At 49.0% G+C, this 143855-nt stretch overlaps 1 protein-coding gene across 1 annotated transcript; it reads left to right on the top strand.

The window, feature by feature from the left end:
* The first annotated feature begins 49818 nt into the window (after positions 1 to 49818).
* On the top strand, positions 49819 to 138456 carry LOC141258707 (uncharacterized). Its single transcript, XM_073673729.1, has 5 exons — positions 49819 to 50067; positions 80652 to 80822; positions 82029 to 82289; positions 88317 to 88419; positions 131490 to 138456. Exons 1-5 carry the CDS (start codon positions 49999 to 50001, stop codon positions 132692 to 132694), a joined length of 1809 nt encoding a protein of 602 aa, XP_073529830.1. The 5' UTR covers positions 49819 to 49998; the 3' UTR covers positions 132695 to 138456.
* The last annotated feature ends 5399 nt before the right edge of the window (positions 138457 to 143855 follow it).

Here is a 143855-nt window from a genome sequence, read left to right as displayed (position 1 = left end):
CTCCGTGCGTCCTGCTCCGTGCGTTCTGCTCTGTGCGTCCTGCCCCGTGCTTTCTGCTCCGTGCTTTCTGCTCCGTGCGTCCTAATCCGTGCGTCCTGCTCTGTGCGTCCTGCTCTGTGCGTCCTGCTTCGTGCGTCCTGCTTCGTGCGTCCTGCTCTGTGCGTCCTGCTCCGTGCGTCCTGCTCTGTGCTCAGTCTGTAACCTGTAGGTCTTCTGATCTTCTTATACTGTTACTATCTTTGTTTCTTAGGCTTTTAGGATTGTATCATGAATCCATTATGCTCCATGCATCCTGCTCCGTGCGTCCAGCTCTGTGCGTTCTGCTCCACGCGTCCTGCTCCGAGCGTTCTGCTTTGTGCGTCCTGTTTTGTGCGTCCTGCTTTGTGCTTTCTACTCCGTATGTCCTGTTCTGTGCGTTCTGCTCCGTGTGTCCTGCTTTGTGCGTCCAGCTCTGTGCATTCTGCATTGTGCGTTCTGACCGTGCGTTTTGCTCCATGCGTCCTGCTCTGTGTCTTCTGCAACATGTGTCCTGCTCTGTGCGTCCTGCTCCGTGCGTTCTGCTCTGTGCGTCCTGCCCCGTGCTTTCTGCTCCGTGCTTTCTGCTCCGTGCGTCCTAATCCGTGCGTCCTGCTCTGTGCGTCCTGCTCTGTGCGTCCTGCTTCGTGCGTCCTGCTTCGTGCGTCCTGCTCTGTGCGTCCTGCTCCGTGCGTCCTGCTCTGTGCGTCCTGCTCCTTGCGTTCTGCTCTGTGCGTTTTGCTCTTTTCCTCTGTGCTTTGTGCTCTGTGCGTTTTGCTCTGTGCGTTCTGCTCTGTGTGTTTTGCTCTGTGCGTCCTGCTCTGTACGTCCTGCTCCGTGCGTCCTGCTCCGTGCGTCCTGCTCTGTGAGTCTTGCTCTGTGCGTCCTGCTCTGTGCGTTTTGCTCTGTGCGTTTTCCTCTGTGCTTTCTGCTCTGTGTGTTTTGCTCCGTGCATCCTGCTCCGTGCATTCTACTTTGTGCGTCCTGCACTGTGCGTTCTGTTCCGTGCGTTCTGCTCTGTGCGTCCTGCTCCTTGCGTTCTGCTCTGTGCGTTTTACTCTGTGCTTTCTGCTCTGTGCTTTCTGCTCTGTCTCCTGCTCTGTAAGTCCTGCTCTGTGCTCAGTCTGTAACCTCTAGGTCTTCTGATCTTCATATACATCTCCATGCGTCCTTTGTGCGTCATGCTTTGTGCTTTCTGCTTTGTGCTCAGTCTGTAAACTCTTCATATACAGTCTTCTGATCTTCATATACAGTCATGGCCAAAAGTTTTGAGAATGACACCAAAATGATATTTTCCCATGATCTGCTGGCCTCTGGTTTTTCTTAGTGTTTGTCTGATGTTTATATCACATACAGAAATATAATTGCAATCATATTATGAGGACCAATAGGTTATATTGACAGTTAGAATGAGTTAGTGCAGCAAGTCAATATTTGCAGTGTTGCCCCTTCTTCTTCAAGACCTCTGTAATTCTCCCTGGCATGCTCTCAATCAACTTTTGGACCAAATCCTGACTGATAGCAGTCCATTCTTGCATAATCAATGCTTGCATTTTGCCAGAATTTGTTGGTTTTTGTTTGTCCACCCGTCTCTTGATGATTGGCCACAAGTTCTCAATGGGATTAAGATCTGGGGAGTTTCCAGGCCTTGGACCCAAAATCTCTATGTTTTGTTCCATGAGCCATTTAGTTATCACCTTTGCTTTATGGCAAGGTGCTCCATCATGCTGGAAAAGGCATTGTTGGGCGCCAAACTGCTCTTGGACGGTTGGGAGAAGTTGCTCTTGGAGGACATTCTGGTACCATTCTTTATTCATGACTGTGTTTTTAGGCAAGACTGTGACTGAGCCGATTCCCTTGGCTGAGAAGCAACCCCACACATGAATGGTTTCAGGATGCTTTACAGTTGGCATGAGACAAGACTGGTGGTAGCGCTCACATCTTCTTCTCCGAATAACCTGTTTTCCAGATGTCCCAAACAATCGAAAAGGGGATTCATCAGAGAAAATGACTTTGCCCCAGCCCTCAGCAGTCCACTCCCTGTACCTTTTGCAGAATATCAGTGGGTCCCTGATGTTTTTTCTGGAGAGAAGTGGCTTCTTTGCTGCCCTCCTTGAAACCAGCCCTTGCTCAAAGAGTCTCCGCCTCACAGTGCGTGCAGAAGCACTCACACCAGCTTGCTGCCATTCCTGAGCAAGCTCAGCACTGCTGGTAGTCCGATCCCGCAGCTGAAACAGTTTTAAGATACGGTCCTGGCGCTTGCTGGTCTTTCTTGGGCGCCCTGGAGCCTTTTTGACAACAATGGAAGCTCTCTCCTTGAAGTTCTTGATGACGCGATAGATTGTTGACTGAGGTGCAATCTTTGTAGCTGCGATACTCTTCCCTGTTAGGCCATTTTTGTGCAGTGCAATGATGGCTGCACGTGTTTCTTTAGAGATAACCATGGTTAACTGAAGAGAAACAATGATACCAAGAACCAGCCTCCTTTTAAAGTGTCCAGTGATGTCATTCTTACTTAATCATGACTGATTGATCGCCAGCCCTGTCCTCATCAACACCCACACCTGTGTTAATGGATCAATCACTAAAACGATGTTAGATGCTCCTTTTAAGGCAGGACTGCAATGATGTTGAAATGTGTTTTGGGGGTTAAAGTTCATTTTCTGGGCAAATATTGACTTTGCAAGTACAGTAATTGCTGTTAAGCTGATCACTCTTTGACATTCAGGAGTATATGCAAATTGCCATTACAAAAAATGAAGCAGTAAACTTTGGAAAAATTACTATTTGTCTCATTCTCAATACTTTTGGCCATGACTGTACTGTTACTATCTTTGTTTCTTAGTCTTTTAGGATTGTATCATGAATCCATACTGCTCCATGCGTCCTGCTCCGCGCATCCTGCTCCGTGCGTTCTGTTCCGTGCGTCCTGCTTTGTGCGTCCTGCACTGTGCGTTCTGCTCCGTGCGTTCTGCTCCCTGCGTTTTGCTCCATGCGTTCTGCTCCGTGCGTTCTGACCGTGCATCCTGCTCTGTGTCTTCTGCAGCATGCATCCTGCTCTGTGCGTCCTGCTCCGTGCTTTCTGCTCTGTGCGTTTTGCTCCGTGCGTTTTGCTCTGTGCATTTTGCTCTGTGCGTTTTGCTCTGTGCATTCTGCTCTGTGCTTTCTGCTCTGTGCTCAGTCTGTAACCTCTAGGTCTTCTGATCTTCATATACTGTTACTATCTTTGTTTCTTAGGCTTTTAGGATTGTATCATGAATCCATACTGCTCCGTGCATCCTACTCTGTGCGTCCTGCTCCGCGCGTCCTGCTCCGTGCGTTCTGCTCAGTGCGTTCTGCTCAGTGCGCTCTGCTCCGTGCGTCCTGCTCCATGCGTCCTGCTCCGTGCGTCCTGCTCTATGCGTCCTACTCCTTGCGTCCTGCTCCTTGCGTCCTGCTCTGTGCGTTCTGCTCCGTGCGTTCTGCTCCGTACGTCCTGCTCTGTGCTTTTTGCTCTGTGCGTCCTGCTCTGTGCATTCTGTTCTGTGCGTTCTGCTCCATGTGTCCTGCTCCGTGCGTTCTGCTACGTGCCTTCTACTCTGTGCGTTTTGCTCTGTGCGTCCTGCTCCGTGCGTCCTGCTCTGTGCGTCCTGCTCTGTGCGTCCTATTTCGTGCGGTCTACTCCGTGCGTCCTGCTCTGTGTCTCCTGCTCTGTAAGTCCTGCTCTGTGCTCAGTCTGTAACCTCTAGGTCTTCTGATCTTCATATACATCTCCATGCGTCCTTTGTGCGTCATGCTTTGTGCTTTCTGCTTTGTGCTTTCTACTCTGTGCATCCCTCTCTGTCCGTTCTGCTATGTGCGTTCTGCTCCGTGCGTTCTGCTCTGTGCGTTCTTCTCCGTGTGTCCTGCTCTGTGCGTCCTGCTCTGTGCGTCCTGCTCCGTGCTTTCTGCTCCGTGCTTTCTGCTCTGTGCCTCCTGCTCCAATTCTCCTGCTCTGTGTCTGCTGCTCAGTGCTTTCTGCTCTGTGCCTCCTGCTCCTTGCGTTCTGTTCCGTGCGTTCTGTTCCGTGCGTCCTGCTTTGTGCGTCCTGCTCCATGCGTTCTGCTCTGTGCGTTCTGTTAAGTGCGTCCTGCTTTGTGCGTCCTGCTCCATGCGTTCTGCTCTGTGTGTTCTGCTCCGTGCGTTCTGCTCCGTGCGTTCTGCTCCGTGCGTTCTGCTCCGTGCGTTTGGCTCCGTGCGTTCTGCTCCGTGCGTTATGACCGTGTGTTTTGCTCCGTGCGTCCTGCTCTGTGTCTTCTGCAGCATGCATCCTGCTCTGTGCGTCCTGCTCCGTGCCTCCTGCTCCGTGCTTTCTGCTCCGTGCTTTCTGCTCCGTGCTTTCTGCTCTGTGCCTCCTGCTCCTTGCGTTCTGCTCTGTGCGTCCTGCTCTGTGTGTTTTACTCTGTGCTTTCTGCTCCGTGCGTCCTGCTTTGTGCTTTCTGCTCTGTGCTCAGTCTGTAATCTCTAGGTCTTCTGATCTTCATATACTGTTACTATCTTTGTTTCTTAGGCTTTTAGGATTTTATCATGAATCCATTCTGCTCCGTAAGTCCTGCTGCGTGCGTCCTGTTCAGTGTGTCCTGCTCCGTAAGTCCTGCTCCGTGCATTCTACTTTGTGCGTCCTGCTCCATGTGTTCCGCTCTGTGCTTTCTGCTCTGTACTCAGTCTGTAACCTCTAGTTCTTCTGATCTTCATATACTGTTACTATCTTTGTTTCTTAGCCTTTTAGGACTGTATCATGAATCCATTCTGCTCCGTGCGTTCTGCTCCGTGCGTTCTGCTCCGTGCGTCCTGCTCCGCGCATCCTGCTCCGTGCATTCTGTTCCGTGCGTCCTGCTCTGTGCGTCTTGCTTTGTGCGTCCTGCTCTGTGCATTCTGCTCCGTGCTTTTTGCTCCGTGCGTCCTGCTCTGTGCCTTCTGCTCCGTGCGTCATGCTCCATGCGTCATGCTCCATGCGTTCTGCTCCGTGCATCCTGCTCTGTGCTTCCTGCTCTGTGCATCCTGCTCTGTGCATCCTGCTCTGTGCGTCCTGCTCCGTGCGTTTTGCTCCGTGCTTTCTGCTCCGTGCGTCCTACTCCTTGCGTCCTAATCTGTGCGTCCTGCTCCGTGCGTCCTGCTCTGTGCGTCCTGCTCCTTGCGTTGTGCTCTGCGCGTCCAGCACCGTGCGTTTTGCTCTGTGCGTTTTGCTCTGTGCGTTTTGCTCTGTGCGTTTTGCTCTGTGAGTTTTGCTCTGTGCGTTTTGCTCTGTGCGTTTTGCTCTGTGAGTTTTGCTCTGTGCGTTATGCTCTGTGATTTCTGCTCTGTGCGTTATGCTCTGTGCTCAGTCTGTAACCTCTAGGTGCGTCCTGCTTCCCGCATCCTGCTCCGTGCATCCTGCTCTGTGCGTCCTGCTCTGTGCGTCCTGCTCCGTGCGTTCTGCTCCATGCGTTTTTCTCCATGCGTCATGCTCTGCGCCTTCTGCTCCGTGCGTCCTGCTCCGTGCATTCTGCTCTGTGCGTCCTGCTCTGTGCGTCCTGCTGTGTGCGTTCTGCTCCATGCTTTCTGCTCCGTGCGTTCTGTTCCGTGCGTTCTGCTCTGTGCGTCCTGCTCTGTGCTTTCTGCTCTGTGCTCAGTCTGTAACCTCTAGGTCTTCTGATCTTCATATACTGTTACTATCTTTGTTTCTTAGGCTTTTAGGATTGTATCATGAATCCATTCTGCTCTGTGCGTCCTGCTCTGTGCGTTCTGCTCCGTGCGTTCTGCTCCGTGCGTTCTGCTCCGTGCGTTCTGCTTTGTGCGTCCTGCTTTGTGCGTCCTGCTTTGTGCATCCTGCTTTGTGCTTTTTACTTTGTACGTCCTGTTCTGTGCGTTCTGCTCTGTGCGTTCTGCTCCGTGCGTTTTGCTCCGTGCGTCCTGCTCTGTGCCTTCTGCTGCATGCATCCTGCTCTGTGTCTTCTGCTGCATGCGTCCTGCTCCGTGCGTCCTGCTCCATGCGTTCTGTTCCGTGCGTCCTGCTTCCCGCATCCTGCTCCTTGCGTCCTGCTCTGTGCGTCCTAATCGGTGCGTCCTGCTCTGTGCGTCCAGCTCCGTGAGTCCTGCTCCGTGCTCCCTGCTCTGTGCGTCCTGCTCCTTGAGTACTGCTCTATGCGTCCTGCTCCGTGCGTTTTGCTCTGTGCTTTCTGCTCCATGTGTCCTGCTCTGTGCGTTCTGCTCTGTGCGTTCTGCTCTGTGCGTTTTGCTCTGTGCATTTTGCTCTGTGCTTTCTGCTCCATGTGTCCTGCTCTGAGCGTTCTGCTCTGTGCGTTCTGCTCTATGCGTTCTGCTCTGTGCGTTCTGCTCTGTGCGTTTTACTCTGTGCTTTCTGCTCTGTGCTCAATCTGTAACCTCTAGGTCTTCTGATCTTCATATACTGTTACTATCTTTGTTTCTTATGCTTTTAGGATTGTATCATGAATCCATTCTGCTCCGTGCGTCCTGCTCCGTGCGTCCTGCTCCGTGCGTTCTGCTCCGTGCGTTCTGCTACGTGCGTTCTGCTCCGTGCGTTCTGCTCCGTGCGTTCTGTTCCGTGCATCCTGCTTTGTGCGTCTTGCTTTGTGCGTCCTGCTCTGTGCATTCTGCTCCATGCGTTTTGCTCCGTGCGTCCTGCTCTGTGCCTTCTGCTCTGTGCGTTCTGCTCTATGCGTTCTGCTCTGTGCGTTCTGCTCTGTGCGTTTTACTCTGTGCTTTCTGCTCTGTGCTCAGTCTGTTACCTCTAGGTCTTCTGATCTTCATATACTGTTACTATCTTTGTTTCTTATGCTTTTAGGATTGTATCATGAATCCATTCTGCTCCGTGCGTCCTGCTCTGTGCGTCCTGCTCCGTGCGTTCTGCTCCGTGCGTTCTGCTACGTGCGTTCTGCTCCGTGCGTTCTGCTCCGTGCATCCTGCTTTGTGCGTCTTACTGTGTGCGTCCTGCTCTGTGCATTCTGCTCCATGCGTTTTGCTCCGTGCGTCCTGCTCTGTGCCTTCTGCTCCGTGCATCCTGCTCCATGCCTTCTGCTCTGTGCGTCCTGCTCTGTGCGTCCTGCTCTGTGCGTCCTGCTCCGTGCGTTTTGCTCCATGCTTTCTGCTCTGTGCGTCCTACTCCTTGGGTCATAATCTGTGCGTCCTGCTCCGTGCGTCCTGCTCCGTGCGTCCTGCTCTGTGCGTCCTGCTCCGCGCATTGTGCTCTGCGCGTCCAGCACCGTGCGTTTTGCTCCATGCGTTTTGCTCCGTGCGTTTTGCTCTGTGCGTTTTGCTCTGTGCTTTCTGCTCTGTGTGTTCTGTTCCATGCGTTCTGCTCTGTGCTTCCTGCTCCTTGCGTTCTGCTCTTTGCGTCCTGCTCTGTGCGTTTTACTCTGTGCTTTCTGCTCTGTGCTCAGTCTGTAACCTCTAGGCCTTCTGATCTTCATATACTGTTACTATCTTTGTTTCTTAGGCTTTTAGGATTGTATCATGAATCCATACTGCTCCGTGCATCCTGCTCTGTGCGTTCTGCTCTGTGCGTCCTGCTCCGTATGTCCAGCTGCGTGTCCTGTTCAGTGCGTCCTGCTCCGTGCATCCTGCTCCGTGTGTTCTGCTCCGTGCGTCCTGCTCCGTGCATTCTACTTTGTGCGTCCTGCACTGTGCGTTCTGTTCCGTGCATTCTGCTCCGTGCGTTCTGCTCCGTGCGTTCTGCTCCGTGCGTTCTGCTCCGTGCGTCCTGCTCCTTGCGTTCTGCTCTGTGCGTGCTGCTCCGCGTGTCCTGCTCCGTGCGTTCTGCTCTGTGCGTCCTGCTCTGTGCGTTTTACTCTGTGCTTTCTGCTCTGTGCTTTCTGCTCTGTGCTCAGTCTGTAACCTCTAGGTCTTCTGATCTTCATATACTGTTACTATCTTTGTTTCTTCGTCTTTTAGGATTGTATCATGAATCCATTCTGCTCCGTGCGTTCTGCTCCGTGCGTCCTGCTCCGCGCGTCCTGCTCCGCGCATCCTGCTCCGTGCGTTCTGTTCCGTACGTCCTGCTTTGTGCGTCTTGCTTTGTGCATCCTGCTCCGTGCGTTTTGCTCCGTGCGTCCTGCTCTGTGCCTTCTGCTCCGTGCGTCCTGCTCCATGCGTCCTGCTCCATGCGTCCTGCTCCATGCGTCCTGCTCCGTGCATCCTGCTCTGTGCATCCTGCTCCGTGCGTCCTGCTCCGTGCATTTTGCTCCGTGCTTTCTGCTCCGTGCTTTCTGCTCCGTGCGTCCTACTCCTTGCGTCCTAATCTGTGCGTCCTGCTCCGTGCGTCCTGCTCCGTGCGTCCTGCTCTGTGCGTCCTGCTCCTTGCGTTGTGCTCTGCGCGTCCAGCACCGTGCGTTTTGCTCTGTGCGTTATGCTCTGTGATTTCTGCTCTGTGTGTTCTGTTACGTGCGTTCTGCTCCTTGCGTTCTGCTGTGCGTCCTGCTCTGTGCGTTTTACTCTGTGCTTTCTGCTCTGTGTCTCATGCTCTGTGCTTTCTGCTCTGTGCTTTCTGCTTTGAGCTCAGTCTGTAACCTCTAGGTCTTCTGATCTTCATATACTGTTACTATCTTTGTTTCTTAGGCTTTTAGGATTGTATCATGAATCCATTCTGCTCCGTGCGTCCTGCTCTGTTCGTTCTGCTCTGTGCGTCCTGCTCCGTATGTCCTGCTGCGTGGTCCTGTTCAGTGCGTCCTGCTCTGTGTGTTGTGCTCCATGCGTCCTGCTCCGTGCATTCTACTTTGTGCGTCCTGCTCCGTGCGTCCTGCACTGTGCGTTCTGCTCCGTGCATTCTGCTCCGTGTGTTCTGCTCCGAGCGTCCTGCTCCATGCGTTCTGCTCTGTGCTTTCTGCTCTGTGCTCAGTCTGTAACCTCTAGGTCTTCTGATCTTCATATACTGTTACTATCTTTGTTTCTTATGCTTTTAGGATTGTATCATGAATCCATTCTGCTCCGTGCGTCCTGCTCTGTGCGTCCTGCTCTGTGCGTTCTGCTCTGTGCGTCCTGCTCCGTGTGTCCTGCTCCGTATGTCCTGCTGTGTGCGTCCTGCTCCGTGCGTCCTGCTCCGTGTGTTCTGCTCCGTGCGTCCTGCTCCGTGTGTCCTGCTTCGTGCATTCTACTTTGTGCGTCCTGCTCCGTGCATTCTACTTTGTGCGTCCTGCTCCGTATGTTCTGCTCCATGTGTTCTGCTCCGTGCGTCCTGCTCCATGCGTCCTGCTCCGTGCTCCCTGCTGTGTGCGTTTTGCTGTGTTCTGCTCCGTGGGTCCTGCTCCGCGGGTCCTGCTCCGTGTGTTCTGCTCCGTGTGTCCTGCTCCGTGCATCCTGCTCCGTGCATCCTGCTCCGTGCGTCCTGCTCCGTGTGACGCGCCCCCTGGGCCTGTGCTGCTGCTGCTGTGCAGGGGGAATACCCGGAGCCGGATAGCTGGGGGTTGTAGTTCTCCGTGGCGGTGACCCGGTCCGTGCCCAGGGTGGTCAAACCAGTGGCAGTCTATTTGTATGGTAATAAGTGTCCGACTACGCCACCCGTGGATTGCGGTCAGTGGGGACCGCCGCTGCACTGCAGACCGCTGAGGCTGATGTTGTTTGTGCAGCTGAGTATGGGATGACTCCCCACGGGAGGAGTATTGCCTCAGGGCAGCTAGTGTGGATAATGATGGGAGTGATGGTGCGAGTGTCCCAGTACTGATGGTGCTGGTGCGGCGATGAAACACAGAGACTTGTGGTGCAGTTTCCAAAGCTTTACTCACTGTTGTTGTTCAGATCACTTCGGCCAGCAGTGACCGCCCGAGCCGTGCTGCGTCCACCAGGTGAGGGACTCGGTCAACTCCCAGGCAATTCCAGAGTGCGGTTCAGAGCTCCTCTCTCTTCCTTTCTACTGGCCGTCCTCACCAGTGACCCACCTTTGTCCAGCTTCCTCGGGCCTTCTGTTGGTGAAACCTCTCTCCGGTTTCCCTGACCCTATGCGGTATGCCTTTCTGGTGGATGTAGTGAGGGGTCGCACCAAGATGTGGTGACAACCTCCGGTTTTGGCTGAGGATTAGTCGCCTCCACCAATTTGGGTTCCGGTACCCTATTCTGCCAACCCTTCACCCAGTATCTCCTCTGGGAATATGGGGTTCCTTCTGCCTTCGTGTCTCTGGGCCTTTCTCTGTGTTCCTCGCCTCCTTTCTCCTCTGTTTCAGTTCCTTTCTTACTCTCCTTGCTGTTCCTTCTCTTCTCTCCCTCTCTGCTGTCTCAGGCCTCTTCTCCAGGCCTGGCTCTGGAGCTGGGCCCAGACTGAGCCACAGCTCCCTGTCAGCCCTCTCTGGCTGAGCTCCTCTCTTCTTCTCCTCCTCTCTGAACTGAACACTGATCTAAGATGGTGCCCACCTTATATACCTCCCTCTATGTGTGAGCCCAGGTGACTAGCAACCAATGGGCTCCTACCTATGCCCAGAAACCCACCCCTATCTGCTCCTACACCACTGGGTTTTCCTCCCCCTCCCCACTCCAGCCAGGAACAGAAGCTGTCGTGCCTGCACTCTGTCTAGTGGGAGCACCGTTGGTCTGTTCCTCGGAAATGGGGTGTGTGTGGTGCATGCAGCCTACTGAGCCCCGGTCCACACTCCATCCTTACCCGGGAGTGGAATATCACACCTCTGGTTCGAGGTGCAATACCCCTGTAGCAGCCGAGTCCTCGGGGTGCTACATTCCCCCCTGGTAAATCACAGCACGTCCTCGGGCTGGAAAAGAGAAAAGACAATTTAAAACATACAAATTTTTAAAGTGCACTCATATATAAGACATTAACTTTTCACTCATCCCTTTATGGGAGGTACTCTTCTCTCTTTAACGTTACTGGTATAAAACATTTTTATAAGACATTCTACTAATGCCACCGGAACTCTTTTGTAAAACACTATATAAAACTTTTGGCATTACTATTTTAGCAGCATATTAAACTTTCCATTATAAGACATTTTCAAATAAAACATTTTCAAAACATATTCTTGAGCCCTGGCCGCTGTGCAACTTGCGACCAGGTAAAGGTGCAACAGTCCATTTTAATCCACCTTGAGGTAGACGTTGCGGTTCTTGTATAAAACCAGTAGGGGGCGCTTTAAGAAGCGCAACTATGTACAAGGGTATGGCCGCTCTCAGTCCTCGGCCAGTGGGGATAAGGGAGTGGCTGCTCACAGTCCTCAGCCTGGTAATTTAGGAAGGGGCACACAAGTAACAGTTCTTGTACCCCGACGGGTAACTATATACAGTTCCACTTTACCATTCTCTAATAATGGTGTCCTCCTGATGCTTCTTCCTTGTACTCTTCAGACCTGTCCGGATCCTCAGGGTAGTCCATGTCTGGGCGGTACCGCAGCTCCTCCTCAGTTAGATGGTGGACATGGAGAGCATACAGTCCCTTTGCGCCCTTGTGCCGGGTGTAGGTGACCACGTCGCCGGGGTACAGGTCACGTCCGTGATGTCCCTCTGGCAGGTGGCTTTCGACGTCCCTTCTCGTGACGAAGACGTCGGTGTCAGCCTCCGGGTCTCTGATGAAGCCCCAGCCGTGCTCCAGCTGGAACTTGACTACGGTCCCGGGTCCGCGCATGGCGTGGGTGTCTTGTCGGGCCCTGCGCTTCTGCTCCGCGGTCTTGGCCTGGAGTCGCTGCTCCCTGATGCGCCTCTGCCGCCGCTCTCTCTCATACGTAGCTAGCTGCTGACGGCAGCACTCCAGGCACTGGGCTTCTTCTGCCCGGGTCTCCTGGGTGAAGCCCATGAGGTTCTCGCCAGTGGGGTCCCATGCAAACTGGGCATCCTCCGGCAGGGGTGGAGCGATGTTGGTGGGCTCCGGGGCCGGGATCAAAGGCTCACTCAGGGGTCGCTCTTTCCGGAGACGGGGGTTGGCGAACTCCGGCGGCCATTCAAAGGGTAGCCCGTCCGGGCAGGTATATTGGGCATACAGGTCCGCGCCCAAGGGTGGCACTATGGGCTTCGGACGGGTGGCAGCGCCCGGGGGCACTCGGCCTTGCGACCAGGCCGGCGGTCGCTTGTCGGTCGTGCCCGGGGGTGGCACCGCCAAGGTAGGGGGCGCTGGTGAGGCAGCGGCGCCCGGGTGTGCTGGGCCTTGCGTCCTGGCCTGTGACGTTTCACGCTGTACGGCGCCAGGGTTCAGAGGGCACAGCGCGGGGCGGGGCGTGACGATGGTGCTTGCTGCCTGAGGCCTAGCTGGTGGCGGTGGAGGCGTCCCCATGGCTGGTGGCGGTGTCAGGTACGGTCCCCGGGGCTTCGGGTCCCGCAACGGAGAGTGAGGGCAGGCTGGTGTTCCCCGGGCTTGGGGTGGTGGCGTCCCCATTACTTGCCTCAGTCTCCGTGGCCTCCTCCGCGGCGTCATCTGCAGCTGCCGGTCCCTCTTCTCCGCGCCCAGCAGTCAGCGCGTTGCCCGGTCCCGGCGGAGTCCTCTGCTGGTCACCTCCGTGCTGCTGGGCCATCTCCTCTCTCCACCCGGCAAACACATCCCGCTGCACCCGGACCATTCTCCTGTTCAGATCTTCCAGCGCTGCGCGCGCACGGTCCGGGTCTCTAGGCAGCTGGGCCAGCAGTTCCGTCAGGCTGCAGGGTGGTTCAGCTTGCAGCAGGCTGCGGGCCAGGGTGCTGGTGGGGTTCGCTGCTCCCTCCATCTCCGGGTGCAGCAGGTCCAAACTGATCCAGAGCGCGCCCTGCCCCACAGTTTTCTTTCCTATCCGCCCCCATGGGGTTTGGTCTTGGGGGCATCTGCTGACAATCACCTTCAGGGGCAGCCCCCCCACGTTGATGGACATCTCCATTGCTGCATTCATGGCTGGTGGGGGCGGGCTCCTTCTTTGGCGCCACTCTGGGACCTGGCCCACGATGGGAGGTGGCTTCTTGTTGTCCTTTGGTGCGCACATAATGGCGTCCGCTCTGCCAGGGCGGGAAAAACGGACGAAGATGGCGGGAAACAGTCCAAGATGGCGTCCGATGGCGGGAATCGGCTCCGGATGGCGGGAAACGACTCCGGACGGCGGGAAACTTCTTTTTAAGGTACATGTGCAATTTTCTTCAGGCACGCAATACCCGTTTGTGGCGGGTTGGTAATGATCCTGCCGACTACGCCAAAGTTGACGCGCCCCCTGGGCCTGTGCTGCTGCTGCTGTGCAGGGGGAATACCCGGAGCCGGATCGCTGGGGGTTGTAGTTCTCCGTGGCGGTGACCCGGTCCGTGCCCAGGGTGGTCAAACCAGTGGCAGTCTATTTGTATGGTAATAAGTGTCCGACTACGCCACCCGTGGATTGCGGTCAGTGGGGACCGCCGCTGCACTGCAGACCGCTGAGGCTGATGTTGTTTGTGCAGCTGAGTATGGGATGACTCCCCACGGGAGGAGTATTGCCTCAGGGCAGCTAGTGTGGATAATGATGGGAGTGATGGTGCGAGTGTCCCAGTACTGATGGTGCTGGTGCAGCGATGAAACACAGAGACTTGTGGTGCAGTTTCCAAAGCTTTACTCACTGTTGTTGTTCAGATCACTTCGGCCAGCAGTGACCGCCCGAGCCGTGCTGCGTCCACCAGGTGAGGGACTCGGTCAACTCCCAGGCAATTCCAGAGTGCGGTTCAGAGCTCCCCTCTCTTCCTTTCTACTGGCCGTCCTCACCAGTGACCCACCTTTGTCCAGCTTCCTCGGGCCTTCTGTTGGTGAAACCTCTCTCCGGTTTCCCTGACCCTATGCGGTATGCCTTTCTGGTGGATGTAGTGAGGGGTCGCACCAAGATGTGGTGACAACCTCCGGTTTTGGCTGAGGATTAGTCGCCTCCACCAATTTGGGTTCCGGTACCCTATTCTGCCAACCCTTCACCCAGTATCTCCTCTGGGAATATGGGGTTCCTTCTGCCTTCGTGTCTCTGGGCCTTTCTCTGTGTTCCTCGCCTCCTTTCTCCTCTGTTTCAGTTCCTTTCTTACTCTCCTTGCTGTTCCTTCTCTTCTCTCCCTCTCTGCTGTCTCAGGCCTCTTCTCCAGGCCTGGCTCTGGAGCTGGGCCCAGACTGAGCCACAGCTCCCTGTCAGCCCTCTCTGGCTGAGCTCCTCTCTTCTTCTCCTCCTCTCTGAACTGAACACTGATCTAAGATGGTGCCCACCTTATATACCTCCCTCTATGTGTGAGCCCAGGTGACTAGCAACCAATGGGCTCCTACCTATGCCCAGAAACCCACCCCTATCTGCTCCTACACCACTGGGTTTTCCTCCCCCTCCCCACTCCAGCCAGGAACAGAAGCTGTCGTGCCTGCACTCTGTCTAGTGGGAGCACCGTTGGTCTGTTCCTCGGAAATGGGGTGTGTGTGGTGCATGCAGCCTACTGAGCCCCGGTCCACACTCCATCCTTACCCGGGAGTGGAATATCACACCTCTGGTTCGAGGTGCAATACCCCTGTAGCAGCCGAGTCCTCGGGGTGCTACACGTGCGTCCTGCTCAGTGCGTTCTGTTCCGTGCGTCCTGCTGTGTGCGCTCTGCTCTGTGCTTTCTGCTCCTTGAGTTGTGCTCTGTGCGTCCTGCTCTGTTCGTTTTGCTCTGTGCTTTCTGCTCTGTGCGTCCTGCTACGTGCGTCCTGCTCAGTACGTTCTGGTCCGTGCGTCCTGCTGTGTGCGTTCTGCTCTGTGCTTTCTGCTCCTTGCGTTTTGCTCTGTGCGTTTTGCTCTGTGTGTTCTGCTCCGTGCGTCCTGCTCCATGCGTCCTGCTCCGTGCATTCTGCTCCATGCATCCTGCTCCGTGCGTCCTGATCCGTGCGTTTTGCTCTGTGCTTTCTGCTCTGTGCGTCCTGCTCCATGCATCCTGCTCTGTGCGTCCTGCTCCGTGCGTCCTGTTCTGTGTTTCCTGCTCTGTGTCTCCTGCTCCGTGCGTCCTGCTCTGTGCATTTTGCTCTGTGCTCAGTCTGTAACCTCTAGGTCTTCTGATCTTCTTATACTGTTACTATCTTTGTTTCTTAGGCTTTTAGGATTGTATCATGAATCCATTATGCTCCGTGCGTCCTTCTCCGTGCATCCTGCTCTGTGCATCCTGCTCTGTGCGTCCTGCTCCGTGCATTTTGCTCTGTGCTTTCTGCTCCGTGCGTCCTACTCCTTGCGTCCTAATCTGTGCATCCTGCTCCATGCGTCCTGCTCCGTGCGTCCTGCTCCGTGCGTCCTGCTCCGTGCGTTCTGCTCTGTGCGTTCTGCTCTGTGCGTCCTGCTCCGTGTGTCCTGCTCCGTAAGTCCTGCTGCGTGCGTCCTGTTCAGTGCGTCCTGCTCCGTGCGTCCTGCTCCGTGCGTCCTGCTCCGTGTGTCTTGCTCCGTGCATTCTACTTTGTGCATCCTGCTCCGTGCATTCTACTTTGTGCATCCTGCTCCGTATGTTCTGCTCCGTGCGTCCTGCTCAGTACGGTCTGGTCCGTGCGTCCTGCTGTGTGCGTTCTGCTCTGTGCTTTCTGCTCCTTGCGTTGTACTCTGTGCGTTTTGCTCTGTGTGTTCTGCTCCGTGCGTCCTGCTCCATGCGTCCTGCTCCATGCGTCCTGCTCCATGCGTCCTGCTCCGTGCGTCCTGATCCGTGCGTTTTGCTCTGTGCGATTTGGCTGTGCTTTCTACTCCGTGCGTCCTGCTCCGTGCGTCCTGTTCTGTGTTTCCTGCTCTGTGTCTCCTGCTCCATGCGTCCTGCTCTGTGCATTTTGCTCTGTGCTTAGTCTGTAACCTCTAGGTCTTCTGATCTTCTTATACTGTTACTATCTTTGTTTCTTAGGCTTTTAGGATTGTATCATGAATCCATTATGCTCCGTGAGTCCTGCTCTGTGCGTCCTGCTCCGTGCGTTCTGCTCTGTGCGTCCTGCTCCATGCGTCCTACTCCGTGCATTCTGCTCCATGCATCCTGTTCCTTGCATTCCGCTCCGTGCGTCCTTCTCTGTGCGTTTTGCTCTGTGCGTTTTGCTCTGTGCGTTCTGCTCTGTGCTTTCTGCTCCGTGCGTCCTGCTCCATGCATCCTGCTCTGTGCGTCCTGCTCCTTGCGTCCTGTTCTGTGTTTCCTGCTCTGTGTCTCCTGCTCCATGCGTCCTGCTCTGTGCATTTTGCTCTGTGCTTAGTCTGTAACCTCTAGGTCTTCTGATCTTCTTATACTGTTACTATCTTTGTTTCTTAGGCTTTTAGGATTGTATCATGAATCCATTATGCTCTGTGCGTCCTGCTCTGTGCGTCCTGCTCCGTGCGTTCTGCTCTGTGCGTCCTGCTCCGTGTGTCCTGCTCTGTATGTCCTGCTGCGTGCGTCCTGCCCTGTGTGTTCTGCTCCGTGCGTCCTGCTCCGTGCATTCTACTTTGTGCGTCCAGCTCCGTGCGTTCTGCACTGTGCGTTCTGCTCCGTGCGTTCTGCTCCGTGCGTTCTGCTCCGTGCGTCCTGCTCTGTGCTCAGTCTGTAACCTCTAGGTCTTCTGATCTTCTTATACTGTTACTATCTTTGTTTCTTAGGCTTTTAGGATTGTATCATGAATCCATTGTGCTCCGTGCGTCCTGCTCTGTGCGTTCTGCTCTGTGCGTCCTGCTCCGTGTGTCCTGCTCCGTATGTCCTGCTGTGTGCGTCCTATTCAGTGCGTCCTGCTCTGTGTGTTCTGCTCCGTGCGTCCTGCTCCGTGCATTCTACTTTGTGCGTCCTGCACTGTGCGTTCTGCTCCGTGCGTCCTGCTCCATGCGTTCTGCTCTGTGCGTTCTGCTCCGTGCGTCCTGCTCCATGCGTTCTGCTCTGTGCTTTCTGCTCTGTGTCTCCTGCTCCATGTGTTCTGCTCTGTGCTTTCTGCTCTGTGCTCAGTCTGTAACCTCTAGGTCTTCTGATCTTCTTATACTGTTACTATCTTTGTTTCTTAGGCTTTTAGGATGGTATCATGAATCCATTCTGCTCCGTGCGTCCTGCTCTGTGCGTTCTGCTCTGTGCGTCCTGCTCCGTGTGTCCTGCTCCGTATGTCCTGCTGTGTGCGTCCTGTTCAGTGCGTCCTGCTCCGTGCGTCCTGCTCCGTGTGTTCTGCTCCGTGCGTCCTGCTCCGTGCGTCCTGCTCCGTGCATTCTACTTTGAGCGTCCTGCTCCATGCCTCCTGCTCCGTGCATTCTACTTTGTGCGTCCTGCTCTGTGTGTTCTGCTCCGTGCGTTCTGCTCCGTGCGTTCTGCTCCGTGCGTCCTGCTCCGTGCGTCCTGCTCCATGCGTCCTGCTCCATGCGTCCTGCTCCATGCGTCCTGCTCTGTGCTTCCTGCTGTGTGCGTTTTGCTGTGTTCTGCTCCATGGGTCCTGCTCCGTGCATCCTGCTCCGTGCATCCTGCTCCGTGCATTCTACTTTGTGCGTCCTGCTCTGTGTGTTCTGCTCCGTGCGTTCTGCTCCATGCGTCCTGCTCAATGCGTCCTGCTCCGTGCTTCCTGCTGTGTGCGTTTTGCTGTGTTCTGCTCCATGGGTCCTGCTCCGTGCGTTCTGCTCCATGCGTCCTGCTCCATGCATTCTACTTTGTGCGTCCTGCTCTGTGTGTTCTGCTCCGTGCGTTCTGCTCCGTGCGTCCTGCTCCGTGCGTCCTGCTCCATGCGTTCTGCTCCATGCTTCCTGCTGTGTGCGTTTTGCTGTGTTCTGCTCCATGGATCCTGCTCCGTGCGTTCTGCTCCGTGCGTTCTGCTCCGTGCTTTCTGCTCCGTGCTTTCTGCTCCATGTGTCCTGCTCCGTGCGTCCTGCTCCGTGCGTCCTGCTCCGTGCGTCCTGCTCAGTGCGTTCTGCTCCGTGCTTTCTGCTCCTTGAGTTGTGCTTTGTGCGTCCTGCTCTGTGCGTCCTGCTCTGTGCGTTTTGCTCTGTGCGTTTTGCTCTGTGCGTTTTGCTCTGTGCATTTTGCTCTGTGCGTCCTGCTCTGTGCGTCCTGCTCCTTGCGTCCTGCTCATTGCGTTCTGGTCCGTGCGTCCTGCTGTGTGAGTTCTGCTCTGTGCTTTCTGCTCCTTGCGTTGTACTCTGTGCGTTTTGCTCTGTGTGTTCTGCTCCGTGCGTCCTGCTCCATGCGTCCTGCTCCGTGCATTCTGCTCCATGCATCCTGCTCCGTGCGTCCTGCTCCGTGCGTCCTTCTCCGTGCGTTTTGCTCTGTGCGTTTTGCTCTGTGCTTTCTGCTCCGTGCGTCCTGCTCCATGCATCCTGCTCTGTGCGTCCTGCTCCGTGCGTCCTGTTCTGTGTTTCCTGCTCTGTGTCTCCTGCTCCATGCGTCCTGCTCTGTGCTTTCTGCTCTGTGCTCAGTCTGTAATCTCTAGGTCTTCTGATCTTCTTATACTGTTACTATCTTTGTTTCTTAGGCTTTTAGGATTGTATCATGAATCCATTATGCTCCGTGCGTCCTGCTCCGTGCGTCCTGCTCTGTGCGTCCTGCTCCGTGTGTCCTGCTCTGTATGTCCTGCTGCGTGCGTACTGCCCTGTGTGTTCTGCTCCGTGCGTCCTGCTCCGTGCATTCTACTTTGTGCATCCTGCTCCGTGCGTTCTGCTCCGTGCGTCCTGCTCCATGTGTTCTGCTCTGTGCTTTCTGCTCTGTGCTCAGTCTGTAACCTCTAGGTCTTCTGATCTTCATATACTGTTACTATCTTTGTTTCTTATGCTTTTAGGATTGTATCATGAATCCATTCTGCTCCGTGTGTCCTGCTCCGTGCGTCCTGCTCCGTGCGTCCTGCTCAGTGCGTTCTGCTCCGTGCTTTCTGCTCCTTGAGTTGTGCTTTGTGCGTCCTGCTCTGTGCGTTTTGCTCTGTGCGTTTTGCTCTGTGCGTCCTGCTCTGTGCGTCCTGCTCCTTGCGTCCTGCTCAGTGCGTTCTGGTCCGTGCGTCCTGCTGTGTGAGTTCTGCTCTGTGCTTTCTGCTCCTTGCGTTGTACTCTGTGCGTTTTGCTCTGTGTGTTCTGCTCCATGCATCCTGCTCCATGCATCCTGCTCCGTGCATTCTGCTCCATGCATCCTGCTCCATGCATCCTGCTCCGTGCGTCCTGCTCCGTGCGTCCTTCTCCGTGCGTTTTGCTCTGTGCGTTTTGCTCTGTGCTTTCTGCTCCATGCATCTTGCTCTGTGCGTCCTGTTCTGTGTTTCCTGCTCTGTGTCTCCTGCTCCATGCGTCCTGCTCTGTGCTTTCTGCTCTGTGCTCAGTCTGTAATCTCTAGCTCTTCTGATCTTCTTATACTGTTACTATCTTTGTTTCTTAGGCTTTTAGGATTGTATCATGAATCCATTATGCTCCGTGCGTTCTGCTCTGTGCGTCCTGCTCCGTGTGTCCTGCTCTGTATGTCCTGCTGCGTGCGTCCTGCCCTGTGTGTTCTGCTCCGTGCGTCCTGCTCCGTGCATTCTACTTTGTGCATCCTGCTCCGTGCGTTCTGCTCCGTGCGTCCTGCTCCATGTGTTCTGCTCTGTGCTTTCTGCTCTGTGCTCAGTCTGTAATCTCTAGGTCTTCTGATCTTCATATACTGTTACTATCTTTGTTTCTTAGGCTTTTAGGATTGTATCATGAATCCATTGTGCTCCGTGCGTCCTGCTCTGTGCATTCTGCTCTGTGCGTCCTGCTCCGTGTGTCCTGCTCCGTATGTCCTGCTGTGTGCGTCCTGTTCAGTGCGTCCTACTCCGTGCGTCCTGCTCCATGTGTTCTGCCCCGTGCGTCCTGCTCCGTGCGTCCTGCTCCGTGCGTCCTGCTCCGTGCGTCCTGCTCCATGCATTCTACTTTGAGCTTCCTACTCCGTGCGTCCTGCTCCGTGCATTCTACTTTGTGCGTCCTGCTCTGTGTGTTCTGCTCCGTGCGTTCTGCTCCATGCGTTCTGCTCCGTGCGTCCTGCTCCATGCGTCCTGCTCCATGCGTCCTGCTCCATGCGTCCTGCTCCGTACTTCCTGCTGTGTGCGTTTTGCTGTGTTCTGCTCCATGGGTCCTGCTCCGTGCGTTCTGCTCTGTGTGTCCTGCTCCGCGCGTCCTGCTCCGCGCATCCTGCTCCGCGCGTCCTGCTCCGCGCGTCCTGCTCCGTGCGTCCTGCTCCGTGCGTCCTGCTCAGTGCGTTCTGCTCCGTGTGTCCTGCTGTGTGCGTTCTGCTCTGTGCTTTCTGCTCCTTGAGTTGTGCTCTGTGCGTCCTGCTCTGTGCGTTTTGCTCTGTGCTTTCTGCTCTGTGTGTCCTGCTCCGTGCGTCCTGCTCAGTGCGTTCTGGTCCATGCGTCCTGCTGTGTGAGTTCTGCTCTGTGCTTTCTGCTCCTTGCGTTGTACTCTGTGCGTTATGCTCTGTGTGTTCTGCTCCGTGCGTCCTGCTCCATGCGTCCTGCTCCGTGCATTCTGCTCCATGCATCCTGTTCAGTGCGTCATGCTCCGTGCATTTTGCTCTGTGCGTTCTGCTCTGTGCGTTCTGCTCTGTGCGTTTTGCTCTGTGCGTTTTACTCTGTGCTTTCTGCTCTGTGCTCAGTCTGTAATCTCTAGGTCTTCTGATCTTCATATACTGTTACTATCTTTGTTTCTTAGGCTTTTAGGATTGTATCATGAATCCATTATGCTCCTTGCGTCCTGCTCCGTGCGTCCTGTTCCGTGCGTCCTGTTCCGTGCGTCCTGCTCCGTGCGTTCTGCTCCGTGCGTTCTGCTTTGTGCATTCTGCTTTGTGCGTCCTGCTTTGTGCTTTCTACTTTGAACGTCCTGTTCTGTGCGTCCTGCTTTGTGTGTCCTGCTTTGTGTGTCCTGCTTTGTGTGTCCTGCTCTGTGCATTCTGCTCTGTGCGTTCTGCTCCGTACGTTTTGCTCCGTGCCTTCTGCTGCATGCGTCCTGCTCCGTGCGTCCTGCTCCATGCGTTCTGTTCCGTGGGTCCTGCTTCTCGCATCCTGCTCCGTGCGTCCTGCTCTGAGCGTGCTGCTCCGTGCTTTCTGCTCCGTGCGTCCTGCTCTGTGCGTCGAGCTCCGTGAGTCCTGCTCCGTGCGCCCTGCTCTGTGCGTCCTGCTCCTTGAGTACTGCTCTATGCGTCCTGCTCTGTGCGTCCTGCTCCGTGCGTCCTGCTCTGTGCTTTCTGCTCTGTGCTCAGTCTGTAACCTCTAGGTCTTCTGATCTTCATATACTGTTACTATCTTTGTTTCTTAGGCTTTTAGGATTTTATCATGAATCCATTCTGCTCCGTGCGTTCTGCTCCGTGCGTCCTGCTTCGCGCATCCTGCTCCGTGCGTCCTGCTTTGTGCGTCTTGCTTTGTGCGTTCTGCTCTGTGCATTCTGCTCCATGCGTTTTGCTTCGTGCGTCCTGCTCTGTGCCTTCTGCTCCGTGCGTCCTGCTCCATGCGTTCTGCTCCGTGCATCCTGTTCTGTGCGTCCTGCTCTGCGTCCTGCTCCATGCTTTCTGCTCCGTGCGTCCTAATCTGTGCGTCCTGCTCCGTGCGTCCTGCTCTGTGCGTCCTGCTCCTTGCGTTGTGCTCTGCGCGTCCAGCATCGTGCGATTTGCTCTGTGCGTTTTGCTCTGTGCTTTCTGCTCTGTGCTCAGTCTGTAACCTCTAGGTCTTCTGATCTTCATGTACTGTTACTATCTTTGTTTCTTAGGCTTTTAGGATTGTATCATGAATCCATTCTGCTCCGTGCGTCCTGCTCTGTGCATTCTGCTCTGTGCGTCCTGCTCCGTGTGTCCTGCTCCGTGCGTCCTGCTGCGTGCATCCTGTTCAGTGTGTCCTGCTCCGTGCATTCTACTTTGTGCGTCCTGCTAAGTGCGTCCTGCACTGTGCGTTCTGCTCTGAGTGTCCTGCTCCATGTGTCCCGCTCTGTGCTTTCTGCTCTGTGCTCAGTCTGTAACCTCTAGGTCTTCTGATCTTCATGTACTGTTACTATCTTTGTTTCTTAGTCTTTTAGGATTGTATCATGAATCCATTCTGCTCCATGCGTTCTGCTCCGTGCGTCCTGCTCCGCGCATCCTGCTCCGTGCATTCTGTTCTGTGCGTCCTGCTTTGTGCGTCTTGCTTTGTGCGTCCTGCTTTGTGCATTCTGCTCCGTGCGTCCTGCTCTGTGCCTTCTGCTCTGTGCGTCCTGCTCCTAGCGTTCTGCTCTGTGCATCCTGCTCTGTGCATCCTGCTCTGTGAATCCTGCTCTGTGCGTCCTGCTCCGTGCTTTCTGCTCCGTGCATCCTACTCCTTGCATCCTAATCTGTGCGTCCTGCTCCGTGCGTCCTGCTCCGTGCGTCCTGCTCTGTGCGTCCTGCTCCTTGCGTTGTGCTCTGCGCGTCCAGCACCGTGCGTTTTGCTCTGTGCGTTATGCTCTGTGCGTTATGCTCTGTGATTTCTGCTCTGTGATTTCTGCTCTGTGTGTTCTGCTCTGTGCGTCCTGCTCTGTGCTTTCTGCTCTATGCTTTCTGCTCTGTGCTTTCTGCTCTGTGTCTCCTGCTCTGTGCGTTTTGCTCTGTGCGTTCTGCTTCGTGCGTCCTGCTCCTTGCGTTCTGCTCTGTGCGTCCTGCTCTGTGCGTTTTGCTCTGTGCTTTCTGCTCTGTGCTCAGTCTGTAACCTCTAGGTCTTCTGATCTTCTTATACTGTTACTATCTTTGTTTCTTAGGCTTTTAGGATTGTATCATGAATCCATTCTGCTCCGTGCATTCTGCTCTGTGCGTCCTGCTTTGTGCGTCCTGCTTTGGCATCCTGCTCTGTGCGTCCTGCTCCGTGCGTTCTGCTCCGTGCGTTCTGCTCCGTGCGTTCTGCTTCGTGCGTTCTGCTCTGTGCGTCCTGCTCTGTGCGTTTTGCTCTGTGCTTTCTGCTCTGTGCTCGGTCTGTAACCTCTAGGTCTTCTGATCTTCATTTACTGTTACTATCTTTGTTTCTTAGGCTTTTAGGATTGTATCATGAATCCATTCTGCTACGTGTGTCCTGCTCTGTGCGTTCTGCTCTGTGCGTCCTGCTCCGTGTGTCCTGCTCCGTATGTCCTGCTGCGTGCGTCCTGTTCAGTGCGTCCTGCTCTGTGTGTTCTGCTCCGTGCGTCCTGCTCCGTGCATTCTACTTTGTGCGTCCTGCTCCGTGCGTCCTGCACTGTGCGTTCTGCTCCGTGCGTCCTGCTCCGTGCATTCTACTTTGAGCGTCCTGCTCCATGCGTCCTGCTCCGTGCATTCTACTTTGTGCGTCCTGCTCTGTGTGTTCTGCTCCGTGCGTTCTGCTCCGTGCGTTCTGCTCCGTGCGTCCTGCTCCATGCGTCCTGCTCCATGCGTCCTGCTCCGTGCTTCCTGCTGTGTGCGTTTTGCTGTGTTCTGCTCCATGGGTCCTGCTCCATGGGTCCTGCTCCGTGCGTTCTGCTCCGTGCTTTCTGCTCCGTGTGTCCTGCTCCGTGTGTCCTGCTCCGTGTGTCCTGCTCCGTGCGTCCTGCTCCGTGCGTCCTTCTCCGTGCGTCCTGCTCCGTGCGTCCTGCTCCGTGCGTCCTGCTCAGTGCGTTCTGCTCCGTGCTTTCTGCTCCTTGAGTTGTGCTCTGTGCGTTTTGCTCTGTGTGTTCTGCTCCGTGCGTCCTGCTCCATGCGTCCTGCTCCGTGCATTCTGCTCCATGCATCCTGCTCCGTGCGTCCTGCTCCGTGCGTCCTTCTCCATGCGTTTTGCTCTGTGCGTTTTGCTCTGTGCGTTCTGCTCTGTGCGTTTTGCTCTGTGCTTTCTGCTCCGTGCGTCCTGCTCCATGCATCCTGCTCTGTGCGTCCTGCTCCGTGCGTCCTATTCTGTTTTTCCTGCTCTGTGTCTCCTGCTCCATGCGTCCTGCTCTGTGCATTTTGCTCTGTGCTTAGTCTGTAACCTCTAGGTCTTCTGATCTTCTTATACTGTTACTATCTTTGTTTCTTAGGCTTTTAGGATTGTATCATGAATCCATTATGCTCCGTGCGTCCTGCTCCGTGCGTTCTGCTCTGTGCGTCCTGCTCCGTGTGTCCTGCTCTGTATGTCCAGGGGAGGAGTCCTGAGGAGATAATTTGCATATTCCCACTGCATTTTGGGGTAAGTGAAGAGTCTCCGCGAGCTCAAAGAACACTGGATTTTGGCTCTTGGAGCTGAAAAGAGGACATCGGCAAACCAGGGGAGGAGTCCTGAGGAGATAATTTGCATATTCCCACTGCATTTTGGGGTAAGTGAAGAGTCTCCGCGAGCTCAAAGAACACTGGATTTTGGCTGTTGGAGCTGAAAAGAGGACATCGGCAAACCAGGGGAGGAGTCCTGAGGAGATAATTTACATATTCCCACTGCATTTTGGGGTAAGTGAAGAGTCTCCGCGAGCTCAAAGAACACTGGATTTTGGCTCTTGGAGCTGAAAAGAGGACATCGGCAAACCAGGGGAGGAGTCCTGAGGAGATAATTTGCATATTCCTACTGCATTTTGGGGTAAGTGAAGAGTCTCCGCGAGCTCAAAGAACACTGGATTTTGGCTCTTGGAGCTGAAAAGAGGACATCGGCAAACCAGGGGAGGAGTCCTGAGGAGATAATTTGCATATTCCCACTGCATTTTGGGGTAAGTGAAGAGTCTCCGCGAGCTCAAAGAACACTGGATTTTGGCTCTTGGAGCTGAAAAGAGGACATCGGCAAACCAGGGGAGGAGTCCTGAGGAGATAATTTGCATATTCCCACTGCATTTTGGGGTAAGTGAAGAGTCTCCGCGAGCTCAAAGAACACTGGATTTTGGCTCTTGGAGCTGAAAAGAGGACATCGGCAAACCAGGGGAGGAGTCCTGAGGAGATAATTTGCATATTCCCACTGCATTTTGGGGTAAGTGAAGAGTCCCCGCGAGCTCAAAGAACACTGGATTTTGGCTGTTGGAGCTGAAAAGAGGACATCGGCAAACCAGGGGAGGAGTCCTGAGGAGATAATTTGCATATTCCCACTGCATTTTGGGGTAAGTGAAGAGTCTCCGCGAGCTCAAAGAACACTGGATTTTGGCTCTTGGAGCTGAAAAGAGGACATCGGCAAACCAGGGGAGGAGTCCTGAGGAGATAATTTGCATATTCCCACTGCATTTTGGGGTAAGTGAAGAGTCTCCGCGAGCTCAAAGAACACTGGATTTTGGTTGTTGGAGCTGAAAAGAGGACATCGGCAATCCAGGGGAGGAGTCCTGAGGAGATAATTTGCATATTCCCACTGCATTTTGGGGTAAGTGAAGAGTCTCCGCGAGCTCAAAGAACACTGGATTTTGGCTCTTGGAGCTGAAAAGAGGACATCGGCAAACCAGGGGAGGAGTCCTGAGGAGATAATTTGCATATTCCCACTGCATTTTGGGGTAAGTGAAGAGTCTCCGCGAGCTCAAAGAACACTGGATTTTGGCTGTTGGAGCTGAAAAGAGGACATCGGCAAACCAGGGGAGGAGTCCTGAGGAGATAATTTGCATATTCCCACTGCATTTTGGGGTAAGTGAAGAGTCTCCGCGAGCTCAAAGAACACTGGATTTTGGCTCTTGGAGCTGAAAAGAGGACATCGGCAAACCAGGGGAGGAGTCCTGAGGAGATAATTTGCATATTCCCACTGCATTTTGGGGTAAGTGAAGAGTCTCCGCGAGCTCAAAGAACACTGGATTTTGGCTGTTGGAGCTGAAAAGAGGACATCGGCAAACCAGGGGAGGAGTCCTGAGGAGATAATTTGCATATTCCCACTGCATTTTGGGGTAAGTGAAGAGTCTCCGCGAGCTCAAAGAACACTGGATTTTGGCTCTTGGAGCTGAAAAGAGGACATCGGCAAACCAGGGGAGGAGTCCTGAGGAGATAATTTGCATATTCCCACTGCATTTTGGGGTAAGTGAAGAGTCTCCGCGAGCTCAAAGAACACTGGATTTTGGCTCTTGGAGCTGAAAAGAGGACATCGGCAAACCAGGGGAGGAGTCCTGAGGAGATAATTTGCATATTCCCACTGCATTTTGGGGTAAGTGAAGAGTCTCCGCGAGCTCAAAGAACACTGGATTTTGGCTCTTGGAGCTGAAAAGAGGACACCGGTAAACCAGGGGAGGAGTCCTGAGGAGATAATTTGCATATTCCCACTGCATTTTGGGGTAAGTGAAGAGTCTCCGCGAGCTCAAAGAACACTGGATTTTGGCTCTTGGAGCTGAAAAGAGGACATCGGCAAACCAGGGGAGGAGTCCTGAGGAGATAATTTGCATATTCCCACTGCATTTTGGGGTAAGTGAAGAGTCTCCGTGAGCTCAAAGAACACTGGATTTTGGCTGTTGGAGCTGAAAAGAGGACATCGGCAAACCAGGGGAGGAGTCCTGAGGAGATAATTTGCATATTCCCACTGCATTTTGGGGTAAGTGAAGAGTCTCCGCGAGCTCAAAGAACACTGGATTTTGGCTCTTGGAGCTGAAAAGAGGACATCGGCAAACCAGGGGAGGAGTCCTGAGGAGATAATTTGCATATTCCCACTGCATTTTGGGGTAAGTGAAGAGTCTCCGCGAGCTCAAAGAACACTGGATTTTGGCTCTTGGAGCTGAAAAGAGGACACCGGTAAACCAGGGGAGGAGTCCTGAGGAGATAATTTGCATATTCCCACTGCATTTTGGGGTAAGTGAAGAGTCTCCGCGAGCTCAAAGAACACTGGATTTTGGCTCTTGGAGCTGAAAAGAGGACACCGGTAAACCAGGGGAGGAGTCCTGAGGAGATAATTTGCATATTCCCACTGCATTTTGGGGTAAGTGAAGAGTCTCCGCGAGCTCAAAGAACACTGGATTTTGGCTCTTGGAGCTGAAAAGAGGACACCGGTAAACCAGGGGAGGAGTCCTGAGGAGATAATTTGCATATTCCCACTGCATTTTGGGGTAAGTGAAGAGTCTCCGCGAGCTCAAAGAACACTGGATTTTGGCTCTTGGAGCTGAAAAGAGGACACCGGTAAACCGCGCGCCTACCGGCGCGCGCATTTTGAAGCTTTTTTTTTTTAAGCTTTTTTCACTGTTTTCAGAACATTAACAGTAAGAACATGGAAGAGTCCAGGAGCCATTTGGTGAGCTGCATATCCTGCTACATGTTCACAGACTTGCCAGTGGAAAAGCCAAACTTCACATGCCAGAAATGCAAGCTTGTGTCCCTGTTGGAGGAAAAGTTGCGAAATCTAGAAGAGAGGTTAACTACCTTGAAAATCATTAAGGAAGGTGAAGAGTTCTTAGACAGAGCAGAATTATCTCTTCATGATTCAGAAAGAGAAGAAATTCGAACTGCACCTGACGAAACAGAGGAATGGAAGCATGTGACCCACAGAAGCAGGAGGATCGAGAGGCAGTCAGCACCCATACTGCTCAGGAACCAGTACCAGGCTCTCACGCAGGAGCACCATGAAGAAATACAGCAAAATAAGACTTTGCCAGCAATGAATAACCTTGTAAGCCCTCAGAATCCTCCTGGATGGAGAAAGAAGAATGTTGTGAAGAAAAAACGGAGAGTGGTGGTCATGGGGGATTCCCTGCTAAGAGGAACAGAGGCCGCTATCTGCAGACCAGACATAACCTCAAGAGAAATGTGCTGTCTTCCAGGAGCAAAAATTACAGATGTGTCTGACAGGATATCAAGACTCTTCAGACCTACAGATCACTACCCATTCCTGCTAATACATGTGGGGACAAATGACACCGCAAGAAAGGACCTGGAAACCATCTGCAGTGACTTTGAAGACTTAGGCAAGAAAGTGAAAGAATTGGGAGCGCAGGTGGTCTTCTCATCCATCCTCCCAGTGGATGGCCATGGAACAATGAGGTGGAATAAGATTCTACAGGTGAACAACTGGCTACGTCGATGGTGCCGTCAACAAGGATTTGGATTTCTGGATCACGGAATGAATTACCTATACGATGGACTACTTGCTAGAGATGGGGTGCACCTTACGAAGACTGGAAAACATGTATTTGGAAGTCGCCTTGCTACACTCATCAGGAGAGCTTTAAACTAGAACAATGTGGGAAGGGAAGCAAAAGGCCAGAAAAAGCCATACAGCTGACAAATACTATTGAGATCTCTGCTACTGGAAGTGGAAAGAAAGAACAAAGACAAAAAAATCTAAATAAAAATATGGGAGGAAGAGAAACCAATCACAAACTAAAATGTTTTTATACAAATGCACAAAGCATGGGCAACAAACAAGGAGAATTGGAACTACTAATGCAGGAAAAGAAATATGATGTCATTGGAATCACTGAAACTTGGTGGGACGATACACATGATTGGAATAAAAGGCTAAAAGGATACAACTTATTTGCAAGAAACAGACTTGATAAACGAGGAGGAGGTGTCGCATTGTATGTTAGAAAAGCGAATATCTGCACAGAGATTGAAGCTTCAGAGACTGGGAGTTCTGTGGAAACTGTTTGGGTAAGAATACAAGGAGAGAACAACGGAAAGGACACCATTGTAGGCATTTACTACAGGCCACCTGGGCAAGCTGAAGATATGGATGAACTCTTTATGTATCAAATGACCAAGTTCTCCAAAAAATATGACGTAGTGGTCATGGGAGATTTCAACTATCCAGACATTTGTTGGGAATCTCTCTCAAGTAAAACTAACAGGTCAAGCAAATTCTTATCCTCTCTTGCTGACAACTTTATCTTCCAAAAGGTAGGGGAGAAAACAAGGGGATCTGCTACTTTGGATCTAATCCTTATAAACAGGGAGGAAATGGTTGAGGAGGTAAAGGTGGCTGGGACCCTAGGAGGCAGCGATCATGCTATTATAGAATTTTGGATAACTAGAGGAGGAAGACATGTGAAGACTCAAACTTCAAGGTTAGATTTTAGAAAGGCAGATTTTAAGAGACTCAGAAAGAGAATAGGAGGGATCCAATGGCTGGATGTCCTTAAGGACAAAAATGTCCAGGAAGGATGGGAAATTTTTAAAAATGAGATTCTCAAAGCACAATCGTTAACAATCCCGAAAAGTAGGAAGAATGGGAAGCATTTAAGGAAACCAGGATGGATGAACACAGAACTTAAACACATGCTAAAAAGAAAGAAAGAAATGTTTATTAAATGGAAAGAGGGAGGCATATCTAAAGAAGATTATAATGCAGTCTGCAGATCCTGCAGGGCACGTATCAGGTTAGCTAAAGCTGACAATGAATTAAGGCTTGCAAGAGATGTCAAAAGCAATAAAAAAGGATTTTGGGGGTATGTCAAAAGTAAAAGAAAATCAAAGATGCTATAGGATTTTTACAGGATGAAAATGGAGAAATGGTAAGAGAGGATGTTGAGAAGGCCGAACTTTTTAATTCCTATTTTGCATCTGTTTTCTCTCAGAAAGAAAATGTAACATCAACTGATCTTCACTGTCCTTTTAAAGGAATAGAGGAATCCAAGTTATCTGTAAACAGAAAGATTGTGAGGGAATATTTAGCTAACATAAATGAGTTCAAGTCTCCAGGTCCAGATGAATTACACCCCAGAGTACTGAAGGAGATCGTAGAAGAAATTTTAGAACCACTCTCCATAATCTTTGAAAATTCTTGGAGAACAGGAGAAGTCCCAGAAGACTGGAGAAGAGCAAATGTTGTTCCTATCTTCAAAAAGGGGAAGAAGGTGGACCCAGGGAACTATAGGCCGGTGAGTCTGACTTCTATACCAGGAAAGATCTTTGAACAAATTATTAAACAACATGTATGTAAGTACATGGATAAGAATGAAGTGATTAACCAGAGTCAGCATGGGTTTGTAACTAACAAGTCATGTCAGACTAACTTAATTTCCTTCTATGACAGAATCACTGACTGGGTGGATCAGGGAAATGCTGTAGATATAGTATATCTTGACTTCAGCAAAGCATTTGACAAAGTATCTCACACCATCCTTATTGAAAAAATGACCAAGTATGCAATGGACCAGGCAACTGTTAGGTGGATTCATAACTGGCTTAGTGATCGGACTCAAAGGGTGGTTGTAAATGGCTTCACATCCAGCTGGATGAAAGTCTCAAGTGGGGTACCACAGGGCTCCGTCCTGGGACCTGTATTGTTCAACATCTTTATCAATGATTTAGATGAAGGAATTGAGGGTAAACTGATTAAATTTGCTGATGACACAAAGCTAGGAGGGATAGCTAATACTAGAGAAGAGAGAGAGAGGATTCAAAAAGACCTAAATAAACTGGAGCAGTGGGCAGCAACCAACAGAATGGTTTTTAACAGGGAAAAATGCAAAGTACTACATCTGGGCAATAAAAATGAAAAAAGCATATACAGAATGGGAGGAATAGAGCTAAGCAACAGTACATGTGAAAAAGACTTAGGTATACTAATAGATCATAGACTGAACATGAGTCAACAGTGTGATGCAGCAGCAAAAAAGGCAAATACAATTCTGGGATGTATTAACAGAAGCATACAGTCTAGATCACGTGAAGTCATTATCGGTCTTTACTCCTCTTTGGTCAGACCTCATCTGGAATACTGTGTACAGTTTTGGGCACCACATTTTAAAAAAGACATAGACAAGCTGGAACAAGTTCAGAGAAGAGCGACCAGAATTGTGACTGGTCTGCAAACCATGTCCTATGAGAAACGGTTGCAGGATTTGGGAATGTTTAGCTTGCAAAAAAGAAGACTGAGAGGAGACTTAATAGCTGTCTACAAATATGTCAAGGGCTGTCACATTGTAGAAGGATCATCTTTATTCTCATTTGCACAAGGAAAGACTAGAAGCAATGGGATGAAACTAAATGGGAGGAGACACAGATTAGATATTAGAAAAAACTTTTTGACAGTTAGGGTGATTAATGCTGCGTGCGTCCTGCCCTGTGTGTTCTGCTCCGTGCGTCCTACTCCGTGCATTCTACTTTGTGCGTCCAGCTCCGTGCGTTCTGCACTGTGCGTTCTGCTCCGTGCGTTCTGCTCCGTGCGTCCTGCTCCATGTGTTCTGCTCTGTGCTTTCTGCTCTGTGCTCAGTCTGTAACCTCTAGGTCTTCTGATCTTCATATACTGTTACTATCTTTGTTTCTTAGGCTTTTAGGATTGTATCATGAATCCATTGTGCTCCGTGCGTCCTGCTCTGTGCGTTCTGCTCTGTGCGTCCTGCTCCGTGTGTCCTGCTCCGTATGTCCTGCTGTGTGCATCCTATTCAGTGCGTCCTGCTCTGTGTGTTCTGCTCCGTGCATCCTGCTCCGTGCATTCTACTTTGTGCGTCCTGCACTGTGCGTTCTGCTCCGTGCGTCCTGCTCCATGCTTTCTGCTCTGTGCGTTCTGCTCTGTGCGTCCTGCTCCATGCGTTCTGCTCTGTGCTTTCTGCTCTGTACTCAGTCTGTAACCTCTAGGTCTTCTGATCTTCATATACTGTTACTATCTTTGCTTCTTAGGCTTTTAGGATTGTATCATGAATCCATTCTGCTCCGTGCGTCCTGCTCTGTGCGTTCTGCTTTGTGCGTCCTGCTCCGTGTGTCCTGCTCCGTATGTCCTGCTGTGTGCGTCCTGCTCTGTGTGTTCTGCTCCGTGCGTCCTGCTCCGTGCATTCTACTTTGTGCGTCCTGCACTGTGCGTTCTGCTCCGTGCGTCCTGCTCCATGCGTTCTGCTCTGTGCGTTCTGCTCTGTGCTTCCTGCTCCATGCGTTCTGCTCTGTGCTTTCTGCTCTGTGTCTCCTGCTCCATGTGTTCTGCTCTGTGCATTTTGCTCTGTGCTTAGTCTGTAACCTCTAGGTCTTCTGATCTTCTTATACTGTTACTATCTTTGTTTCTTAGGCTTTTAGGATTGTATCATGAATCCATTATGCTTTGTGCGTCCTGCTCCGTGCGTTCTGCTCTGTGCGTCCTGCTCTGTGCGTCCTGCTCCGTGTGTCCTGCTCTGTATGTCCTGCTGCGTGCGTCCTGCCCTGTGTGTTCTGCTCCGTGCGTCCTGCTCCGTGCATTCTACTTTGTGCGTCCAGCTCCGTGCGTCCTGCACTGTGCTTTCTGCTCCGTGCGTTCTGCTCCGTGCGTCCTGCTCCATGCGTTCTGCTCTGTGCTCAGACTGTAATCTCTAGGTCTTCTGATCTTCATATACTGTTACTATCTTTGTTTCTTAGGCTTTTAGGATGGTATCATGAATCCATTGTGCTCCGTGCGTCCTGCTCTGTGCGTTCTGCTCTGTGCGTCCTGCTCCGTGTGTCCTGCTCCGTATGTCCTGCTGTGTGCGTCCTGTTCAGTGCGTCCTGCTCCGTGCGTCCTGCTCCGTGTGTTCTGCCCCGTGCGTCCTGCTCCGTGTGTTCTGCCCCGTGCGTCCTGCTCCGTGCGTCCTGCTCCATGCATTCTACTTTGAGCTGCCTGCTCCGTGCGTCCTGCTCCGTGCATTCTACTTTGTGCATCCTACTCTGTGTGTTCTGCTCCGTGCATTCTGCTCCGTGCATTCTGCTCCGTGCGTTCTGCTCCGTGCGTCCTGCTCCATGCGTCCTGCTCCATGCGTCCTGCTCCGTGCTTCCTGCTGTGTGCGTTTTGCTGTGTTCTGCTCCATGGGTCCTGCTCCGTGCGTTCTGCTCCGTGCGTCCTGCTCCGTGCGTCCTGCTCCGCGCGTCCTGCTTCGCGCGTCCTGCTCAGTGCGTTCTGGTCCGTGCGTCCTGCTGTGTGAGTTCTGCTCTGTGCTTTCTGCTCCTTGCGTTGTACTCTGTGCGTTTTGCTCTGTGTGTTCTGCTCCGTGCGTCCTGCTCCATGCGTCCTGCTCCGTGCGTCCTGCTCCGTGCGTCCTGTTCTGTGTTTCCTGCTCTGTGTCTCCTGCTCCATGCGTCCTGCTCTGTGCATTTTGCTCTGTGCTCAGTCTGTAACCTCTAGGTCTTCTGATCTTCTTATACTGTTACTATCTTTGTTTCTTAGGCTTTTAGGATTGTATCATGAATCCATTATGCTCCGTGCGTCCTGCTCCGTGCATCCTGCTCTGTGCATCCTGCTCTGTGCGTCCTGCTCCGTGCGTTTTGCTCCGTGCTTTCTGCTCCGTGCGTCCTACTCCTTGCGTCCTAATCTGTGCGTCCTGTTCCGTGCGTCCTGCTCTGTGCGTCCTGCTCCTTGCGTTGTGCTCTGCGCGTCCAGCACCGTGCGTTTTGCTCTGTGCGTTTTGCTCTGTGCGTTTTGCTCTGTGCGTTTTGCTCTGTGCGTTTTGCTCTGTGCGTTATGCTCTGTGATTTCTGCTTTGTTTGTTCTGTTCCGTGCGTCCTGCTCCTTGCGTTCTGCTCTGTGCGTTTTACTCTGTGCTTTCTGCTCTGTGCTCAGTCTGTAACCTCTAGGTCTTCTGATCTTCATATACTGTTACTATCTTTGTTTCTTAGTCTTTTAGGATTGTATCATGAATCCATTCTGCTCCGTGCGTTCTGCTCCGTGCGTTCTGCTTTGTGCGTCCTGCTTTGTGCTTTCTACTTTGAACGTCCTGTTCTGTGCGTCCTGCTTTGTGTGTCCTGCTTTGTGTGTCCTGCTTTGTGCGTCCTGCTTTGTGTGTCCTGCTTTGTGTGTCCAGCTCTGTGCATTCTGCTCTGTGCGTTCTGCTCCGTGCGTCCTGCTCCATGCGTTCTGCTCTGTGCATCCTGCTCTGTGCATCCTGCTCTGTGAATCCTGCTCTGTGCGTCCTGCTCCGTGCGTCCAACTCCTTGCGTCCTAATCTGTGCGTCCTGCTCCGTGCGTCCTAATCTGTGCGTCCTGCTCCGTGCGTCCTGCTCCGTGCGTCCTGCTCTGTGCGTCCTGCTCCTTGCGTTGTGCTCTGCGCGTCCAGCACCGTGCGTTTTGCTCTGTGCGTTATGCTCTGTGCGTCCTGCTCCTTGCGTTCTGCTCTGTGCTTTCTGCTCTGTGCTCAGTCTGTAACCTCTAGGTCTTCTGATCTTCATATACTGTTACTATCTTTGTTTCTTAGGCTTTTAGGATTGTATCATGAATCCATACTGCTCCGTGCGTCCTGCTCTGTGCGTCCTGCTCTGTGCGTTCTGCTCTGTGCTTTCTGCTCCGTGCGTCCTGCTCTGTGCGTTCTTCTCTGTGCGTCCTGCTCCGTGTGTCCTGCTCCGTATGTCCTGCTGTGTGCGTCCTGTTCAGTGCGTCCTGTTCAGTGCGTCCTGCTCCGTGCGTCCTGCTCCATGCCTCCTGCTCCGTGCCTCCTGCTCCGTGCATCCTGCTCAGTGCGTCCTGCTCCGTGCATTCTACTTTGTGCGTCCTGCTCCGTGTGTCCTGCTCCATGCGTCCTGCTCCATGCGTCCTACTCCGTGCGTCCTGCTCCGTGCTTCCTGCTGTGTGCGTTTTGCTGTGTTCTGCTCCGTGGGTCCTGCTCCGTGCGTTCTGCTCCGTGCGTTCTGCTCCGTGCGTCCTGCTCCGTGCGTCCTGCTCTGTTCATCCTGCTCTGTGCATCCTGCTCTGTGCATCCTGCTCCGTGCGTTTTGCTCCGTGCTTTCTGCTCCGTGCGTCCTAATCTGTGCGTCCTGCTCCGTGCGTCCTGCTCTGTGCGTTCTGCTCCGTGCGTTCTGCTCCGTGCGTCCTGCTCCGTGCGTTCTGCTCCGTGCGTTCTGCTTTGTGCGTCCTGCTTTGTGCTTTCTACTTTGAACGTCCTGTTCTGTGCGTCCTGCTTTGTGTGTCCTGCTTTGTGTGTCCTGCTTTGTGTGTCCAGCTCTGTGCATTCTGCTCTGTGCGTTCTGCTCTGTGCGTTCTGCTCTGTGCGTTCTGCTCCGTGCGTTCTGCTCCGTGCGTTTTGCTCCGTACGTTTTGCTCCGTGCCTTCTGCTTCATGCGTCCTGCTCCGTGCGTCCTGCTCCATGCGTTCTGTTCCGTGGGTCCTGCTTCTTGCATCCTGCTCCGTGCGTCCTGCTCTGAGCGTGCTGCTCCGTGTTTTCTGCTCCGTGCGTCCTGCTCTGTGCGTCCAGCTCTGTGAGTCCTGCTCCGTGCGCCCTGCTCTGTGCGTCCTGCTCCTTGAGTACTGCTCTATGCGTCCTACTCCGTGCGTTTTGCTCTGTGCTTTCTGCTCCGTGTGTCCTGCTCTGTTCGTTTTGCTCTGTGCTTTCTGCTCTGTGCTCAGTCTGTAACTTCTACGTCTTCTGATCTTCATATACTGTTACTATCTTTGTTTCTTAGGCTTTTAGGATTATATCATGAATCCGTTCTGCTCCGTGCGTTCTGCTCCGTGCGTCCTGCTTCGCGCATCCTGCTCCGTGCGTCCTGCTTTGTGCGTCTTGCTTTGTGCGTCCTGCTCTGTGCATTCTGCTCCATGCATTTTGCTTCGTGCGTCCTGCTCTGTGCCTTCTGCTCCGTGCGTCCTGCTCCATGCGTTCTGCTCCGTGCATCCTGCTCTGTGCGTCCTGCTCTGTGCGTCCTGCACCATGCTTTCTGCTCCGTGCGTCCTGCTCCGTGCGTCCTGCTCCGTGCGTCCTGCTCTGTGCATCCTGCTCCTTGCGTTGTGCTCTGCGCGTCCAGCACCGTGCGATTTGCTCTGTGCGTTTTGCTCTGTGCGTTTTGCTCTGTGCTTTCTGCTCTGTGTTCTGTTCCGTGCGTCCTGATCTGTGCGTCCTGCTCCGTGCGTCCTGCTCTGTGCGTCCTGCTCCTTGAGTTCTGCTCTGTGCGTCCTGCTCTGTGCGTTTTACTCTGTGCTTTCTGCTCTGTGCTTTCTGCTCTGTGCTCAGTCTGTAACCTCTAGGTCTTCTGATCTTCATATACTGTTACTATCTTTGTTTCTTAGGCTATTAGGATTGTATCATGAATCCATTCTGCTCCGTGCGTCCTGCTCTGTGCATTCTGCTCTGTGCGTCCTGCTCCGTGTGTCCTGCTCCGTGCGTCCTGCTGCGTGCATCCTGTTCAGTGTGTCCTGCTCCGTGCGTCCTGCTCCGTGCATTCTACTTTGTGCGTCCTGCTAAGTGCGTCCTGCACTGTGCGTTCTGCTCCGAGCGTCCTGCTCCATGTGTTCCGCTGTGTGCTTTCTGCTCTGTGCTCAGTCTGTAACCTCTAGGTCTTCTGATCTTCATATACTGTTACTATCTTTGTTTCTTAGTCTTTTAGGATTGTATCATGGATCCATTCTGCTCCGTGCGTTCTGCTCCGTGCGTCCTGCTCCGCGCATCCTGCTCCGTGCATTCTGTTCCGTGCGTCCTGCTTTGTGCGTCTTGCTTTGTGCGTCCTGCTTTGTGCATTCTGCTCCGTGCGTCCTGCTCTGTGCCTTCTGCTCTATGCGTCCTGCTCCATGCGTTCTGCTCTGTGCATCCTGCTCTGTGAATCCTGCTCTGTGCGTCCTGCTCCGTGCTTTCTGCTCCGTGCATCCAACTCCTTGCGTCCTAATCTGTGCGTCCTGCTCCGTGCGTCCTGCTCTGTGCGTCCTGCTCCTTGTGTTGTGCTCTGCGCGTCCAGCACCGTGCGTTTTGCTCTGTGCGTTATGCTCTGTGCGTCCTGCTCCTTGCGTTCTGCTCTGTGCTTTCTGCTCTGTGCTCAGTCTTTAACCTCTAGGTCTCCTGATCTTCATATACTGTTACTATCTTTGTTTCTTAGCCTTTTAGGATTGTATCTTGAATCCATACTGCTCCGTACGTCCTGCTCCGTGCGTCCTGCTCCGCGCATCCTGCTCCGTGCATCCTGCTTTGTGCGTCCTGCTCCGTGCTTTCTGCTCTGTGATTTTAACTCTGTGCGTCCTGCTCTGATTCTCCTGCTCTGTGTCTCCTGCTCTGTGCTTTCTGCTCTGTGCTTTCTGCTCTGTGCTCAGTCTGTAACCTCTAGGTCTTCTGATCTTCATATACATCTCCATGCGTCCTTTGTGCGTCATGCTTTGTGCTTTCTGCTTTCTACTCTGTGCATCCCTCTCTGTCCGTTCTGCTATGTGCGTTCTGCTCCGTGCGTTCTGCTTCGTGCGTCCTGCTCTGTGCTTTCTGCTCTGTGCTCAGTCTGTAACCTCTAGGTCTCCTGACCTTCATATACTGTTACTATCTTTGTTTCTTAGTCTTTTAGGATTGTATCTTGAATCCATACTGCTCCGTACGTCCTGCTCCGTGCGTCCTGCTCCGCGCATCCTGCTCCGTGCGTTCTGTTCCGTGCATCCTGCTTTGTGCGTCCTGCTCCGTGCGTTCTGCTCCGTGCATTCTGCTCCGTGCGTTTTGCTCTGTGCGTTCTGCTCCGTGCATTATGACCGTGTGTTTTGCTCCGTGCGTACTGCTGTGTCTTCTGCAGCATGCATCCTGCTCTGTGCGTCCTGCTCCGTGCTTTCTGCTCCGTGCGCCCTGCTCCTTGCGTTCTGCTCTGTGCATCCTGTTCCGTGCGTTTTGCTCTGTGCTTTCTGCTCTGTGCTCAGTCTATAACCTCTAGGTCTTCTGATCTTCATATACTGTTACTATCTTTGTTTCTTAGGCTTTTAGGATTGTATCATGAATCCATACTGCTCCGTGCGTCCTAATCTGTGCGTCCTGCTCCGTACATTCTGCTCCGTGCGTCCTCCTGCGTGTGTCCTGCTCAGTGCGCTCTGCTCTGTGCCTCCTGCTCCGTACTTCCTGCTCTGTGCGTAGTGCTCTGTGCATCCTGCTCCTTGCGTCCTGCTCTGTGCGTTCTGCTCCATGCGTCTTGCTTCGGGCGTTCTGCTCCGTGCGTCCTGCTCTGTGCTTTTTGCTCTGTGCGTCCTGCTCTGTGAATCCTGCTCTGTGCGTCCTGCTCCATGCGTTTTGCTCCGTACTTTCTGCTCCTTGCGTCCTAATCTGTGCGTCCTGCTCCGTGCGTCCTGCTCTGTGCGTCCTGCTCCTTGCGTTGTGCTCTGCGCGTCCAGCACCGTGCGTTTTGCTCTGTGCGTTATGCTCTGTGATTTCTGCTCTGTGTGTTCTGTTCCGTGCGTTCTGCTCTGTGCGTTCTGCTCTGTGCATCCTGCTCCTTGCGTTCTGCTCCGTGCGTCCTGCTCCATGCGTCCTGCTCCGTGCTTCCTGCTGTGTGCGTTTTGCTATGTTCTGCTCCGTGGGTCCTGCTCCGTGCGTACTGCTCCTTACGTTCTGCTCCGTGTGTCCTGCTCCGTGCGTCCTGCTCCGTGCGTCCTGCTGTGTGCGTTCTGCTCTGTGCGTCCTGCTCTGTGCTCAGTCTGTAGTCTCTAGGTCTTCTGATCTTCATATACTGTTACTATCTTTGTTTCTTAGGCTTTTAGGATTGTATCATGAATCCATTCTGCTCCTTGTGTCCTGCTCCGTACGTTCTGTTCCGCGCGTCCTGCTCCATGCGTCCTGCTCCATGCGTCCTGCTCCGTGCGTCCTGCTCCGTGCGTCCTGCTCCGTGCATTCTGCTCCATACGTCCTGCTCCGTGCGTCCTGCTCCGTGCGTCCTGCTCCGTGCATTTTGCTCCGTGCATTTTGCTCCGTGCTTTTTGCTCCGTGCTTTTTGCTCCGTGCGTTCTGCTCTGTGCGTTTTGCTCTGTGCTTTCTGCTCTGTGCATCCTGCTCTGTGCTTTCTGCTCTGTGCTTTCTGCTCTGTGCATCCTGCTCTGTGCGTCCTGCTCCGTGCGTTCTGCTGCGTGTGTCCTGCTGAGTGTGTCCTGCTCTGTGCGTCCTGCTCTGTGCGTTCTGCTTCGTGCGGTCTGCTCCGCGCGTCCTGCTCCGTGCTTTTTGCTCCGTGCGTTCTGCTCTGTGCGTTTTGCTCTGTGCGTTTTGCTCTGTGCTTTCTGCTCCTTGCGTCCTGCTCCATGCATCCTGCTCTGTGCGTCCTGCTCCGTGCGTCCTGTTCTGTGTTTCCTGCTCTGTGTCTCCTGCTCCATGCGTCCTGCTCTGTGCATTTTGCTTTGAGCTCAGTCTGTAACCTCTAGGTCTTCTGATCTTCTTATACTGTTACTATCTTTGTTTCTCAGGCTTTTAGGATTGTATCATGAATCCATTATGCTCCGTGAGTTCTGCTCCGTGCGTTCTGCTCCGTGCATCCTGCTGCGTGCGTTCTGCTCCGTGCATCCTGCTGTGTGCATTCTGCTCCTTGCATCCTGCTGCGTACATTCTGCTCCGCGCGTCCTGCTGCGTGCGCGCTGCTCTGTGCGTTCTGCTCCGTGCATCCTGCTGCGTGCGTTCTGCTCCGTGCGTTCTGCTCCGTGCATCCTGCTGCGTGCATTCTGCTCCGTGCATACTGCTGCGTACATTCTGCTCCGCGCGTCCTACTGCGTGCATGCTGCTCTGTGCGTTTTGCTCCGTGCGTCCTGCTCCGTGCGTTCAGCTCCCTGAGTTTTGCTCTGTGCTTTCTTCTCCGTGCATCCTGCTCCGTGCGTGCTGCTCTGTGCGTTTTGCTCCGTGCATCCTGCTCCATGCATCCTGCTCCGTGCATCCTGCTCCGTGCGTTCTGCTCTGTGCGTCCTGCTCCGTGCGTTTTGTTCTGTTCCTTCTGCTCTGTGCGTCCTGCTCCGTGTGTCCTGCTCCGTGCGTCCTGCTCCGTGCGTCCTGCTCCGTACGTCCTGCTCCGTGCGTTCTGCTCCGTGCATCCTGCTCTGTGCGTTTTGCTCTGTGCGTCCTGCTTCGTGCGTCCTGCTCCGTGCGTCCTGCTCCGTGCGTCCTGCTCTGTGCCTTCTGCTGCGTGCGTCCTGCTGCGTGTGTCCTGCTCCGTGAGTCCTGCTCCGTGCGTCCTGCTCCGCGCGTCCTGCTCCACGCGTCCTGCTCCGTGCGGTCTGCTCCATGGGTCCTGCTGCGTGCGTTCTGCTCTGTGCGTTCTGCTCCGTGCGTCCTGCTCTGTGCCTTCTGCTGCGTGCGTTCTGCTGCGTGTGTCCTGCTGCGTGTGTCCTGCTCCGTGTGTCCTGCTCCGTGTGTCCTGCTCCGTGTGTCCTGCTCCGTGTGTCCTGCTCCGTGTGTCCTGCTCCGTGCGTTTTGCTCTGTGCTTTCTGCTCCGTGCATCCTGCTCCGTGCATCCTGCTCCGTGCGGTCTGCTCCATGCGTCCTGCTCCGTACGGTCTGCTCCATGCGTCCTGCTCCGTGCGGTCTGCTCCATGCGTCCTGCTCCGTGCGGTCTGCTCCATGCGTCCTGCTCCGTGCGGTCTGCTCCGCGCGTCCTGCCACGTGCGGTCTGCTCCGCGCGTCCTGCTCCGTGCGGTCTGCTCCATGCGTCCTGCTCCGTGCGGTCTGCTCCGCGCGTCCTGCTCCGTGCGGTCTGCTCCACGCGTCCTGCTCCGTGCGGTCTGCTCCATGCGTCCTGCTCTGTGCGTCCTGCTCCGTGCGTCGTGTTCTGTGTTTCCTGCTCTGTGTCTCCTGCTCCATGCGTCCTGCTCTGTGCATTTTGCTTTGAGCTCAGTCTGTAACCTCTAGGTCTTCTGATCTTCTTATACTGTTACTATCTTTGTTTCTTAGGCTTTTAGGATTGTATCATGAATCCATTATGCTCCGTGAGTCCTGCTCCGTGCGTTCTGCTCCGTGCATCCTGCTGCGTGCATTCTGCTCCGTGCATCCTGCTGTGTGCATTCTGCTCCGTGCATCCTGCTGCGTACATTCTGCTCCGCGCGTCCTGCTGCGTGCGCGCTGCTCTGTGCGTTCTGCTCCGTGCATCCTGCTGCGTGCGTTCTGCTCCGTGCGTTCTGCTCCGTGCATCCTGCTGCGTGCGTTCTGCTCCGTGCATACTGCTGCATACATTCTGCTCCGCGCGTCCTACTGCGTGCATGCTGCTCTGTGCGTTTTGCTCCGTGCGTCCTGCTCCGTGCGTCCAGCTCCCTGAGTTTTGCTCTGTGCTTTCTTCTCCGTGCATCCTGCTCCGTGCGTGCTGCTCTGTGCGTTTTGCTCCGTGCATCCTGCTCCATGCATCCTGCTCCGTGCATCCTGCTCCGTGCGTTCTGCTCTGTGCGTCCTGCTCCGTGCGTTTTGTTCTGTTCCTTCTGCTCCGTGCGTCCTGCTCCGTGTGTCCTGCTCCGTGCGTCCTGCTCCGTGCGTCCTGCTCCGTGCGTCCTGCTCCGTGCGTCCTGCTCCGTGCGTTCTGCTCCGTGCGTCCTGCTCTGTGCGTTTTGCTCTGTGCGTTTTGCTCTGTGCGTTCTGCTCTGTGCGTCCTGCTCTGTGTGTTCTGCTCCGTGTGTTCTGCTCCGTGCGTCCTGCTCCGTGCGTCCTGCTCCGTGCCTTCTGCTTCGTGCGTCCTGCTCTGTGTGTCCTGTTGCGTGAGTCCTGCTCTGTGCGTCCTGCTGCATGTGTTCTGCTGCGTGTGTCCTGCTGCGTGTGTCCTGCTCTGTGCGTTCTGCTTCATGCGTCCTGCTCTGTGCGTCCTGCTGCATGTGTTCTGCTGCGTGTGTCCTGCTCCGTGTGTCCTGCTCTGTGCGTCCTGCTTCGTGCGTCCTGCTCCGTGCGTCCTGCTCCGTGCGTCCTGCTCTGTGCCTTCTGCTGCGTGCGTTCTGCTGCGTACGTCCTGCTGCGTGTGTCCTGCTCCGTGAGTCCTGCTCCGTGCGTCCTGCTCCGTGCGTCCTGCTCCGTGCGTCCTGCTCCGCGCGTCCTGCTCCACGCGTCCTGCTCCGTGCAGTCTGCTCCATGGGTCCTGCTACGTGCGTTCTGCTCTGTGCGTTCTGCTCCGTCCGTCCTGCTGCGTGCGTTCTGCTGCGTGCGTCCTGCTGCGTGTGTCCTGCTCCGTGTGTCCTGCTCCGTGTGTCCTGCTCCGTGTGTCCTGCTCCGTGTGTCCTGCTCCATGTGTCCTGCTCCGTGCGTTTTGCTCTGTGCTTTCTGCTCCGTGCATCCTGCTCCGTGTGTCCTGCTCCGTGTGTCCTGCTCTGTGCTTTCTGCTCTGTGCTTTCTGCTCCGCGCGTCCTGCTCCGCGCGTCCTGCTCCGTGCGGTCTGCTCCATGCGTCCTGCTCCGTACGGTCTGCTCCATGCGTCCTGCTCCGTGCGGTCTGCTCCATGCGTCCTGCTCCGTGCGGTCTGCTCCATGCGTCCTGCTCTGTGCGGTCTGCTCCGCGCGTCCTGCTCCGTGCGGTCTGCTCCATGCGTCCTGCTCCGTGCGGTGTGCTCCGCGCGTCCTGCTCCGTGCGGTCTGCTCCACGCGTCCTGCTCCGTGCGGTCTGCTCCGCGCGTCCTGCTCTGTGCGGTCTGCTCCATGCGTCCTGCTCCGTGCGGTGTGCTCCGCGCGTCCTGCTCCGTGCGGTCTGCTCCGCGCGTCCTGCTCTGTGCGGTCTGCTCCATGCGTTCTGCTCCGTGCATCCTGCTGCGTGCATTCTGCTCCGTGCATCCTGCTGTGTGCATTCTGCTCCGTGCATCCTGCTGCGTACATTCTGCTCCGCGCGTCCTGCTGCTTGCGCGCTGCTCTGTGCGTTCTGCTCCGTGCATCCTGCTGCGTGCGTTCTGCTCCGTGCGTTCTGCTCCGTGCATCCTGCTGCGTGCGTTCTGCTCCGTGCATACTGCTGCATACATTCTGCTCCGCGCGTCCTACTGCGTGCATGCTGCTCTGTGCGTTTTGCTCCGTGCGTCCTGCTCCGTGCGTCCAGCTCCCTGAGTTTTGCTCTGTGCTTTCTTCTCCGTGCATCCTGCTCCGTGCGTGCTGCTCTGTGCGTTTTGCTCCGTGCATCCTGCTCCATGCATCCTGCTCCGTGCATCCTGCTCCGTGCGTTCTGCTCTGTGCGTCCTGCTCCGTGCGTTTTGTTCTGTTCCTTCTGCTCCGTGCGTCCTGCTCCGTGTGTCCTGCTCCGTGCGTCCTGCTCCGTGCGTCCTGCTCCGTGCGTTCTGCTCCGTGCGTCCTGCTCTGTGCGTTTTGCTCTGTGCGTTTTGCTCTGTGCGTTCTGCTCTGTGCGTCCTGCTCTGTGTGTTCTGCTCCGTGTGTTCTGCTCCGTGTGTTCTGCTCCGTGCGTCCTGCTCCGTGCGTCCTGCTCCGTGCCTTCTGCTTCGTGCGTCCTGCTCTGTGTGTCCTGTTGCGTGAGTCCTGCTCTGTGCGTCCTGCTGCATGTGTTCTGCTGCGTGTGTCCTGCTCTGTGCGTTCTGCTTCATGCGTCCTGCTCTGTGCGTCCTGCTCTGTGCGTCCTGCTTCGTGCGTCCTGCTCCGTGCGTCCTGCTCCGTGCGTCCTGCTCTGTGCCTTCTGCTGCGTGCGTTCTGCTGCGTACGTCCTGCTGCGTGTGTCCTGCTCCGTGAGTCCTGCTCCGTGAGTCCTGCTCCGTGAGTCCTGCTCCGTGCGTCCTGCTCCGCGCGTCCTGCTCCACGCGTCCTGCTCCGTGCGGTCTGCTCCATGGGTCCTGCTACGTGCGTTCTGCTCTGTGCGTTCTGCTCCGTCCGTCCTGCTGCGTGCGTTCTGCTGCGTGCGTCCTGCTGCGTGTGTCCTGCTCCGTGTGTCCTGCTCCGTGTGTCCTGCTCCGTGCGTTTTGCTCTGTGCTTTCTGCTCCGTGCATCCTGCTCCGTGCGTCCTGCTCCGTGTGTCCTGCTCCGTGTGTCCTGCTCTGTGCGTCCTGCTCTGTGCTTTCTGCTCTGTGCTTTCTGCTCCGTGCATCCTGCTCCGCGCATCCTGCTCCGCGCGTCCTGCTCCGCGCGTCCTGCCCCGTGCGGTCTGCTCCATGCGTCCTGCTCCGTACGGTCTGCTCCATGCGTCCTGCTCCGTGCGGTCTGCTCCATGCGTCCTGCTCCGTGCGGTCTGCTCCATGCGTCCTGCTCCGTGCGGTCTGCTCCATGCGTCCTGCTCCGTGCGGTCTGCTCCGCGCGTCCTGCTCCGTGCGGTCTGCTCCATGCGTCCTGCTCCGTGCGGTGTGCTCCGCGCGTCCTGCTCCGTGCGGTCTGCTCCACGCGTCCTGCTCCGTGCGGTCTGCTCCGCGCGTCCTGCTCCGTGCGGTCTGCTCCATGCGTCCTGCTCCGTGCGGTGTGCTCCGCGCGTCCTGCTCCGTGCGGTCTGCTCCGCGCGTCCTGCTCTGTGCGGTCTGCTCCGCGCGTCCTGCTCCGTGCGGTCTGCTCCACGCGTCCTGCTCCGTGCGGTCTGCTCCGCGCGTCCTGCTCCGTGCGGTCTGCTCCATGCGTCCTGCTCCGTGCGGTCTGCTCCGCGCGTCCTGCTCCGTGCGGTCTGCTCCATGCGTCCTGCTCCGTGCGGTCTGCTCCATGCGTCCTGCTCCGTGCGGTCTGTTCTGTATCCATCCAGGAATCCATCCGTAATGATGACATTTCCTCTGTTACTTTTGCACTTTATCCTTTCTTTGATGATCGTGAATCTTTTCCAGACGTTTTGTCTTGATTTTCTCAGGACATTATCCTTCTATATTCACCCTCATGTCTGCTCCTTATGAGTGAATTAGGTGGTCTCAGGTTCTATGTTTGGGATTGTGGAGATGGCTCTTGAGCGCGATGCGTTGTCTGAATGTGTCTCGACAGGTTACGGTGACTCCTGCTTGCTTTGTCTCTGGTCTAGTGATTGTCTCCCATGATTACCCCTATTCTTGCCTGTGATCCCCTGCACGTTATTCAGTTTGTGTCTGTCGGGATATTATCCTTATGTTCGCCTTGATGTTCGCTATGTAATCAGAATATTCTTCCATTTGTGGATATTATTGGTCTCTGTGTCTGACACATCTTCATGTCTGGACCTTCGGCTGATAAACGATTCAGACAATGTGAGGAAATTTGATTCTTTATCTTCATTCTTTGCACTTCTTCCTGTTTCATTCTGTTTTCAGACTTAAAGGATTTTCCTTCATCATTTCTCGTTCATTCACAGTGATGGCGCCTGCATATACTTGTGTGCAGTGTGATATTCTATGGCGGTAATCTGTTCAATGTTTCTCTTCTATCTATTTCTACTGATAGATTGAAGATGAGTTGAAGACATGATGGTAAATGCTTCTACATTCGAGCCTGCGTCCCGTCATCTGCGGTTCATCAGACACTACTCGGGCTGTGACGTGTATTATATGTAATACATCTAATGGTGTTGTAATCTGTGGTAACACATTCTGTGACTAAGGGCTCTAGTATTTAATGTGATGGAATAAAGACAAGGCATTTTAGCATATTGGACTGCACGGATCCTTTTTTTCTTTTAACCCCCACACACACACACACACACACACACACACACACACACACACACACACAGTTTCCCAATAGTGGAATTGATCTAGTGTGTCTTTCTGTGTGAATTGTGAAATATAGACCACACATGCGGAGGGCACCATCTAATCAATGGGATCCACATGCCACACAAGAACGAGGCAGTGACGAGACAAAGAAGTATGCTCATTTGCAGTGATCACCATATCAATAAATTTAAATAAATATCAATTTTAGCAGAGAGCGTTTCAGAAAACAGAGAAGTGGAATGGTGACGCTAATTATGGCGTTGTAACATCCCTGGCGGCATGCTTGCATAGTGCACCACCTCCCACTATGCAAGACCGCAATCTTACCTGTCAGTCCAGCCTACAAACCTTGCTCCAGTTTATGCTGTGTGCATGACTCTTGACTGACTGCTTAGGGTGGCGGCCCAGTTACTTCCTGATTCTTATAGCTGCTGTGGGCACACCACTAATGTGTCTCCAGCCTATTGCTGCGAGTCACTGGATATTTAAACCCCCTCCACCCAGAAGGAGGTGCCTGAGCAACACCTTCACTCAGTTAGTCTTTGCTGCTGAATTGCCAGGTCCTGTCCTGTTTCTAGTCTGTTTCTGCCACTCTGGGGGCTGTACACCCAGGCCTGTTATCTCTGACTTCTAGTCTGTTTCCGCCACTCTGGGGGCTGCATACCCAGACCTGTTTTCTGTGACTTCTTGTCCGTTTCCGCCATCTCTGGGGGCTGTATACCCAGGCCTGTTATCTCTGACTTCTAGTCTGTTCCGCCACTCTGGGGGCTGTATACCCAGGCTCGTTCTTGTATATCATTGCAGTAGCAGTTCCTGTCTGAACTGTACCCTAGCCTGTTACCTGTTTGTCTCTATGTCCGTACCTTCCCTTTTCCTGCAGTATCTGAACCTGCACCTAACTCCAACTCGTTGTCTCTGTACTTCTGTTTGTGAGTTTTGTGTCCACTCGCTACTTCATAGGAAGTACCTTGTGTGTATCTGGTTCTGCTTGTCCCTTTTCCCTTCCTCCGTGTCTTCCTCCTGTGTTCTAGCCATCCTCCTGTATTTTCCAGTCTGTTCCATGTAAACAGAGCCCTGTCCTCTCTGCCTGCACCTTCAGCTCTGTTGGGCTCTGCTTGCCCACCGCTCCGGCGGTTTCTCTCTGCTCTGACTTGCCCACCGCTCCGGCGGCTTCCCTCTGCTCTGCCTTACCCACCGCTCTGGCGGTTTCTCCCTGCTCTGCCCTGTCCACCGCACCTGCGGTTTCGCTCTGCTCTGCCTTGTCCACCGCACCTGTGGTTTCTCTCTGCTCTGCCTTGTCCACCGCTCCGGCGGTTCTGCTCTACTCTGTCTTGCCCACCGCACCTGCGGTTTTTGCTCCGCTCTGCTTGCTCACCGCACCAGCAGTTCCTCTCTGCTCTGCCTTGTCCTCCGCTTTGGCGGTTTCGCTTTACTCTGCTTGTCTACCGCATCTGCGGGTCTGTACCTGTCTCCCAGTCTGTACTGGACCCTATCTAGCATGCGATCCAACCTGCTAGTACCTCCCTGTCTGCACTCCAGCCGTGCTTGCCAGTATCTCCCTGTCTGTATACCAGCCGTGCTTGCCAGTGCCCACCTGTCTGTATTCCAGCCGTGCTTGCCAGTGCCCACCTGTCTGTATACCAGCCGTACTTGCCAGTACCCACCTGCCTGCATACCAGCCGTACTTGCCAATACCCACCTGCCTGTATGCCAGTCTAACCTGCCTGTTCCTGCATTCCCCGGTGTGGGTCAACAACTGACCGGGGTCTGACCTGGAGTCGCACCTGGTCCCTCTGCTCGGTTCCTCCTTGGTCCACGGAGTCGACTAAGTCGCCGTGCGACCTTGGTTGGATCGGGTTGATACTTAGTTACGCCCCTCCAGGCACTCCTCCTCGGTTCATGGTACAGTGGGATCACTAATCACGCTAGTCAGTCCGGGCGCGAGCGTAACAGGCGTCATCGCCACTCACCATCTTAGTGGAGTCCTCAAAGTTTTGGAGGATGGCACAGATTTCTGACATCCATGTCCACTCCTGAGGTCTTATTGTAGTCTGACCTGAATACCGATGGCTGTGTTGATGCTGGTAGTCAACAACTGCCCTCTTCTGCTCACAAATCTTTCCCAACATCTGCAATGTAGAGTTCCAATGTGTGGGGACATCACACACCAGTCGGTGAACTGGAAGCTGCAAACGCTGCTAAAACACGGCAAGAGCGGCGTAAGCTGTAGCTGACTTTCTAAAATGGGCACACATGCGGCATACTTTGACAAGAAGATCTGGATAGATTTTGAGAAACCGCTGAACTGCGTGGTTAAGCACATGGGCCAGGCATGGTACGTGTGTGAGCTTGCCTCACTTCAGAGCAGCCACCAGGTTCCGGCCATTGTCACACACGACCATGCCTGGCTGTAGGGTCAGCGGTGTCAGCCACAGATCTGCCTTCTCTTTCAGAGAGGTCCACAACTCTTCAGCGTTGTGCGGTTTGTCACCAACGCATATTAGCTTCAGCACAGCCTGTTGCCGCTTGGCCGAGGCAGTGCTGCAGTGTTTCCAGCTTGTGACTGATGTGGTCATTTCGGAGTTGGAGGCTGAAGAGGAGAAGGAGGAGCAGGAGCTGTAGAATGTGGGGGCAACCCTGATTGACCTAGGGCCTGCAATCCTCGGCGTCGGGAGGATGTGTTCCGTTCCAAGGTCCGACTGGGTCCTGATTTCCACTATATTAATCCACTGTACCGTTAGTGAGATGTACCATCCCTGGCCACAAGCACTTGTCCACATGTCCGTGGTTAGGTGGACTTCCACAGTAACTGCGTTGTTAAGGGAACGGCTAATGTTGTGGGACATGTGCTTGTGTAATGCGGGGACAGCACACTGGGAGAAATAGTGGCAGCTGAGGACCAAGTACCGAGGGATGGCTGCCGCCATCAGCTTCCGTCTCAACGAGCCTAAAAGGCAATATTTTGAGCGCAAGCATTCGCAAAATGTGTGAATTTAGTAGTGTTGCCTGTGGGGCGTTGGCTGCGTATTTGCACTTGTGTTCCAAGGACTGGGGTAGAGACAACTGAATTCTGCACTGGGCCAAGGACGTGCTTCCTGATGGTGCTAGTTGAGAGTGTGCAATGACAGGTGCAGGGCAGGAGGCATCTTCACATGCACCATGGATAGGGGATTGGCGTGCACGCACAACAGCGGAAGAAGCAGTGGTGTCACCTGCAGACACTGTTCCTGGACCCTGGGGTTCGGCCCAGTTAGTCAGGTGCTTTGCTGCCATGTGCCTGATCATGCTGGTGGTGGTCAGGCTGCTAGTTTTGCCACCCCTGCTGATGCTGGCCTGGCAGGTGGTGCAAATGGCCTTTTTGGGGTTATCGGCAGAGTCTTTAAAAAAAACAACCAGACTCGGGAAGACCTAACAGTTGTACTGGCAACTTCCTTCGTGTTGGTGTTACGGGGAGCGCTTTACCGCCTTGTGTCTGCGGCCACCACACTGCTTCTTCCTGCCTGCTAGGGTGCTCTGCCTCCCTTCCCCTGTGTGCTGCTCTCCTCGCTCTGCATGTTCTCCTGCCAGGTTGGGTCAGTTACTATATCATCCACCACCTCGTCTTCCACTTCCGCACCCTGGTCCTCCTCCTGACTTTCTGGCAATTGGGTCTCATCATCGTCCACCTCTTGTGACACTTTCCCACCGTCGCCTTCGTGTGACCGTGGCTGCTCAAATATTTGGGCATTGCTACACGCGTTCTCCTTTTGCCCCGCTTCAAGTGGACCGGGCGAGAGGCCCGAATCTATAAATGGAAAAGTGAACAGCTCTTCAGAGTGTCCAAGTGTGGGATCAGTTGTCTTTGGGTAGTCGGCATGGTGGGAGGAAGGAGGATCAGAGTGAGGAATATGCGGTCCAGACTCACGGCTACTGAGACTTGACCATGTGGAAGACAGGGTGGTGGTAGTGGTAAGTGACTGGAAGCATTATCCGCTATCCAACCAATAACCTTTTCACACTGCTCTGGATTCAATAGTGGTGTGCTGCGGTCCCCTAGGAATTGGGACAGGAAGGTCGAGCGAGAAGATGTGGGTGTTTGTTGTGGCACAATTTCGGCTTGCCCACGGCCTTGTCCTGGGCCTCTGCATGCACCATTACCATCACTTCCAATTCCCCGTCCCTTGCCCATTTTAAATGGAGGATAATATCTTCCATGCTCACTACAAATGGCTGAATTTGGAGCGAACTTATATGTGATCCATGTGATGGAGAAAACATAGTTTTAAATAGCTGGATTTCTAGCGCTGTAATATGGAAAGGACCTGGCTGTATTCTGCAGTGCCAACAAGCAAATGGCGCAGAAAAACGGTGTTCTCTGGATTGCTTTTAAGCAAATAATGAGGATTAAGATCCAAAAAAAAGTATTCCTGGCCCCTGAGACCTGGGCCTATGTCTAGAAATGTCTAACAGCAGAGAAGGCAGAACTGGAATGGAGCCTCTTGTGCTATATGCACTGCAGTCTGCTGTATACCCTGCCTGCCTGCCTATATACCCTGCCTGCCTGCCTATATACACTGCCTGCCTGATATCTCTGCAGATGGATTAGTCCTCAGAAGGACTGTTTGTTAAGATGGATATGTGTAATGTACGGTATTTCTCCCTACACTACCTAATACACAAGCAAATCTCTCCCTGACGCAGCAGCAGCTCTCCCTACACTGTCTGATCCGGAGTGACTGTGCCGAGCATGGAGGCGCCAGGTCTGATATAGACCTGATGATGCTGTGCGGCCAGCCAATCACTGTAATGCCACAACCAACATGGCTGCGGCATGACAATGAGTGGCAGGCAATCCCTGCATGTTCATTGGCGCTCTAAAGACCACCAAACATGCAGGGAGGGGACCCGAGCATCTGGAGTACTCAGTGAGCATGCTCACTCATCAGTAATCACAGGTCCTTCCTTATGAATTGCCTGCTAAGCTCCGCCCCTCCTGGTCACATGATCGTGAAGTCATCACAGGTCCTTCACCAGCACTTCTCTGCTGAGCTCCGCCCCTCCTGGTCACATGGTTATGACAGCTTCACAGGTCCTTCATCTCCTATAGTGCAGCAGCTGCAGGTTATTGTCTCTGGTGTCAGCCACTGATATACAGAAGCCTCCAGGTCTCCATCCTTCAATATCATCCAACAGCTTCTGTCTCCTGAGCGACGTCCGAGGATGGAGGCCGAGACGTCCCGAAGAATCATCCAGTGCGCCCTGGAGATCATCTCCCTGCTGAGCGGAGAGGTAAACCCCAATATATATCTATAATCTGCTGAGCCGAGAGGTAAACCCTAATATATATCTATTATCTGCTGAGCGGAGAGGTAAACCCCAATATATATCTATAATCTGCTGAGTGGAGAGGTAAACCCTAATATATATCTATAATCTGCTGAGCGGAGAGGTAAACCCTAATATATATCTATAATCTGCTGAGTGGAGAGGTAAACTCTAATATATATCTATAATCTGCTGAGCCGAGAGGTAAACCCTAATATATATCTATTATCTGCTGAGCGGAGAGGTAAACCCCAATATATATCTATAATCTGCTGAGTGGAGAGGTAAACCCCAATATATATCTATAATCTGCTGAGTGGAGAGGTAAACTCTAATATATATCTATAATCTGCTGAGCGGAGAGGTAAACCATAATATATATCTATAATCTGCTGAGTGGAGAGGTAAACCCTAATATATATCTATAATCTGCTGAGCGGAGAGGTAAACCCTAATATATATCTATAATCTGCTGAGCCGAGAGGTAAACCCTAATATATATCTATTATCTGCTGAGCGGAGAGGTAAACTCTAATATATATCTATTATCTGCTGAGCGGAGAGGTAAACTCTAATATATATCTATAATCTGCTGAGCGGAGAGGTAAACCCTAATATATATCTATAATCTGCTGAGCCGAGAGGTAAACCCTAATATATATCTATAATCTGCTGAGCGGAGAGGTAAACCCTAATATATATCTATAATCTGCTGAGCGGAGAGGTAAACCCTAATATATATCTATAATCTGCTGAGCGGAGAGGTAAACCCTAATATATATCTATAATCTGCTGAGCCGAGAGGTAAACCCTAATATATATCTATAATCTGCTGAGCGGAGAGGTAAACCCTAATATATATCTATTATCTGCTGAGCGGAGAGGTAAACTCTAATATATATCTATAATCTGCTGAGCGGAGAGGTAAAGCCTAATATATATCTATTATCTGCTGAGCGGAGAGGTAAACCCTAATATATATCTATTATCTGCTGAGCGGAGAGGTAAACTCTAATATATATCTATAATCTGCTGAGCGGAGAGGTAAACCCTAATATATATCTATAATCTGCTGAGCCGAGAGGTAAACCCTAATATATATCTATAATCTGCTGAGCCGAGAGGTAAACCCTAATATATATCTATAATCTGCTGAGCCGAGAGGTAAACCCTAATATATATCTATAATCTGCTGAGCCGAGAGGTAAACCCTAATATATATCTATAATCTGCTGAGCCGAGAGGTAAACCCTAATATATATCTATAATCTGCTGAGCGGAGAGGTAAACCCTAATATATATCTATAATCTGCTGAGCGGAGAGGTAAACCCTAATATATATCTATAATCTGCTGAGCCGAGAGGTAAACCCTAATATATATCTATTATCTGCTGAGCGGAGAGCTAAAGCCTAATGTATATCTATAATCTGCTGAGCGGAGAGGTAAACCCTAATATATATCTATTATCTGCTGAGTGGAGAGGTAAACCCTAATATATATCTATAATCTGCTGAGCCGAGAAGTAAACCCTAATATATATCTATAATCTGCTGAGCGGAGAGGTAAACCCTAATATATAAATATAATCTGCTGAGCGGAGAGGTAAACTCTAATATATATCTATAATCTGCTGAGCGGAGAGGTAAACCCCAATATATATCTATAATCTGCTGAGCCGAGAGGTAAACCCCAATATATATCTATTATCTGCTGAGCGGAGAGCTAAAGCCTAATGTATATCTATTATCTGCTGAGTGGAGAGGTAAACCCTAATATATATCTATAATCTGCTGAGCCGAGAGGTAAACCCTAATATATATCTATAATCTGCTGAGCGGAGAGGTAAACCCTAATATATATCTATAATCTGCTGAGCGGAGAGGTAAACCCCAATATATATCTATGATCTGCTGAGCGGAGAGGTAAACCCTAATATATATCTATAATCTGCTGAGCCGAGAGGTAAACCCCAATATATATCTATTATCTGCTGAGCGGAGAGCTAAAGCCTAATGTATATCTATTATCTGCTGAGTGGAGAGGTAAACCCTAATATATATCTATAATCTGCTGAGCCGAGAGGTAAACCCTAATATATATCTATAATCTGCTGAGCGGAGAGGTAAACCCTAATATATATCTATAATCTGCTGAGCGGAGAGGTAAACCCCAATATATATCTATGATCTGCTGAGCGGAGAGGTAAACCCTAATATATATCTATTATCTGCTGAGTGGAGAGGTAAACCCTAATATATATCTATAATCTGCTGAGCGGAGAGGTAAACCCCAATATATATCTATTATCTGCTGAGTGGAGAGATAAACCCTAATATATATCTATAATCTGCTGAGTGGAGAGGTAAACCCTAATATATATCTATAATCTGCTGAGCGGAGAGGTAAACCCTAATATATATCTATAATCTGCTGAGCGGAGAGGTAAACCCCAATATATATCTATGATCTGCTGAGCGGAGAGGTAAACCCTAATATATATCTATTATCTGCTGAGTGGAGAGGTAAACCCTAATATATATCTATAATCTGCTGAGCGGAGAGGTAAACCCCAATATATATCTATTATCTGCTGAGTGGAGAGATAAACCCTAATATATATCTATAATCTGCTGAGTGGAGAGGTAAACCCCAATATATATCTATTATCTGCTGAGTGGAGAGGTAAACCCTAATATATATCTATAATCTGCTGAGCGGAGAGGTAAACCCTAATATATATCTATAATCTGCTGAGCGGAGAGGTAAACCCTAATATATATCTATAATCTGCTGAGCGGAGAGGTAAACCCTAATATATATCTATAATCTGCTGAGCGGAGAGGTAAACCCTAATATATATCTATTATCTGCTGAGTGGAGAGGTAAACCCTAATATATATCTATGATCTGCTGAGTGGAGAGGTAAACCCTAATATATATCTATAATCTGCTGAGCGGAGAGGTAAACCCTAATATATATCTATTATCTGCTGAGTGGAGAGGTAAACTCTTCTATATATCTATTATCTGCTGAGCGGAGAGGTAAACCCTAATATATATCTATAATCTGCTGAGCGGAGAGGTAAACCCTAATATATATCTATTATCTGCTGAGCGGAGAGGTAAACCCCAATATATATCTATTATCTGCTGAGTGGAGAGGTAAACCCTAATATATATCTATAATCTGCTGAGCGGAGAGGTAAACCCTAATATATATCTATAATCTGCTGAGTGGTGAGGTAAACCCCAATATATATCTATTATCTGCTGAGTGGAGAGATAAACCCTAATATATATCTATAATCTGCTGAGTGGAGAGGTAAACCCTAATATATATCTATTATCTGCTGAGCGGAGAGGTAAACCCCAATATATATCTATTATCTGCTGAGTGGAGAGGTAAACCCTAATATATATCTATAATCTGCTGAGCGGAGAGGTAAACCCTAATATATATCTATTATCTGCTGAGCGGAGAGGTAAACCCCAATATATATCTATTATCTGCTGAGTGGAGAGGTAAACCCTAAAATATATCTATAATCTGCTGAGCGGAGAGGTAAACCCTAATATATATCTATGATCTGCTGAGCGGAGAGGTAAACCCTAATATATATCTATGATCTGCTGAGCGGAGAGGTAAACCCTAATATATATCTATGATCTGCTGAGTGGAGAGGTAAACCCCAATATATATCTATTATCTGCTGAACGGAGAGGTAAACCCTAATATATATCTATAATCTGCTGAGCGGAGAGGTAAACCCCAATATATGTCTATAATCTGCTGAGCGGAGAGGTAAACCCCAATATATATCTATAATCTGCTGAGCGGAGAGGTAAACCCCAATATATATCTATAATCTGCTGAGCGGAGAGGTAAACCCTAATATATATCTATAATCTGCTGAGCGGAGAGGTAAACTCTTCTATAGTTCTATTATCTGCTGAGTGGAGAGGTAAACTCTTCTATATTTCTATTATCTGCTGAGTGGAGAGGTAAACTCTTCTATATTTCTATTATCTGCTGAGTGGAGAGGTAAACTCTTCTATATTTCTATTATCTGCTGAGTGGAGAGGTAAACTCTTCTATATATCTATTATCTGCTGAGTGGAGAGGTAAACTCTTCTATATATCTATTATCTGCTGAGTGGAGAGGTAAACTCTTCTATATTTCTATTATCTGCTGAGTGGAGAGGTAAACTCTTCTATATATCTATTATCTGCTGAGTGGAGAGGTAAACTCTTCTATATATCTATTATCTGCTGAGTGGAGAGGTAAACTCTAATATATATCTATTATCTGCTGAGCGGAGAGGTAAACCCTAATATATATCTATTATCTGCTGAGCGGAGAGGTAAACCCCAATATATATCTATAATCTGCTGAGTGGAGAGGTAAACTCTTCTATATTTCTATTATCTGCTGAGTGGAGAGGTAAACTCTTCTATATTTCTATTATCTGCTCAGTGGAGAGGTAAACTCTTCTATATATCTATTATCTGCTGAGTGGAGAGGTAAACTCTTCTGTATTTCTATTATCTGCTGAGTGGAGAGGTAAACTCTTCTTTATTTCTATTATCTGCTGAGTGGAGAGGTAAACTCTTCTTTATTTCTGTTATTATCTGCTGAACGGAGAGGTAAACTCTTCTATATATCTATTATCTGCTGAATGGAGAGGTAAACCCTAATATATATCTATAATCTGCTGAGCGGAGAGGTAAACCCCAATATATATCTATTATCTGCTGAGCGGAGAGGTAAACTCTTCTATATTTCTATTATCTGCTGAGTGGAGAGGTAAACTCTTCTATATTTCTATTATCTGCTGAGTGGAGAGGTAAACTCTTCTATATATCTATTATCTGCTGAGTGGAGAGGTAAACTCTTCTATATATCTATTATCTGCTGAGTGGAGAGGTAAACTCTTCTATATTTCTATTATCTGCTGAGTGGAGAGGTAAACTCTTCTATATATCTATTATCTGCTGAGTGGAGAGGTAAACTCTTCTATATATCTATTATCTGCTGAGTGGAGAGGTAAACTCTAATATATATCTATTATCTGCTGAGCGGAGAGGTAAACCCTAATATATATCTATTATCTGCTGAGCGGAGAGGTAAACCCCAATATATATCTATAATCTGCTGAGCGGAGAGGTAAACCCCAATATATATCTATTATCTGCTGAACGGAGAGGTAAACCCTAATATATATCTATTATCTGCTGAGCCGAGAGGTAAACCCTAATATATATCTATAATCTGCTGAGCGGAGAGGTAAACCCCAATATATATCTATAATCTGCTGAGCGGAGAGGTAAACCCTAATATATATCTATAATCTGCTGAGTGGAGAGGTAAACTCTTCTATATTTCTATGATCTGCTGAGTGGAGAGGTAAACCCTAATATATATCTATAATCTGCTGAGCGGAGAGGTAAACCCTAATATATATCTATAATCTGCTGAGTGGAGAGGTAAACCCCAATATATATCTATAATCTGCTGAGCGGAGAGGTAAACCCCAATATATATCTATTATCTGCTGAGTGGAGAGGTAAACCCTAATATATATCTATAATCTGCTGAGCGGAGAGGTAAACCCTAATATATATCTATTATCTGCTGAGTGGAGAGGTAAACTCTAATATATATCTATGATCTGCTGAGCCGAGAGGTAAACCCTAATAAATATCTATTATCTGCTGAGCGGAGAGGTAAACCCTAATATATATCTATAATGTAACGGGTCTGGGAGGCGGAACCTCTGAGCTACTATACAAGGGGGCGGTCCTTGTAAGGGAGCGGGTGGCGACCAGGCAGGCAGTCACAGCAGGTGACCGGGACAGTCTCTGGAAGAACGGGCAGGAGATCACGACAAGTGACCGGGGCAGTCTCTGGGTGAACGGGCAGATGGTCACAGCAAGTGACCGGGGCAGTCTCTGGGTGAACGGGCAGATGGTCACGGCAAGTGACCGGGGCAGTCTCTGGGTAAAGGGTTGGTACGACCTGTGGCGGCTGATGGTAGACTTGAGCTCCCAGGTAAGCAGGCGAGAGTCTCTGGATAAACGGGTGGTCACAGCATGTGACGGCGGAGCCTCTAGGAAGACCAACAGACAGGCGGCAGATGAGCGCTCCCAGATGAGCGGGCGAGAGTCTCTGGATAAGCGGGTGGTCACAGCACGTGACGGCAGAGCCTCCAGGTAGGCTAACGGACAGGCAGCAGATGAGCGCTCCCAGGTGAGCGGACAGGAGTCACTGGACAGGCAGGTGGTCACAGCACGTGACGGCGGAGCCTCCAGGTAGGCTAGCAGACAGGTAGCAGATGTGCCCTCCCAGGTGAGCGGGCAAGCTGGTCCATAGACAGACTGACAGGAGTTGGAAGGCAGACCGTCGGACCTCAGGCAAGCAGGCAGGTAGCTGAAGTGCGCTCCCAGGTGAGCGGGCAAGCTGGTCCTTAGACAGACTGACAGGAGTTGTAAGGCAGACCGTCGGACCTCAGGCTAGCAGGCAGGTAGCGGAATATCAGGCAGGAATAAGACAGCAAGCTGGCAGGAATCTGGCAGGTATCTGGCAGGTAACTGGCAACGGGACCTGAGGGCTGAAGCAGAGTAGTGAACAGTGCAACAACATTGCTCGGGCACCTCCATTTTGGAGGAGGTGCCTTATATATGGTGAAGTCCTCCGGCCATTGGCCGGGTACTCCTTAGGACGGCGCGCGCGGCCCCTTTAAGAGGGAGGGAGAGCGCGCGCGCGCGCCCTAAGCACAGTGGCCGGGAAGGAGCGCGCGCTGCCAGCAGAGCGGGAGGAGGACGCCGGGCACGGAGCAGGGAGGTGAGGGGAACAGCGTCCCTGCCTAGCAGAGGGCAGGGACGCCGGCGCTACAGTACCCCCCCCTTTAGGCCCCCCCTTTTTTAGGCCAGACAGAAATTTAGCAAGGATAAGAGGGGCATGGATGTTCTCCCGGGGCTCCCACGTTCTCTCCTCAGGACCAAACCCCTTCCAATCTACTAGAAAAAAGGTCTTTCCTCTTACCCTTTTGGTGGCAAGAATGTTCTCTACCTCAAACTCGTCCTCAGCAGAAACTGGAGCAGGAGGCGTACCTGTAGACTTGGAAAAAGAGTTAAGTACCACAGGTTTGAGGAGAGATACATGGAAGGAGTTAGGGATCCGTAAGTTGGCCGGGAGTTTCAATTTATAGGCCACCGGGTTGATCTGACTGATGACCTCCAGGGGGCCGATGAACCGAGGCCCTAACTTGTAAGAAGGTATCTTGAGTCGGACATATTTAGATGAGAGCCAGACTTTATCTCCGGGACGAAATTGTGGAGGATCCAGGCGTTTTTTGTCAGCGTGTCTTTTCATCCGTTCGGACGACTGAAGGAGTGCGGATCAGGTACTCTCCCAAATGGAGGAAAATTTGCTAACGAGAGATTCCGCAGCCGGGTTGTCCACAGAGGTGGAGACAGGAAAAGGAATCCGAGGATGCTGACCGAAGACTACAAAAAACGGGGATTTAGAGGAGGATTCGCTCTCGTGATTGTTATAAGAGAACTCGGCCCATGGTAGGAGATCCACCCAGTCAGAATGATGGGCATTAACGAAGTGCCGGAGGTAACTGGTCAGGTTCTGATTGATCCGCTCCACTTGACCATTGGACTGTGGGTGGTAAGCGGAAGAGAAGTCCAGGGTGACATCTAGCAGTTTACAAGTGGCTCTCCAGAAGCGTGAGGTGAACTGTACCCCACGATCCGACACGATGTGGAGGGGCAGGCCATGAAGACGAAAGATGTGATGAATAAAGTCTTTAGCTAGCTCGGGTGCAGACGGGAGGCCTGGCAGGGGAACGAAATGAGCCATCTTGGAGAAGCGGTCAGCGACCACCCAAATGACCGTACAACCATAGAATCATAGAATGGTAGAGTTGGAAGGGACCTCCTGGGTCATCTGGTCCAACCCCCTGCTCAAAGCAGGATTCACTACATCATCTCAGACAGATGTCTGTCCAGCCTCTGTTTGAAGACGTCCATAGAATCATAGAATGGTAGAGACTGGGAGGTCTGTTATAAAGTCCATTGCTATATGCTGCCAGGGGGCAGCAGGTACTGGGAGCGGAAGGAGGCGACCGGCTGGCAGATGTCTCGGAACCTTGTTGCGGGCGCAGGACACACAGGCAGAAACAAAGTCTATTACGTCCTTGTGCAGGGTAGGCCACCAGTAGTGCCGGGTAATAAGCTGGAGGGTCTTTTTCTGACCGGCATGGCCAGCTAGTTTAGACGAGTGACCCCAGTGAAGGATCTTCTCCCGATCAGGTACTGATACGCACGTCTTTCCGGGAGGGAGACGATTTAGACTCACGGGAGCCACCTGCATTACTCTGGCGGGATCGATGATGTGTTTCGGATCTTCCTCGAGATCAGACACCAGAAAGGATCGAGACAAGGCGTCCGCCTTGACGTTTTTGTCAGCCGGGCGAAAATGAAGAACAAAATCAAAGCAAGCAAAAAACAAGGACCACCGGGCTTGGCGCGGGTTAAGTCTCTGGGCATGCTGGAGGTAAGCCAAGTTCTTGTGGTCAGTGTAAATTATTACCGGGTGAAGAGCCCCCTCGAGCAGGTAACGCCACTCCTCCAATGCCAGTTTGATGGCCAATAACTCTCGGTCTCCTATGGAATAATTGCGCTCTGAGGAGGAGAAGAGTTTAGAGAAGAAGCCGCAAGTTACCATCCTCCCGGAAGATGATTTTTGAGTAAGTACCGCTCCGGCTCCAGAGGAGGAGGCGTCAACTTCCAGGAAGAACTGCTTGTTGCCGTCCGGGCGATGCAGCACCGGGGCGGAAGAGAAGGCCTGTTTTAAGGAAAGAAAGGCCTCCTCTGCTTCGGGCGGCCACTTTTTGGGATTAGTACCCTTACGGGTGAGCGCGGAAATTGGGGCAGTCCGGGAAGAGAAGTGTGGTATGAAGAGGCGGTAGTAGTTGGCGAAGCCCAGGAACCGCTGAATGGCCTTCAACCCCTCCGGTCGAGGCCATTTCTCGATGGCAGACAGTTTCTCTGGATCCATTCGTAGGCCGGTCTGAGAAATAATGTAGCCCAAAAACGGAAGCGAGGTCTGCTCAAAGAGGCACTTCTCGTATTTAGCGAAGAGGTGATTCTGCCTGAGCCTGAGCAGGACCTGACGAACGTCCCTCCGGTGAGTCTGGAGATCCGGAGAGAAGACCAAGATGTCGTCCAGGTACACCACTACGCAGGAGTAGAGAAGGTCCCGGAAGATGTCATTGACCAACTCTTGAAAGACGGCAGGAGCGTTACAGAGACCAAAGGGCATTACCAGATATTCATAGTGGCCGTCCCGGGTGTTGAATGCCGTCTTCCATTCATCCCCCTGACGGATACGAACCAGGTTGTACGCCCCACGGAGGTCCAGTTTGGTGAAGATTCTAGCCCCTCTCAGACGATCAAATAACTCCGGAATGAGCGGAAGGGGGTACTTATTCTTCACCGTGATCTGGTTAAGGCCTCTATAGTCTATACAGGGACGGAGAGAGCCGTCCTTCTTTTTTACAAAGAAGAAGCCTGCTCCCGCCGGGGAGGTAGATTTCCGGATGAATCCCCTGGCTAGATTCTCCTCAATATATTCGGACATCGACCGGGTCTCAGCAGCGGATAATGGATAAATACGCCCACGGGGAGGAGTAGTACCAGGTAACAAGTCGATAGGGCAGTCGTATGGTCTATGAGGGGGTAGTGTCTCTGCTTCCTTTTTATTAAAGACATCAGCATAAGAGCAATAAGGAATCGGAAGTCCAGGTAGATTAGCTGGGGTAGGAGAAGGACGGACGGGATGGACGGAAACCAGACAGGTCTTATGGCAGTCCTGTCCCCAGCGAAGGACTTCTCCGGTCTGCCAGTCAAGCACGGGTGCATGTCTCTGGAGCCAAGGTAGACCTAGCAGGAGGGCGTGAGAGAGTCCAGGCAGAACATGAAAGGAGATACTCTCAGAATGCAGCATTCCCACCTGCAGAGTAATGGATTCGGTGATGAGTTGGATGGGGCGTGGTAAGATACCCCCATCCACGGCAGCAACAGACAAGGGTACAGCCAGAGGTTTGGTGGGGATGCGGTATTTCTCTACCAGGGACTGTGAAATAAGATTCCCGGCTGCTCCAGAGTCCAGTTGGGCTAGTTCGAAATAACGGTTCTCCCCGCAGACGATTGAAACTGACAGCAGCAGAGATGGAGAGGATTTATTCTTGTCTAGGTCGACCTCTCTGAGCGAACCTAGACACAGGTGTTTCCCGACCTCTCTGGGCAGGCACGGATCCGGTGCTCCTTACTGCCACAGTAGAAGCAGCTCCCCTCGGCACGGCGTAAGTCCTGACGGGTTTTGACCATCTTGGTCTGGTCGACCTGCATAGGCTCAGGAGAGTGTACCTGGGGAGAGACGGAGGGAGTGACGGGTTTCTGAAAAGTAGGAGCTAGACGTGGAAACCTCCTCTCACGGGTGACCTCTTTGGCACGCTCCTGGAACCGTAGGTCAATCCGGGTGGCAAGAGTTATTAGGTCATCGAGAGTGGTAGGAACGTCCCGACCGGCAAGTTCATCTTTAATACGGCCGGACAGACCCTCCCAGAAGACGGATACCAGAGCGTCGTTATCCCAGGCCAGCTCCGAGGCAAGGGTACGGAACCGTATGGCATATTGGCCCACGGTGAGACTTCCCTGACGGAGGCGTAGCAGAGATGATGCGGATGAGGTCTTCCGTCCGGGTTCGTCGAAGACTTTCCGGAAAGCCGTGAGGAAGGCAGGCAAGTCGGACACCAGGGGGTCTCCTCTCTCCCATAGAGGATTTAGCCAGGCCAGGGCCTCCCCGGTGAGATGGGACATGATGAAGGCAATTTTGGCCCGGTCGGAGTTAAACTGGTGGGACAATAGTTCAAAGTGCAGGGTGCACTGATTAATGAAGCCCCGAGCCTGGGCGGAGTCGCCTCCGAAGCGAGGAGGTGCAGAAAGCCGTGGTCCGGGGTAGGATACCATGGTATTGGTGGGCAGCGGAGCTGCCGGGTTGCGAGTCATGGCACTGGCGGTGGTTGCTGGTGGAGCAGTCAGAGTGTCCAGGCGAGAATTGACATTCCGCAGGTGACCCAGGATGGACTCCTGTTGGGACCTCTGACGGGACAGTTCATGACAGAGGTCCGAGAGCGAGGGAGCTTGGGTGCCACCGGGTTCCATGGCCCGAGCAAACTGTAACGGGTCTGGGAGGCGGAACCTCTGAGCTACTATACAAGGGGGCGGTCCTTGTAAGGGAGCGGGTGGCGACCAGGCAGGCAGTCACAGCAGGTGACCGGGACAGTCTCTGGAAGAACGGGCAGGAGATCACGACAAGTGACTGGGGCAGTCTCTGGGTGAACGGGCAGATGGTCACGGCAAGTGACCGGGACAGTCTCTGGAAGAACGGGCAGATGGTCACGGCAAGTGACCGGGGCAGTCTCTGGGTAAAGGGTTGGTACGACCTGTGGCGGCTGATGGTAGACTTGAGCTCCCAGGTGAGCAGGCGAGAGTCTCTGGATAAACGGGTGGTCACAGCATGTGACGGCGGAGCCTCTAGGAAGACCAACAGACAGGCGGCAGATGAGCGCTCCCAGATGAGCGGGCGAGAGTCTCTGGATAAGCGGGTGGTCACAGCACGTGACGGCAGAGCCTCCAGGTAGGCTAACGGACAGGCAGCAGATGAGCGCTCCCAGGTGAGCGGACAGGAGTCACTGGACAGGCAGGTGGTCACAGCACGTGACGGCGGAGCCTCCAGGTAGGCTAGCAGACAGGTAGCAGATGTGCGCTCCCAGGTGAGCGGGCAAGCTGGTCCATAGACAGACTGACAGGAGTTGGAAGGCAGACCGTCGGACCTCAGGCAAGCAGGCAGGTAGCTGAAGTGCGCTCCCAGGTGAGCGGGCAAGCTGGTCCTTAGACAGACTGACAGGAGTTGTAAGGCAGACCGTCGGACCTCAGGCTAGCAGGCAGGTAGCGGAATATCAGGCAGGAATAAGACAGCAAGCTGGCAGGAATCTGGCAGGTATCTGGCAGGTAACTGGCAACGGGACCTGAGGGCTGAAGCAGAGTAGTGAACAGTGCAACAACATTGCTCGGGCACCTCCATTTTGGAGGAGGTGCCTTATATATGGTGAAGTCCTCCGGCCATTGGCCGGGGACTCCTTAGGACGGCGCGCGCGGCCCCTTTAAGAGGGAGGGAGAGCGCGCGCGCCCTAAGCACAGTGGCCGGGAAGGAGCGCGCGCTGCCAGCAGAGCGGGAGGAGGACGCCGGGCACGGAGCAGGGAGGTGAGGGGAACAGCGTCCCTGCCTAGCAGAGGGCAGGGACGCCGGCGCTACATATAATCTGCTGAGCGGAGAGGTAAACCCTAATATATATCTATTATCTGCTGAGTGGTGAGGTAAACCCTAATATATATCTATTATCTGCTGAGCGGAGAGGTAAATTCTAATATATATCTATTATCTGCTGAGTGGAGAGGTAAACCCTAATATATATCTATTATCTGCTGAGCCGAGAGGTAAACCCTAATATATATCTATTATCTGCTGAGTGGAGAGGTAAACCCTAATATATATCTATTATCTGCTGAGTGGAGAGGTAAACCCTAATATATATCTATTATCTGCTGAGTGGAGAGGTAAACTCTTCCATATTTCTATCATTATCTGCTGAGTGGAGAGGTAAACTCTTCTATATTTCTATCATTATCTGCTGAGTGGAGAGGTAAACTCTTCTATATTTCTATTATCTGCTGAGTGGAGAGGTAAACTCTTCTATATTTCTATCATTATCTGCTGAGTGGAGAGGTAAACTCTTCTATATATCTATTATCTCCTGAGTAGAGAGGTAAACTCTTCTATATTTCTATTATCTGCTGAGCGGAGAGGTAAACTCTTCTATATTTCTATCATTATCTGCTGAGTGGAGAGGTAAACTCTTCTATATTTCTATTATCTGCTGAGTGGAGAGGTAATCTCTTCTATATTTCTATTATCTGCTGAGTGGAGAGGTAAACTCTTCTATATTTCTATTATCTGCTGAGTGGAGAGGTAAACTCTTCTATATTTCTATTATCTGCTGAGCGGAGAGGTAAACTCTTCTATATTTCTATTATCTGCTGAGCGGAGAGGTAAACTCTTCTATATTTCTATTATCTGCTGAGTGGAGAGGTAAACTCTTCTATATTTCTATTATCTGCTGAGTGGAGAGGTAAACTCTTCTATATTTCTATTATCTGCTGAGTGGAGAGGTAAACTCTTCTATATTTCTATTATCTGCTGAGCGGAGAGGTAAACTCTTCTATATTTCTATCATTATCTGCTGAGTGGAGAGGTAAACTCTTCTATATTTCTATTATCTGCTGAGTGGAGAGGTAAACTCTTCTATATTTCTATTATCTGCTGAGTGGAGAGGTAAACTCTTCTATATTTCTATTATCTGCTGAGCGGAGAGGTAAACTCTTCTATATTTCTATCATTATCTGCTGAGTGGAGAGGTAAACTCTTCTATATTTCTATTATCTGCTGAGTGGAGAGGAAAACTCTTCTATATTTCTATTATCTGCTGAGTGGAGAGGAAAACTCTTCTATATTTCTATTATCTGCTGAGTGGAGAGGTAAACTCTTCTATATTTCTATTATCTGCTGAGTGGAGAGGTAAACTCTTCTATATTTCTATTATCTGCTGAGTGGAGAGGTAAACTCTTCTATATTTCTATTATCTGCTGAGTGGAGAGGTAAACTCTTCTATATTTCTATTATCTGCTGAGCGGAGAGGTAAACTCTTCTATATTTCTATTATCTGCTGAGTGGAGAGGTAAACTCTTCTATATTTCTATTATTATCTGCTGAGTGGAGAGGTAAACCCTAATATATATCTATTATCTGCTGAGTGGAGAGGTAAACTCTTCCATATTTCTATCATTATCTGCTGAGTGGAGAGGTAAACTCTTCTATATTTCTATTATTATCTGCTGAGTGGAGAGGTAAACCCTAATATATATCTATTATCTGTTGAGTGGAGAGGTAAACTCTTCTATATTTCTATCATTATCTGCTGAGTGGAGAGGTAAACTCTTCCATATTTCTATCATTATCTGCTGAGTGGAGAGGTAAACTCTTCTATATTTCTATTATCTGCTGAGTGGAGAGGTAAACTCTTCTATATTTCTATTATCTGCTGAGTGGAGAGGTAAACTCTTCTATATTTCTATCATTATCTGCTGAGTGGAGAGGTAAACTCTTCTATATTTCTATCATTATCTGCTGAGTGGAGAGGTAAACTGTTCTATATTTCTATCATTATCTACTGAGTGGAGAGGTAAACTCTTCTATATTTCTATTATCTGCTGAGCGGAGAGGTAAACTCTTCTATATTTCTATTATCTGCTGAGTGGAGAGGTAAACTCTTCTATATTTCTATTATCTGCTGAGTAGAGAGGTAAACTATTTGCAGAGCTCAAAAAAAAAAATGGGCTGGACAAAATTGTTGATTCCCTCAACTTAATATTTGGTTGCACACCCTTTGAAATAAAGAACTTAAATCAATCGCTTCTTACACCTCTCAGGTGGAATTTTGGAGCAGTCTTCCTTTGCAAACTGCTCCAGGTATTGGCTATTTCAGAACTCTCCAATGCTTTTCCATTCATTTCTGGGGGCTTATTTAAATATGTTTGGGGTCATTGTCCTGCTGGAAGACCCATGTCCAAGGACGCAAACCCAGCTTTTTGACATTGGGCACTACATTATTACCCAAAATCCTTTGGTAATTTTCAAATTTCAAGATGTATTGCATGCAGCCAAGGTATCCAGTGCCAGAGGCAGCTATACAGCCGTAAAACATCTTTGAACCTCCCACATACTTGACTGTAGGTACTGTTTTTTTTTCTTTGTAGGTCTCATTCTATTTTTTGTAAACTGTAAAATGATGTGCTCTAACAAAAAGCTCTATCTTGGTCTCCTCTGTCTACAAGTCACTCTGCCAGAAGGATTTTGACTCACTCACGTACATTTTGGCAAACTGGAGTCTAGCTTTTTTATGTCTCTGTCAGCAGTGGGGGTCTTCCTGGGTGTCTTGCCATAGTGTTTCATTTCATTCAAATGTCGATAGTTCGCGCTAACACTGATGCACCCTGAGGCTGCGGGACAGCTGGAATTTCTTTGGAATTTGATTGGGGCTGCTTATCCACAATCTGGATTATCCTGTTTTGCAACCTTTTATCAATTTTTCTCTGACGTCCACGTCCAAAGAGATTAGCTATACTGCTATGCTGGGCTGTGGAGTCGGTAAGCCAAATATCCGACTCCTCAATTCTCCTGACTCGCGACTCTGACTCCACAGCACTGGTCACTACTGAGCGAATACAAAGAGTCTAGCACAGATTCATCTCAACTTAAAGCCGAGATCCTTAGTCCATGAACAGAACACATAATTCTAGGACATTTAATAACTTTTCCAGATTCTAATGAAAACCTTTACAGCACAGCCTGCATTGTACTAATGAACCCTATGTATTATAAATTGTCTGAGTCAGTCAGTTTTATACAGACTCCGACTCCACAGCCCTGGTGATATGGGTTGTAAACTTTTTGATTATGTTGCAAACCGTGGACAAAGGAACATCAAGATCTCTGGAGATGAGCTTGTAAGGCTAGGTGCCCACGATGCAGAAATGCTCCGGATTTTTTCCTGAGCATTTCTGCATCTCCCTGGCAGAAACCACACATGCGGATTGTACATGCTCATTGTACATGCGTTTTTCCTGCCAGGGAGAAGCATTTGTCAAGCGTTCTTCACATACATTTCCGCATGCGGGTTGACAAGCGATTTTAGCATCACTTGGAAAGTGCTTGACAACTTGGTCACACTATATAAATCCATTCAACCGGCATGGATTTATATAGTGTGACTAAGTAATAGTTAAAAAAAGGATAGAAATGGTAAAAAATAAATATTATACTTACCTTCTGATGGCCCCCTGTCTCCTTAGCGATGCATCCTGGCTCCCCGGCGGCTCGCGGTGGTCTAAAAGGACCTTCCATGACATCATTTAGTCATGTGACAGGTCACGCGACCGCTGACGTCAGCGGTCTCGTAATCCGCCACATGGGTAAATGACGTCATGGAAGGTCCTTTTAGACCACCGCGAGCCGCCGGGGAGCCAGGATGCATCGCTAAGGAGACAGGGGGCCATCAGAAGGTAAGTATAATATTTATTTTTTATTTTAAAATCTTTTTTTTTTTCACAGGTACTATGGTCCCCGGGTCTGGATGAGAGTCTCCTCTTCTCCAGACCCGGGTACCACATTGAATCGCTTAATATCCGTATGTGCACATGTAGTCATGGGGATGTTATGCATTTCAATGCAAGTAAGTGGTGGCGAAAACGCTGCGATTCCACAAAATAATTGGTAGTGCTGCGGATTTTTCCGCAATGATAATCCGTAGCGGAAATTTCAGCCTCATGTGCACAGCACATGCGGATTATCATTGGGGAATATAGCAGACCTTCTACCATGCGTTTAAGCGTTTTTGCGGCGGAATTGCCACTACAAAAACGCTTGAACGCATAGTGGGCACACAGCCTAACTTTGAGATTGTTGATATTTTTCAACAATTATGGTTCTCAAACAGTTCTCTTCTTTCTGTTCTCCATGCTTAGTGTGGCACACCGATGCACAATGCAAAGATTCTGTCAACTTCTTCCCTTTGTATCTGGTTTCAAGTGTGATTTTTATATTACTCACACCTGTTACTTCCCACAGGTGAGTGTGAACGAGCATCACATACTTGAAACAACGTTGTTTATCAACAATTGTTTTTGTTTCATTACACAAAGTAAATGAACATGTTTATAACAAAATATACTTAATTTTATGGAACTAATTGATAGGTGCCAACACTTTCGGCCATGATTGTATACAGACATTGACTTGTGACCCGCTCCTACTTGTATGTATACAGATACTGACTGGTGACTGGGTCATGCAGCGTTACATGAAATCCCCTATTTATTATAGTGATGGCCGGACCATACATGACGGCACGTTCTACCTATTGTGTCCCCCATCTCCTCATAGATTGTAGCCTGTGATCAGGACCCTCACTGCTCCTGTAACTGGTGGTCTATGTGTTACTGTGTGATGTCTTTATTCTCTGTACATGACGGCACGTTCTACCTATTGTGTCCCCCATCTCCTCATAGATTGTAGCCTGTGATCAGGACCCTCACTGCCCCTGTAACTGGTGGTCTATGTGTTACTGTGTGATGTCTTTATTCTCTGTACATGACGGCACGTTCTACCTATTGTGTCCTCCATCTCCTCATAGATTGTAGCCTGTGATCAGGACCCTCACTGCTCCTGTAACTGGTGGTCTATGTGTTACTGTGTGATGTCTTTATTCTCTGTACATGACGGCACGTTCTACCTATTGTGTCCTCCATCTCCTCATAGATTGTAGCCTGTGATCAGGACCCTCACTGCCCCTGTAACTGGTGGTCTATGTGTTACTGTGTGATGTCTTTATTCTCTATACATGACGGCACGTTCTACCTATTGTGTCCTCCATCTCCTCATAGATTGTAGCCTGTGATCAGGACCCTCACTGCCCCTGTAACTGGTGGTCTATGTGTTACTGTGTGATGTCTTTATTCTCTGTACATGACGGCACGTTCTACCTATTGTGTCCTCCATCTCCTCATAGATTGTAGCCTGTGATCAGGACCCTCACTGCTCCTGTAACTGGTGGTCTATGTGTTACTGTGTGATGTCTTTATTCTCTGTACATGACGGCACGTTCTACCTATTGTGTCCTCCATCTCCTCATAGATTGTAGCCTGTGATCAGGACCCTCACTGCTCCTGTAACTGGTGGTCTATGTGTTACTGTGTGATGTCTTTATTCTCTGTACATGACGGCACGCTCTACCTATTGTGTCCCCCATCTCCTCATAGATTGTAGCCTGTGATCAGGACCCTCACTGCCCCTGTAACTGGTTGTCTATGTGTTACTGTGTGATGTGTTTATTCTCTGTACATGACAGCACGTTCTACCTACTGTGCCCCCCATCTCCTCATAGATTGTAGCCTGTGATCAGGACCCTCACTGCCCCTGTAACTGGTGGTCTATGTGTTACTGTGTGATGTCTTTATTCTCTGTACATGACGGCACGTTCTACCTATTGTGTCCCCCATCTCCTCATAGATTGTAGCCTGTGATCAGGACCCTCACTGCTCCTGTAACTGGTTGTCTATGTGTTACTGTGTGATGTCTTTATTCTCTGTACATGACGGCACGTTCTACCTACTGTGCCCCCCATCTCCTCATAGATTGTAGCCTGTGATCAGGACCCTCACTGCTCCTGTAACTGGTGGTCTATGTGTTACTGTGTGATGTCTTTATTCTCTGTACATGACGGCATGTTCTACCTATTGTGTCTCCCATCTCCTCATAGATTGTAGCTTGTGATCAGGACCCTCACTGCCCCTGTAACTGGTGGTCTATGTGTTACTGTGTGATGTCTTTATTCTCTGTATATGATGGCACGTTCTACCTATTGTGTCCTCCATCTCCTCATAGATTGTAGCCTGTGATCAGGACCCTCACTGCTCCTGTACCTGGTGGTCTATGTGTTACTGTGTGATGTCTTTATTCTCTGTACATGACGGCACGTTCTACCTATTGTGTCTCCCATCTCCTCATAGATTGTAGCCTGTGATCAGGACCCTCACTGCCCCTGTAACTGGTGGTCTATGTGTTACTGTGTGATGTCTTTATTCCCTGTACATGACGGCACGTTCTACCTATTGTGTCCCCCCATCTCCTCATAGATTGTAGCCTGTGATCAGGACCCTCACTGCTCCTGTAACTGGTGGTCTATGTGTTACTGTGTGATGTCTTTATTCTCTGTACATGACGGCACGTTCTACCTATTGTGTCCCCCATCTCCTCATAGATTGTAGCCTGTGATCAGGACCCTCACTGCTCCTGTAACTGGTGGTCTATGTGTTACTGTGTGATGTCTTTATTCTCTGTTCATGACGGCACGTTCTACCTATTGTGTCCTCCATCTCCTCATAGATTGTAGACTGTGATCAGGACCCTCACTGCTCCTGTAACTGGTGGTCTATGTGTTACTGTGTGATGTCTTTATTCTCTGTACATGACGGCACGTTCTACCTATTGTGTCCCCCATCTCCTCATAGATTGTAGCCTGTGATCAGGACCCTCACTGCTCCTGTATCTGGTGGTCTATGTGTTACTGTGTGATGTCTTTATTATCTGTACATGACGGCACGTTCTACCTATTGTGTCCTCCATCTCCTCATAGATTGTAGCTTGTGATCAGGACCCTCACTGCCCCTGTAACTGGTGGTCTATGTGTTACTGTGTGATGTCTTTATTCTCTGGACATGACGGCACGTTCTACCTATTGTGTCCTCCATCTCCTCATAGATTGTAGCCTGTCATCAGGACCCTCACTGCTCCTGTAACTGGTGGTCTATGTGTTACTGTGTGATGTCTTTATTCTCTGTACATGACGGCACGTTCTACCTATTGTGTCCTCCATCTCCTCATAGATTGTAGCCTGTGATCAGGACCCTCACTGCTCCTGTAACTGGTGGTCTATGTGTTACTGTGTAATGTCTTTATTCTCTGTACATGACGGCACGTTCTACCTATTGTGTCCCTCATCTCCTCATAGATTGTAGCCTGTGATCAGGACCCTCACTGCTCCTGTAACTGGTGGTCTATGTGTTACTGTGTGATGTCTTTATTCTCTGTACATGACGGCACGTTCTACCTATTGTGTCCCCCATCTCCTCATAGATTGTAGCCTGTGATCAGGACCCTCACTGCTCCTGTAACTGGTGGTCTATGTGTTACTGTGTGATGTCTTTATTCTCTGTACATGACGGCACGTTCTACCTATTGTGTCCCCCATCTCCTCATAGATTGTAGCCTGTGATCAGGACCCTCACTGCTCCTGTAACTGGTGGTCTATGTGTTACTGTGTGATGTCTTTATTCTCTGTACATGACGGCACGTTTTACCTATTGTGTCCTCCATCTCCTCATAGATTGTAGCTTGTGATCAGGACCCTCACTGCCCCTGTAACTGGTGGTCTATGTGTTACTGTGTGATGTCTTTATTCTCTGTACATGACGGCACGTTCTACCTATTGTGTCCCCCATCTCCTCATAGATTGTAGCCTGTGATCAGGACCCTCACTGCTCCTGTAACTGGTGGTCTATGTGTTACTGTGTGATGTCTTTATTCTCTGTACATGACGGCACGTTCTACCTATTGTGTCCCCCATCTCCTCATAGATTGTAGCCTGTGATCAGGACCCTCACTGCTCCTGTAACTGGTGGTCTATGTGTTACTGTGTGATGTCTTTATTCTCTGTACATGGCTGCACGTTCTACCTATTGTGTCCCCCATCTCCTCATAGATTGTAGCCTGTGATCAGGACCCTCACTGCTCCTGTAACTGGTGGTCTATGTGTTACTGTGTGATGTCTTTATTCTCTGTACATGACGGCACGTTCTACCTATTGTGTCCCTCATCTCCTCATAGATTGTAGCCTGTGATCAGGACCCTCGCTGCTCCTGTAACTGGTGGTCTATGTGTTACTCTGTGATGTCTTTATTCTCTGTACATGACGGCACGTTCTACCTATTGTGTCCCTCATCTCCTCATAGATTGTAGCCTGTGATCAGGACCCTCGCTGCTCCTGTAACTGGTGGTCTATGTGTTACTGTGTGATGTCTTTATTCTCTGTACATGACGGCACGTTCTACCTATTGTGTCCTCCATCTCCTCATAGATTGTAGCTTGTGATCAGGACCCTCACTGCTCCTGTAACTGGTGGTCTATGTGTTACTGTGTGATGTCTTTATTCTCTGTACATGACGGCACGTTCTACCTATTGTGTCCTCTATCTCCTCATAGATTGTAGCTTGTGATCAGGACCCTCACTGCTCCTGTAACTGGTGGTCTATGTGTTACTGTGTCATGTCTTTATTCTCTGTACATGACGGCACGTTCTACCTATTGTGTCCTCCATCTCCTCATAGATTGTAGCCTGTGATCAGGACCCTCACTGCTCCTGTAACTGGTGGTCTATGTGTTACTGTGTGATGTCTTTATTATCTGTACATGACGGCACGTTCTACCTATTGTGTCCCCCATCTCCTCATAGATTGTAGCCTGTGATCAGGACCCTCACTGCCCCTGTAAATGGTGGTCTATGTGTTACTGTGTGATGTCTTTATTCTCTGTACATGACGGCACGTTCTACCTATTGTGTCCTCCATCTCCTCATAGATTGTAGCCTGTGATCGGGACCCTCACTGCTCCTGTAACTGGTGGTCTATGTGTTACTGTGTGATGTCTTTATTCTCTGTACATGACGGCACGTTCTACCTATTGTGTCCCCCATCTCCTCATAGATTGTAGCTTGTGATCAGGACCCTCACTGCTCCTGTAACTGGTGGTCTATGTGTTAGTGTGTGATGTCTTTATTCTCTGTACATGACGGCACGTTCTACATATTGTGTCCCCCATCTCCTCATAGATTGTAGCCTGTGATCGGGACCCTCACTGCCCCTGTAACTGGTGGTCTATGTGTTACTGTGTGATGTCTTTATTCTCTGTACATGACGGCACGTTCTACCTATTGTGTCCTCCATCTCCTCATAGATTGTAGCCTGTGATCGGGACCCTCACTGCTCCTGTAACTGGTGGTCTATGTGTTACTGTGTGATGTCTTTATTCTCTGTACATGACGGCACGTTCTACCTATTGTGTCCCCCATCTCCTCATAGATTGTAGCTTGTGATCGGGACCCTCACTGCTCCTGTAACTGGTGGTCTATGTGTTACTGTGTGATGTCTTTATTCTCTGTACATGACGGCACGTTCTACATATTGTGTCCCCCATCTCCTCATAGATTGTAGCCTGTGATCGGGACCCTCACTGCCCCTGTAACTGGTGGTCTATGTGTTACTGTGTGATGTCTTTATTCTCTGTACATGACGGCACGTTCTACCTATTGTGTCCCCCATCTCCTCATAGATTGTAGCCTGTGATCAGGACCCTCACTGCCCCTGTAACTGGTGGTCTATGTGTTACTGTGTGATGTCTTTATTCTCTGTACATGACGGCACGTTCTACCTATTGTGTCCCCCATCTCCTCATAGATTGTAGCCTGTGATCAGGACCCTCACTGCCCCTGTAACTGGTGGTCTATGTGTTACTGTGTGATGTCTTTATTCTCTGTACATGACGGCACGTTCTACCTATTGTGTCCCCCATCTCCTCATAGATTGTAGCCTGTGATCAGGACCCTCACTGCCCCTGTAACTGGTGGTCTATGTGTTACTGTGTGATGTCTTTATTCTCTGTACATGACGGCACGTTCTACCTATTGTGTCCTCCATCTCCTCATAGATTGTAGCCTGTGATCAGGACCCTCACTGCTCCTGTAACTGGTGGTCTATGTGTTACTGTGTGATGTCTTTATTCTCTGTACATGACGGCACGTTCCACCCATTGTGTGCTCCATCTCCTCATAGATTGTAGCCTGTGATCAGGACCCTCACTGCTCCTGTAACTGGTGGTCTATGTGTTACTGTGTAATGTCTTTATTCTCTGTACATGACGGCACGTTCTACCTATTGTGTCCCTCATCTCCTCATAGATTGTAGCCTGTGATCAGGACCCTCACTGCTCCTGTAACTGGTGGTCTATGTGTTACTGTGTGATGTCTTTATTCTCTGTACATGACGGCACGTTCTACCTATTGTGTCCCCCATCTCCTCATAGATTGTAGCCTGTGATCAGGACCCTCACTGCTCCTGTAACTGGTGGTCTATGTGTTACTGTGTGATGTCTTTATTCTCTGTACATGACGGCACGTTCTACCTATTGTGTCCCCCATCTCCTCATAGATTGTAGCCTGTGATCAGGACCCTCACTGCTCCTGTAACTGGTGGTCTATGTGTTACTGTGTGATGTCTTTATTCTCTGTACATGGCTGCACGTTCTACCTATTGTGTCCCCCATCTCCTCATAGATTGTAGCCTGTGATCAGGACCCTCACTGCTCCTGTAACTGGTTGTCTATGTGTTACTGTGTGATGTCTTTATTCTCTGTACATGACGGCACGTTCTACCTATTGTGTCCCCCATCTCCTCATAGATTGTAGCCTGTGATCAGGACCCTCACTGCTCCTGTAACTGGTGGTCTATGTGTTACTGTGTAATGTCTTTATTCTCTGTACATGACGGCACGTTCTACCTATTGTGTCCTCCATCTCCTCATAGATTGTAGCCTGTGATCAGGACCCTCACTGCTCCTGTAACTGGTGGTCTATGTGTTACTGTGTGATGTCTTTATTCTCTGTACATGACGGCACGTTCTACCTATTGTGTCCCCCATCTCCTCATAGATTGTAGCTTGTGATCAGGACCCTCACTGCTCCTGTAACTGGTGGTCTATGTGTTACTGTGTGATGTCTTTATTCTCTGTACATGACGGCACGTTCTACCTATTGTGTCCTCCATCTCCTCATAGATTGTAGCCTGTGATCAGGACCCTCACTGCTCCTGTAACTGGTGATCTATGTGTTACTGTGTGATGTCTTTATTCTCTGTACATGACGGCACGTTCTACCTATTGTGTCCCCCATCTCCTCATAGATTGTAGCCTGTGATCAGGACCCTCACTGCTCCTGTAACTGGTGGTCTATGTGTTACTGTGTGATGTCTTTATTCTCTGTACATGACGGCACGTTCTACCTATTGTGTCCCCCATCTCCTCATAGATTGTAGCCTGTGATCAGGACCCTCACTGCTCCTGTAACTGGTGGTCTATGTGTTACTGTGTGATGTCTTTATTCTCTGTACATGACGGCACGTTCTACCTATTGTGTCCTCCATCTCCTCATAGATTGTAGCCTGTGATCAGGACCCTCACTGCCCCTGTAACTGGTGGTCTATGTGTTACTGTGTGATGTCTTTATTCTCTGTACATGACGGCACGTTCTACCTATTGTGTCCCCCATCTCTTCATAGATTGTAGCCTGTGATCAGGACCCTCACTGCTCCTGTAACTGGTGGTCTATGTGTTACTGTGTGATGTCTTTATTCTCTGTACATGACGGCACGTTCTACCTATTGTGTCCCTCATCTCCTCATAGATTGTAGCCTGTGATCAGGACCCTCGCTGCTCCTGTAACTGGTGGTCTATGTGTTACTCTGTGATGTCTTTATTCTCTGTACATGACGGCACGTTCTACCTATTGTGTCCCTCATCTCCTCATAGATTGTAGCCTGTGATCAGGACCCTCGCTGCTCCTGTAACTGGTGGTCTATGTGTTACTGTGTGATGTCTTTATTCTCTGTACATGACGGCACGTTCTACCTATTGTGTCCTCCATCTCCTCATAGATTGTAGCTTGTGATCAGGACCCTCACTGCTCCTGTAACTGGTGGTCTATGTGTTACTGTGTGATGTCTTTATTCTCTGTACATGACGGCACGTTCTACCTATTGTGTCCTCTATCTCCTCATAGATTGTAGCTTGTGATCAGGACCCTCACTGCTCCTGTAACTGGTGGTCTATGTGTTACTGTGTCATGTCTTTATTCTCTGTACATGACGGCACGTTCTACCTATTGTGTCCTCCATCTCCTCATAGATTGTAGCCTGTGATCAGGACCCTCACTGCTCCTGTAACTGGTGGTCTATGTGTTACTGTGTGATGTCTTTATTATCTGTACATGACGGCACGTTCTACCTATTGTGTCCCCCATCTCCTCATAGATTGTAGCCTGTGATCAGGACCCTCACTGCCCCTGTAAATGGTGGTCTATGTGTTACTGTGTGATGTCTTTATTCTCTGTACATGACGGCACGTTCTACCTATTGTGTCCTCCATCTCCTCATAGATTGTAGCCTGTGATCGGGACCCTCACTGCTCCTGTAACTGGTGGTCTATGTGTTACTGTGTGATGTCTTTATTCTCTGTACATGACGGCACGTTCTACCTATTGTGTCCCCCATCTCCTCATAGATTGTAGCTTGTGATCAGGACCCTCACTGCTCCTGTAACTGGTGGTCTATGTGTTACTGTGTGATGTCTTTATTCTCTGTACATGACGGCACGTTCTACATATTGTGTCCCCCATCTCCTCATAGATTGTAGCCTGTGATCGGGACCCTCACTGCCCCTGTAACTGGTGGTCTATGTGTTACTGTGTGATGTCTTTATTCTCTGTACATGACGGCACGTTCTACCTATTGTGTCCTCCATCTCCTCATAGATTGTAGCCTGTGATCGGGACCCTCACTGCTCCTGTAACTGGTGGTCTATGTGTTACTGTGTGATGTCTTTATTCTCTGTACATGACGGCACGTTCTACCTATTGTGTCCCCCATCTCCTCATAGATTGTAGCTTGTGATCGGGACCCTCACTGCTCCTGTAACTGGTGGTCTATGTGTTACTGTGTGATGTCTTTATTCTCTGTACATGACGGCACGTTCTACATATTGTGTCCCCCATCTCCTCATAGATTGTAGCCTGTGATCGGGACCCTCACTGCCCCTGTAACTGGTGGTCTATGTGTTACTGTGTGATGTCTTTATTCTCTGTACATGACGGCACGTTCTACCTATTGTGTCCCCCATCTCCTCATGGATTGTAGCCTGTGATCAGGACCCTCACTGCCCCTGTAACTGGTGGTCTATGTGTTACTGTGTGATGTCTTTATTCTCTGTACATGACGGCACGTTCTACCTATTGTGTCCCCCATCTCCTCATAGATTGTAGCCTGTGATCAGGACCCTCACTGCCCCTGTAACTGGTGGTCTATGTGTTACTGTGTGATGTCTTTATTCTCTGTACATGACGGCACGTTCTACCTATTGTGTCCCCCATCTCCTCATAGATTGTAGCCTGTGATCAGGACCCTCACTGCCCCTGTAACTGGTGGTCTATGTGTTACTGTGTGATGTCTTTATTCTCTGTACATGACGGCACGTTCTACCTATTGTGTCCTCCATCTCCTCATAGATTGTAGCCTGTGATCAGGACCCTCACTGCTCCTGTAACTGGTGGTCTATGTGTTACTGTGTGATGTCTTTATTCTCTGTACATGACGGCACGTTCCACCCATTGTGTGCTCCATCTCCTCATAGATTGTAGCCTGTGATCAGGACCCTCACTGCTCCTGTAACTGGTGGTCTATGTGTTACTGTGTGATGTCTTTATTCTCTGTTCATGACGGCACGTTCTACCTATTGTGTCCTCCATCTCCTCATAGATTGTAGCCTGTGATCAGGACCCTCACTGCTCCTGTAACTGGTGGTCTATGTGTTACTGTGTGATGTCTTTATTCCCTGTACATGACGGCACGTTCTACCTATTGTGTCCCCCCATCTCCTCATAGATTGTAGCCTGTGATCAGGACCCTCACTGCTCCTGTAACTGGTGGTCTATGTGTTACTGTGTGATGTCTTTATTCTCTGTACATGACGGCACGTTCTACCTATTGTGTCCCCCATCTCCTCATAGATTGTAGCCTGTGATCAGGACCCTCACTGCTCCTGTAACTGGTGGTCTATGTGTTACTGTGTGATGTCTTTATTCTCTGTTCATGACGGCACGTTCTACCTATTGTGTCCTCCATCTCCTCATAGATTGTAGCCTGTGATCAGGACCCTCACTGCTCCTGTAACTGGTGGTCTATGTGTTACTGTGTGATGTCTTTATTCTCTGTACATGACGGCACTTTCTACCTATTGTGTCCTCCATCTCCTCATAGATTGTAGCTTGTGATCAGGACCCTCACTGCTCCTGTAACTGGTGGTCTATGTGTTACTGTGTGATGTCTTTATTCTCTGTACATGACGGCACGTTCTACCTATTGTGTCCCCCATCTCCTCATAGATTGTAGCCTGTGATCAGGACCCTCACTGCTCCTGTAACTGGTGGTCTATGTGTTACTGTGTGATGTCTTTATTATCTGTACATGACGGCACGTTCTACCTATTGTGTCCCCCATCTCCTCATAGATTGTAGCCTGTGATCAGGACCCTCACTGCTCCTGTAACTGGTGGTCTATGTGTTACTGTGTGATGTCTTTATTATCTGTACATGGCGGCACGTTCTACCTATTGTGTCCTCCATCTCCTCATAGATTGTAGCTTGTGATCAGGACCCTCACTGCCCCTGTAACTGGTGGTCTATGTGTTACTGTGTGATGTCTTTATTCTCTGGACATGACGGCACGTTCTACCTATTGTGTCCTCCATCTCCTCATAGATTGTAGCCTGTCATCAGGACCCTCACTGCTCCTGTAACTGGTGGTCTATGTGTTACTGTGTGATGTCTTTATTCTCTGTACATGACGGCACGTTCCACCCATTGTGTGCTCCATCTCCTCATAGATTGTAGCCTGTGATCAGGACCCTCACTGCTCCTGTAACTGGTGGTCTATGTGTTACTGTGTGATGTCTTTATTCTCTGTTCATGACGGCACGTTCTACCTATTGTGTCCTCCATCTCCTCATAGATTGTAGCCTGTGATCAGGACCCTCACTGCCCCTGTAACTGGTGGTCTATGTGTTACTGTGTGATGTCTTTATTCTCTGTACATGACGGCACGTTCTATCTATTGTGTCCTCCATCTCCTCATAGATTGTAGCCTGTGATCAGGACCCTCACTGCCCCTGTAAATGGTGATCTATGTGTTACTCTGTAAAGTTTTTTTTGTATGTACATGTCCGTGCTCATTGTACATTACTGCTGAATATTTTGGCACTATAGAAATAACATTATTACCTGGACAGTAAATATAATTGGAAGGTGAGACGATCGCAGCATCTGGTGACACATACACTTGCGGTTGTTAGAACAACTTCACCGTCCTATTAGTAGAAGTGGCTTTCTTTGCTCTGTTTCTGCTTAGATTAAACTGCTTAGTGGGATTCCTAGAGTTTGGTCCTCACAGGTTTAAGAACCTGTCCTTGCTTCTTTCCTTTCCAGTCATAGCTTACCACTTCCTGGTTTGGAGTTGAAGGAGAGTTCAGAGTTAGGAGCAGGCGGTTGCAGTTGTTTTCAGGAGATTTCTGCGTGGATTTGGTTTGTGTATGTTTCTTCTAAACCTCTTCCCATTTGGTTTGTCCCATCTACTTCCTCTCAGTGTATTTGTATGGTTAAGGTTTTGTATGGTTTGTTTTCCTCTGTCTGTCCGGTTTGTAATATTTCATACACTTCTGTCCCATACAGGGGCGGACATTGACTGCTTGGGGCCTCTGTGCAAGAAATATTTCTGGGCCCCCCACTTTTTATAGCGACAAAGCTCAGATGTATGTGTATATGTAGCCACACACACACACCTTACATAGCCTCCTTTATTATGTATATGGTCGTCCCTTATTACACGGTACCCTCTCTTGTTATGTACAGCACCGTCCCTTACATATTGGATTATTTATAGATCCCTGTTCTTTTTTACATACCATCTTCTCTTGTTAGATTTATAATGCAGTGACGGCTGATGGAGGAAGGGAAAGCTTCTTTTCTGATGGAGGAGGTGATGGACTCGTCTTCTGGTTACCGGCTGTCCCATCAGCCGTCATTTTATATCTAACACGAGACGACTATGTAATAAAGAGAGGCCGCTGTGACTGACAAAAATACCAAGAATACGCTATGTAAGGGACAGCACTGTACAGAACAGCAGAGGAAGTTATATAATAAGAGACGGCACCATATATAACTAGAGAGGATAGTAGGTAATAAGGGACGGTGTTATACATAATAAAAGAGGAAACTATAACTAAGGGACTGTGCTATACATAATAAGTGAGTACACTATATACTAAGGGAGTATGCTATACATAATAAGGCTACATTCCTGTATCTGTGTACAGTGTCGGTGTGCTGCCCTGTTTTACAGACGCATTGGGCATGTTCTATGCTAATCCTCAAAATCGGATCAGAACAGGACATTCTCTGACCCTCTTAGATCTCATTCTCAGATCCGTGAATTTCATGGATGTGTGAATGGATCTATAAAACTCTACGAGTCCGTGTACCATCCGATAAAAAAATCTGGCAGCACACAGACATTTCTCACACAAGTGTGAGAATGCAGCCTGAGGGATTTTACAGATAACATTATCACTCCTAGTCACACAGTGCAGATACAGAATAATATTTACATCCAGGCACTTACCGCTGACGTCTCATCTGATCAGAGACGGTTTCTGCTGCTTCTTCTTCTCCGTCTGGTCAGACCTTCATGTCCACATCTCCCAGCCACGAATCGTCTTGTCACAATGATCTCCAGCCTAGAAAATAACAAGGTCACATATATTGTATATATACATGTGTCTCCCCTACACTGCGCCCCTGAATACAGTTATGTACCCCCCTCCCATTAATATACTATTACCCACTTAGTAATCAAAATATAAAGTGATAAGCAGCACTGTGCCCCCCATTAACTATAATCTCCACCGGCCAATAATATACATGATTCAGTCTCTGCGACTCTCCCCAATTGGCTATGTGCTCACGGAAAATATACAAGGCTTTACAGTACAAGCAAAGTGAAATCCCAATCAATGCTCTGTCCCGGCACCCGCCGTCATTCTCCTGTTCCTCTCCCCAGCTTCCCCAGGTTCAGTTAAAAAAACTAAAAAACACAATTTACCTCAGCTCGCTCCCCTGCAGCATCCTGCTCGTCTCCGGTAACTTTCTCCCTGACACACAGGTCCGCGCTGCATAATGACGTCATCAAGCAGTGCGGGCCTGTGTCAGGGAGGAAGCACCGGGAAACCAGGAAGCAGAGGTGAGGATGGATCTCTGCAGCTCCACTGCCATTTTCCCCCTGTCAGCAGTGGAGCTGCAGGGATCGCTCCATGCCCACCTCATATGATGAGGGCAATCTGGCCATGGGCCCCCGGAGCCTGGGGCTGCAAGGAGCAGGCCAGATTGCCCTCATTATCAGCCAGCCCGCAAGAGCCCCCCTGCATCGGCGGTTTGTCCGCCCCTGGTCTCATACCTCCCGGGGTGGGGATGGAAAGCGATGCGTGCATATAGAAGTATAGCGAGGTATGAGACCCCGGCATCTGCACCACAAGGGGTAATCTGGGGGCCGGGATAGCCTTGGGTCCTCCTAGCTTGAGGGACAGGGTAGGAGCCCATTGTCCCTGGAAATCCTACTGCAATATTGCGACATGAAGAATGTGTAAGTGCATTCAATAAACACCTGCAAACACTGTTCTACTTCAGATCATATCTTGATTCTCTTACTTTTAAATAAAGATTTTTTTTTTTACCCAAAATCTTGTTGCATAGTAAGCTCATCCTAATATTGAAGAGAAGCACATAGAGCTCGAAATAGTTATTGAATGTGACACATGGGCATGTGCTCAAAATCTATGATCGGCTCTTCTCCTATCTCTCTATACACAGGATTACACGATAGTGAGGAAGAGATTGAGTGACTATGTGACCCCCAACATCCATCTCCAGGGGTCCACAGGACAGAGCAAGACCCTTACCACAGAATCTCTGCATTCACCAATACCTGAGACGAAGATCCTAGAACTCGCCAGCAAGATCACCGAGCTGCTGACCGGAGAGGTGACTGCTGGGAGGTTATACACTGGAGGATTCTGGGTGATGAGAGGAGACTACTGGGAGATTATACACTGGAGGATTCTGGGTGATGAGAGGAGACTACTGGGAGATTATACACTGGAGGATTCTGGGTGATGAGAGGAGACTACTGGGAGATTATACACTATACACTGGAGGATTCTGGGTGATGAGAGGGAGGAGACTGCTGGGAGATTATACAGTATACACTGGAGGATTCTGGGTGATGAGAGGAGACTGCTGGGAGATTATACACTGGAGGATTCTGGGTGATGAGCGGAGACTGCTGGGAGATTATGCAGTATACACTGGAGGATTCTGGGTGATGAGCAGAGAGGAGACTGCTGGGAGATTATACTGTATACACTGGAGGATTCTGGGTGATGAGCAGAGAGGAGACTGCTGGGAGATTATACAGTATACACTGGAGGATTCTGGGTGATGAGAGGAGACTGCTGGGAGATTGTACAGTATACTCTGGAGGATTCTGGGTGATGAGCGGAGACTGCTGGGAGATTATACAGTCTACACTGGAGGATTCTGGGTGATGAGAGGAGAGGAGACTGCTGGCAGATTATACAGTATACACTGGAGGATTCTGGGTGATGAGCAGAGAGGAGACTGCTGGGAGATTATACAGTATACACTGGAGGATTCTGGGTGATGAGAGGAGAGGAGACTGCTGGGAGATTATACAGTATATACTGGAGGATTCTGGGTGATGAGCAGAGAGGAGACTGCTGGGAGATTATACAGAATACACTGGAGGATTCTGGGTGATGAGAAGAGAGGAGACTGCTGGGAGATTATACAGAATACACTGGAGGATTCTGGGTGATGAGAGGAGAGGAGACTGCTGGGAGATTATACAGTATATACTGGAGGATTCTGGGTGATGAGCGGAGAGGAGACTGCTGGGAGGTTATACAGTATACATTGGAGGATTCTGGGTGATGAGAGGAGACTGCTGGGAGATTATACACTGGAGGATTCTGGGTGATGAGCGGAGACTGCTGGGAGATTATGCAGTATACACTGGAGGATTCTGGGTGATGAGCAGAGAGGAGACTGCTGGGAGATTATACAGTATACACTGGAGGATTCTGGGTGATGAGCAGAGAGGAGACTGCTGGGAGATTTTACAGTATACACTGGAGGATTCTGGGTGATGTCGCTCTCGTTGGTTGTCAGGTTCCTCTCCGGTGTCAGGACGTCGCTCTCTATTTCTCCATGGAGGAGTGGGATTATGTAGAAGGACATCGGGATCTGTATATGAACATTGTATCGGGGGAGCACCGGCCTACGTCACCAGGTAGATATGGATGGTTACACGTCCCACCATTATTGGATTGTGGAGAAGATTCAGACGATCCCCCATTTCCTCCAGTTGGATCCGCTGAAAGGCCTCCACCAGAGTCATATCCCCATGATCTTCTTCCAAAGGATCACACGGTAGGTGGAGGGGACCATGAGGTTGGCTGTTAAGTATTTGTTTTCTCTTTGGATAATAAGGAATCTGTAGAGGGTCGGGTCAGCAGACTTCATGGCCCCGGTTCATCAAGATCAGTGACTTTCATGCCAGTCTTGATGAGGGGGTTTGGTAGAGTCCGATGCTCCTGATTCATTAAGATGCTCAGGCCTCGTCGTGAATCAGGATCATCTGAAAAGTTGAATTTTCCTCCGTGCGTCACTGACTGGAGTAAGATTTCTGGTTTAAGGAACATCATGAATTAGTCTAGCTGTGTCGTCATGCCCCTGACCTGATACACATTCTGGCGGATTTGGGAGAAATTGGTTTGATAATGTTATTAGTAGCACAGTTTTTGCACAATTCCGAGTTGTGCAGAGATTTTGAAAATTTTCCAAGCTTTTTTGACAATTTTCTTGCATAAATACCTTGATAATTCTGGTCTGTCTGCTGACTGTGGTGGGTGGAGGAGATGGCAGGTGGGATTTAGTCCTGAGAGAAACTGGATTGGTGACGAGAGAGAAACACTCATTCCTGTGGTAAAACATGGAGGGAATTGTTACGTCACAGAAAGAAGCAGCTGCAGCCCCAGCTGTGTCGTCTTCTTCCATCCCTGGCCAGGATATGTGCATGTGCTACTCTGAGCTGCAGCAACTCTACGTGCTCAGACACGGCCATTACACAGTGCACAGCAGGGGCACATGTATAAGATATCTCAGCCCAGGAACACATCCAATTGTGGAACTTGTTAGAATTCCAAGATCCATTGATTAAAATCTACCTTGTTCGCCGGTTGACCAATTTAAGTGTTTTTTTGCCGAGCAGCAGTCAGAACTGGTGGCAATTGCTGGTGTTCCAGCCAGGAGTCAGAAGTACGACACAGCTGGCAACCACTGTGTGCGAAGAGGTTTATGTCACCACCTTCATGTCTGTCCATGTTATGGCAAGTGCAAATTATTGTAAGGGGTTTTACAAAGCCAATTGGGCTTTACCTGGGGAATTGCTTCCTGAGGGCTTTAGATTCATGATGAATGAGTAGACATACTAATTCTGAAGGACAGTGATGTAGAGGTGGTTATCCAGCAACTCGTGAAAGTGACTTACAAAATAGCCTTTATTTTGAAAAAATTAAAACCATGAAACCATGGTGCAAATAAAAGTGTACAGAGGCTGACGCGTTTCAGATGCATAGATACTTATTCATAGCATAATACAATGTAGAAATGGAAAAACTTTTAAGGCTTATGGAGAAAGCAGCCGCCCCCCGACATCACCTGTTCAGAAGCTCAATTACCCATGAGTCCAGAGTCTCAGAAACCTCCGTTTTCACCCTAAATGAACTGACTGTTTCTATTTAAAAGGGAGAAAAAAAAACATTTTGGAAAATTGCTCGTGTAAAATAATGCAGGTAATTAATAATGAGGGACAGACATACCATCTAGTGACATTTATGAACTGCGGCAGTAATCATTGTGTATGTGATTCTCTGTACACAGTGTAATAAACAGTATGTCGGGTCCACAAGCCGCACTGTGAGAAAACGTTTGTCAGAACACATATACGATGTCCTGAATCCCACCACCCGTAGTTTATCAGAACACATATACGATGTCCTGAATCCCACCACCCGCAGTTTATCAGAACACATATACGATGTCCTGAATCCCACCAACCGTAGTTTATCATTACACATATACGATGTCCTGAATCCCACCACCCGCAGTTTATCAGAACACATATACGATGTCCTGAATCCCACCACCCGCAGTTTGTCAGAACACATATACAATGTCCTGAATCCCACCACCCGTAGATCCCACCACCCGCAGTTTATCAGAACACATATACGATGTCCTGAATCCCACCACCCGTAGTTTATCATTACACATATACGATGTCCTGAATCCCACCACCCGCAGTTTATCAGAACACATATACGATGTCCTGAATCCCACCACCCGTAGTTTATCAGAACACGTATACGATGTCCTGAATCCCACCACCCGCAGTTTATCATTACACATATACGATGTCCTGAATCCCACCACCCGTAGTTTATCATTACACATATACGATGTCCTGAATCCCACTACCCGCAGTTTATCAGAACACATATACGATGTCCTGAATCCCACTACCCGTAGTTTATCAGAACACATATACGATGTCCTGAATCCCACCACCCGTAGTTTATCAGAACACGTATACGATGTCCTGAATCCCACCACCCGCAGTTTATCAGAACACGTATACGATGTCCTGAATCCCACTACCCGCAGTTTATCAGAACACATATACGATGTCCTGAATCCCACTACCCGCAGTTTATCAGAACACATATACGATGTCCTGAATCCCACCACCCGTAGTTTATCAGAACACATATACGATGTCCTGAATCCCACCACCCGCAGTTTATCAGAACACATATACGATGTCCTGAATCCCACCACCCGTAGATCCCACCACCCACAGTTTATCAGAACACATATACGATGTCCTGAATCCACCACCCGTAGTTTATCATTACACATATACGATGTCCTGAATCCCACCACCCGTAGATCCCACCACCCGCAGTTTATCAGAACACATATACGATGTCCTGAATCCACCACCCGTAGTTTATCATTACACATATACGATGTCCTGAATCCCACTACCCGTAGATCCCACCACCCGCAGTTTGTCAGGAGCCTCCAGGCATTTCTTGCATGAACATGGAGGTAATATCGGCTGCTTACGTGTAAGTGCATTGGAAACTGTCCCTATATCTCATCGTGGTGGGGACAGGGTTAAATATGAGAAATGAATTCATGTATTTGTATTAATATTCCGGTTATTTCCACCTGCACTGTTTTACACCAGCTGATCTCCTGCTATATTCATTATAACTCTCTGTTTCTAGGTTGATACTATGTGACTTATATTTAGCGAGTTATATTTATGGAGTTTCTAATTGTTTGGCAACTTTCCACTTTTTTTTTTTCCCTTTTAAATAGAAACAGTCAGTTCATTTAGGGTTAAAACGGAGGTTTCTGAGACTCTGGACTCATGGGTAATTGAGCTTCTGAACAGGTGATGTCGGGGGGCGGCTGCTTTCTCCATATGCCTTTAAAAGTTTTTCCATTTCAACATTGTATTATGCTATGAGTAAGGATCTACGTATCCGAAACGCGTCAGCCTCTGTACGCTTTTATTTGCACCATGGTCTCATGGTTTTAATTTTTTCAAAATAAAGGCTATTTTTTAAGTAAATTTCACAAGTTGCCGGATAACCACCTCTTTATTACTGTCCTAATGTCTCCCAGACGGGGATCTCTACAATCCGAGCGCCGCGCCTCATGAGAAAGATTGTTTCTACATTACTAATTCTGAAGGACAGTGCTCCTGTGTGGTAGAAACTCTTACAAGGGATGCCATTGAAGGACCTTCCGTGTAGCTAAATCCATCAGCTGCCCACTGCCTCCATCTTTTGTACCAAGTTAGTAACTTGGTTGAACAGATGGAGCCGGGCTGCCCCTGACTTATTCCGCACAAGCTTTTCATCCCGATTTTGATCTTCTGTGCATGGAGCGCCCTAGTTGTTGGGGGAGGTGCAGCAGAGGGGGGAGTTTTCATGGACGTGGTTGTGGGTTACACAATGCTTTATATGGCTGCAGCAATACTTAGCTACTCGATTGACTCATTTGGAACTTATTGTAAGGAGTCATTGGGATCAGGCGATTGGGGGGTGGAAGGGATGTGAGAATTTTCGTATGTACTTTGCAGATGGTGGGGCCCGGACGTCGTCTTGCTCCGACCTGATGGGGCCCGGATGTCGTCTTGCACCGCCTGGTGGGGCTCGGACGTCGTCTTGCACCGCCTGGTGGGGCTCGGACGTCGTCTTGCTCCGACCTGGTGGGGCCTGGACGTCGTCTTGCTCCGACCTGGTGGGGCCCGGATGTCATCTTGCTCCGACCTGGTGGGGCCCGGACGTCGTCTTGCTCCGACCTGGTGGGGCCTGGACGTCGTCTTGCTCCGACCTGGTGGGGCCTGGACATCATCTTGCTCCGACCTGGTGGGGCCTGGACGTCGTCTTGCGCCGCCTGGTGGGGCACGGACGTCGTCTTGCTCTGCCTTCTTTAGGAATACCCGCTCTTACTGATTCTTTGATATTAGTAATAATGGACACTGGTATCTGGTTCAGTTCTTTCCTCATTGGGGTCGCAGAGTGAATTTCCTTTTTAATGACTGGGTGCAGGCTATAAACCTCCGTCATATCAGGAGCTGTACACACGTCTACCCATACTCCTCGGCAGCAGTGGCCACAGTCCTAGACTTTAGCTACCACTAATGTGCAGCTTATCGGGCAGAGAAGTGACCTTCCCTGAGGTTGTTATGCCAGCCACGCGTACGTGAGACAGACACAATACTGATGCTGGGGGCAGCGAGCAACAACGTAGGGGATAGCCTCATGAAGACGTAATGCCAGGTCACTCTGGGGCTGCAGCGATTGTTGATATTTCAAATGCATGGACCAAAAGAAAAGCCCAAGGGCGATGTGAACAATAGCAGTGACTCTACCAGTATCGTGACAAATACAAGAATATTAAAGCTTCAATGCGAAACTCAAGGAAACACAAATGGTTTACAGCGATAAGTGGGCAGAAATGCTGCCATCTTCCCTAAACGTAGGTTCCCCGGCAGAGGAAGTGATGAGGACCACACAGCATAACATCAAGCCATAAAGAGCAGATAAGACCCAGCGCCCCTGGGGGGGTAGGGATCTGTATCTCCCACACGTATCGCCAGGATAAAAGAGCGGAAAGATAATAGTGCAGTAGGGTCTTATCCGGCAGAAATTGGGATAAAAGGTTCAGAAATTGCTCACCTGGTTTAGGTTGTGCATCCACAACCACAGATGTTGCTTGAGAAACGATTACCGCAGACCTGCAGGGCGGAAGATAAGTGCTTCCAGAAAAAGAAGGGTTAAACCTGCGCTGCCGATCAGAGTCGTAGACAAATGAAACAAGAAACCTGAATGTAGTTTATTGTTGACAGCACAGGTTTATCGGCAGCGCAGGTTTAACCCCTTCTTCCTCTAAAGCACACGCGTATCGCCACGCCACATGTGGCTTCCTCAGGGGTGACTCATAGTGTTCTTCCCATATCTTAATAGCCACATCCTAATTGGAAAGCAAATCGCCTATAAGAGCAGGGAGGTGGTCTTCTGGCAGTTTATGGTTCAGACTAGATCACTTGTGTAGTTTCCTTGTGTTTTGCATCGACACTTGAATATTTTTCATGATTCCCTTTGGTATCACTGCTATTGTTCCTATAGCTTTTTCTCTTTACTTTTTTTTTTTTTAAGTTTGCAAATTTTTTTTTTTTTTATGCCATTGCTGGACTATGGGGCCCGTCTAAGTGCAAACTCATAATTTTAGTCATACAAGTGGCCTGAATTTTCTCAGAAATAAACGGCAGCCCCCGGTCGGTTTACATTTATGGCGCTGGCCCGTTGCAGTTTGATAGATATAGCCAATCCATTAAGAAGCGCACACCTTCATTAAATCGGCAGGCGAAACGTCAGACTTAGGCCCTGATTCGTTGTGTAATAACATTTCTGTCTCCAGGCAGGGTGGCCTGTTTATGGTGAGGCCCTTTTACATTTTGAGGGTCTTGCCTATGTGTGCAGAGTGCTATAAAACAATTCTCTTTTCGACAAGAATATTTTTTGGAAGTCAGAGGGAATCCTGATCTTCCGCGATCCAATGAGCAGCATACCGTGTTGGCCATTATCGGTACTATCATGTAGTACCTTCCTCTCATTGACCTGTTCCATATCTGCGTAGTGTGTAGTCTGATGACACCAATCTGGCGATTTTCTCTGATCATTCAAGTTTATCAGGAGACCTGGAGACACTTATTGTTGAGGACCTCTCCTGCCATTTTTGGTGATAATTGACCTTTTCTGGTCAGTCATTTAATCGACTTCTCCCAACTGTGACTTTTCCACTGTTTATCCACAGCTCTTGAATCAAGGTGAATCTCTACCCAACATCGACACTCTGGAGACCCATGAGCGGGGAGACCGTCCGTATAAGGAGGAGATTCCTACAGACGAGCGGCCAGGTGAGATGTCGCTAAGAGAACAAGCCATACGCTCTTCTCATTCAGCATTGGGGCCTTCAGGTTCTGTTAGTTATTTAGAGTTCAGTTAATTCACTGCTTCAGCTGAAATACAAATACATATGGCTGAAAGTCCCGTTATAGGTGACAACACGAGAAGGACATCTGTCTGTGAATGTTTCCTTTGGTACCGGCCAGTACTGAGAAGGGAAACGTATTTATCCAGTTTTGGGACTAAAGAACCATGAGTTCCTGATATCCGGTTACTGAAGAGAACATGGAGACATAAATCCAGTAGTTTGTGAAGGCTGGAAGGTAAGTGTGATGAGGGTCTCTGGGGACCAGGTGGAGAACACCAAGGTGCTAGATCCTTAGTATCACATAATAAAGGTCATGGCAAGCAGGAAGGACAAGGTCCACCTCTGAGCCATTGTGTCCTCAAAGGAGGGTCCCCGGGGACCAGGTGGAGAACACCAAGGTGCTAGATCCTTAGTATCACATAATAAACCTCATGGCAAGCAGGAAGGTCAAGGTCCACCTCTGAGCCATTGTGTCCTCAGAGGAGGGTCCCCGGGGACCAGGTGGAGAACACCAAGGTGCTAGATCCTTAGTATCACATAATAATCCTTATGGCAAGCAGGAAGGACAAGGTCCACCTCTGAGCCATTGTGTCCTCAGAGGAGGGTCTCCGGGCATCAGGTGGAGAACACCAAGGTGCTAGATCCTTAGTATCACATAATAAACCTCATGGCAAGCAGGAAGGACAAGGTCCACCTCTGAGCCATTGTGTCCTCAGAGGAGGGTCCCCGGGGACCAGGTGGAGAACACCAAGGTGCTAGATCCTTAGTATCACATAATAAACCTCATGGCAAGCAGGAAGGACAAGGTCCACCTCTGAGCCATTGTGTCCTCAGATGAGGGTCCCCGGGGACCAGGTGGAGAACACCAAGGTGCTAGATCCTTAGTATCACATAATAAACCTCATGGCAAGCAGGAAGGACAAGGTCCACCTCTGAGCCATTGTGTCCTCAGATGAGGGTCCCCGGGGACCAGGTGGAGAACACCAAGGTGATAGATCCTTAGTATCACATAATAAACCTCATGGCAAGCAGGAAGGACAAGGTCCACCTCTGAGCCATTGTATCCTCAGAGGAAGGTTAAGTCACAGTGATCTGTTGCTGAATGATTTAGATGGAAAGTTCTAGTAACGCCAACAGATGACTTCTCTGCGTATGAACCCTGGGAATAAGAAGGATGCAGTCTCTCCAGAGGTCTGCCTCTACATAAAGGCTCCCGCTCGGTGGGTAAGTGGGAAATGTCTGGTTGTACAGCTCTGTTCCTCTGTTCACGGAGGACCCATAGACAGTACAATTTATGGCATTCAGTAAAGGGCTGTTCTACTCTGGACTAAGAAGTAACGTGAAAAATATCATGCACAGTAATTTTCCTCTATAATGGCTGCTCGTGGGTGATGTATTTCACTGTATACTCACAGGACTATGCAAAAGTTTTAGGCAGGTTTTGAAAAAATGTTGCAAAGTAAGATTTCAAAAAGAAAAGTGTTACTGGTTTATTTCTATAAATGAGCAAAATGAGTGAAGAAACGAAAATACTATCAGTATCTCTTGACTGACCATTGCCTCCATCATCCTTTCATACTGTGTAACATAGGATGATGGAGGCTTCTCCCATATGACACAGGATGGAGGCCTCTCCTATGTTACACGGGATGGAGGCCTCTTCTATATTACACAGGATGGAGGCCTCTCCTATATTACACAGGATGGAGGCCTCTCCTATATTACACGGGATGGAGGCCTCTCCTATATTACACGGGATGGAGGCCTCTCCTATGTTACACGTTATGGAGGCCTCTCCTACGTTACACGGGATGGAGGCCTCTCCTATATTACACGGGATGGAGGCCTCTCCTATATTACACGGGATGGAGGCCTCTCCTATGTTACACGTTATGGAGGCCTCTCCTACGTTACACGGGATGGAGGCCTCTCCTACGTTACACGGGATGGAGGCCTCTCCTACGTTACACGGGATGGAGGCCCCCCCTACGTTACACGGGATGGAGGCCCCCCCTACGTTACACGGGATGGAGGCCCCCCCCCTACGTTACACGGGATGGAGGCCCCCCCCTACGTTACACGGGATGGAGGCCCCCCCTACGTTACACGGGATGGAGGTCCCCCCTACGTTACACAGGATGGAGGCCCCCCCACGTTACACGGGATGGAGCCCCCCCCCACGTTACACGGGATGGAGGCCCCCCCTACGTTACACGAGATGGAGGCCCCCCCTACGTTACACGAGATGGAGGCCCCCCCCTACGTTACACGGGATGGAGGCCCCCCCCTACGTTACACGGGATGGAGGCCCCCCCTACGTTACACGGGATGGAGGCCTCCCCTACTTCACATGGTATGAAAAGATGATGGAGGCCTCTCCTTTCATACTGTGTAATATAGGAGAGGCCTTCGTCCCGTGTAATGTAGGAGAGGCCTCCGTCCCGTGTAATGTACTGAGAGCGATGTTACCACCATATAGTGACCACAAAGTGGTAGACCTCTGTCCTGCAGAACATGTAAGAGATTACAGTACAGTTTTAGGCCTCCTTCACACATCCTGGTGATTCCTGTACTGGTGAGATCCGTGGTCTGTGTCCGTGTGTCAGTGTGCTGTCCGCATGCAGCATCTGTGTTGTGTCCAGAAAAAACACAAATGATATTTAAACAATTTTTTTCAAGTTTAATTGCAAAACATTTAACACCGGACTTGCAGGAGGGAGAATAGATAGATATGAGATGGATAGCTACAAAAATGTCGTTGATATCTATATAATCAGTGCTTTGCGTGTGTTATTGTCTCTTTGATTTATCTACTAAATAAAAAACGATGTGGGCTCCCGCGTAACTTTTATAACCAGCAAAGGGAAAGCCGACCACTGGGGGCTGATAGAACTAGTCATGGCTATTAGTAACAGCCCACAGCTGTTTAATAATTGTTTACTGGCTCAATTACAGGGGGGACCCAAGAAAAAAATTGGTGTAGGGTCCCCCTATAAATTCAAACCAGCAATGGCTAAACTTAACACCTAATCCCCTGAAGCCCATGTCCCCTGTAAAAAAATAAAAAAAATAAAATAAAAAACAACCATAATCCTCACTAGAGATGAGTGAATGTTTCAATATTCGATTCAGATTACGATAGTCGAATTTGCAATATTCGCCGATTTATTCGTCAAATGATCGTCGAACGTTACCGAACGCCATAGCATTCAATGGAGGGACAAAAAAAACGCATACACAACACCTTCAAATGGGCTTAAAAGCTGCAAAAACACATCAAATTAGGGATAGACACCTGGAAAATACCATCAATTGCCTAGAGTACAAGTTCTATAATTATTATTACTATTACAGCGACATTTATTCCGTGGCACTTTACATGTGAAAAGGAGTCACCGACGACAAATCAACTGGTACAAGAGGAGAGAGGACCCTGCCCGCGAGGGCGCACAAACAATCTACAAGAGATGGGTGAGGATACAGTAGGTGATGGGACAGCTAGTCATGCAGCTGTATGCTGGAGCGAGGCTTATCATAGATTGTACACTTGTCACAAGAAGTGGGTCTTCAGCTTCCTTTTCAAGGTTTCTACGGTAGGCGACAGTCTGATAGGTTTGGGTACAGTGTTATCACAGTAGGGGAGATGCACGGGACAAATCTGTCGAGAGCCTGAATCACGTTAAGCTTCCAGAAGCTCACAACTGAGCAGATTAACCCCTGTACCAATAAATATGATGGCGAAAGGCTTCTTTCTAATGACTGCAGGAGTGGGAGGAATCGACGCTGCGGTCTTCTGGCTCCTCTGTCACGGTAAACCCGTGACACTTTGCAAGCTCCAACACAATGTTCACAAGGTAGACAGCAGCAGTGGTCGGTCTCCTAGACAACGAGCTAACTCCTTTATGATGATAGAGGACAACATCTGCAAGTAGTTTGTATGTTCTTCCCGTGTTTGCAGGGGTTTCCCCCAGGTTCTCCGGTTACCTCCTCACTAAAAAAGCAGCCATACAGGAGTGTTCACAGTTCAAAAAATTAGGGACTCACACCACCATTTCCATGGCCAACAGATTGGAGATGGTGGATTTCCACCTCTTAGCTTTGTCATGTGTGGGAGGACACAATCTTTTACGTGACCACAAATGTGGGATCGAGTGCTGGCTGCAGTGCTGAGAGAAACGGACAAACTGCTGGTCCGTGAGTGAGGTGCAGATGTTACGGTGGATTGAGAAACGTGTGGTGTGCTCGGTGAAACAAACACAGCAGGCGTGTCTGCTTCCGTTACAGCTGACGGGCTGTCATTCAGCCTGACTGGAGCAGGTAGAGAAGCAGAGGTTCTGCAGTGGGAGACCTGCGTGCCAATACTTGGCATGGTAACAGAGCAGGAGGAAGGAGCAGCAGATGTGGTTGATGGGGCAGCTGATGTTGGTTGATGTCTGCTGGTCCGCATTTTATCGCAGTGAGATTGCCAGACTAACGCATGTTGATTGCACATGTGAAGGTTCATGTATGTAGTAGTCAAATTATTTAACTTTTTCCTCTACTGAGTTTTTTTATCGCAAAGTTTGCAGATAACGTAAGCTGGCTCATACTTTGCGGTCTCAGAAAAGGCCCAGGCTAGGCAACCCTTGCCGCCCCTGCGAGCTGCAGACCTGTGACCGCTGCTGATCACTGCCTCAGTTGTGGCTAGGGATGCAGTGCTCCTCGTGCTTGAATCACTCCATGTCGGCACCATAGGATGCAACGTAACCTCCTCGTCTTCCTCCTCAGATAAGCTACTCAGCTGCGTGCCTCTGGGTTCACACCAAGTTGGATGTGCAACCTCATGATCATCCAATGTGTTATCCCATTCCTCGCCCTAGCGAGGGCCACAATTCCTCATCAGCTAGTTCTGGGGAAAAAGGTTGGCGTCCGTTGTATCCATGGGGACGTGGGGACGCTAAGGAATACCCTGTGGCCCAGTGGTCATAGACAAAAACTTTTGGGACCTGTGGGAGAAAGGGAGGAAGCCATGTTTTCCGGACAACCACCAGGTTGCTCCTGAATAAACCTCATCGCAGCCCGTTGCCGACGGGTTTCCTTTTTGTGTGCTGGTTGGGGATGAGGATGAGGCAGCATCCCCGGAGATCAACCTCCCTGAACTGGAGGTGTCCGGAGGAAACTTTGGAACCGCCCAGCTCAGGGACTTAACCCCAAAAGGGGCATTTGATAATGTTCTTAATGGTGTTGATCAAGAGCTGAGGGCTGACACCCGATATCCGCACTTTGCCGTAAATGGGGAGTTGTTATATTGGGTCACCAAGCTCAGAGGTGAGGTTCTCGAGCAGTTACTAGTGCCAGGGACGTACAGACGCAAGGTGTTACATATGGCCCATTCACATGTCTTAGGTGGTCATCTGGAGGTAGAAAAAACCCAAGAAAGTATCCTTCAGAGCTTCTACTGGCCCGGGTGTCACCTAGAGATAGTGAATTGTTATAGGTCCTGTCCCACCTGTAAACTGACCTCCCTGGTGGCTCACTTCCGTAGCCCTTTAGTGCCTCTGCCTATCATTGAGGACCCGTTCAATCGCATCGCCATCAATTTAGTGGTCAAGTCCGCCAGAGGACATCAGTACGTCCTGGTGGTACTGGACTATGCTACATGGTATCTGGAGGCCGTACCACTCAAACTTCTCCTCCAAGTGTATAGCCCGGGAGTTGATCCATATCTTTTCCAGGATGGGGGTTGCCTAAAGAGATCCTAACGGACCAGGGGACTCCGTTTATGTCAAAGGTAATGAGGGAGTTGTGCAAGATCCTGCAGATCACACAACTCAGGACCTCAGTCTACCACCCACAGACAGATGGCTTGGTGGAGAGGTTTAATAAAACCTTGAAGGCCATGTTGAAGAAGGTCATAAAGAAAGACGGCCGGGACTGGGACTGTCTACTGCCACACCTTCTATTTTCCTTCAAAGAAGTCCCACAGGTCTCTACTGGATTCTCCCCTTTTGAGCTGTTGTATGGCCGACACCCCCGTGGACTCCTGGACGTGGCAAAGTAGACCTGGGAAGCGGAATCCACACCCTAAAGGAGTGTAATCGAACATGTGGCCCAGATGCAAGAGAGGATTGCAGAGGTGATGCCCATTGTGAAAGAACACCTCCTCAAAGCACAAGAGGCGCAGTTGAAGGTGTACAACAGGTCGGCGAGGGTGAAACACTTCAACCCTGGGGATTGGGTACTTGTTCTGGTACCTACGGTGGAGAGAAAATTCCTGGCCAAGTGGCAGGGCCCCTATGAAGTGGTTGAAAAGGTTGGCGATGTCAACAATAGGGTCCAACAACCTGGGAGAAGGAAGCCCTACTAGGTGTACCACGTCAACCTGATAAAGCCATGGCGAGATAGGGAGCCCGTGGAAGCTCCCTGTTTGGTGGCGAAGTCAGAAGCCGACGTGGGAGACATCAAGGTGACAGAATTGCTGTCACGTGCCCAGAAGCCACAATGCCAAGAGTTGTTGCAACGGAACAAGGACCTGTTCTCGGATCTACCGGGGTGTACTCAGATCATAGAACATGAGGTGCTTACAGAGCCTCATGTCCAAGTGAACCTAAAGCCTTATAAGATTCCTGAAACCGACCAAGAGGTATTCTCAAAGGAGGTGAAGCACAAGTGTTATTAAAAAGTCCAAGAGTGGCTGGTCCAGTCCCATAGTCTTGGTGCCGAAACCAGATGGAGAATGGCGGTTCTGCAATGACTATGGGAAACTAAATGAGGTCTCTAAGTTTGATGCCAAGGGTAGATTAACTAATTGAAAGGCTACGGCCAGCCAGGTACATTACCACCCTTGACCTTACAAAAGGGTATTGGCAAATTCCTATGTCCCCAGAGGCCAAGGAGAAGACAGCCTTTGCAACCCCGGATAGGTGTTTGCAATACACCAGGATGCCATTTGGGTTGCAAGGAGTTCCAGCTGCCTTCCAGAGAGCCATGGACCGGATCCTAGCTCCCCACAAGAAGTATGCAGCGGCTTACCTGGATGATATCATGATCTACAGTCATGCTTGGGGAAGCCATCTGAGCAAACTCCAGGCGATATTCAATGCTCTACAGAATGTCTTTCCATATCCTTTATAAGGAAAGCATGATGTTGAATAAGTTTGTTGTCCCAGTCCATATTTAAAAGTTTATTCAAAGTCTCTGTAGGGTGCCATAATCCTGCTACTCCCAGCAGGGTGATTAGTAGGACAGTCATTCTGCCGGTGTAGTGACCTTTTTGCAGTGACCGACATGGATCCAGGTGGACTTTCCCTCAAGCTTCACTGAGGTGGATGTGGTCAGCTGGACTTGGAATGGGCTATCAAATTGTGGATCTAGGCTCCTTCCCATGTGTCTGCGTATGACCACCCAATCACCTGGATTCAACTGATGCACGTCTGCACTTGCATTAGGATCTGGAATGGATGAAAACACGTGTGACATGCAGAAGTAGTGCTGTTGCTTTAAAAGCATTCAGCAACTATTAGAAGTAACACAAGCAGGCAAGGAAGTGTTGTGCTCCAGAAGCATCCAGCAACTAGAGGGGTTAACACAGTCACAGGAGCAGGGGAGTGTTTTAGCAGAGCCTCAGGGATTGTGGGGAAGTTGTTTACTGTCTGGCTGGAGCCGAAGAGATAGGTGGTATGTGTGTTCTATATCTCACAGAAGCGCCCCTGCAAGTGAAAAGGATTCAAGTCAGGAGTGAAGCTAAGCACAGGTCAGGTAGAGTTCCTGAACTAACAGTGCAGAGTATTGTCAGGCAGAAAGATAAGGACTGGAAGAAATGGTGTCACAGGGATCATCTCCCTCGGCAAACCCTCCCCCCCTCCTCTTTACAGAGCCAATGAACATGCAGGGATTGCCAGCCAGTCACTGTAATGCCGCAGCCATGTTGTTTGTGGGCATTAGTGATTGGCTGGCCGCACAGCGTCACCTCGAGTATTTAAAACTGGGCGCCGCCATCTTGGACACAGTCGCTCCGGATCAGACAGTGTAGGGTCAGTGCTGCTGAGTTAGGGAGAGATATATAGTGCGAAATAGTTAGTGTAGGGTCTCAGAAGCCTGCCAAATCAAGCAAACTGTCCTTCTCAGGACTAATATCCATCCCAGATATCAGGCAGGCAGGCTGTATAGGAGACGCAGTGGTTATACCAGCAAACGCTGCATTACAGTCCTGTGTGCTCCTGCTGGTCAAATTGCTGGACTTATCACCCCGGTCTTGGGGGCCAGGAAAAAATTTTTTTTTTTTCATCTAAATCCTGTATTTTTTTTTTCCTCAGTCAGACTGTACAAATACACGTCTTATTAACCTTTTGGTATTCCCCCCCCCCCCCCCCCCCCAAAAAAAAAAAAAAAAAAAAAAAAAAATTGAGTGTGTCTGTGACTGTTCAGGCACCAATATATCTGTTTAAAAGAGTCTGGTGTAGGCCAGAAAAATAGAACTGAGGTTTTGCAGTTCCACGGGTCAAATCTCTGTATTATCCACTTTTGGGTCTTTTTTACATAAAAAAAAACAGTTTGAGTGTCTCCCTGTCTGTTCAGTCACAAATATATCTGTTTAAAAGATTCTGGTGTAGGCCAGAGAAATAGAACTATGCTTTTCCTCTTCCACGGTTTTAATCTCCTTTTTATTACCCTTTATCCATTGATAGTGCGAGTGTAAGCTATTTTACTTCATTTACAATTAGAGATGAGCGGTGTTCGACTAGAACTGTTCGCCAATCTCAAATTCGAGCTGTTTTGGGCGGTGTTCGAGTTGTTCGACGAACCCGAACGATTTGCAAAAAATTCGGCTGTTCGAGGTTATGTTCGATAACTGTTCGTGCACCAAAAGCTTGTCCTGCATGTCTGGCGCTATTTAGAGCACCAATCATGCAGGGATTGTCTGCCACTCACTTTAATGCCACAGCCATGGTGGTTGTGGCATTACAGTGATTGCCCAAATCGATGGGAACAGTGCCAACAGTGAAACATGAAAAGCGGCAATTCAGCAGCGGCATACACCGGTACCCGACAATTTAGAACCGAAAGAATAGAGCTTCACACATAGATTAGATAGATAGAAACATGTCAGCCACATATATACGAAGTACAGTGAAAGTGCTGCTTACTGTACTTGTCATTTAGCGTAAAGGATTTATCAAAAAAAATAATAGTGTTTTCATGCACCGTCTCTTTAAGAAAGCCGGCCGGCAATTCAGCAGCGGTACCCGACAATTTATAACAGACAGAATAGAGAATCACACATAGATTAGATAGATAGAAACATGTCAGTCACATATATATGAAGTACAGTGACAGTGTTGGTTACTGTACTTGTCATTTAGTATTAAAATAAAGGATTTATTATTAAAAAAATTGGCGTGGGGTTCCCCTTAATTTTAGGCTCTAGCGGAGGTTAAGCAGACGGCTGGGGCAGATGTTTGAAGCCTGGGAAGGGGGTAATACCCACGGAGCTTCCCAGGCTACTAATATCAGCCCCCAGCTGAATACATAGCCTTTACTAGCTATTAAAATGGGGGACCCCCCCAAAAAAATGACGTGGGGTCCCCCCTAATTTAATAGCTAGCAAAGGCTAGGCAGACAGCTGGGGGCTGATATTAATAGCCCAGGAAGGGTACCATGAATATTGGCCCCCTCCCAGGCTAGAAACACCAGCCGTCAGCCGCCCCAGAAATGGCGCATTCATAGGATGCGCCAACTCTGGCACTTAGCCTCGCTCTTCCACACTGCCCTGGTGCGGTGGCAGGGGGTAATAGGGCTGGGGTTGATGTCAGCTTATAATGCCAGCTGACATCAAGCCCAGGTTAGTAATGGAGAGGCGTCTATAAGACACCCCCATTACTAACCCCATAGTCAAAGTTAAAAAAAACACAAACACCCAGAATAAAGTCCTTTAATTGAAATAAAGACACAATCCTTTATTGTTCTAAATTAAACCATACTTACCATCACGCCCATTCCAGCTGAAGCCAACGATCTCCTGCAATAAAAGAAAAATAATAAAGCAACCTCATCCTTACCTTTCCATGGTTCCCACGACAGCTTCAGCTCTGCTACATCGAGATGACAGGCTGGACCGCAGCAGAACGCTGCCATCCAGCTTGCCATGCCGCGGACACTGAGAAGCGCAGGCATGCTTGCGCTGCTCAGCGTCTCTCTGTGACGACATCCAGATGAGCCGAGTTCATGTCCAATGAACTCGGCTCACCTCATGCACGTCACTGACAGCATGGGAAAATTCTCAAGCTGAAGCGGTGAGTGCAGGAGAATTCTCCCACGCTGTCAGTGACGTGCATAAGGTGAGCTCATGTCCAATGAACTCAGCTCACCTCCTGCACGTCACTGACAGCGTGGGAGAATTCTCCTGCACTCAGCGCTTCAGTGTGAGAATTCTCCCACGCTGAAGCGCTGAGTGCAGGAGAATTTTCCCACGCTGTCAGTGACGTGCATGAGGTGAGCCGAGTTCATTGGACATTAACTCGGCTCATCTGGATGCCCTCACAGAGAGACACTGTGGAGCGCAAGCAAGCCTGCGCTTCTCAGTGTCTGCGGGATGACAGGCTGGATGGCGGCGTTCTGCTGCGGTCCAGCCTGTCATCTCGATGTAGCAGAGCTGAAGCTGTCATGGGAACCATGGAAAGGTAAGGATGATGTTGCTTTATTATTTTTCTTTTATTTCAGGAGATCGTTGGCTTCAGCTGGAATGGGCGTGATGGTAAGTATGGTTTAATTTAGAACAATAAAGAATTGTGTCTTTATTTCAATTAAAGGACTTTATTCTGGGTGTTTGTGTTTTTTTTAAATACTTTACTAGAAATTCATGGTGGTCATGTCTAATATTGGCGTGACCCCATGAATTTCGGGCTTAGGGCCAGCTGATAATGCCAAGCTGGCCCTAACCCCTTTATTACCCAGTGAGCCACCGCACCAGGGCCCTGGATGAGTTGGGTACAGCGCCAGAAGATGGCGCTTCTATGAACGCGCCATTTTCCGGGGTGGCTGCGGACTGCAATTTGCAGCGGTGGTGGCCCAGAAAGCTTGGGCCTCCCTGCGCTGCAGATTCCAGTCCCCAGCTGCCTAGTTGTACCTGGCTGGACACAAAAACAGGGCGAAGCCCCACGTCAATTTTCTTTAAATTATTTCATGAAATAATTAAAAAAAATTGAAGTGGGGCTTCGCACTATATTTGTGTCCAGCCAGGTACAGCAGGCAGGAACGGGCTGCCCCCAACCACCAGCTGCCTATTTGTACCTGGCCGGACACAACAATATAGGGAAGCCCTTTTTTTTTTAATTATTTCATGAAATAATTTAAAAAAAAAGACGTGGGGCTTCGCCCTATTTTTGTGTCCAGCCAGGTACAACTAGGCAGCTGGGGGCTGGAATCTGCAGCGCAGGGAGGCCCAAGCTTTCTGGGCCCCCCCCCGCTACAAATTGCAGTCCGCAGCCACCCCGGAAAATGGCGCGTTCATAGAAGCGCCATCTTCTGGCGCTGTACCCAACTCATCCAGGGCCCTGGTGCGGTGGCTCACTGGGTAATAAAGGGGTTAGGGCCAGCTTGGTATTATCAGCTGGCCCCAAGCCCAAAATTCATGGGGTCACGCCAGTATTAGACATGACCGCCATGAATTTCTAGTAAAGTATTTAAAAAAAACACAACACCCAGAATAAAGTCCTTTAATTGAAATAAAGACACAATTCTTTATTGTTCTAAATTAAACCATACTTACCATCACACCCATTCCAGCTGAAGCCAACGATCTCCTGCAATAAAAGAAAAATAATAAACCAACCTCATCCTTACCTTTCCATGGTTCCCACGACAGCTTCAGCTCTGCTACATCGAGATGACTGGCTGGACCGCAGCAGAACGCTGCCATCCAGTCTGTCATCCCGCAGACACTGAGAAGCGCAGGCATGCTTGCGCTCCTCACTGTCTAGCTGTGACGGCATCCAGATGAGCCGAGGTCATGTCCAATGAACTCGGCTCACCTCATGCACGTCACTGACAGCGTGGGAAAATTCTCCTGCACTCAGCACTTCAGCGTGAGAATTTTCCCACGCTGTCAGTGACGTGCATGAGGTGAGCCGAGTTCATTGGACATGAACTCGGCTCATCTGGATGTCGTCACAGAGAGACGCTGAGCAGCGCAAGCAAGCCTGCGCTTCTCAGTGTCTGCGGGATGACAGGCTGGATGGCAGCGTTCTGCTGCGGTCCAGCCTGTCATCTCGATGTAGCAGAGCTGAAGCTGTCGTGGGAACCATGGAAAGGTAAGGATGAGGTTGCTTTATTATTTTTCTTTTATTGCAGGAGATCGTTGGCTTCAGCTGGAATGGGCGTGACGGTAAGTATGGTTTAATTTAGAACAATAAAGGATTGTGTCTTTATTTCAATTAAAGGACTTTATTCTGGGTGTTTGTGTTTTTTTTAACTTTGACTATGGGGTTAGTAATGGGGGTGTCTTATAGACGCCTCTCCATTACTAACCTGGGCTTGATGTCAGCTGGCATTATAAGCTGACATCAACCCCAACCCTATTACCCCCTGCCACCGCACCAGGGCAGCGTGGAAGAGCGAGGCTAAGTGCCAGAATTGGCGCATCCTATGAATGCGCCATTTCTGGGGCGGCTGACAGCTGGTGTTTCTAGCCTGGGAGGGGGCCAATATTCATGGCTCCCTTCCTGGGCTATTAATATCAGCCCCCAGCTGTCTGCCTAGCCTTTGCTAGCTATTAAATTAGGGGGGACCCCATGTCATTTTTTTTGGGGGGTCCCCCATTTTAATAGCTAGTAAAGGCTATGTATTCAGCTGGGGGCTGATATTAGTAGCCTGGGAAGCTCCGTGGGTATTACCCCCTTCCCAGGCTTCAAACATCTGCCCCAGCCGTCTGCTTAACCTCCGCTAGAGCCTAAAATTAAGGGGAACCCCACGCCAATTTTTTTAATAATAAATCCTTTATTTTAATACTAAATGACAAGTACAGTAACCAACACTATCACTGTACTTCATATATATGTGACTGACATGTTTCTATCTATCTAATCTATGTGTGATGCTCTATCTTTCTGTTCTAAATTGTCGGGTACCGCTGCTGAATTGCCGGCCGGCTTTTTTAAAGAGACGGTGCATGAAAACACTATTATTTTTTTAAATAAATCCTTTACACTAAATGACAAGTACAGTAAGCAACACTGTCACTGTACTTCATATATATGTGACTGACATGTTTCTATCTATCTAATCTATGTGTGAAGCTCTATTCTTTCTGTTCTAAATTGTCGGGTACAGATGCTGAATTGCCGGCCGGCTTTTTTAAAGAGACGGTGCATGAAAACACTAATATTTTTTTTAATAAATCCTTTACACTAAATGACAAGTGCAGTAACCAACACTGTCACTGTGCTTCTTATATGTGTGACTGACATGTTTCTATCTATCTAATCTATGTGTGATGCTCTATTCCTTCTTGTCTAAATTGTCGGGTACCGGTGTATGCCGCTGCTGAATTTGCCGGCCGGCTTTTTTAAAGAGAGTGTCTTCTGAGCAGTTTGTCAGCTTTTGGACACCTTTGCAGGTGTTTTCTATGTGTTTCTATGTGTTTTTGTTTGCCTGCCATTGGTTTTAACGGTGTTCGACGGTGTTCTAAGGTGTTCGACGAACAGTTCGACGAACAGTTCCTCGAACATCCCGGTGTTCGACGAACCGAACCGAACCCGAACACTACGGGGGTGGCTCAACACTATTTACAATGGGCAAGGCGCGGGGCAAGGGACGTGGAACTGGACGTTCTGGTGATGGTTCGTGCAGAGGACGGGGCCGTGGCCAAGGTGAAAATGTGCCACAACCAACAGCCACATCTTCTCACTCCCACTTCTTGACCAAATTACTAGGTAAGCACAGAACAACACCGGTATTGCGAACTGATCAGTGTAAACAGGTTATTAATTGGATAGCAGATAATACTTCCAGTTACCTGGGCACCACCACTTCCGGTCTGTCTTCCACACGGTCAAGTTTTAGTAGCCGTGAGTCTCGACCGCATACTCCTCCTCACCCTGATGCTCCTTCCTCCCACCATGCCGAGTGTCGTCAGACTTCAACTGATCCCACACTTGGACACTCTGAAGAGCTGTTCACTGGTCCATTTCCATATTTGTGCCCCTCGCCTGCTCCGCTTGAAGTGGTGGAAGAGGAGATCCCATGTAGCGATGCCCAAATATTTGAACAGCCACGGCCAGAGGAAGTCGACGCTGGCAATTTGTCACAAGAGGTGGACGATGATGAGACACAATTGCCGCGAAGTGAGGAGGAGGATCGTGGTGCACAAGTGGAAGAGGAGGAGGTGGTGGATGATCTAGTAACTGACCCAACGTGGCAGGGGGACACGCAGAGTGAGGCCAGCAGCACACAGGGGGAGGGAGGCAGAGAACCCCAACAGGCAGGAAGAAGCAGCGTGGTGGTCGCACACAGAAGGCGGGCAATAGTTCCCCGTAACACCAACACGAGGGACGTTGCCAGTACAACCGGTAGGTCTTCCAGAGTCTGGAATTTTTTTAAAGACTCTGCTGATAACCCCAAAAAGGCCATTTGTACCACCTGCCATGCCAGCATCAGCAGGGGTGACAAAACTACCAGCCTGACCACCACCAACATGATCAGGCACATGGCAGCAAAGCACCCGACTTTGTGGGGCGAACCCCAGGGTCCACGACCAGTGTCAGCGGGTGTCACCACTGCTTCTTCCACTGTTGTGCGTGTGATAGAACCCCCTGTTGTGCGTGCAAGGCAATCCCCTGTCCATACTGCATGCAAAGATGCTCCCTCCTCTCAGTCTTCACTTGTTATGGCAGTTTCTCAAGAAACAGCATCCACGTCCACGTCCCACCACAGCGTTCAATTGTCCATATCCCAGAGCTTTGAACGAAAGCGCAAATTCGCAGCCAACGCCCCACAGGCCACAGTCCTAAATTCGCACATTTCACGACTGCTTGCGTTGGAAATGCTGCCTTTTAGGCTGGCGGAGACGGAATCCTTCTGCAACCTTATGGCGGTGGCCGTCCCTCGGTACTCTGTCCCCAGCCGACACTATTTTGCCCGGTGTGCCATCCCCGCACTACACAAGCACGTGTCCCAAAACATCTGCCGTGCTCTCAACAACGCAGTTATTGGGAGAGTCCACCTGACAACGGACACGTGGACAAGTGCTTGTGGCCAGGGACGGTACATCTCCTTGACTGCACACTGGGTAAACATAGTGGAAGCCGGGACCCAGTCGGAACTTGGGACGGAACACTCCTCCCCACACCGAGGATTGCGGGCCCTATGTCAGTCAAAGTTGCCCCCACAGTGTACAGCTCCTGCACCTTATCCTCCTCCTCCTCATGTTCAGCCTCCATCTCAGATATCACCACATCAGTTACAAGCTGGAAGCACTGCAGTACTGCCTCAGCCAAGCGGCAACAGTCTGTGCTGAAACTCATAAGCTTAGGTGATAAACCTCACACTGCTTGTGAGTTGTGGACAGCTGTGGAAGAGCAGGCAGATCTGTGGCTGAGACCGCTGAACCTACATCCCGGCATGGTCGTGTGTGACAATGGCCGTAACCTGGTGGCGGCTCTGAGGCGAGGCGAGATCACACACGTACCATGCCTGGCTCATGTGCTTAACCTCGTGGTTCAGCGGTTTCTTAAATCGTACCCTTTAGTTTCCAGATCTGCTCGTCAAAGTACGCCGCCTGTTAGCTCATTTTCGGAAGTCGGCTACAGCTTCCGCTGCCCTTGCTGTGTTGCAGCAGCGTTTGCAGCTTCCGGCACACCAACTGGTGTGTGATGTCCCCACACGTTGGAACTCTACCCTCCACATGTTGCAAAGGATTTGGTGAGCAGAAGAGAGCAGTTGTGGAGTACCAGCTGCAACAAGGTCGTCGATATTCAGGTCAGACTCCACACATAAGACCTCAGGAGTGGACCTGGGTGTCTGACATATGTACCATCCTGACAAACTTCGAGGAGTCCACCAAGATGGTGAGTGGCAATGACGCCATCATTAGCGTCAGCATCCCACTTGTCTGTCTTTTGCAACGCTCTCTGCAGAGAATTAAAGAGGAGGCATTGCAGCCAGAGTATGAAGAGATGGATCAAGAAGCCGTAGCGGGCGATTACACACAGCCCAGCCTCATCTCATCCCAACGTGCATTGGGAGACAATGAGGGAGAGGAGGAGGAGGAGGAAGAACAGGAGCTGGTATCATGCGCTGTAGACGGTAGTACCTGTACAACTGTCATGCCGTCTTTTCAGCGTGGGTGGCCTGAGGACAGGGGGGGGGAAGGAGGAGGAGGAGAGCATGGTCAGTCGTCATCTTGGTGAAGACACAGAAGTCTTGCCCGTTACCAGTCTGGCACGCATGGCTGACTTTATGCTATGCTGCCATAACCGTGACCCTCGCGTTGTCAAAATGTTGGGTGACAGTCATTACTGGTTGGTGACACTTTTAGACCCCCGCTACAAGGAGAACTTTCACTCTCTTATTCCTGAGGTGGAGCGGTCTACAAAAATGGGGCAGTAACAGAAGGCCCTTGCTGCAGAACTGTTAAAAAAATTTCCTTCTGAACACGCTAGCGGCAGAGGTCACAGTTCGTTGCCCAACCAAGGCGTACAGGCAAGAGAGAGACGCAACTCCAATCCAGCAGATGCAGGGTAACACTGTCAACATTCTGGGACAGTTTTCTGAGACCCACCCAGCTTACAGGCCCTGAGGCGCGGGGTACTCTCACAAGGAGTGGAAAGTTTCAAAAGATGGTGAGGGAGTACCTTGCCGACCGTACCAGCATCCTCCGTGATTCCTCTGTGCCTTTTAATTATTGGGTATCCAAGCTGGACAATTGGAATGAACTCGCTCTGTACGCCTTGGAGGTCCTGGCCTGCCCTGCCGCTAGCGTGTTATCGGAGCGTGTTTTTAGTGCAGCTGGGGGAATTATAACTGATAAGCGCACTCGCCTGTCAACTGACAATGCTGACAAGCTGACCCTTATCAAAATGAACAAGGGCTGGATTGGGCCAGACTTCTCATCACCACCAAATGACAGCAGAGTAACATAAATTCAAATCCACTGTGTTGTTTCGGGAGGTGTATTCCCATGCACCGCTTCACACCCACACATGGTTATACGCTTTTTCATTTCGGCTGTATTTTGCTCTTCTCCTTATCCTCAGCTTCCACCACCACTATACCACCAGGGTGACCTTGGTCCGAGTTGCCAGCATTGCAATTCCTCCGTCCTAATTTTTGGCAGCTTTTGCTTGGAAGGCATAGGCAAAGACTATGGGAGACCCACTCCCCAATAATGGGAATAATGTTTTTAAGATGCTGTACTGCATGGCTCTTCCAAGGGGCATTAAAACCGTCTTGTTAAGCTACTGCAACCTTCACGTTTCTTCCAAGGGGCATTAAAACCGTCTTGTTAAGCTACTGCGACCTCCACCACTTTTCCCAGGGGCATTAAAACCATCTTGTTAAGCTACTATGACCTCCACCATTCTTCCAAGGGGCATTAAAACCGTCTTTTTAAGCTACTGCAACCTCCACCACTTTTCCAAGGGGCATTGAAATTGTCTTTTTATTCCACTGCGACCTCCACCATTCTTCCAACGGGCATTGCTTTATAATGCATAGGCGAACACTAAGGGAGACCCACTCCCCAATAATGGGTAGAAGGTTTTTAGTATGCTGTAATCCACGTCTGTTTCAAGGGGCATTGCAGTTCCTCATAATTTTTGGGAAGCCTTCCATTCACTGCTTAGGCCAACAGTGCACAGGAGACCCAGTTGCTATAAATGGAAAAAACTGTTTAGTTAAGGCCCTCTGACCTCCATGTCCCTTCCAAGGGGCATTGGAGTGCCTCGAAATTTTTGTTAGGCATTGCACTCACTGCATGCCCTATAACTGTGTAGCCGAACCGCTCCTTTTGGTACAGAAACATATCCTACAAGACATGTGTGGTTGACTGGCCTGGTATTGATGTGAATGGTCCCTGTTCCTCCTGCTCTTTCTCCTTTGCCACCACCTCATCCATCATTCATCACCTGAATCTTTTTTTTAACGGGAGTCATAGAACTGGGATAGTAGCAGGAAAACATCCAGCAATCCTCGGAGGAGGTACGATATGCACCAAAACGTTGACAACTTCAGGCCTAGCCGCTACTACATACATGTGCTTGCATTCCAAGAAAACATAGCTAACGCTAACTTCTATCATCATCATCATGCTCCTCACCTTGGCACTCTCAACTCCCCTGATGGAGAAGCCATGGCCCACCGGAGGAGTCTGGTTCTCTGGTGGGCTTGTCCAATGCTGCCCTAAAGCAGGCCAGGCTAAGAAAAGTGTGGGGGAAGTTTCAAGGAGAAATAGGGGCGGCTGGGGACCGTTTATGGACACCCGGCCGTGCCCAGGCGGCTGGGGACCGTGTGTGGACACCCGGCCGCAGGGCGGCTGGGGACCAAGCCTGGACACCCGGCCGCCCCCTGGTTGCTGGGGACCGAGCATGGACACCCGGCCGCCGGGTGGCTGGGGACTGAGTATGGATACCTCGCTGCCGAAGCAGCCATGAGGTAGTGGCCAGCTTCGGCCTCCTCCAAACCAAAAGGCCCCATTTCAAGTGCAAGCTAGCAGTATCGTATTGCAGCCTGGGGGTGGGTGGGTCGGTGGCAGGCTGCATATTTGCGCTTGCATTGCAAGGAATGGGGGAGGTACAATTGAACACTGCCCTGGGACAAGGACTTGCACGGGGATAGTTGTAAGTCTGCATCTTCTGATGCGGAAAGGATCACTTCTGATGGGCACACTTTTAGGCAGTGACCTGGGTGTCAGAGATGCTTCCAGGGGTCTTCCCCATGCTATTCCCATGTCTTTTCTGCACTGTATGCATGTGTCACACAGCACATGGCCAGATAAGATTGTAAAATGTTAAAATGACATTTCCCGGTGAATGCATTTGTCACGGTTGAAAGCAATACAAAAGTGCAAAAACAAATAAAAAATGCTACTTGTGAACATAGCCCAAGGTGTGGAGGAGTATTTTTGTTTTTGGTTATTTATTTTACCTTATACACAAGTCTTTACCCTGGAAAGGAAGTTCCTTACATATTTCACAGGAAAACCATTTCAGTTTCGTTTTTGAACGTTTTATTGTGAGCCCGTTAAAGTGGCTTAATACCTCTGACCACGTTGTTGACAGCAGTGACCTGTGGGTCAGAAATGCTTCCTGGGGTGATGCCCATGCTGTCCCTATGTCTTTTGAGCACTGACTCTATCATTTTGGGCACTTTTTAGGCTTTCTATAGACTGCCGGGGGTGCCGCCGCAAAAATGCTCGGGTCTCCCATAGACTAACATTGGGCTCGTTGCTCGGGTCGAGCAGCCGAGTATCACGGTGAGCTCGGCCCGAGCTTCGAGCACCCGAGCTTTTTAGTGGTCGCTCAACACTACTGTTTATCACTGGCTGTGCGGCTTCTTATTAAATGCTACTGTTCTACCGTTTGAGGACTCTTGTCAAGTGTGTCTGGTCAGCAAGTGAAACAACCTGCATGTCTGTGCCTGAGGGTCAATACCCCTGTGTGCCTGAGAGAAGCTGCAGCACATGGTCTATGGTCGCCCTGAGTAACGGTTCCCCCAAGATTCCAAAGCGTTCATGTAACCTGTCTCGTCCCTATCTGAACCTAGCGGCGTGCGTGTAACATTGGTGGCCCGTAGCGGGAATTAGCGTGTAGAGGGAGAAGAGGAAAAGTGTCTGGAAAAACACAGCAGCACAGCACCTCCACTCCACTCTGCTACACCAGTTAAAGGGGACCAGCCCTAAAGAAAAACTCACTAGACAGAATTAGTGAGCTGCTTCTTCAGTTAACCTGTGAAGTATTGAGAACAGTAGCAAAACGTATAAAGATGTCAATAGAACAGATTTCCAAAGCACACAAGCGCAGGCAACTGTTAGCTGCGATTAATGCAAAAATGGATGAACTGGGGGAGAGAGAAGCTGAAGACGTCATGGGGACTTTTCTCCAGGAACTAACACAGTTTCTAACTAGGTTGAAGTTGGAGGATGGAGGGGCGGCACCAATTACCAAAAGCGGGAATCTCCGTCCACAGACTGTACTGCAGGAATCGACCAAAACCTCTGAATGGGTGATAGACTCAGACAGGACCTTTAACCTGCTCGGGTTAGATAAATCAGGAAGACAGTCCTCTCTAACCCCACAAATCACCATAAGGAAAGAATTCAAGATCCTGGGACAGATCGGAGAGTGTGAACAGAAAGAGAGACTATCTTATAGGAACTTGTTGCACCAGATCGATGCAAGCTTACAGAAAGGCTACCAGCCAGATGACATCGTTGAGGGGTTGGTGAAAGCGATCAGCCCAGGACTGAACCTCCATAGTATGCTAGAAATGAAGAGTCAATTGACTTTGCCACAGCTGAAGATGATTTTAAAAGGGCACTATAAAGAAGAGTACTTCAGAATTGTTCCACAGACTCATTAACCTCTCACAGAAAAATAATGAATCACCCCAAAGTTTCTTGTTCAGCGCAAATGAACTGAAGGAGCCTGTTTGCATCCAGAGATGTAGAATCGGAAGAGAAGTTTGATGCTGGACTAGTGCAGAAGAAGTTATTGAGATCATTGGGAACGGGATTAATCAGCGAAGATATCGTTGCAGCTGAAACAATACCTAGAAGATCCTGACATTTTGGACGAAGTCCTAATTGAAAAAATTAATGATACCGCTAGGTTGGAGTGAGAGAACAAACAGAAGTTAAAGAAAGGCTCTGCTCCTAAAATCACCAAAATGAGTAAGCTAAAGTTGGAGACCCCAGGTGGCCAGTCCAAAGATCATTATAGCGACCCTCCAGTGCCACCTCCGAGAGGGAACCTTAAATCACCAACAAAAGAGAGTCCTGCCAGTGCTGACTGGGAGGAAGTAATAGGAGAACTGTGAGCCGAGTTGATGAAGGTGAAAAAGTTGATTCGTTCCAGGCCAGAACCGGTATCCCTCAGACCCAGGAGTGGGTTCCAAAACAGAAGATACCCGGCTTGTGAATCATGCCGTTCATCAAATCAGAGTACGGTGTGTGTCCACTGTCTAAGATGTGGTGAGGAAGGACATTATGCCAAGGAGTGCTAATGGTCACGGTCGTTTGGGTTAAAAGAGAGGAGGTTGCCAGTGCGGGGCGACTGGTAACCGCGACACAGAAGAGGCCCCAGAAGCAAATCCAAATCTCACCAAACCCCAGAACGGCGTATGAGTTAAAACAGCTGCGTTAGTACTATCCCCAAGTGTGTTCCTGTCTACAACAGCTGCAAGGGAGACAGGGGCACCAGTTACTTAATGCCTAATGCGGAGGTCAAACGATGTACTCCTGGGAGGAGGATTCCTCCGTCAGTAAAGATGGCCTCATCAGCCTAATCGGTGAAAGGTGCTTTATACAGTGCCAGCTAGATGGGCTCTAAGTAAAAGCACTGTGGGACACAGGAGCCCAAGCGAGCCTTTTAAATGAAGAATGTAGAAGGCGCTACCTGCCACACACTTGTCTTCGGTCACTAAAAGAACTCTTGGGACCAGTGGAACTTCACGGCAAAGCTGTCAACTAGACCGAAATCCCTTTCATAGGCTGGGTGGAAGTGACTTTCCAACTCAGGGCTACGAAGAACAGCAACACCATTGAGCTCTTGGTACCTTTTCTCGTAACCAGTGATCAGAACGTGGCTGAGGATCCTATCCTGGGTTATAATGTAATCAGTGAGGTCATCACGAAACACAAGTCAGGGACACTGGTGGTGGATGCAATTGCCACATCGCTTGCCATACCCAACGCTGGGGCGGAAAAATGTGATTCATAGAGTAAAGCAAGTACAGAATACAATGGACCTAAAAGAAGTCAAGGTAGGCTGGCGCTCATCCATCATCCCTGCAAATCAAATGGTGGGTATGAGATGTGGAGTCCGGGAAGAAAAATCCAGAAAAGACTGTTCATGCCAAAAGACTCCTCAGAACTTCCGGAAGGCCTAGTTCAAGGTGAGACTGTGCTTACAATTCCTACTGGTGGGTTTGCTCGAGTGGCAATATCGGGGATGAATACTACGAAACATGAAATTAGACTGGATCCAAAGACTGTTAGGTCACATCGAAACCGTTAAAATGGTATATCCAGCCAGTGTGAAACTAGCCTAGGAGTATACAGTGAATTCAGTCTCCCCACCAAGTTACAGGAGTTGCCCAGGGGAAGAAATTGCACGACCCACCTCTGAGTCCTGGGATCCCCCAGTACCCCTGGAACACTTGTGTGCTGAAGATATAGCGGTAGCTAAACAGATGCTGAGAGAAGAATGTCATGCATTCTCCAAAGATGACTCTGATATAGGCTGTATCCCATCGTTGCAGTTGAAAATCAATTTGAAAGACATGACCCCAGTAACCAGAAGTTACATGTCTGTGCCAAAACCATTACACCTTGAAGTGAAAGAATATTTACAAAATCTCATCAACAGAGGATGGGTCCAAAAGTCGAAGGCGTCTTATTCCTCTCCTATTGTTTGTGTTATTAAGAAGGACGGTACACTGAGACTCTGTTGTGATTTACCAGGAACTAAACCGAAAGTCCGTAACTGATCGACACCCGATACCAAAGATCCAAGATATGCTGGATAGCCTATCAGGAACAGCTGCTTTGAGCAGGGGGTTGGACCAGATGACCCAGGAGGTCCCTTCCAACTCTACCATTCTATGATTCTATGATTCTAGGAAGCACCTGGTTCTCTGTCCTCGATCAGGGTAAGGCATACCACCAAGGGTTTGTCGAAGAGTCCAGTAGACCCTTGACAGCATTCATCAGACCGTAGGGATTATATGAGCGGATCACATACCGTTTTGGCTCAGTTCAGCTCCAGCAGAATTCCAGAGGAGCATGGAGACACGTTTAGAAGGATTGAGGGACGATATCTGCCAGCCATACCTGGATGACAATGTGGTACACAGCAAAACCTTCCGGGAGCATGTTGAACACGTGAGGACCGTATTACAACGGTATCATCAACACAGAGTTAAATTGACCCCAAAGAAGTGTGAACTGGTCAAAAGACAAGTCCGATTTCTAGGGAAAATTGTGTCCGGAGAAGGATATACCATGGATCCAGGATAGATCGCTCCGGTACTGGCCTTAAAAGACAAGCGGCCCTCTACTGTCGGGGAATTGAGGCAGATATTAGGATTCCTCTCCTACTATCGTACTTAAGTTTGGAACTTCTCCAGGATTGCTGCCCCACTATACCTCCTATTGGGGGTGGGGGACAGAGACAACAACGCCCACGGAGAAAAAGAAGAACGCGAGTAGGACCGGGCTTAAAAGAAACAACGCCGTTTCGTCCCAGCAGACCCTTTTCTGGTCAGCAGACCACCAGGAGGTATTGGAAGAACTAGTAGACTACTTGGTAAAACCACCCATCTTGGGATAGCCTGATTTCAATTTACCATTTGTTCTTCATTGTGACGCTTCTCAAGTTGGACTGGGAGCTGCCATGTATCAGCATGAAGATGGAAAAATGGGAGTCATCGGTTACGGTTCTAGAACGGTGACAGATGCCGAGAAGAATTACCGTCTACATTCTGGAAAATTGGAGTTCCTGGCATTGAAATGGGCTATCTGTGAACGATTTAGAGATTATCTGTACTACAGCAAAGAGTTTGAGGTGTACACTGACAACAACCCTTTGACCTATGTCCTTACTACAGCCAAACTGAATGCGATGGGTCGTTGAACTAGCTGACTTGAATTTCAACATCAAATACCAGCCAGGAAAATGCAATGCGGATGCTGACGGATTGTCAAGAATGCCACTAGAGCCTGAGGAGTTCATGCAAGAATGCTCGGAGGAAGTCAGTCTGGAAGCAATTGAGAGCACTACCCAGGCAGTGCAAGCTTATCAGGAGGAAGACACACCATTGTGGTGTCCGTTGATGGTGGAAACCACCATAAGAGCGAGAGAACAAGATCACCCCCCGGTCTATTCAACAACTACCAAAAGGGAAAATCTGTAGAGCACAACGGGAAGATCAGATAATTGGTAGAATACATTTTTCTGTGGACCAAAATTGGTTTCTAAGTAAACGGGAGAGAGACAATGAGTCACCAGCCGTATCTGTTTTAATTAAACAATGGACAAAGCTCTACCTCATTGAAGAAGGTATCCTGTATCGTAAAGGAGGACAAAAATCGGCAGTTGGTACTACCCAGAGTAATCCGTAGGTTTGTCTTCAAAGAACTCCATGAAAACATGGGACAACTGGGAGTGGAAAGGACAACAAATTTGATCAGTGAATGTATCTTCTGGCCGTACATGCAGAGAGATATTGAGAGGTGCGTGACCAAGGAGTGTGGGTGTCTGAAAGGTAAACGTCCCAACACCTCAACCCTGGCACCTATGGGCAACATCCAAACTATGTATCCATTTGAGATGGTCTCAATAGACCTTCTACATCTCGAGACGTGCAAGGGTGGTTACGAATACATCTTGGTGGTGATGGACCATTTCATTTGATTTGCTGAAGCATATGCCACCACCAATAAATCTGGTCGAACAGCAGCAGAGAAGATCTTCAATTATTTTGCTTTGAGATTTCGGTTCCCTACGAGGTTACGCCATGGCCAAGGAAGAGAATTTGAGAACCAGCTCTTTGCCAAGCTAGGAAAGTACTGTAGAATTCAGAGATCCCACACAACGCCTTATCACCCAGAGAGTAATGGAAAAGTGGAAGGTTTTAACCGGACATTATTGTCGATGTTGCGCACTTTTCCAGTCTTTCTTCTCATCACCTGTTAGAGTTCTGTCAAAAGTGGTACATGCCTATAACTGTACAAGGAGCGATACCACGGGTTACTCACCCTTTTTCCTATTGTATGGACGATCGCCAAGACTGCTAATCGACATCATGTTCGATACTCCAGTGTCAGAGACTTACAGAACGTATCCGGAGTACTTTCGGAAATGGAAGGAACGGATGGCAGAGGCATACAACATTGCATCCAAAGTGGTTATGCAAGGACAGAGCAGGAGTACTATGATCGAAAATGTTATGGAGCAGAATTGTCACCGGGAAGCCGGGTGCTCGTTAAGAATGTACGTGAGAAATGCGGTCCAAACTTTGTTCGAACTGGGAAGACCAGGTGTATGTGGTCGTAAGGAGGAAAGCTGATGACAGCCCAGTGTATGAAATCCAATTGGAAACGGGAGCCAAGAAAACCAGAAGTCCATCGGAATTTACTACTACCCTGTGATTATCTCCCACCACAACATGACTTCCCAGACGTAGACCGACATTGTCCGAGATCAACTAAGGGACCACCACAGACTGAAGCTCCGTAGGTGAATAGCGACCTTGAAAGTTCCGATGAAGAAGAGCACCCCATCATATTTCTCAGACCGGCAAGGAGAGGGATGTACCATCTTCAGGAGAATGAACTAAGTCCTGAGGCTCCAGAGTTTGTACCAAGGAGTACAGATGAAGTCCAATTCAAATCTGATGATCGAACACCGGCCCCTGAAGAGACCAACTGACACTCGGGAGAAGCGGAATTACCAGTACTTGTGGAAACAATAAACTCAGGAGAAGTACAGGAACTTAGAGGCTGCTCCAAGAGCATCTGAGGAAGCACGGGAAAAGAGTGCGGCGGAAGAAACTTCTGTGACCGAAGAACCCATGGTCTCTTAGGAACAACCCACCAGGAGGATGTCGACTCGAGAAGTGAGGAGGCCCGTGATGCTGATGTATGAGACACTTGGTGAACTGAGTCAAGTGCCAAGGACTGTCGACTGGAAACAGTTGTCTCTGCCTGCGGACCAGGTAAGCCCACTGGAGTGGTATTCACCACTGAGAGCCAGTATGGAAGATTTTGCCTACTGGAAAGACTTGTTTTTATGCTTTGATTTTCCTTAAAAGTCTTTGTAGAAACAAAACTGTTAAAGCATAGAGAGAGAGCTGGTTGAAGACGTACGAAAAGCTCCAGCTGAAGAGATGCTGATTGTTTTAATTGTGTTGTTTATTTCTTACAGGCATCCTGCAAGAAAAAAAGTCGTAAGATTAGGTTATCAATGTTTATGAACGATATACCAATTTCACAATGCCAATTTGTATATAAAGTTATCCATCTTTCACCACTGCCTCAGAATTGGTCAGATTGACCAATTAAGATGAATGTCGAGGACGACATTCAAAAAGTAGGGAAGAGTGTGACATGCAGACGTAGTGCTCTTGCTTTAAAAGCATTCAGCAACTATTAGAAGTAACACAAGCACATGAGACAGGAAGTGTTGTGCTCCAGAATCATCCAGCAACTAGAGGGGTTAACACAGTCACAGGAGCAGGGGAGTGTTTTAGCAGAGCCCCAGTGGGATTGGGGGAAGTTGTTTACTGTCTGGCTGAAGCCGAAGAGAACGGTGACGTGTGTGTTCTGTATCTCACAGAAACGCCCCTGCAAGTGAAAAGGATTCAAGTCAGGAGTGAAGCTAAGCACAGGTCAGGTAGAGTTCCTGAACTATGTTAGATAGGGGGAAGGGGAAGTATGAGAAGTGTGGATATATAGAAAAATTTAAAATTTATAACCTTTATTAATTTATTAAATCTTTAAAATACAAAATATCTAATGCATCTATAGATGCATATAAGGCAACCATCTATTAGAGTATAAAGATGGTACCCACTAATAAGTCTGGCTAGATGCAGTGAAGGGCAAATTAGGGACACCTCTGTCCAGTCCCTCTAATATAGGACCGAGGTTATATGTAAATGATATCCCCATATATTGGAATAGCCTCAATGCTAATATCAGGTGGAGCAGTTATACAAATCCAATGAATAGGAAAATTAATTGTTATCTTGGCAAATTATTTCACTGTCATGTATAAATCTGCCTTGGGACACAACTGTACACCCCCTGATTATCCCATAAAAATGAGATGACATTAGTCTAGTGGTTTGTAATATTATGGTAGTGATAGATGTCAGCTATAATCACTAACTCTGCCCAATACCGCAGTAGTCCATAATAAAGTGCACTGGGTGTGTATTAGTGCTTGTAATAACTGAGTCGGCACCACTTGAAATCTTTGGCAGGAGGAAAACCTCACTGCCAAGCGATCATAAATCTTATGACACTGAGGAGCGGCCCGCTGTGCCGAACGACTCCTCACATGTCAGGTACTAATGATCACACTAATGTTCAGCGTGCCTGGCTGAACAGTTAATCACTGGGGTGAGGGGCAGTCTATTGTCCCCTGTATCACTCCCCGCACATGTGCTCAGCGTCCCGGCTTAAAACTGCTGATCGCTGCAGTGAGGAGCGATACGCTGTATACTTGCTCTCACTGCACACGTGCGTCGCGTGCCGGCTACAACAGCTGATCACTGCAGACCTGGACTCTGTTGTCCGCTGCAGCTTGGCTTAGAAAAAGCCGTTATACCGGCGAAACACGCGTCAGGGATTATATCTGAGCTATTTGATAGTGTAGGGGGGAATGAGATTAAGCCCTAGGAATATGCACACAATTGCGGTATTCTGACAAGGGAGAACCGCATCAGTACTCCAAGCTGCAGCGGACAACAGAGTCCAGGTCTGCAGTGATCAGCTGTTGTAGCCGGCACGCGACGCACGTGTGCAGTGAGAGCAAGTATACAGCGTATCGCTCCTCACTGCAGCGATCAGCAGTTTTAAGCCGGGACGCTGAGCACATGTGCGGGGAGTGATACAGGGGACAATAGACTGCCCCTCACCCCAGTGATTAACTGTTCAGCCAGGCACGCTGAACATTAGTGTGATCATTAGTACCTGACATGTGAGGAGTCGTTCGGCACAGCGGGCCGCTCCTCAGTGTCATAAGATTTATGATCGCTTGGCAGTGAGGTTTTCCTCCTGCCAAAGATTTCAAGTGGTGCCGACTCAGTTATTACAAGCACTAATACACACCCAGTGCACTTTATTATGGACTACTGCGGTATTGGGCAGAGTTAGTGATTATAGCTGACATCTATCACTACCATAATATTACAAACCACTAGACTAATGTCATCTCATTTTTATGGGGTAATCAGGGGGTGTACAGTTGTGTCCCAAGGCAGATTTATACATGACAGTGAAATAATTTGCCAAGATAACAATTAATTTTCCTATTCATTGGATTTGTATAACTGCTCCACCTGATATTAGCATTGAGGCTATTCCAATATATGGGGATATCATTTACATATAACCTCGGTCCTATATTAGAGGGACTGGACAGAGGTGTGCCTAATTTGCCCTACACTGCATCTAGGCAGACTTATTAGTGGGTACCATCTTTATACTCTAATAGATGGTTACCTTATAGGCATCTATAGATGCATTAGATATTTTGTATTTTAAAGATTTAATAAATTAATAAAGGTTATGAATTTTAAATTTTTCTATATATCCACACTTCTCCTACTTCCCCTTCCCCCTATCTAACATGATTATTTTTGGTGGTGTACACCTGTGGATATAGATCTGATGAGAATAGACCATCTCCTAGAGTTCCTGAACTAACAGTGCAGAGTATTGTCAGGCAGAAAGATAAGGACTGCAAGAAATGGTGTCACAGGGACCATCTCCCTCAACAAACCCTCTCCCCTCCTCCATCTCACTGTGCTGTAAAGAATGCTGTGCTCATTAATGTGCCTTTGCATTAGAACTGTGCTGTCCTGTACTACTGGGAAGACTGTGATCTGCTGTGCCACTAAGGAAACTGTACTGTGGTCACTGGAGCCTGTTGCTCATAAGATTTAACTTGCACTGGCTGTTCGGCTCCTTATTAAATGCTACTGTTCTACCGTTTATGAGGACTCTTGTCAAGTGTGTCTGGTCAGCAAGTGAAACAACCTACGTGTCTGTGCCTGAGGGTCAATACCCCTGTGTGCCTGAGAGAAGCTGCAGCACATGGTCTATGGTCGCCCTGAGTAACGGTTGCCCCAGGATTCCAAAGAATTCATGTAACCTGTCTCTTCCCTATCTGAACCTAGCGGCGTGCTTGTAACACATGTTTATGGACCACATCAAGTCTTTTCTGCAAGGCCTGGACATAGGCTGTCATAGTACCGTGTTGCATTTGTAGTACCTGTGGGAAATACAGATCCGTCTTTGGGGCACTTACAAACAGGACTTCAAAAGGAGACCAGCCTGTCCTTCCATTTGGAGTGTGTCTGACTGGAAAGGGTGCAAGAGGCAAACACTCTACCCAGTTCTTTCCTGTGTCCGCCATGGCCTTTTGAATTTTTAGTTTATCCCATTTAACATCTCCACTTTCCACTGCTTTGTGGCCTATATGGGATGTGAAATGCTTGTCTTATTCCTAGAAGTGAAGTGTGTACCTCTGTCACTCTCTATGGTTTCTGGGACACCATATTGGCAGATCAATTCTTTCATCAGTTTGTCTGCAATCGTTTTAGCATTGGCGGATTTTACTGGATACGATTCTGGCCAGCCAGAGAAGAGATCTACACACCCCAGGACATATTCATTTATCAGTATTTTAACATCAAGAGTGTTCCTGGCGCTGTACCCCACGTCTGCCCACTTCAGCTGTAACTGTCCAAAGTGTGTCTCTATACTTTCTCATTTTTGCTGTGTCACGTCAGTCAGGAGTACGGACTGCTCTGACTGTTTCAGTGCTTCACAGTACATCTCCCCAGAACGTACAGATTGATTACTCACGCTCCATGTTGATCCTTTGTCACGTATGTATAAGTCTTAATTATGTGTCCTAGTACATCACCTGCCTTCGCAATCACAAAACTCTCTAGGTCTACCCAGGTGCACTTATATGTCCGTTGTATTCTCTGTATTTGTCTGTAAAATGGGAAAGGTTGGTTCTTGGGGTCAGGCAACTGTTTCAGCATAGCTAACTGGTCAGAGGTCTTACTCTAGTCACTCTTCTCGGTCCTGATGTGGATTGCTGTTTGGTGGTGGAGGTGACAGGATGTTGGGTGGAGGGGACATAGAATCATAGAATCATAGAATGGTAGAGTTGGAAGGGACCTCCTGGGTCATCTGGTCCAACCCCCTGCTCAAAGCAGGATTCACTAGATCATCTCAGACAGATGTCTGTCCAGCCTCTGTTTGAAGACGTCCATTGAAGGGGAACTCACCACCTCTCGTGGCAGCCTGTTCCACTCATTAATCACCCTAACTGTCAAAAAGTTTTTTCTAATATCTAATCTGTGTCTCCTCCCATTTAGTTTCATCCCATTGCTTCTAGTCTTTCCTTGTGCAAATGAGAATAAAGATGATCCTTCTACAATGTGACAGCCCTTGACATATTTGTAGACAGCTATTAAGTCTCCTCTCAGTCTTCTTTTTTGCAAGCTAAACATTCCCAAATCCTGCAACCGTTCCTCATAGGACATGGTTTGCAGACCAGTCACCATTCTGGTCGCTCTTCTCTGAACTTGCTCCAGTTTGTCTATGTCTTTTTTAAAATGTGGTGCCCAAAACTGTACACAGTATCCAGATGAGGTCTGACCAAAGAGGAGTAAAGACCGATAATGACTTCACGTGATCTAGACTGTATGCTTCTGTTAATACATCCCAGAATTGTATTTGCCTTTTTTGCTGCTGTATCACACTGTTGACTCATGTTCAGTCTATGATCTATTAGTATACCTAAGTCTTTTTCACATGTACTGTTGCTTAGCTCTATTCCTCCCATTCTGTATATGCTTTTTTCATTTTTATTGCCCAGATGTAGTACTTTGCATTTTTCCCTGTTAAAAACCATTCTGTTGGTTGCTGCCCACTGCTCCAGTTTATTTAGGTCTTTTTGAATCCTCTCTCTCTCTTCTCTAGTATTAGCTATCCCTCCTAGCTTTGTGTCATCAGCAAATTTAATCAGTTTACCCTCAATTCCTTCATCTAAATCATTGATAAAGATGTTGAACAATACAGGTCCCAGGACGGAGCCCTGTGGTACCCCACTTGAGACATTCATCCAGCTGGATGTGAAGCCATTTACAACCACCCTTTGAGTCCGATCACTAAGCCAGTTATGAATCATGGTGATCCACACCTTTTTCCCTCTCTGGGTTACTGTCAGCTTCCTCCCCACCCGGACAGGATTCAGTGTAACTCGCTTAGGTCGGGTGGACGCACATGTCACATAAGTATCTCTCCAGTCTGGGTTTGGCGGACCACAATGTTTACAAGTCCATCCGTCTTGTCTGGGTCTCTGGTCACACAAAGGAGGAGCGGTAGCAGGTATAGTCTTAGATTTTTGTGCATAAAAACATTCATAATACACCTTACAACCTTCTGCAGTCTCTTTACAGCCATGCTGATGTATATCCTCAGCCACCCGACACCATTTATTCACCTGTCTCAAGGCTCTTCCCTTGTCTTTTCTCCAACCCTTATTTTTCTCCCTGAAACTCGGCCATTTTTGTACATCCAAACATCCACACTCTGGCATGTCTGCCTTTTCCAGTATTGGCCCCAAATTCTTCACTGCTTCCTCTCCTTCTGTCTTTTTCTGTCTGTATAGCTGTTTTGGATCCCATTGGGGACCCTGACTGCACACAGAACGAGTTGCCCATGGCTTCAACTTTTTCTTCACACAGCTCACCTTTCTGCAAATGCCCTCTGTGTGCCTGGACCTTGTCTACAGGCCACACTCTAGCAAGTCAGAATGAGCTGGCAAGGTGTAGCAGGTAGGCTCTCGTAGCACTCTCACCCGTTAGATCAGCTGAGTGTAATAGGAAGGCCCAGATGTGATAGGCCTCTCACCTACCAGACCAGCTCCATGGACAGTGGGAAGGCTCACGCAACCTCTCACGTACCAGACCAGCTCCATGGACAGTGGGAAGGCTCACGCTGCCTCTCACCTACCAGACAAGCTCCATGGACAGTGGGAAGGCTCATGCGGCTTCTCACCTACCAGACCAGCTCCATGGACAGTGGGAAGGCTCACGTGGCCTCTCACCTACCAGACCAGCTCCATGGACAGTGGGAAGGCTCATGCGGCCTCTCACCTACCAGACCAGCTCCATGGATAATGGGAAGGCTCACGTGGCCTCTCACCTACCAGACCAGCTCCATGGACAGTGGGAAGGCTCACGCGGCTCTCTTACCCACTAAAAACCTGCTGACTAAAGTATGAAGGCCCAGGTGTGATAGGCCTCTCACCTACCAGACCAGCCATGCAGTTTTCTACCCCCCTCTGCTGATCCTTAACCAGCTGTACAGCAGCCACACAACTGGAAGCAGGTACAACACATTGATGACCAAATAATCACTTCCAAATCTTCCTAAACTAGGCTCAATATTTTACTTTCAGTGTCCAACTTCAACTTACAATTTTATTTTCAACTCTTGACAGTACTGTCTTTTTAAAAACACACAATTCCCAGCACAGAAAACTTGCGCGCGCACACACATCTGCTGCAGCTTTATCCCTGCACGCAGCTCCTGCCCCTGGCTACAGCACAGCATGGAGTAGAGATGAGCGGTGTTCGACTCGAACTGTTCGCCAATCTCAAATTCGAGCTGTTTTGGGCGGTGTTCGAGACGTTCGGCGAACCCGAACGATTTGAAAAAAATTTGGCTGTTTGAGGTTATGTTCGATAACTGTTCGTGCACCAAAATCATAACTGGATCTTTTCTCAGTAATGCTGAAAATTAATGTTAATACGCAGTTTGAGTGTACAGCGGGGTGGGGGGAGGGGCAGGGGATGGATCTCTGCAGGAACAATGAAGATCTCCATTTTTTTTTCTCTTTCCCGCATTTACAGTGGGGAGGTGCAATCTGTCAGCCTATCAGCAGCGCACACACGGAGCGAAGTGCTTTTTTTCACACAAGCAAGGGCATGTGTCATTGGCAGTGTATGTCACATGTCCTTGCCCTATAAGACCAAGCCATTTTCCCCGTCGCCACCATTTCCTCACTGCTGCAGCTGCGTGTTAGACGGCACCGCTGTTGCTGTGTGCGCTATACTTTGTTAATTTCAAGCCAATTTTCGCACAAATATACAGATAGCTTGGGAGTAGGGAATAGTTGTGATTGCAGTCCTTTTAAGGACTAGGTTACAGCATTTCCTACGACTTTTATCAGGCAGGTCTGTGCTCTTAAATAGATAGGTTGTGGGAGTAAAGACTAATTGTAATTGCAGTCCTTTTCAGGACTAGGTTACATCAGTTCCTATCACTTTTTGCCAGGCAGGTCTGTGCCAGTGCTGTGCAAGTTTTTTTTCACAGCATTTGGTTAAATCTAGCAAAGCAAATCCTTTTTGGCCTATTGCAGAGTGTGTTAGTCAGTGGAGTAGCCTATCTGTGTTGCAAGCTACACCACCTGTGTATAGAATACAAATTTTTTTACTGCACCTGTGGCACCCCAGGGGTCTGGTTGCCACAGTAATAGAAATATTACGTCTTAGAGCAAGTGGGAGGTTCCCTGGTCAGGAGCCCTTAAGCATGCAACACCTCCTGCTCCAGTCCAGAAAGGGGAGGAACCTGCCCTATATAAACTGGGTCTGGGGTGGGATTAGTCAGTCAGAGCCTGGAGTGAAGTTCCAGACACAGGGCGAGAAACAGCTAGGAGCTCTGTAGGAGCAGGAGCTGAGTACCAGGGACTGGAAGCAGATATATTGCTCGTCCTGGATGAAGAAACTACTACCGGACAACGGAGTCCGAGGCTGTGGGAACCTCTAAGTCCAGCAGCAGAAACCAGCCGGCAGGGGATTCTAGGTCCTCTGGCCAAAGAAGCCCGGAGGCTCAGTCACAAGGAAGGGACCAGCACCGTCATCGAGGCGCGGAGGCTATCAGAAGGCCCCAAGTCACCAGCCATACGGGTAAGCACCACACGGTATACTCAGGGACGTGGGCTACTTCCACTCGCTTACAGCAAGGTAGCCAGGAAAGAGTGCAGATAGACGGGGAGGCCTACAACTCCACCTGGCCAGGGGAACTCCTGCTTGCTCGCAGACTGACCAGGCCCCTTATGCTAGCCAGTACTCCCGGGAGGGTCTGCCTTAATATCATCAGTAAAGACCCTGAACTGCACTGCAAAGACTCTGAGTCGTTCCTGCTTTCTCACCGCATACAGCACTACTAGTATTGGGACGCCCGCGCACCATCACTCCCATCATCCACATTCCCTGCCCTGAGGCCATACTCTTCCCGTGGGGAGTTATCCCATCTTTAGCTGCGCACACCACACCAGCCTCAGCGGAGAGCCTCGCAGCGGCGGTACACTCTGACCGCAATCCACGAGTGGCGTAGTCGGACATTAAAACCACAAAACCCTATAAAGACTGCCACTGGTTTGACCACCCAGAGCCACGGAACCGGGTCGCCGCCACGGAGACTACCACCTCCAGAGACCCGACTCCGGGTATCCCACACACGTGCACATACGGCCCAGGGGGACACGTCACACCTAGTGAAGTACAACCTTTTGGGCATAACATCATTCTATTAGTCCATCTATACTAACCTCCACCAGGTTGCAAATTCAGTCTAATTTTTTTCTGCATCTAGCTCTGAAAAAAATAGTTCAGCTTGTAGTATAGTTTGAGTACTTCATTCATGAACCGGCACATGGATATGAAGCATAAGTTGCAGTGGGAAGCTCACTGTGCTACAATGCGGCCTAGCCAGCCGGGCCAACCACCGTCTGCCATATCTTGTGCATCCGCGGCCTCTTCATCCTCTGTGACTGGGGGGACAGCAGTCACACCTGTTTTGGGACGCAGACCTGCCACCTCTTTACCCGCAACAGCCAGCGTGATTGGCAGGTCATCATTTTCTTTGGCGGTGGAAACACCAGCTGGTGTTCAGCGCTGTCCGACATCGATAGCACCACCTTTGGATCAAGGCAACCTAACATGTCCGCCTGCATCTTCCTCACAGACCGGCAGTTTGCCGGGGACACCCTTCTCAACCCGTCTAAACACAACAGCCAGCCCTCGGTCCCTCAGATGTGACAAGTAAAAGACCATTTCCTCCTAGCCATGAGAAAGCTAAGAGGTTGAATTTCACCATCTGCAAGCTCTTGGCTACAGAAATGCTGCCTTTCCGCCTGGTGGACACAGAGGATTTTCGAGATCTTATGTCCGTCGCAGTGCCCCAGTACCAGATGCCCAGTCGGCACTACTTCTCAAAGAAAGGTGTGCCTGCGCTCGACCAGCATGTCGCACACAGCATCACCGCTTCTTTGAGAAACTCTGTGTGTGACAGGGTGCATTTCATCACAGACACTTGGACGAGTAGGCATGGACAGGGGCGTTACATGTCGCTGACTGGGCACTGGGTAACTATGGTGACAGCAGGACAAGGGGCTGCTGTCCAAGTCTTGCCGTCCCCACGAGTTGTGCGTCAATCCTCTTTATCTCAAAGTTACTCCACTGCTTCTGCCTCCTCAACCTCCTCTCGGTCCTCCACCTGCACCCAAAGCCTGTCTGGTCATGCCACAAGCTTTCTAACTGCGCAGAAGGGATCCTGCACACCTCCTTACTATGCTGGCAGTAGGGCTCAACGTCATCAGGCGGTTTTTACTTTGAAATGTCTGGGAAATGTGAGTCACACAGCTGAGGAGTTGTGGTCAGCTCTGGAGAACCAGTATCATGAATGGTTGTCTCCACTGGACCTGAAACCAGGGAAGGCCGTGTGCGACAATGCTGCAAACCTGGGTGCGGCCCTTCGCCGGGGCAATGTCACACACGTGCCTTGTATGGCTCACGTGTTGAACCTGGTTGTCCAGCAATTTTTAGCCCACTATCCAGGACTAGATGGCCTTCTGCAGAGGGCACGGTCGCTGTGTGCTCACTTCCGCCGTTCGCATTCCGCAGCTCAACGACTTACATCTCTACAGAAGTAGTTGGGCCTGCCAGTTTACCGGCTGAAATGCGATGTGCCGACACGGTGGAATTCAACTCTGCACATGTTGCAGCGACTGTGGCAGCACCGACAAGCCCTGGTGCAATACGTTCTGACGTATAGCCTGGGCCAACGAGATACAGGTGGGGCAAATCACGCTGGAGTGGTCTCAGATCAGGGACCTATGCACCCTTCTGCACAGTTTTGAAATGGCGACGAAGATGTTTAGTGCTGACGATGCCATTATCAGCTTGACTATTCTGGTGATTTACATGCTGGAGCACATGTTAAACAGAATTCGGAGTCAGGTGGTGGCACAAGAGGAGGTGGAGGAAGTAGAGGAGGAGGAGTTGTATGCGGAAGGGCTAACATCTGCAAGGTCCAGACGGTCGGCAGCACCAAGGCGGCAGGCATGTGAGGGTGGGGGAGATGGTTTTACCAGGGCGCATGGTAGCAGCCAAACTAGTGAGGAAGGTGCAGGAGCCCAGGAAGAAGTGGAGGACGAACTGATGGAAGACTCATCAGATGAGGGAGACCTTGATCACATTTCTGTTGTGCGAGGTTGGGGGGAAAGGGCAGAGGAAGGAAGCATGATTGTTACCTCGCCACCAACACAACAGGGACTTGGTGCTCCTGGATGTGCAAGACACATGAGTGCCTTCTTGCTGCACTACCTGTAACATGACCCTCGAATTGTGAGAATTAGAAATAATCCTGACTACTGGGTTGCCACACTGTTAGATCCCCGGTACAAAAGTAAATTTGCAGAAATTATTCCTGCCATAGAAAGAGATGCACGCATGCAGGAGTATTAGCAGAGACTGTTGCAGAATCTTACATGTGCTTTTCCCCAAAACACTAGTGGTGCACGTAGTGATACTCACAGTTCCAACTTGCCAACCGTGGGACCGTCGAGTGTTCAGCACTCAAAACGTAACAGAAACACAGTATCTGCTGGTAACATCAATTTTGCGGAATCATTTCACCACTTTTTTAGCCCATCCTTTGCAAGGCCACAGGAGACAAGAAGTCTGACACATAGTCAACGCCTAGAGACGATGGTACAGGAGTATCTCCAAGTAAACATTGAAGCCATGACTGTGTCACTGGACCCTTGCTCTTTTTGGGCTTCCAATCTGGATAAATAGCTGGAGCTCGCCACTTACGCCTTGGAGATCTTGTCATGCCCCGCAGCCAGCATTCTGTCTGAACGTGTGTTCAGCGCTGCTGGTGGTGTGCTGACAGATAAGCACACACGGCTCTCCACTGATAATGTAGACAGACTCACGTTCATAAAGATGAACAAATCATGGATCCGAAACGACTTTTCTACCCCTGTGTCATCCTGGGGAGAGTAAAAGCTTGATGATTTGTTAAAATCACCTCACCAACCGTTTTAAGCTTTCAAATTACTAATCATGTTTATCTGTATCTTGGCTGGAAAATAATTTGGGCCTTGTAGCAGTGTGCAGTACTGATTCTATTAGGCCATCTATACTAAACTCCACCAGATTTAAAATTACTAATCATGTTTATCTGTATCTTGGCTGGAAAATATTTTGGGCTTTGTAGCAGTTTGCAGTACTGATTCTATTAGGCCATCTATACTAAGCTCCACCAGCTTTCAAATTAATAATAATTTTTAGCTGCATCTAGCCCGGAAAATAATTTTGGGGCTCCTAGATGCGCAAGACACATGAGTGCCTTCTTGCTGCACTACCTGCAACATGACCCTCAGATTGACAGAATTCGAAATAATCCTGACTACTGGGTTGCCACACTCTTAGATCCTCCACACTCTTCGATCAACCTTTTCATTTTAATAAAGACCAAAAAAATGGTCATTTTTGAAATTATAAGCATTAGCGGGTTATTAGAAACTGAAATCAAACAGTTTTCAACTCAAAACTTTATTCTAGGTGATGTTACATTTGCACATAGGACCCCTTGTTCGAAAGGAGCTTCTGAACTCTCTCGTCCATTGAATTTGTCAGGTTTTGGATGGTTTCTGCTTCAATTGTTTTGCATGAGGACAGAATACCCTCCCAGAGCTGTTGTTTAGATGTGAATTGCCTCCCGCCATCATAGACACTCCTTTTGATGATGCTCCAGAGGTTCTCAATGGGGTTGAGGTCAGGGGAGCATGGGGGTCACACCATAAGTTTGTCCCCTTTTATGCCCATATCAGCCAGAGATGCAGATGTGTTATGTGCAGCATGAGACGGTGCATTATCATGCAAGAAAATGATCTTGCTGCGGAATACACGGTTCTTCTTCTTGAACCATGGCAGGAAGTGCTGTTTGAGAAACTCAACATACATTATGGAGTTCATCTTTACCCCTTCAGGGATCCTAAAGGGGCCGACAATCTCTCTCCCCATGATTCCAGCCCAAAACATTACTCCACCTCCTCCTTGTTGGCGCCGTAGCCGTGTTTGCATGGGGTGTCCATCAACCAGCCATCCTCCACTCCATCCATCTGGACCATCGAGTGTTGCACGGCACTCATCGGTGAACAAAACAGTTTTGAAGTCAGTCTTCATGTATTGTTTGGCCCACTGGAGCCGTTTCTGTTTGTGTGCAGTGGATAGAGGAGTTTGACAGGATGGCTTACGCACAGCTGCAAACCTCTGAAGGACTCTGCATCTTGTTGTTCGGGGGACGTTGGAGGCACCAGCAGCTTCAAAAACTTGTCTGCTGCTATGACAAGGCTTTTTTGCCGCTGCTCTTTTAACCTGACGTAATTGCCTGTAGGAAAGAGTCCTCAATTTTCCCTTATCAGCACACACACGTGTGTACTGTGAATCAGCTACATACTTCTTGATTGTGCGATGATCAGGATGAAGTGTCTTGGCAATGTTGATTGTAGTCATGCCTTGACCTAAACACTCCACAATTTGTTGCTTCTCAGCAGCCGACACATCCTTTTTCTTTCCCATTTTGGCAGAAAATGTAGGCTGCTTAATAATGTGGGACAGCCTTCTTAAGTAGTCTTGCCTTTCATTGGACACCCCTGCCAAACTAATTAGCACAGGTGTCTGCAATTGCTTAGTGATATAAAGAGCGCTGACACACATCACCATCAATGAGTTTAACTGTCAAACAAACAAATTCTTCCCTTATCACTCCTAAACACTTTTTGCATAATAATTTGGAACACAGTGTACATGTGCTTTTCCACAAAACACCAGTGGTTCACGTAGTGAATCTTACAGTTCTAACTTGCCAACCGTGGTCTGTATGGAGTTCTTCAATAAAGGGCAAAAAATTAAGATAACATAGACGGGAGAGGTCTCTATGAATACGAATTCCTAAGTATTTGATACCCTGTGAGGGCCAGGCAAAGGGAAAGTTGGACTGGATGGAATCCTGTATGGATTTGGGGAGGGAGACATCGAGGGCCTCAGACTTCGCTGCATTGATTTTAAAATTTGACCATGTAACAAAGTGATCTATTTCAGCCATAACAGCAGGGATGGATATATGTGATTGAGTGATATATACTAGGACATCATCAGCAAATGCAGAGCACTTGTACTCGGTGCCTCCCACCTCAATCCACCTAATATTGGGGTTATGGCGAATTGATGAGAGCAGGTGCTCCGTCACTAGGATGTATAAGAGAGGGGACAGAGGACATCCCTGCCTTGTCCCATTGGTGATTATGAAAGGTGATGAAAATGTTCCATTTATCTTCAGCCTAGGTGACGTATTGCGATACAGGGCCGTGATTTTGCCTATAAAAGGGTCCCGTAGACCCCTACCCCAAGCTTTTTAAGAGAATAATATATGGCGTGCCAGGAGACTCTATGGAATGCTTTCTCAGCATCCAACGAGAGTATCTAATTACAAATTTTTATCTGCATCTAGCCCAGGAAATACTTTGTGCCTAGTAGCAGTGTCTGCTAGTCAGCGGATTATCCCAGCTCTTTAAGCAAGCTACACCACCTGTAGTTTGGACACTTAATTTTTTCAAAGGAAATGGTTCGGGCCCCCGGGACACTCAGTGAAGAGCATCGGGGAGGCACCCCAAGGCACAGGGGCTGGGACTGGCGGTAGGACGCCTTGCGGTGGACCGCCAAGCTCGATCTTTATAAAAGCTTTTTAACTGCAGCAGCTTTAGTGGACGCTACTGGAGCTGGAATTCCCGCGGCTGCTGGCATGAGACTTGCCCTTCAATAGGTCCTTGTAAAAGGATTTAAAGTGTACTCATTCAAATTAGAGAGACAATTTAAATTAAAAAGATTAGACCTGCCTCCACCGCAGGGGGGCTCGCTCGACCCACCAGCGACAGGCACCAGTATTGGGAGAGGGGGGCTGGCCGTCAGGGTCCACCGCGGCTCTGGCACAAACCCGGCGACACGGAGGTGGCACGGGCAGGAACGGACTGGCCGTGTCGGCTTCGCACTTTTTTGGTTTTAGAAGGGCATGACATGCCTATATCTGTGTCTCCCCCTCCTTTTACTCCTCCACCTCTTTTCTTTTCGCATGACTATATGTACTTGTCACTTTTCCATGTGTTAGTTGTGTCTTCTGAGCAGTTTGTCAGCTTTTGGACACCTGTGAAGGTGTTTTCTATGTGTTTTCTATGTGTTTTTTGTTTGCCTGCCATTGGTTTTAACGGTGTTCGAAGGTGTTCGACGAACAGTTCGCCGAACATACGGCTGTTCGACGAACCGAACCGAACTCGAACACTTCGGGGGTGGCTCAACACTAGCATGGAGATAAGGATTTCTCTTACAGGACACGTCAATGGTTACTCCGCGGCAGTGGACGTCCAGTACAGGGGAAAGCGTGATATCATTTATTGGGATTAATAGATCAGGTAGGGGAGATGGAGAAAAGATGATTAGTTCAGTTTTGTCCAGATTGAGCTTTAGGAAGCGAGAGGAGGAAGATCAGGCTGATGGACACTTTGGGAATCTGGACAGCAGAGAGGTGACATCTGGGCTAGAGAGGTAGCTCTGGGTGTCCTCAGCATATAATAATAATAATAATAATCTTTTTATTTATATAATGCCAAAATATTCCACAGTTCTTTACAATTCAGACAATTTACAGATATTATCAGCACTGTCCCCATTGAGGCTCAGAATCTACATTCCCTATCAGTATGTCTGTGGAGTGTGGGAGGAAACCCATTCAAACACGGGGAGAACATGCAAAATTCTTGCAGATGTTGTCCTTAGTAGGATTTGAACCCAGGACCCCAGCGCTGTAAGACTGCAGTGCTAACCACTGAGCCACCGTGCTGCCCCTATAGATGGTACTGGTAGCCAGGTCAAAAGTATAAATGGAGAAAAGTAAGGGTCCCAGGGCAGAGCCTTGGGGGACACAAACAGAGAGATAGAGGGATGAGGAGGTAGTATGGGAATGGGAGACCCTAAATTTGCAGTTAGTCACGTATGAGGAGATTTAGGAGAGGGCAAAATCAGTGATACCGAGGGAAGAGAGGATCTGTAGATCTGTAGTAGAAGGCAGTGGTCAATGGCATCAAAGGCGGAGGAGAAGTTTAGAGAATTGTCTGTTAGCTTTGGCCTTAAGTAAGTCGCATAACTTTGGTTAAGGCGGTTTCAGTAGAGTGTTTGTGATAGAAGCCGGATTGTAGGTTGTCATAGTGAGTTAGATGAGAGGTGAGGAAGGCTCAATGTGGATGTGCTGTTTGAGGAGTTTGGCAAACGAGGGCAGCAATATGGAACGATACCTGGACATAGAGGTCAGGTTGGGGGATTGTTTCTTCAGGATAGGTGTGATTGTTGCAAGTTTGAAAGCAAAAGGGAAGGTTCCTAAAGTTAATATAAGGTTGAAGAGATGAGTTGGGGCCAGGATAAGCTTGGTGGTGAGGAGTTGGGTTGGGGTCATGTGCACAAGTTTTGAGGCATGATTTGGAGAGAAAATTAGTAAGTTTTTCATCAGTGATGGTGGAGAAGAAGGTTATGGGGTAGGGGCACTGGTCTGTTATACATAGGGGTCTTGGTGTTTGTACCTTAAAACGTCTAATTTGGTCCACCTAGTTGCAGGGGACAACGGTGGACAGAGGAGGGAGGCAAAAGTGTTGCATTACTGTTTGAGAATGTGGGATAAAGAATATATGAGGATTGTGAAGTATTCCTGTTTAGCAGAGGTGAGGGACAACTTAAATGTGAGAATTGCTTGTATGAATAAGGTCCTGTCTTCCTGTGAGTGTGTTTTCTTCCAGCACAGCTCTGCAACCCAGGACACATGCCGAAGCTTTTTTGTAAGGCTGCTGTGCCAGGGTTGTCTATTGATCCGTTGCCTTCTGTTGTGTTCAAGAGAAGCGACCAAGTCAGTAGGTGATTAAGTGTAATGTTGTAGAAAATGGTGGCGCTGTCTGTGTCATGGAGTGAAGATAGATATAGAGGACAGCGATAGGAGAGAGTCAGAGAATGTCGAAGTGTGAAACGTTTCTGCAGGGGGTGAAAGCTGCTGGACTTGGGGGAAGAGGGCAGGTGAAGAGGACAGGGATGAAAATGTGAGTAGATGGTGGTCAGATAGTGGGAGAGTTGAGGTTACGAGATTAGAGAGGGAACAGAGGTGGGTGAAGATTAGGTCTAGTATATGTCTAGCTGTCTATGTGGGTGGCTGTGGAGGACAATTACGCAAGACAAAATGATGAAGCAAGTGACAAACGTTTGGAGTCTGCGGACTGATTGTCAGTGGGGATATTGAAATCACCAATCAAGATGGTGGGAATGTCAGAAGAAAAACATCACCTAAATAAAATTGCTTATAGATTCCTTCATAATTTTTCTCTGAAAATTTTGCTGGTGACAGGACTTCTGAAAACCTATCAAGATGCTGGCAGCCAAAAACCAGAAGAGCCTAGTGACCGAACATTAGTCTTCTGGTCCTTACTTTGAAGTCTGTTATTAGGTTGTGATGTGTTTTACAATAGTTTATCTTACTTGGTCAATAATTGCATTTTTCTACATGACTTGAAATTTTTATGAACTTTTTTACGTTAAATATAATAATGATTAAAATATCAATATAATTTCTAAAGTTATATTATTAAAAAAATGTTATATTCTTGGCAGATGATTGGACCCGGAGTTCAGAAGAACATGTAATGTCTTCAGATTTTAAAGCGCATAATAGTGGATTCACTCAAGATACAAATGAAGAGCAAGCCGTTCTCCCAGATATCCCGGAAGCCATTAACAGCACAGATTTGTCATCTGATCTTTGTAATGAAGTCCTATCTTCTGATTCATTGCAATCTCCTATGGAAAATAAAAGTCACATAAGGGGAGCACACACAGGGCAGAAGCCATATTCATGTTTAGATTGTGGTAAGTGTTTTACCCTAAAAACAACTCTTCTTGTACATCAAATAAGTCACAGCGGAGAGAAGTCATATTCATGTTCAGAATGTGGGAAAAGTTTTGCTCTGGAATCAAATCTTGTTGCACATGAGAAAATTCACAGAAGAGAGAATCCATATTCATGTACAGAATGTTGGAAATTGTTTACTACGAAATCAAGTCTTATAAGGCATTGGAGAAGCCACACCGGAGAGAAGTCTTATTCATGTTCAGAATGTGGGAAATGTTTTACTCTGGAATCAAATCTTGCTGCACATGAAAGAAGTCACACAGGAGAGAAGCCGTACTCATGTTCAGAATGTGGGAAATGTTTTACCCTGGAATCAAATCTTGTAACACATGAGAGAATTCACACAGAGGAGAAGCCATATACATGTTCAGAATGTGGCAAATGTTTTACTCTAGAATCAAATCTTGCAGCACATGAGAGAATTCACACCGGAGAGAAGTCGTATTCATGTTCAGAATGTGATAAATCTTTTGCTCTGAAAGCAAGTCTTGTTGCACATGAGAAAATTCACACAGGAGAGGAGTTGTATTCATGTTCAGAATGTTGGAAATGGTTTACTATCAAATCAAGTCTTATCAGACATCAAAAACTTCATACAGGGGCAAAGCCATTTTCATGCTCCGAATGTGGGAAATGTTTTAGTTTGAAATCAAATCTTGTTGCACATGAGAGAAGTCACACAGGGGAAAAGTCGTATTCATGTTCAGAGTGTGGAAAATGTTTTACTGTGAAATCAAGTCTTGTTAGACATCAGAAAAGTCACACAGGAGAGAAGCCGTATTCATGTTCAGAATGTGGGAAATGTTTTACAGTGAAATCAAGTCTTGTTACGCACGTGAGAACTCACACACAAGAGAACTCACAAAAGATAATGTATTTTAATGACCAGAATGTAGAAAATTTTTAGCATGAAATCAACATTTTTATAGGGGAAAAGCCATATTCATGTTAAGAATGTGGAAAGTTCTTTACAGGGAAATCGCATCTTGTTAAGACATGATAGAATTCACACACAGGAGAATCTGTTTTCATGGTTAGAATAGATTTTAGGCAGGTATGGAAGAAATACTACAGAAGCTTTCAAAAATAGAAGTGTGAGTTGTTAATTGATGACAATAAACAAAAATGCAAAGTGAATGAACAAATGAGAAATCTAAATCCCATCAATATTTGGTGTTACCGCTCTTTGCCTTTATCATCAATTCTTCATGGTCATTTTTCACTTGTACTCGATTTTTGGAGGAACTTGACAGGGAGGTTGTGTCAAGGATAACAGCCAGAGGGGGGGGGGGTCATGCTGAACCACTTTGCTGTTACCTTCTTGTCAGTGGACACAACTCCGCTGCCTCCAATCATCAGGACAATGATTCAATTGTCTGACGAGTGATGGATGAGACCGCGACTGCTTCCTTTATTAGGCCAGTTATTGGGGAAATCCCAGTCGGCGTATGGTATATACACCTCTGATTCCAACTCATGAGATATACCCCGGTACGGTCACTGCCAACTCCACAATAACCCAAGACAGAATATCTGCCACCACCAATCAATATACAAGCTGATTGGACACCTGTTGCAGGTAGTGTATGGCTTCAGGGGTGCGGTTTACAGAGCAGGAGGAACAAAGCTATTAAATTTTATATTTAATCCAGAAAGATAGGCAGTGTTTTTAAAAAAATATATATACAAAAGATTTTACAAAGGGGACAAAACAATAATGCATATATAGTAACATAAAATAAAAAGGAATAACGAAAGAAGCTTACTAAATCTGGTCTCCGACATGGCTCAGAGCTTAGCGGAGGGCAGTGCAGCTTAGCAAAATGGACAAAACCACAGCTAGCTGCACCTTTCTGAACTGACAAGGTCCAAAATTTGGAATTGACCTTTTATTAACACAAGTTACCTCCCCTCTGGTGACTCATCACAGGGCTGGTCATGGGATGTGGCTGCAGTTTCAGAAAACTATGAGATTCTCAACTTCCAGGATATCTTCGTCCCTAGGGGGGTCACAGACGCAGGATATTATTGTCATCTTTCCTATCACCATTTTATCTTCTGTATAGAGGCCAAAGATGACCCTGTTAGCACAATCTATCAGTCCCATTAATAATAACAGAAATCTATAACCCATAAATATCGGATCAATACAAACCCCAATATTTCTATCTGGAGCCAGGCTGGCTATCAAAGGTATTTAGATGAAAGGAAGCTGATCCTGGAGACCACAATAGATATCCTGTTTTAATCACCGATCGACTGCTTTTGCTATCTTAATTAGTTTTTTCACCTCCTAGCCATACGTAATTTACTCTCTTTACATTTGTTAAACATGTGGTCCTATTACCAAAAGGAGTTTAGATTGTCAGTCCTTTCTCCTGGAGATTTTATGGATTTTAATCTTTCTATGACAGGTTGTTCCAAAAATCTTAATATGATACGGCTCCGGATCCCTGATCTCAAATCATCGTCTGTCTGGGATCACACGAGGAGACTGAAGGATCTGCACAAGCCTCATACACACAAGATCTGAGCTCAGTTCTCCAAGATGTTTGGAACAATCTTCTGCCGAGATCCTCCTTAACCTGTGTACAAGTGACAAGAAGAAGTTATGGAGATGACTGGTGGTCACTGGATACCGCTGAGGGAGGCAACAGGCGGTCACCAAATATTGCTGAGGGAGGCAACGTCCTGTCACCAGATACTGATGATGGAGGCAACGGGCGGTCACCAGATACTAATCATGTAGGTTAGAGGCGGTCACCAAGTACTGATGATGGAGGCAACGGGCGGTCACCAGATACTAATCATGTAGGTTAGAGGCGGTCACCAAGTACTGATGATGGAGGCAGCGGGCGGTCACCAGATACTAATCATGTAGGTTAGAGGCGGTCACCAAGTACTGATGATGGAGGCAACGGGCGGTCACCAGATACTAATTATGTAGGTTAGAGGCGGTCACCAAGTACTGATGATGGAGGCAACGGGCGGTCACCAGATACTAATTATGTAGGTTAGAGGCGGTCACCAAGTACTGATGATGGAGGCAACGGGCGGTCACCAGATACTAATCATGTAGGTTAGAGGCGGTCACCAAGTACTGATGGGACTTACATTTCTCTTTTGTTCATTCATTTTGCGTTTTGTTAATTGATAGTTTTTTTTTATTAACCCTTCTATTTTTTAAATCCACATTCCTCTAAATCCACTGCATGTTGTACCACTGGGTCCCTTCTCCTATGCACTATAGTCATTTCCACTTTTCTCTCTGGATCCTTAGACAACCCAGTGATTCCCTCCCTTCATAAACTGGTGCAAGTGAATATTTAGCATTTTTTGTCTGAGAAAGACATTCCAGACATACCCTTCGTCAGGCTCAGAATAGGGTATATTACCCAAAAAAATACTATATTTCACTTTGCAGTGTAATAACATTTTTTGGATATGAGGGTAAAAAATTAAAAGCATTAAAAAAAAACATTCCTTTTTGCGCTATTCCTCGGTGTGTTATTCCCTTGTACAGTGATTTTTTTTTTAAAAAAAAATTTACAAGTCTATAATTTTTTCTGTATCAGGAATAAATTAGGAAGCAAAAATAGCACAATCAGGTTTTATACAGTGATAACCATTAATGGATGTAGAGTACTTGCTCACCTGGTGGAGTTGTGGGTCAGTTGCTGCAAACCACACAACCATACAAGAGAATTTCTGTTGTGGAAATAGAAATGTTTTTTCTGCGCTGCTGCTAAAATTCCACGGATAAAAACAGGACACACAGGATGAAGAGAATTGCGGTTCTAATATCTATGTGTTACAAAGTTATCCATCTTCTTACTCAGGCTACAACCACAGTGAGAATCCAGAGACAAACCTTTTTATATGGACCGTGGGTATTTGAATAAGAGGAAAATAGCACATGATATGTCAAAGGTCAAGTACAACCCGTTACTACAGGACCAGAGGCAATCATACAGGAGATACAGCAATAGATTACTACAAAGAGAACAATGTTATAAAAAGAACGCAGAAATTGTATGATAAAAAGGTCTCTTTAAAAACAATGAGTTAAGATAATAAAAACAAATATATATATATATATACACTACCGTTCAAAAGTTTGGGGTCATTTAGAAATTTCATTATTTTTTAAAGAAAAGCAAATTTTTTTTCAATGAAGGTAACATTAAATGAATCAGAAATCCACTCTATACATTGTTAATGTGGTAAATGACTATTCTAGCTGCAAACGTCTTGTTTTTATTGCAATATCTACATAGGTGTATAGAGGACCATTTCCAACAACCACCACCCCAGTGTTTTAATGGTATATTGTGTTTGCTAACTGTGTAAGAAGGCTAATGGGTGTTTAGAAAACTCTAGAAAACCCTTGCACAAGTATGTTAGCCCGGCTGAAAACTTTTTGGCTGATTTGAGAAGATATAACATTGACCTTCCTTTGAGCTAGTTGAGAATCTGGAGCACTACATTTGTTTGTTCTATGAAACTCTCAAAATGGCCAGAAAAAGAGAACTTTCATGTGAAACTCGACAGTCTATTCTTGTTCTTAGAAATGAAGGCTATTCCATGTAACAAATTGCCAAGAAACTGAAGATTTCCTACAACAGTGTGTACTACTCCCTTCAGAGGAGAGCACAAACAGGCTCTAACCAGAGTAGAAAGAGAAGTGGGAGGCCCCGCTGCACAACTGAGCAACAAGGCAAGTACATTAGAGTCTCTAGTTTGAGAAATTGACGCCTCACAGCTTTATTGGCAGCTTTATTAAATAGTACACGCAAAACGCCAGTGTCAACGTCTACAGTGAAGAGGCAACTCTGGGATGCTGGCCTTCAGGGCAATGTGGCAAAGAAAAACCCATATCTGAGACTGGCTAATAAAAGGAAAAGATTAATATGGGCAAAAGAACACAGACATTGGACAGAGGAAGATTGGAAAAAAGTTTTATGGACAGATGAATCAAAGTTTGAGGTGTTTGGATCACACAGAAGAACATTTGTGAGACGGAGAACAACTGAAAAGATGCTAGAAGAGTGCCTGACGCCATCTGTCAAGCATGGTGGAGGTAATGTGATGGTCTGGGGTTGCTTTGGTGCTGGTAAAGTAGGAGATTTGACAAGTAAATGGGATTTTGAATAAGGAAATCTATCACTCCATTTTGCAACGCCATGCCATACCGCATGGCGCTGGATTGGAGCCAATTTCATCCCACAACAGGACAATGACCCAAAGCACACCTCCAAATTATTCATGAACTATTTAGGGAAGAAGCAGGCAGCTGGTATTCTATCTGTAATGGAGTGGCCAGCGCAGTCACCAGATCTCAAACCCATTTAGCTGTTGTGGGAGCAGCTTGACCGTATGGTGTGCAAAAAGTGCCCATCAAGCCAATCCAACTTGTGGGAGGGGCTTCAGGAAGCATGGGGTGAAATTTCTCAAGATTACCTCAGCAAATTAACAGCTAGAATGCCAAAGGTCTGCAATGCTGGAATTGCTGCAAAGGAGCATTCTGTGACCAAAGCAAAGATTGAAGAAGAAAATGATTCTTTCTAATAAAAATCATTATTTCTAACCTTGTCAATGTCTGCACTATATTTTCTAATCATCTTGCAACTCATTTGATAAATAAAAGTATGAGTTTTCATGGAAAACACAAAATTGTCTGGGTGACCCTAAACTTTTGAACGGTAGTGTATATATAATATATATATTAGTGGGGTTTCTACTCACTTGGGTGCGTCAGGAAACAAACAGGAAGCATTTTCATTTACATGTCCATGTTGGTTTAGAACTTCGTAAACCCAGCAAAAGCGAAAGGAAAACAAACTGCCTTTTGTGCAGGCAAAAACAAAGTAAAGAATCCTTTAAACAATGTCTCTGGTTAGCCAGTCCTGTGGGCACACAGGCTGGATAGCGTCCATTACCCTTGCTCGGTCTGGTGACAACAACATACAGGAGGCCTTCTCCCTCCAAACACACAGATCATGTGCCAAACAACGGCCCCCATTTTATACCTTAACCACACCCAGAGGTGAGGTATGTGGGTAGCAAGACCCACCCATCTCTCAAACTACCCGTAACCCGGTCCCAGGTGCACCAAACAGTCCTCTTAGTGCCTTCGTGCACTAGAGCAACAATCCAGGTTACGTCATAGTGGACAGATATCTCTGTGATAAATGCCTCCCATCAACTATGTGTCCTTTAGCAACCTTACAAAAATATATATATATAGTACATGAGAGCAATAATAATAATAAAGAGTGCAACAGCGCTCACTATAGGCCAAAATACATGATAACAATGAAAATATTAAGTCTAAACAGTATTAATGCTCAGCAAAATGTACTTACTATAAAACGAAGGTTCTTAGTGCATAAATTGACCAATTCATGTGTGCCCATCAACCGCGGCAAGGTGACTTCCCTCTGATGGGTAACTGCTCTACCCTCCATGCCACTTTTGGGCTACAAGCCTATAGCTAAATGGACAAAGCAGCCTTTTCCCTGCACAAAAGAAAACTCAAAAATAACTAGGGATGAGCGAATGTTTCAATATTCGGTTCGGATTACAATTGTCAAAGCTGCAATATCTATTCGTTGAATATTCGCCGAACATTACCGAATGCCATAGGATTCAATCGGGGTCAAAAACAAACGCATATACAACACCTTCAAATGGGCCCAAAAGTAACCCGGTCACAGGTGCACCAAACAGTCCTCTTAGTGCTTACGTGCACTAGAGCTACATTCTGGATTACTCATTAACATATTGCCTGTTGGCAAATAGAACCCCCAACTAAAGCTCTATAAAACTTAACTTTTAATAATTAAATCCTTATTATAGTAGTAATTTATATTAAAATTCCAATATAGGCGCAGGTAGTGAGGACTATCAGGATTATTCAATTGGCATAACTGTGTATCCAATAGTTATCCTATCTATTTCCATTATCATATGCTTGTGGCCGCGGACCACTTATTGCACTATTCCCTACCTGTCTTATTGTAAACTAAAATTATAGCCTCCCCGACATGTTTCGCCTAACCAGCGTCATCAGGGGATACCTGCACCTATATTGGAATTTTAATATAAATTACTACTATAATAAGGAATTAATTATTAAAACTTAAGTTTTATAGAGCTTTAGTTGGGGGTTCTATTTGCCAACAGGCAATATGTTAATGAGTTAAATTGCCCCTACGCTGTCTCTGGCTGAACAGTGTTGGCTGCATTCTTGATTACATCACAGAGGACATCCATCTCTGTAATACATACCTCCCATCAACTATGTGTCCGTTAGCAACCTTACATACCTCCCTCCTCTGCCTAAAAACTATGGGGTTTGGCACCTTCTACTACCGGACGGGATTCTCGAGAGGGCATTAGCATTACCATGTAGCTTCCCTGCTCTATGTTCTACATAGAAGTTGAAATCCTGTAGAGGATTGTGGCTCGGTCAGAACCTCATGTTCTATAACTTTTTCTGCACCCCGGCAATTCCGAGATCAGATCCCTATTCTTCTGCAGCAACTCCCGCCACTGCTGTTTTTGGGCCTTCATCAGCATCTCCGCTATTGCGATATCTCCAACCTTGCCTTCTGGTTTGACCAGCAAGCACGGAGCTTCAACAGCCTCTCTGTCTTGCCACGGCTTGATGAGATTGACGTGGTATATCTGGTATGGATTACGTCGTCCTGGTTGATGAATCTTATTATTCACTTCACCGACCATTTCCACCATCTCATACGGCCCTTGCCACTTGGCCAAGAACTTACTTTCTGCAGTAGGAATCAGTACGAGGACTCTTTCATCAGGATTGAACTGCCGCACTCTGGCTGACTGGTTGTAGACCCTGGCCTGCTCCTCTTGTGCCTGGAGATGTTCTTTTACGATGGGCACCACCTTCGCAATCCTTTTCTGCATCAGCGCGACGTGCTTGATGACGCTCCTGTGGGGCGTGACCTCGGCTTCCCAGGTTTCCTTTGCTACATCCAGGAGACCCGCGGATGTCGGCCATACAGGAGTTGAAATGACAGGAACCCAGTAGAGGCATGTGGAACCTCTCGGATCGTGAACAACAGATACGGCAGGAGACAGTCCCAGTCTCTGCCGTCCTTTTCTATGACCTTTCTGAGCATACTCTTCAGAGTTTTGTTGAACATTTCCACGAGGCCATCTGTCTGAGGATGGTATACTGATGTTCTCAGTTGGGAGATTTACAGGACCTTACACAATTCATCGCCTTACTCATAAGGGGGGTGCCCTGGTCGGTCAGGCTCTCCTTTGGTAACCCTATCCAGGAGAAAACATGGACTAAGTCTCGAGTTATACTCTTGGTGGAGGAGTTTCTCAGAGGGATTGCTTCAGGATAGCGGATGGCATAGTCCAAGATGACCATTATATATTGATGCCCACGAGCAGATTTAACCAGGGGACCGACCAAGTCCATGGCAATTCTCTAACAGTCCTTAAATGGTGTGCAATGGCATGAGGGGACTTTGAAAGTGAGAAGTGGAGGCGGTTAACTGGCACGTAGGGAAAGACCTGCAATACTTTAATATTTCCCGGTGACATCCGGGCCAATAGAACCTCTGCACGATCCTTTCCTGCGCTTTTTCCACTCCCAGATGTCCTTCCAAGATATGTGAATGGGCCATATCCAACACCCTCCGTCTGTAGGGCCCCGGCACCAGTAACTGTTCACAAACTCCTCCCTCACTTTCGTAACACGGTACAACAACTCCCCGCTCATCATAAAATAGGGAAATATTGAGTCAGCTCCTGTGCAATCTCATTTATGATAGTGACTCTGTTAAAGGCTTCCCTCAGAGTTAGGTCCCTATGTTGGGCAGACCAAAAATTCTCAGACTCAGGGGACACTACCTCCTCATCCCCCACAAGAACACAAAAAGGAAACCCGTCTGACTCTGGGTGTGGTGATACCTCTGTTGGGTTAACTGGTTTCTTGAACCCTTCTCCCATAGATCCCAAAACAAACAAAAGTCCCGGCCTATAATAATGGGGTGCAACAAGTCCTGGGCGACTCCGACCTCGTGGGACTCAGTACTGTGGGCCATTTCAATGTCCACTCTGGCCATGGGGTAGTCCTCAGCATCACCATGAATGCACTGTATGCCAACCTTTTTCCCTGGGATCAGTTGAAGAGGAAGTTTGGGCCTCACAAGGGTCACCACACTCCTAGAGTCTAGCAGTCCCATTACCTGCCAACCTTTCAGCTTCATGGGACATGCTTGTGGCCCCTCGCTGGGTGGACAGTTCACACTGCAGGGCGGATACGCATAGTATGAGAAGCGGCGTCCTATGCTGCAGTACAACTTCTCGGGGGTCAGGGGACAACGGGCTGCTATATGGCCTGGGCCTTGGCACCTCCAGCAAATGACATCACCTGTAGGGACCTTGGACATTACCTTCCCCTCCCCTTTGAACGTTGGGTGCCCCCCCCTTTTGGGCCTCCACCCCCTGTTGGGACCCCCAGTATGGAGTGGGCTGCCTTCCCAAGGAACCCTCAACCCCCTGTCGACCAGTCTGATCAGTTCATCTGCATTCCGGGGATCACCCTGGGCAACCCAAGCCTGTATTGGCATCGGCAGGGAATGCATAAACCGGTCCATCACAACTCACTCTACCATCTGCGCAGGCGTAGAGGACTCCGGTTGCAGCCACTTCTGGATCAGGTGCAAAAGGTCAAACATTTGGGAGCGAGGGGATTTGTCCCGGCAATACGCCCAGCGGTTGACCAGCTGTGCCCTGACAGTCATTGTCACCCCCGAGCACACCAGAATCTCGGTTTTTAGCTTGCCATACTCTTTGGTGTCCTGCAAAGCTAAATCATAGTAAGACTTCTGGGGCTCCCCAGTCAAGTATGGTGCCAGCACCTCTGCCCACTGCTCTGGCAGAAGTTTTTCCCTCTCGGCAACCCTTTCAAACACAGTCAGGAAGGCATCTATGTCATCCCCAGGGTCATTTTCTGCAAAGCCTGTCTTACCGCCTTCCGGATGTGGGAGTCATCAGCCGGACTTGGGGTTGGGGCACTCGTCCTGCCCTGGATGGCATTTTCCAAAAGCTGCATCTGCTGCTGCTGTTCCTGCTGGTGCTGTTGGATCTGCTGTAACAACAGCCTGTTGGTCTCCTGCTGGTGCTGCTGCGACTGGACCAGGTGTTTTAGCAGGTCCTCCATTTTGTCTGGCGATGCTTGCTAGCTTGTGGCAAACTTCACCCATGACATGCAGACCCACTTGTAGCAGTCACACGTATCTGCTGGGAACACTGCCCGCACTTCTAAGACTAATTGTGGGGTTTCCACTCACTTGGGTGCGTCGGGAGGCAAACAGGAAGCGTTTTCATTTAAATGTCTATGTCGGTTTATTACTTCATAAACCCAGGAAAAGGGAAAAAAAAGCCTTATTATTATTGCTCTCATGTACTATATATATATATATATATATATATATATATATATTTATTTATATATATATATATATATATATATGCCTCCCATCAACTATGTGTCCGTTAGCAACCTTACAAGATATATATATACCATGTACCTTCCCCCCTCAGGTGTCTGATCACATGACTGTGACATCAGCAAGGTCCTGTCTGTGTGTGTGTGTGTGCACGGGATGGATATATAAACCCTGCTTGATGGGAGACAGGTGTGTTCGGTGTGTTGGGCGTGAGGCCTGTTCCCCGTGTGTGTGGGACACCGTGATACAGAGAAGCCTGGCAGCCTGAAAGGTCGAGGCTGGATCTTGTGTAGATGCCAGTGGCCTTGGAAGGCAGAGGCTTGCGGAAGAGTCCTGAAAGGCGCAGGCTGGATGTGAGTGAAGACATACCAGTAGCCTTCGAGGGACGACGGCTAGAGACCCCCCCACCTGGGAAGCCGCAAAGCCACAGTGGTGGCGGATTAAAAGGACTGCAGCAGCAACTAAACCCTTCAAAGGTAATACACTTTGTTATATGGACACTTATATAGACATTGCTATAGTATTACCTTGCTGAAAGCTGTAACTTGGGCCAATTGGGCCTGTCTGCTACTTGAGAGACTCCCGGATGTTAAGTGTGTAAACATGCCGGTGATAAACTAAGAAGGACTGTGTGATATGCGGTTTATGATAATATAATAAACTGCTGTATTGAGAAAATACCGGAAGGACATTGCACGTGTGCTTAATTTACCCGGTGCAGCGAGTATCCCCCAGGATGATGACTAGCGCTGCCTTACATATGGTTCGAGAATGTGGGCAACTGCAGTCCGGTTGCTAGCGGCAACGACAACCCGGTTGCTAGGGGCAACTGCAGTCCAGTTGCTAGAGGCAACTGCAGCCCGGTTACTAGGGGCAATGGCACAGGTCGACGAGTGTGGTAAAGCATCTGTCTGAAACTCGGCGGGGTTGCGAAGATTGGTGTCGCACTCAAACCTGGTTTGCTGTGGCTCGGCGGGGCTCACGAAGTTTAAAGCATGTGGCTGCAACTCGGCGGGGTTGCGAAGGTTGTCGTCGCACTCAAATCCGGTTTTGCTGTGGCTTCGCGGGGCCACGAAAATATTCGGGGAGAGCGGTGTAAAGTGTCTAGTGTGTACCGCAATGGCCATGAATGGTGCAGTATCTCCAGACGGAAGGGAGAAGGAGTTAGATGACCGTGTGCAATCGTTCTTCGGCATAATGGAGTGTCCTGAAGAATTGCAGGAACTGATAAAAATGGCTGTGAAAGGAGCAGCAAATGAGTCTGAAGCTGTTGAGCGTTTGAAATGCCTGGTGGAGTCACAGCAGCAGGCATTTGAGAAACAGCGACAGGACTCACAGCAGATATTTGAGAAACTTTTACAGGACATGGTGCAGGAACCGCAGGAGCTGTGGGCACCATATAGAATGGCAGCAGTGGACCAATCTATGAACTCTCCGGGGGCGCCAGTGTTGTCCCAGAGTGCCTGGGGAGGTGGTAAGAGCTGTTGTGAACTGAGTCCTAAGACTATTATTGATTTTTCTTGTAAAAATTCCCCTGCCGATGTGGTTGTTAAAAAATGGGGCGGA

Source organism: Phyllobates terribilis, unplaced genomic scaffold, assembly GCF_046119375.1.
Source record: "Phyllobates terribilis strain yellow unplaced genomic scaffold, ASM4611937v1 Scaffold_3__8_contigs__length_932513732, whole genome shotgun sequence".
Classification (NCBI taxonomy): domain Eukaryota; kingdom Metazoa; phylum Chordata; class Amphibia; order Anura; family Dendrobatidae; genus Phyllobates; species Phyllobates terribilis.
The sequence above is the reverse complement of the archived record's forward strand: the minus strand, read 5'-3'. Positions and strand labels throughout refer to the sequence as shown.

Coding starts and splice junctions, on each gene's coding strand:
- LOC141258707 (XM_073673729.1), top strand. CDS start 49,999: ATGGAGGCCGAGACGTCCCGAAGAATCATCCAGTGCGCCCTGGAGATC. Junction 50,068..80,651: donor TCTCCCTGCTGAGCGGAGAG/GTAAACCCCAAT, acceptor CTCTATACACAG/GATTACACGATAGTGAGGAA. Junction 80,823..82,028: donor CCGAGCTGCTGACCGGAGAG/GTGACTGCTGGG, acceptor GTTGGTTGTCAG/GTTCCTCTCCGGTGTCAGGA.